This window comes from Oryctolagus cuniculus, chromosome 1 (genome assembly GCF_964237555.1).
Source record: "Oryctolagus cuniculus chromosome 1, mOryCun1.1, whole genome shotgun sequence".
In the NCBI taxonomy this organism is placed as follows: domain Eukaryota; kingdom Metazoa; phylum Chordata; class Mammalia; order Lagomorpha; family Leporidae; genus Oryctolagus; species Oryctolagus cuniculus.
This window is the reverse complement of record NC_091432.1, coordinates 184,374,879-184,496,051: the sequence shown is the minus strand read 5'-3', so window position 1 is coordinate 184,496,051 and position 121,173 is coordinate 184,374,879. Positions and strand designations below refer to the sequence as shown.

Below are 121,173 nucleotides of genomic sequence, written 5' to 3'. Positions count from 1 at the left end.
CATATTGTCAGGAATCTTCAAGATAACTATTAAAAAAACCCACATTCCCCCTGACTGTTAATGAACAACTTAATACATTATCCCTCTTAGTAGTTTTTTTGTCTGTTCTACTTAATATGACTGGTTTAATTCTGTAATTAATACACAGTTATTCTTAAGTGTTAAAAATTAACTGAAATGTGATCCCTGTTAAACATAAGAGTGGGAATAAGAGAGGGAAGAGATGTATAATTTGGGACATGCTCAAGCTGACTTGCCCAAAATGGTAGAGTTAAAAACATACCAGGGGATTCCAATTCAATCCCATCAAGGTGGCATGTACCAATGCCATCTCACTATTCCAAGTGATCAATTTCAGTTCACAATTGATCATAATGAAAGGACTAAGAGTCAAAGGGAGCACATAAACAAGTCCAGTACCTGCTAACACTAACCGATGGAATAAATAAAGGGGAGAGTGATCCAACATGGGAAGTGAGATACTCAGCAGACTCATAGAATGGCAGATGTCCTAAACAGCACTCTGGCCTCAGAATCAGCCCTAAAGGCATTCCGATCTGGCTGAAAAGCCTATGAGAGTATTTCAGGCATGGAAAGCCAAGACACTCTGGCAAAAGATCTCTGCGAGTGAGATCCCAGTGGAAAGAACAGGTCTTCAAAGAAGGAGGTACCTTTCTCTGAAGGGAGGAGAGAACCTCCACTTTGACTATGACCTTGTCTAAACAAGATAAGAATCGGAGAACTCAGAGGGCTTCCATAGCCTTGGAAACTCATGACTGGAGCATAGGGAGACTACTGATGCCATAGACAGGAGTGTCAATTGGTAAAGTCAACAACAGGAGTCACTGTGCACTTACTCCTCATGTAGGATCTCTGTCCTTAATGTGCTGTGCATGGAGATTTAATGCTATAACGAGTACCCAAACAATATATTTCACTTTGTGTTTCTATGGGGGTGCAAACTGTTGAAATCTTTACTTAATGTATACTAAACTGATCCTCTGTAAAAAAAAAAAAAAAAGAAAGAAAGAAAGAAAGAAATTATCAACTCCCAACTTGACTCTCACTGGGATTAAACATGACAATAGGTCTGATCTGATTTCATCATCATTTAAAAAAATCATCTATTATTTTTCACTTTATGTTTCTGTGTGGGAGCAAACTGTTGAAATCCTTACTTAATGTATACTAAGCTGATCTTCTGTATATTAAGATAATCGAAAATGAATCTTGATGTGAATGGAAGGGGAGAGGGAGTGGGAAAGGGGAGGGTAGTGGGTGGGAGGGACGGTATGTGGGGGAAGCCATTGTAATGCATAAATCGTACTTTGGAAATTTATATTCATTAAATAAAAGTTAAAAAAAAACCCACATTCCGGTTCTAGGAGTTTCTGAAGGCATGGTGAGGGAGAAAGGATTAGAAGGCCTTTTTAGTGAGATATTAGCAGAAAATTTCCCAGGTTTGGAGAAGGACACAGACATCCTAGTACAGGAAGCTCACAGAACCCCTAATAAACACGACCAAAAGAGATCCTCACCACGACACCTTGTAATTAAACTCTCCACAGTGAAACATAAAGAAAAGATCCTAAAATGTGCAAGAGAGAAACGTCAGATTACTCTCGGAGGATCTCCAATCACACTCTCAGCTGACTTCTCATCAGAAACCCTACAAGCTAGGAGGGAATGGCGAGATATAGCCCAGCTACTAAGAGAGAAAAACTGCCAACCCAGAATATTATATCCTGCAAAGCTATCATTTGTGAATGAAGGTGAAATAAAGACTTTCCATAGCAAACAGAAATTGAAAGAATTTGTCACCACTCGTCCAGCCATGCAAAAGATACTTAAAGATGTGTTACACACAGAAACACAGAAACACGGTCATCAATATGAAAGAAGGTAAAGGAAGGAAACCTCACAGCAAAAGATCACAGGGAATTCAAAGCATATATTAGAACTTATCTTTGGCAAATGGCAGGGCAAACTTACCACTTATCATTAGTCACATTGAACGTGAATGGCCTGAACTGTCCAGTTAAAAGACACCGATTGGCTGATTGGGTTAAGGAACAAAACCCATCTATTTGCTGCTTACAAGAAACACATCTTTCCAACAAAGATCCATACAGACTGAAAGTGAAAGGCTGGAAAAAGATATACCATGCCAACAGAAATGAAAAAAGAGCGGGCGTAGCCATCTTAATATCGGACAACATAAACTTTACCACAAAAACTGTTAAGAGAGACAAAGAGGGACGCTATATAATGATTAAGGGATCAATTCAACAGGAAGATATAACAATTATCAATGTATATGCACCTAACTACAGGGCACCAGTTTATTTAAAAGATTTGTTAAGGGACTTAAAGGGAGACTTAGACCCCAATACAATAGTACTGGGGGACTTCAATACTCCACTCTCAGAAATAGACAGATCAACAGGACAGAAGATCAACAAGGATACAGTAGATTTAAACGACACTATAGCCCAAATGGATCTAACAGATATCTACAGAACTTTCAATCCTACAGCTAAAGATTTTACATTCTTCTCAGCAGTACATGGAACCTTCTCTAGGATTGACCACATACTAGGCCATAAAGCACATCTCAGCAAATTCAAAAGAATTAGAATCATACCATGCAGCTTCTCAGACCATAAAGGAATGAGGTTGGAAATTAGCAACTCAGGAATCCCTAGAGCATACACAAACACATGGAGATTGAACAATATGCTCCTGAATGAACAATGGGTCATAGAAGAAATTAAAAGAGAAGTCAAAAATTTTCTGGAAGAAAATGAGGATAACAGCACAACATACCAAAACTTCTGGGAAGCAGCAAAAGCAGTGTTAAGAGGAAAGTTTATATCAATAGGTGCCTACATCAAGAAATTGGAAAGGCACCAAATAGATGAGCTTTCGATTCACCTCAAGGATCTAGAAAACCTACAGCAAACCAGACCCAAATCTAGTAGGAGAAGAGAAATAATTAAAATCAGAAAAGAAATGAACAGGATTGAATCAAGAAAAACATTACAAAAAATCAGCCAAACGAGGAGCTGGTTTTTTGAAAAACTGCATAAAATTGAGACGCCATTGGCCCAACTAACTAAAAAAAGAAGAGAAAAGACCCAAATCAATAAAATCAGAGATGAAAAAGGAAACGTAACAACAGACACCACAGAAATAAAAAGAATCATCAGAAATTACTACAAGGACTTGTATGCCAGCAAACAGGGAAACCTATCAGAAATGGATAGATTCCTGGACACATGCAACCTACCTAAATTGAACCAGGAAGACATCGAAAACCTAAACAGACCCATAACCGAGACAGAAATTGAAACAGTAATAAAGGCCCTCCCAACAAAGAAAAGCCCAGGACCAGATGGATTCACTGCTGAATTCTACCAGACATTTAAAGAAGAACTGACTCCAATTCTTCTCAAACTATTCAGAACAATTGGAAAAGAGGGAGTCCTCCCAAATTCTTTCTATGAAGCCAGCATCACCTTAATTCCTAAGCCGGAAAAAGATGCAGCACTGAAAGAGAATTACAGACCAATCTCCCTGATGAACATAGATGCAAAAATCCTCAATAAAATTCTCGCCAATAGAATGCAACAACACATCAGAAAGATCATCCACCCAGACCAAGTGGGATTTATCCCTGGTATGCAGGGATGGTTTAATGTGCGCAAGACAATCAATGTGATACACCACAGTAACAGACTGCAGGAGAAAAACCATATGATTATCTCAATAGACGCAGAGAAAGCATTTGATGAAATACAACACCCGTTCATGATGAAAACTCTAAGAAAACTGGGTTTGGAAGGAACATTCCTCAATACAATCAAAGCAATCTATGAAAAACCCACAGCCAACATCCAATTGAATGGGGAAAAGTTGGAAGCATGTCCACTGAGATCTGGTACCAGACAGGGATGCCCACTCTGACCACTGCTATTCAATATAGTTCTGGAAGTTCTAGCCAGAGCTATTAGGCAAGAAAAAGAAATTAAAGGGATACAAATTGGGAAGGAAGAACTCAAACTATCCCTCTTTGCAGATGACATGATTCTGTATTTAGGGGACCCAAAGAACTCTACTAAGAGACTATTGGAACTCATAGAAGAGTTTGGCAAAGTAGCAGGGTATAAAATCAATGCACAAAAATCAACAGCCTTTGTATACACAGACAATGCCATGGCTGAGGAAGAACTTCTAAGATCAATCCCATTCACAATAGCTACAAAAACAATCAAATACCTTGGAATAAACTTAACCAAGGACGTTAAAGATCTCTACGATGAAAATTACAAAACCTTAAAGAAAGAAATAGAAGAGGATACCAAGAAATGGAAAAATCTTCCATGCTCATGGATTGGAAGAATCAATATCATCAAAATGTCCATTCTCCCAAAAGCAATTTATAGATTCAATGCAATACCAATCAAGATACTGAAGACCTTCTTCTCAGATCTGGAAAAAATGATGCTGAAATTTATATGGAGACACAGGAGACCTCGAATAGCTAAAGCAATCTTGTACAACAAAAACAAAGCTGGAGGCATCACAATACCAGATTTCAGGACATACTACAGGGCAGCTGTAATCAAAACAGCATGGTACTGGTACAGAAACAGATGGATAGACCAATGGAACAGAATTGAAACACCAGAAATCAATCCAAACATCTACAGCCAACTCACATTTGATTAAGGATCCAAAACCAATCCCTGGAGTATGGACAGTCTATTCAATAAATGGTGCTGGGAAAATTGGATTTCCACATGCAGAATCATAAAGCAAGACCCCTACCTTTCACCTTACACAAAAATCCACTCAACATGGATTAAAGACCTAAATCTATGACCTGACACCATCAAATTATTAGAGAGCATTAGAAAAACCCTGCAAGATATAGGTACTGGCAATGACTTCTTGGAAAACACTCCAGAAGCACAGGCAGTCAAAGCCAAAATTAACATTTGGGATTGCATCAAATTGAGAAGTTTCTGTACTGCAAAAGAAACAGTCAGGAAAGTGAGGAGACAACCGACAGAATGGGAAAATATATTTGCAAACTATGCAACTGATAAAGGGTTGATAACCAGAATCTACAAAGAAATCAAGAAACTCCACAGCATCAAAACAAACTACCCACTTAAGAGATGGGCCAAGGACCTCAATAGACATTTTTCAAAAGAGGAAATCCAAATGGCCAACAGACACATGAAAAAATGTTCAAGATCACTAGCAACCAGGGAAATGAAAATCAAAACCACAATGAGGTTCCACCTCACCCCAGTTAGAATGGCTCACATTCAGAAATCTACCAACAACAGATGCTGGAGAGGATGTGGGGAAAAAGGGACACTAACCCACTGTTGGTGGGAATGCAAACTGGTTAAGCCACTGTGGAAGTCAGTCTGGAGATTCCTCAGAAACCTGAATATAACCCTACCATTCAACCCAGCCATCCCACTCCTTGGAATTTACCCAAAGGAAATTAAATTGACAAACAAACAAGCAGTCTGCACATTAATGTTTATTGCAGCTCAATTCACAATAACTGAGACCTGGAACCAACCCAAATGCCCATCAACAGTAGACTGGATAAAGAAATTATGGGACATGTACTCTATAGAATACTATACAGCAGTCAAAAAGAACGAAACCCAGTCATTTGCAACAAGATGGAGGAATTTGGAAAACATCATGCTGAGTGAAATAAGCCAATCCCAAAGGAACAAATACCACTTGTTCTCCTTGATAGGTGACAACTAACTGAGCACCAAAAAGGAAACCTGTTAAAGTGAAATGAACACTATGAGAAACAGTGACTTGATCATCCCTCACCCTGACTGTTGATGAGCAGCTTAATATGTTATCCCTCTTAGTATTTTTTTTTGTTTGTTCTACTTAATACTTTTGGCTGAATACTGTAACCAATACACAATTCTTCTTAAGTGCTGAAACTTAACTGAAAAGTGATCACTGTTAAATATAAGAGTGGGAATAAGAGAGGGAAGAGATGTGCAATTCGGGACATGCTCAAGCTGACTTAACTCAAACAGTAGAGTTAGAAACATACCAGGGGATTCCAATTCAATCCCATCAAGGTGGCATGTACCAATGCCATCTCACTAGTCCCAGTGATCAATTTCTGTTCACAATTGATCATAATGATAGGACTAAGAACCAAAGGGATCACATAAACAAGACTAGTGTCTGCAAATACTAGCTGATAGAATCAAAAAGGGAGAGAATGATCCAACATGGGAAGTGAGATACACAGCAGACCCATAGAATGGCAAATGTCCTAACAGCACTCTGGCCTCATAATCAGCCCTTAAGGCATGCGGATCCGGCTGAAATGCCCATGAGAGTATTTCAGGCATGGAAAGCCAAGACACTCTGGGAGAAAAAAAAAATAACTAAATGAAAGATCTCCACGAGTGAGATCCCAGTGGAAAGAACGGGTCATCAAAGAAGGAGGTACATCTCTGAAGGGAGGAGAGAACTTCCACTTTGACCATGGCCTTGTCTAAATATGATCAGAGTCAGTGAACTCAGGGGGCTTCCATAGCCTTGGCAGCTCATGACAAGAGCCTAGGGTGATTACTGAGGCCATAAACAAGAGTGTCAATTTGTTAAGTCAACAACAGGAGTCACTGTGCACTTACTCCTCATGTAGGATCTTTGCTCTTAGTGTGCTGTACATTGAGATTTAATGCTATAAGTAGTACTCAAACAGTATTTTTCACTTTATGTTTCTGTGTGGGAGCAAACTGTTGAAATCTTTACTTAATGTATGCTAAACTGATCTTCCGTATATAAAGAGAATCAAAAATGAATCTTGATGTGAATGGAAGGGGAGAGGGAGTTGGAAAGGGGAGGGTTGCAGGTGGGAGGGACGTTATGGGAAGGAAGCCATTGTAATCCATATTCAGTACTTTGGAAATTTATATTCATTAAAGAAAAGTTAAAAAAAAAACATAGGAAAGACACACAAAAACCTATTTTTTATCTTGTTAATTGAAATTCTAAGGAAGCCTGTTAAGATTATCAGGAGCTCCACTTGCTGTCATTCAGGCTGAAGCCAGGGAGCATGCTGCACTGATGGCTCTAGGGCACCAGCCCAGCTCCCCAGACCCATCCAGGCCCTTGGAGTGCAAGGTAATACCTGAGCTTCTTAAAATTAATATATCTGCTTTATTATATTGTTGAAGAAAACAAAAATTCAATTTTACACTTTAATTGTTATATTTGCACCAATACTGATATACACATACTTGTATATGTATACATTTCTTTCATTCTTTTTTGTGTTTAAAAATTAAACTTCCATGTATAAAGGAGAACATGTGGTACTTGTCTTTCTGGATCTGGCTTATTTCACTCAACATGATGTCTTTGCTGCAAATGGTAGAATTTCATTGTTTTATAGTTGAATAATATTCCATTGTGTATATATGCAACATTTCTTTATCCATTCATCTAATAATGGACACCTTGGTTGGTTCCAAATTTTGGCTATTGTGAACAGTGCTGCTATGAATATGGTGTGGTGCACGTATCTCTTTGACACACTGTGTTCAAGTCTTTTGGGTATATACCTAGTAGTGGGATTGGTGGATCGTTTGGCAAGTCTATTTCTAGTTTGTAAAGAACTTGCCACACTGTTTTCCACAGTGGGGGCACTAATTCATATTCCCACCAACAATGTGAAAGTGTTCCTCTTTGTCCACATCCTTGTCAGCATCTGCCACTCTCTGTGTTTTGGATTTTAGCCATTCTTACAGGGGTGAGGTGATATCTCATTGTGGTTTTGAATTGCGTTTCCCTGATGGCTAGGGATGCAACGTACTCTTTAGGAAGAGTTAGCATGCCCTCAAACAGGAAGGTTTTCCTGGTTTCCCATGAAGTTTCACATCAAGTGTGCATATTCTCCTGCCTCCATGTGCCCCACAGGTCCTAAAGTCAGTGATTGCTCAGAAGGCTCTGGAAGGCTAGAGGCAAGAGACCCTTTCTCCCCTCATCCTGCTGTCCATTGCAGACATGTCTGTGAAACTGGGTTACTTCTCTTCTCAAAGAAACAAAAAGATAAAAAAAATTATTTCCATAGTTATCTCAGTTCCTTCCAGGAAAGCGCTTTTTTTTTTTTTCCTGTGTAGAACACGCCAGTGGAAGGAGACAGCCTTCTGCAACAACAGAATGGACCTTCTTGCCAAACTTGGCACTGTCTGTCTTTGCCAGTAGGTGGTGGCCTTCCCTTGAAAATCTTCTAGTAGTTCCCCGGGTATGATGGATCCTGCTTTTTCTTTCCTTTTAGTTACATCACTGTGACAGGGGCATTCCCTCATTCAACAATAGTTGTTTGTGTAACTCCTTATTGAAAAACGTTTCAACCGTGTGAAGACCTGGACAGTATCCCTCTGCATCACTTTAGGCAACTCCCAAAAATGTAGCCACAGAGAGATCAGACTGTCTTCCTTCCAGCCCCACACTCTGTCTCTGGGAATGCTTGCTATGGTGTGCTAGAAAGCCCTCCTATATATCTACTAGTTTTTGACCCCCCCAACACTATTTGGATCTAAAATGTATGGAATAATTTAGCATTTTCAATTTTCCTTCTGTAACATTTCATGTAAGTAAATTCTATAATATCTTTTGCTTCTTTCCCATTAAGTCTGACCATTTCAATTCAGCCAAAACTGTGTTTGCTTCATTCACCTGCATTTACGGATGGCAAATCCACATACTGTCACTTTCATCATCAACTTATAGATATCATACAAATGCAATGAATGAATAAGAAAATAAATAATCTGTTGGTTTAAAATACCAGGGTTTGAAATTTGTCTCTTGAAGAAAAAATTTCAGAAATTTTCATTCATATCAATGTATTAAATAAAGCAACTTACAATTTAATAAAATATAAATGTTTAATAAATTTTAACATAATTGAAAGTGAATATCTGCTCTGAAATATTCAAATAATATAAACATGACAACATGCAACAATAAATAGATAAATAAACAGACACAAATAAGTTCAGGGCTGTCATCTCTTAAAGACTGAATATTTTAAACACGGATTTCCTTAAAATACTGATAAAATATTTATAGAATTAACTCAAAAATTCAACAACTAAAAACGAAATAAGAGACTGTGGAAATATTGAAAGACACATTTGCAAGTGGGATGTGGCAGACAGTCAATGAGAATCAACTGCTGATGAATCCAGGTCTCCTTCCTTGCTTCTTAATCACTCTTGCAAGTCTCCTGTTGAAGAGAAGGCTCTCATGATTTCTGTTCTAACAATCTCCCAGGCACAGTCATTGTGTTTCTTCTCCTCCAGGTAGAGCGGATTCTCTGGAAGTACCTCTTCAGCAACAGTGTTGGGCTTTCTCGGTCACTCTGTCTGTGTGTCTGCCTCTCTGCCTCTTGAATAAAGATAGTTCATTCATTTGAAGGTACATTACAAGATTTTATAAAACATGTACTTTGGTTTAACATAACAGCCCTATAACTTTTCAACAGTAGTTTACACTTGGGGAACCAAACATTACAGAGGTCAGGTGAGTTGGTGTGTTACCTAGGATCATATATACAAACAGATAGAATGATTAATGCAAAATCCTATATTGGAGCCAAGGATGCATCCTATGTTTCATATTATGATTTCTGTTAATGTTTAAAAAATAATTAATTTGAGATGGAGCTGGAGCTGGAGCTGGAGCTGGAGCTGGAAATGGAGATGAAGAGAGAGAGAGAGAGAGAGAGAGAGAGAGATCATCTGTCCTGGGTCTTAACTCATCACTGCTATCTCACGGGATTTGTGTCAGCAGGAAACTGGAATCAGAAACCTGGGACTGTACTCCCTAACATCAAACCCAGGTACTCCAATGTGGGATGTGGGCATCCCAGCTGGCATCTTAACAGCTGGGCTAAATGCCTGCTTCTGTTCATTCTTTTAAAATTTAAATTCACAGACTCCAGAAGCTCTCTATCCCAGTTCTTTCTTATAATGGTGACTACAGTTGCACATCTTGTACAACACAAATTTATAGTTAAAATTTATTACTTTGCATTAATAATGTGTTCTTTGTTCTAGTTGTTAGCAGAAAGATTTTTATCCGGTTCTTGTTTATTTTTATTATGTGTCTTATTCTTTTTTTTAACTTTTATTTAATGAATATAAATTTCCAAAGTACGATTTATGCATTACAATGGCTTCCCCCACATACCGTCCCTCCCACCCACTACCCTCCCCTTTCCCACTCCCTCTCCCCTTCCATTCACATCAAGATTCATTTTTGATTATCTTAATATACAGAAGATCAGCTTAGTATACATTAAGTAAGGATTTCAACAGTTTGCTCTCACACAGAAACATAAAGTGAAAAATAATAGATGATGTTTTTTAAATGATGATGAAATCAGAGAAGACCTATTGTCATGTTTAATCCCAGTGAGAGTCAAGTTGGGAGTTGATAATTTCTTTTTCTTTTTTTTTTTTTTTTTTTTTTTTTTTTTTTTTTTTTTTACAGAGGATCAGTTTAGTATACATTAAGTAAAGATTTCAACAGTTTGCACCCCCATAGAAACACAAAGTGAAATATATTGTTTGAGTTCTTTAATATACATTATAATTAGCCAATAAGGAATATACAGATAAGTGTGTATGAGTGTCATGAAACAAAAACAAAAGTCCATTGTAGTGCAATATGAAGATGATTAATAAATAATATAGCAAATCATATTGCAAATGAGAAATGGAAATGGAATTTGCAGCCTTTGAAATGCAAATTTTACACTGTCAACAGTAAGGAAAAAAAGTTTAGCAACAAGGAAACTGTACTATCATATTAACAAAGAAAACTACTTTGATGATAATCAGCAGTAATTCGATTTATGGTAAAGAATAGCGATGAAAAGAAAAAAACAAAATTTAATAAAAGATTCTAGGATGATTTCCTAACAGAAAGTTATTTAGATCATCTCATAGATTCTATGATTTTTATGGGATACAGAGGTGAATGTAAAAACAGATTCATACAAGAGTCAAAGATATGTCAAATAAAAAGAGAAATAAGATTACTGAGAGGCATGGCTATTCTGCGCTAGACATTTTGTATTAATGAAAAGAAACCACCTAGCCCCAGCCCTTTCTATATAGGTGAGGTTGAAAACAAGTATCCATCAGGAGTATATGCCTAGAGTTTTCAGAAAATATACATGTCAAAGACTAGAAATTTAAAAATCACCAGGTAAATGATCAACATAAACTAGAGAAATTTTTCAAAATTTGGCTGAGAAGTTAATTGACATTAGTGACCAAATGAATTACCATTGTGCTTACTACAAAGTAATATTTATCCAAACACTGAACATTTTTAACAAATCAATTGCTTACATCAAATATTTAAATGTTTCTAAATCTTGTGCCAAAACATCCATTGTCTAGAAATAATTCCCAGAAAATATTCAGTGAAATCAGGAACAACATGAACCCACAGTCTCCTCTAGGTCCTGTATTATTAAATTCTACCACTCAACTAACAAGCTTCCCCAAATAATTTTATGAGCTCATGGTTCTAGTTCTCTTGCTTGTGTTTCCTCTTCAGTCTATCCTCATAAGTTTTCCTGTACCGTAACTCCATTAAACCAGATCTGTTAAAGCCACTACAGACAAGGCCGGCGCCGCGGCTCACTAGGCTAATCCTCCGCCTAGCGGCGCCGGCACACCGGGTTCTAGTCCCGGTCGGGGCGCCGGATTCTGTCCCAGTTGCCCCTCTTCCAGGCCAGCCCTCTGCTGTGGCCAGGGAGTGCAGTGGAGGATGGCCCAGGTGCTTGGGCCCTGCACCCCATGGGAGACCAGGAAAAGCACCTGGCTCCTGGCTCCTGCCACCAGATCAGCGCGGTGCGCCGGCCGCAGCGCGCTGGCCGCGGCGGCCATTGGAGGGTGAACCAACGGCAAAAGGAAGACCTTTCTCTCTGTCTCTCTCTCTCACTGTCCACTCTGCCTGTCAAAAAAAAAAAAAAAAAAAAAAGCCACTACAGACAGATGTTTTTAGGTTTATGGGGACAATTCACTCTGACTTCCCCTGAACGCGATTCTGTCTTTTGAACACTGTTCTTACCTATTTGCCCTTCTTTCTTCACTGGCCACTCATTTCAGTAACCTTTGCACATTTTGCTTCCCTGTTCTCCCTTTATATATTGAGGGTCTTCTCCATTTGTAACTCACAAAATCCATCCCAATGTCCTCGTTATTAGACGTGCAATAAGGAATCTCAAATTATTCCCTTCACCCATGGCATTTGTTGTTCATTCTAGGACCATGTACCCAACAGCCCACATAACTTCTGTACTTAATTCTCCCAGGTACCTTTAAAAAAGAGATCTACCCCCTTTTGTCCTTTGTAGTATCAGCTGTACCAAAGCTTCCAGTATGAAAACATCTCTGTGCTTTACTCCTTTTTATACTGTTTCAATTAAGGGAAATTAGTACAGTGTTTGTTTCTTTTCTTATATATATGATGATGTTTCAAGGCAGCAGGGACTGTGTATTTTTTCAAAGCAATTCCAAAATCTGATACTGTTATTTTTCTCTTTACACATGTCATGTGAGTGGAATAATAAAGTAAATAGTATTACTGTCCATTCTTCAACTTGGTTCAGAAAGCCAGTGTCTGAATATAGGGTAGAAAAAAAAAAACTTTTATTTAATGCACATCTTAATAAAAGGTCTATAGGTAAAAATAAGGCATTTAAACAGCAAAAAATAGTAAAGAAGTAGACTTTATTATGATAAATGTACATAACTTTAAAAAATTTAATAGATAATAAATACAATATTTCTTGAAATGGAAATGTGAGCCTGATTTCCAATCTTAATACAATGTAAAAGTGAACATCTGCTATGTGAAAAGTATGTCTTATAAAAATAGGATACAATAATAAATAAATAAGTAAATAAATAAATAAATACATTCAGTAAATAAATAATATCAGAGCTGTCATCCCCTAGGAATCAATACCCCGGAGCGGAATGCGTTTCACATATACTTCCTTAATATATGAAGAAAGTAATTTGCTGAATTAATTCAACAAGTTCCCTGATGTGACTAAAGCAGAACGAAGAGCCTTTAGAAATGACCAAATACACATGTACAAGTGTGATGGGGCAATCAGTCAACGAGAACCACCTCAGGATGACGCCAGGTCTCCATCCTTGCTTCTTAAGCTTTCCTGCAAGTCTGCTGTTGACGAGAAGGCTCTCCTGATCTCCATTCTGACGAGTTCCCAGGCACAGCCACTGTGTTTCTTCTCGTCCAGGTAGAGACGGATTCTCTGGAAGTACCTCTTCAGCATCAGCGTTGGGCTGTCAGCCGTCAGGACAGAGTCTTCCTCTCCCATGGCCTGTACCAAGCAGGTCTCCAGGCCTTGCAGCTGCTGATGAAGGGCAGTGTGCAGTTCCTCCAGGAGGGTGTTGTTCCAGGCAGCAGAGGAGCGCGCTGTGTGGAGCAGGTTGAAGATCTGCTGCAGCATCTCGTGCAGGACAGACACGGTCTGGTTCTTCTGGAACTGGCTGCTGTTCACCACCTCCCGCGGGAACTGGAAGTCTCTTCTGTCCTTGAGACACAAGACAGGGGAGACCCTCCTCATCTGGTCCAGAAGCACCAAGGTCGTCCTGCTCAGCGGGACAGAGTTGTGAGGCAGGTCACAGCCCAGAGATCCAACAGGGCCATAGCTGCACAGCACCAGGGCCGTCAGCAGAGGGAGTAGCTGGGCCATGGGGAAATGAGGCTGCTGCTGTCCTGGCTGGGCTGGGGTCTGGGTGAACCTTGGACTCTAGGTTCTCTGAAGGCATTCTGGCTGTGCATGGCATTTATATCATACAGAAATGATTTTCATTTTCTGAACATAGAGAAATGTACTTTTACTTCCTGTTTTTGGCTTTCACTTGTATATTTTCCATGTGGCCTAATAAAATGAGATCAGGCCAAAATATTAATTTTTTCAATAAAGTTTCATTTTCCAGTAAATTTCAGATTTGCAAATAAAAATAGTGTTTGATCATTTAAAAAAGAAGCATCTTCTCCTAAAATCAGACGTGTATATATGTGTATAGATAGTTTCCCCTGCCTACATTTATTCATATATAAATATTGCTTCTCTTTATAGAACAAATTTTTAAACCTGATCCTAGGCTACATTTACTCCCTCTTTACTTAAGTAGAAATTCCTACAGGTTTCTCGACTGAAATAATTATTTCTCAGGGGCTTTTGTTTGCAATTTTACAGAAGAGACTGGTATTTATTAGTAAATGAGATTACCTGGTGTTTATTTACTTTCCAGAATACATTCATGTAGATCCATGGGATTAAGCTTCACTGGGGCCACAAGGTCATGACTAATGTGGACAATGACCCTTTTATCAACCATGTTCTTACTGCAGATCTATGGCGTTCCTCACACAGTCATAACACCCATAGAAAATCTCTCTCGTGAAAATGAAATGTTAAGAAGGAATCAAAATGAAACGAAACAACTAGTACAACAGGAAACTGTGATAGTGACGAGAAATCATAATGAAGTGAAGAATTCAATAGATCAAATGAAAAACACAATAGAGAGCCTTACAAACAGAATGGGTGAAGCAGAAGAGAGAATATCGGACTTAGAAGACAGAGAACAGGAAAGGATACAGTCAGACCAAAGAAAAGAAGAGGAAATTAGAAATCTAAAACATATTGTCAGGAATCTTCAAGATAACTATTAAAAAAACCCACATTCCCCCTGACTGTTAATGAACAACTTAATACATTATCCCTCTTAGTAGTTTTTTTGTCTGTTCTACTTAATATGACTGGTTTAATTCTGTAATTAATACACAGTTATTCTTAAGTGTTAAAAATTAACTGAAATGTGATCCCTGTTAAACATAAGAGTGGGAATAAGAGAGGGAAGAGATGTATAATTTGGGACATGCTCAAGCTGACTTGCCCAAAATGGTAGAGTTAAAAACATACCAGGGGATTCCAATTCAATCCCATCAAGGTGGCATGTACCAATGCCATCTCACTATTCCAAGTGATCAATTTCAGTTCACAATTGATCATAATGAAAGGACTAAGAGTCAAAGGGAGCACATAAACAAGTCCAGTACCTGCTAACACTAACCGATGGAATAAATAAAGGGGAGAGTGATCCAACATGGGAAGTGAGATACTCAGCAGACTCATAGAATGGCAGATGTCCTAAACAGCACTCTGGCCTCAGAATCAGCCCTAAAGGCATTCCGATCTGGCTGAAAAGCCCATGAGAGTATTTCAGGCATGGAAAGCCAAGACACTCTGGCAAAAGATCTCTGCGAGTGAGATCCCAGTGGAAAGAACAGGTCTTCAAAGAAGGAGGTACCTTTCTCTGAAGGGAGGAGAGAACCTCCACTTTGACTATGACCTTGTCTAAACAAGATAAGAATCGGAGAACTCAGAGGGCTTCCATAGCCTTGGAAACTCATGACTGGAGCATAGGGAGACTACTGATGCCATAGACAGGAGTGTCAATTGGTAAAGTCAACAACAGGAGTCACTGTGCACTTACTCCTCATGTAGGATCTCTGTCCTTAATGTGCTGTGTATTGAGATTTAATACTATAACGAGTACCCAAACAATATATTTCACTTTGTGTTTCTATGGGGGTGCAAACTGTTGAAATCTTTACTTAATGTATACTAAACTGATCCTCTGTAAAAAAAAAAAAAAAAAAAAAAAAGAAAGAAAGAAATTATCAACTCCCAACTTGACTCTCACTGGGATTAAACATGACAATAGGTCTGATCTGATTTCATCATCATTTAAAAAAAATCATCTATTATTTTTCACTTTATGTTTCTGTGTGAGAGCAAACTGTTGAAATCCTTACTTAATGTATACTAAGCTGATCTTCTGTATATTAAGATAATCGAAAATGAATCTTGATGTGAATGGAAGGGGAGAGGGAGTGGGAAAGGGGAGGGTAGTGGGTGGGAGGGACGGTATGTGGGGGAAGCCATTGTAATCCATAAATCGTACTTTGGAAATTTATATTCATTAAATAAAAGTTAAAAAAAAACCCACATTCCGGTTCTAGGAGTTTCTGAAGGCATGGAGAGGGAGAAAGGATTAGAAGGCCTTTTTAGTGAGATATTAGCAGAAAATTTCCCAGGTTTGGAGAAGGACAGAGAAATCCTAGTACAGGAAGCTCACAGAACCCCTAATAAACACGACCAAAAGAGATCCTCAACACGACACCTTGTAATTAAACTCTCCACAGTGAAACATAAAGAAAAGATCCTAAAATGTGCAAGAGAGAAACGTCAGATTACTCTCGGAGGATCTCCAATCAGACTCACAGCTGACTTCTCATCAGAAACCCTACAAGCTAGGAGGGAATGGCGAGATATAGCCCAGCTACTAAGAGAGAAAAACTGCCAACCCAGAATATTATATCCTGCAAAGCTATCATTTGTGAATGAAGGTGAAATAAAGACTTTCCATAGCAAACAGAAATTGAAAGAATTTGTCACCACTCGTCCAGCCATGCAAAAGATACTTAAAGATGTGTTACACACAGAAACACAGAAACACGGTCATCAATATGAAAGAAGGTAAAGGAAGGAAACCTCACAGCAAAAGATCACAGGGAATTCAAAGCATATATTAGAACTTATCTTTGGCAAATGGCAGGGCAAACTTACCACTTATCATTAGTCACATTGAACGTGAATGGCCTGAACTGTCCAGTTAAAAGACACCGATTGGCTGATTGGGTTAAGGAACAAAACCCATCTATTTGCTGCTTACAAGAAACACATCTTTCCAACAAAGATCCATACAGACTGAAAGTGAAAGGTTGGAAAAAGATATACCATGCCAACAGAAATGAAAAAAGAGCGGGCGTAGCCATCTTAATATCGGACAACATAAACTTTACCACAAAAACTGTTAAGAGAGACAAAGAGGGACACTATATAATGATTAAGGGATCAATTCAACAGGAAGATATAACAATTATCAATGTATATGCACCTAACTACAGGGCACCGGTTTATCTAAAAGATTTGTTAATGGACTTAAAGGGAGACTTAGACCCCAATACAATAGTACTGGGGGACTTCAATACTCCACTCTCAGAAATAGACAGATCAACAGGACAGAAGATCAACAAGGATACAGTAGATTTAAACGACACTATAGCCCAAATGGATCTAACAGATATCTACAGAACTTTCAATCCTACAGCTAAAGATTTTACATTCTTCTCAGCAGTACATGGAACCTTCTCTAGGATTGACCACATACTAGGTCATAAAGCAAGTCTCAGCAAATTCAAAAGAATCAGAATCATACCATGCAGCTTCTCAGACCAGAAAGGAATGAAGTTGGAAATTAGCAACTCAGGAATCCCTAGAGCATACACAAACACATGGAGATTGAACAACATGCTCCTGAATGAACAAAGGGTCATAGAAGAAATTAAAAGAGAAATCAAAAATTTTCTGGAAGAAAATGAGGATAACAGCACAACATACCAAAACTTCTGGGAAGCAGCAAAAGCAGTGTTAAGAGGAAAGTTTATATCAATAGGTGCCTACATCAAGAAATTGGAAAGGCACCAAATAGATGAGCTTTCGATTCACCTCAAGGATCTAGAAAACCTACAGCAAACCAGACCCAAATCTAGTAGGAGAAGAGAAATAATTAAAATCAGAAAAGAAATGAACAGGATTGAATCAAGAAAAACATTACAAAAAATCAGCCAAACGAGGAGCTGGTTTTTTGAAAAACTGCATAAAATTGAGACGCCATTGGCCCAACTAACTAAAAAAAGAAGAGAAAAGACCCAAATCAATAAAATCAGAGATGAAAAAGGAAACGTAACAACAGACACCACAGAAATAAAAAGAATCATCAGAAATTACTACAAGGACTTGTATGCCAGCAAACAGGGAAACCTATCAGAAATGGATAGATTCCTGGACACATGCAACCTACCTAAATTGAACCAGGAAGACATCGAAAACCTAAACAGACCCATAACCGAGACAGAAATTGAAACAGTAATAAAGGCCCTCCCAACAAAGAAAAGCCCAGGACCAGATGGATTCACTGCTGAATTCTACCAGACATTTAAAGAAGAACTGACTCCAATTCTTCTCAAACTATTCAGAACAATTGAAAAAGAGGGAGTCCTCCCAAATTCTTTCTATGAAGCCAGCATCACCTTAATTCCTAAGCTGGAAAAAGATGCAGCATTGAAAGAGAATTACAGACCAATCTCCCCGATGAACATAGATGCAAAAATCCTCAATAAAATTCTCGCCAATAGAATGCAACAACACATCAGAAAGATCATCCACCCAGACCATGTGGGATTTATCCCTGGTATGCAGGGATGGTTTAATGTGCGCAAGACAATCAATGTGATACACCACAGTAACAGACTGCAGGAGAAAAACCATATGATTATCTCAATAGACGCAGAGAAAGCATTTGATGAAATACAACACCCGTTCATGATGAAAACTCTAAGAAAACTGGGTTTGGAAGGAACATTCCTCAATACAATCAAAGCAATCTATGAAAAACCCACAGCCAACATCCAATTGAATGGGGAAAAGTTGGAAGCATGTCCACTGAGATCTGGTACCAGACAGGGATGCCCACTCTGACCACTGCTATTCAATATAGTTCTGGAAGTTCTAGCCAGAGCTATTAGGCAAGAAAAAGAAATTAAAGGGATACAAATTGGGAAGGAAGAACTCAAACTATCCCTCTTTGCAGATGACATGATTCTGTATTTAGGGGACCCAAAGAACTCTACTAAGAGACTATTGGAACTCATAGAAGAGTTTGGCAAAGTAGCAGGGTATAAAATCAATGCACAAAAATCAACAGCCTTTGTATACACAGACAATGCCATGGCTGAGGAAGAACTTCTAAGATCAATCCCATTCACAATAGCTACAAAAACAATCAAATACCTTGGAATAAACTTAACCAAGGACGTTAAAGATCTCTACGATGAAAATTACAAAACCTTAAAGAAAGAAATAGAAGAGGATACCAAGAAATGGAAAAATCTTCCATGCTCATGGATTGGAAGAATCAATATCATCAAAATGTCCATTCTCCCAAAAGCAATTTATAGATTCAATGCAATACCAATCAAGATACTGAAGACCTTCTTCTCAGATCTGGAAAAAATGATGCTGAAATTTATATGGAGACACAGGAGACCTCGAATAGCTAAAGCAATCTTGTACAACAAAAAAAAGCCGGAGGCATCACAATACCAGATTTCAGGACATACTACAGGGCAGCTGTAATCAAAACAGCATGGTACTGGTACAGAAACAGATGGATAGACCAATGGAACAGAATTGAAACACCAGAAATCAATCCAAACATCTACAGCCAACTCATATTTGATCAAGGATCCAAAACCAATCCCTGGAGTAAGGACAGTCTATTCAATAAATGGTGCTGGGAAAATTGGATTTCCACGTGCAGAATCATAAAGCAAGACCCCTACCTTTCACCTTACACAAAAATTCACTCAACATGAATTAAAGACTTAATTCTAAGACCTGACACCATCAAATTATTAGAGAGCATTGGAAAAACCCTGCAAGATATAGGTACCGGCAATGACTTCTTGGAAAACACCCCAGAAACACAGGCAGTCAAAGCCAAAATTAACATTTGGGATTGCATCAAATTGGGAAGTTTCTGTACTGCAAAAGAAACGGTCAGGAAAGTGAGGAGACAACCGACAGAACGGGAAAATATATTTGCAAACTATGCAACTGATAAAGGGTTGATAACCAGAATCTACAAAGAAATCAAGAAACTCCTCAACATCAAAACAAACAACCCACTTAAGAGATGGGCCAAGGACCTCAATAGACATTTTTCAAAAGAGGAAATCCAAATGGCCAACAGACACATGAAAAAATGTTCAAGATCACTAGCAACCAGGGAAATGAAAATCAAAACCACAATGAGGTTCCACCTCACCCCAGTTAGAATGGCTCACATTCAGAAATCTACCAACAACAGATGCTGGAGAGGATGTGGGGAAAAAGGGACACTAACCCACTGTTGGTGGGAATGCAAACTGGTTAAGCCACTGTGGAAGTCAGTCTGGAGATTCCTCAGAAACCTGAATATAACCCTACCATTCAACCCAGCCATCCCACTCTTTGGAGTTTACCCAAAGGAAATTAAATTGACAAACAAACAAGCAGTCTGCACATTAACGTTTATTGCAGCTCAATTCACAATAGCTAAGACCTGGAACCAACCCAAATGCCCATCAACAGTAGACTGGATAAAGAAATTATGGGACATGTACTCTATAGAATACTATACAGCAGTCAAAAAGAACGAAACCCAGTCATTTGCAACAAGATGGAGGAATTTGGAAAACACCATGCTGAGTGAATTAAGCTAGTCCCAAAGGGACAAATATCATATGTTCTCCCTGATTGGCGACAACTAACTGAGCACCAAAGGGGAAACTTGTTGAAGTGAAATGGACAGTATGAGAAACAGTGACTTGATCAGCTCTTGTCCTGATGGTTGATGTACAAAGTAATACTTTATCCATTTTAGTATTTTTTTTGTTCTAGTACCATTGGTTGAACTCTATAATTAACACACAATTATTCTTAGGTGTATAAATTTTAACTGAAAAGTGATCCCTGTTAGGAATTTGGAAAACATTATGTTGAGTGTAATAAGCCAATCCCAAAGGGACAAATACCACTTGTTCTCCTTGATAGGTGACAACTAACTGAGCACCAAAAAGGAAACCTGTTAAAGTGAAATGAATATTATGAGAAACAGTGACTTGATCAGCCCTCACCCTGACTGTTGATGAGCAGCTTAATATGTTATCCCTCTTAGTATTTTTTTTGTTTGTTCTACTTAATACTTTTGGTTGAATACTGTAATCAATACACAATTCTTCTTAAGTGCTGAAACTTAACTGAAAAGTGATCACTGTTAAACATAAGAGTGGGAATAAGAGAGGGAAGAGATGTGCAATTCGGGACATGCTCAAGCTGACTTACCTCAAACGGTAGAGTTAGAAACATACCAGGGGATTCCAATTCAATCCCATCAAGGTGGCATGTACCAATGCCATCTCACTAGTCCCAGTGATCAATTTCTGTTCACAGTTGATCATAATGATAGGACTAAGAACCAAAGAAATCACATAAACAAGACTAGTGTCCGCAAATACTAGCTGATAGAATAAAAAAGGGAGAGAATGATCCAACATCGGAAGTGAGATACACAGCAGACCCATAGAATGGCAAATGTCCTAACAACACTCTGGCCTCATAATCAGCCCTTAAGGCATGTGGATCCGGCTGAAATGCCCATGAGAGTATTTCAGGCATGGAAAGCCAAGGAACTCTGGGGGAAAAAAAAAAAAAAAACTAAATGAAAGATCTCTGCGAGTGAGATCCCAGTGGAAAGAACAGGTCTTCAAAGAAGGAGGTACCTTTCTCTGAAGGGAGGAGAGAACTTCCACATTGACCATGGCCTTGTCTAAATATGATCAGAGTCAGTGAACTCAGGGGGCTTCCATAGCCTTGGCAGCTCATGACAAGAGCCTAGGGTGATTACTGAGGCCATAAACAAGAGTGGCAATTTGTTAAGTCAATAACAGGAGTCATTGTGCACTTACTCCTCATGTAGGATCTTTGTCCTTAGTGTGCTGTACATTGAGATTTAATGCTATAAGTAGTACTCAAACAGTATTTTTCACTTTATGTTTCTGTGTGGGAGCAAACTGTTGAAATCTTTACTTAATGTATGCTAAACTGATCTTCTGTATATAAAGAGAATCGAAAATGAATCTCGATGTGAATGGAAGGGGAGAGGGAGTTGGAAAGGGGAGGGTTGCAGGTGGGAGGGACGTTATGGGAAGGAAGCCATTGTAATCCATATTCAGTACTTTGGAAATTTATATTCATTAAATAAAAGTTAAAAAAAACTACAAAAAAAAAACATAGGAAAGACAAACAAAAACCTATTGCTTATCTTGTTAATTGAAATTCTAAGGAAGCTTGTTATGATTATCAAGAGCTCCACTTGCTGTCATTCAGGCTGAAGCCAGGGAGCATGCTGCACTGATGGCTCTAGGGCACCAGCCCAGCTCCCCAGACCCATCCAGGCCCTTGGAGTGCAAGGTAATACCTGAGCTTCTTAAAATTAATATATCTGCTTTATTATATTGTTGAAGAAAACAAAAATTCAATTTTACACTTTAATTGTTATATTTGCACCAATACTGATATACACATACTTGTATATGTATACATTTCTTTCATTCTTTTTTGTGTTTAAAAATTAAACTTCCATGTATAAAGGAGAACATGTGGTACTTGTCTTTCTGGATCTGGCTTATTTCACTCAACATGATGTCTTTGCTGCAAATGGTAGAATTTCATTGTTTTATAGTTGAATAATATTCCATTGTGTATATATGCAACATTTCTTTATCCATTCATCTAATAATGGACACCTTGGTTGGTTCCAAATTTTGGCTATTGTGAACAGTGCTGCTATGAATATGGTGTGGTGCACGTATCTCTTTGACACACTGTGTTCAAGTCTTTTGGGTATATACCTAGTAGTGGGATTGGTGGATCGTTTGGCAAGTCTATTTCTAGTTTGTAAAGAACTTGCCACACTGTTTTCCACAGTGGGGGCACTAATTCATATTCCCACCAACAATGTGAAAGTGTTCCTCTTTGTCCACATCCTTGTCAGCATCTGCCACTCTCTGTGTTTTGGATTTTAGCCATTCTTACAGGGGTGAGGTGATATCTCATTGTGGTTTTGAATTGCGTTTCCCTGATGGCTAGGGATGCAACGTACTCTTTAGGAAGAGTTAGCATGCCCTCAAACAGGAAGGTTTTCCTGGTTTCCCATGAAGTTTCACATCAAGTGTGCATATTCTCCTGCCTCCATGTGCCCCACAGGTCCTAAAGTCAGTGATTGCTCAGAAGGCTCTGGAAGGCTAGAGGCAAGAGACCCTTTCTCCCCTCATCCTGCTGTCCATTGCAGACATGTCTGTGAAACTGGGTTACTTCTCTTCTCAAAGAAACAAAAAGATAAAAAAAATTATTTCCATAGTTATCTCAGTTCCTTCCAGGACAGCGCTTTTTTTTTTTTTTTTTTTTTTTTTTTTTTTCCTGTGTGGAACACACCAGTGGAAGGAGAAAGCCTTCTGCAACAACAGAATGGACCTTCTTGCCAAACTTGGCACTGTCTGTCTTTGCCAGTAGGTGGTGGCCTTCCCTTGAAAATCTTCTAGTAGTTCCCCGAGTATGATGGGTCCTGCTTTGTCTTTCCTTTTAGTTACATCACTGTGACAGGGGCATTCCCTCATTCAACAATAGTTGTTTGTGTAACTCCTTATTGAAAAACGTTTCAACCGTGTGAAGACCTGGACAGTATCCCTCTGCATCACTTTAGGCAACTCCCAAAAATGTAGCCACAGAGAGATCAGACTGTCCTCCTTCCAGCCCCACACTCTGTCTCTGGGAAAGCTTGCTATGGTGTGCTAGAAAGCCCTCCTATATATCTACTAGCTTTTGACCCCCCCAACACTATTTGGATCTAAAATGTATGGAATAATTTAGCATTTTCAATTTTCCTTCTGTAACATTTCATGTAAGTAAATTCCATAATATCTTTTGCTTCTTTCCCATTAAGTCTGACCATTTCAGTTCAGCCAAAACTGTGTTTGCTTCATTCACCTGCATTTACGGATGGCAAATCCACATACTGTCACTTTCATCATCAACTTATAGATATCATACAAATGCAATGAATGAATAAGAAAATAAATAATCTGTTGGTTTAAAATACCAGGGTTTGAAATTTGTCTCTTGAAGAAAAAATTTCAGAAATTTTCATTCATATCAATGTATTAAATAAAGCAACTTACAATTTAATAAAATATAAATGTTTAATAAATTTTAACATAATTGAAAGTGAATATCTGCTCTAAAATATTTAAATAATAAAAACATGACAGCATGCAACAATAAATAGATAAATAAACAGACACAAATAAGTTCAGGGCTGTCATCTCTTAAAGACTGAATATTTTAAACACGGATTTCCTTAAAATACTGATAAAATATTTATAGAATTAACTGAAAAAATTCAACAACTAAAAACGAAATAAGAGACTGTGGAAATATTGAAAGACACATTTGTAAGTGGGATGTGGCAGACAGTCAATGAGAATCAACTGCTGATGAATCCAGGTCTCCTTCCTTGCTTCTTAATCACTCTTGCAAGTCTCCTGTTGAAGAGAAGGCTCTCATGATTTCTGTTCTAACAATCTCCCAGGCACAGTCATTGTGTTTCTTCTCCTCCAGGTAGAGCGGATTCTCTGGAAGTACCTCTTCAGCAACAGTGTTGGGCTTTCTCGGTCACTCTGTCTGTGTGTCTGCCTCTCTGCCTCTTGAATAAAGATAGTTCATTCATTTGAAGGTACATTACAAGATTTTATAAAACATGTACTTTGGTTTAACATAACAGCCCTATAACTTTTCAACAGTAGTTTACACTTGGGGAACCAAACATTACAGAGGTCAGGTGAGTTGGTGTGTTACCTAGGATCATATATACAAACAGATAGAATGATTAATGCAAAATCCTATATTGGAGCCAAGGATGCATCCTATGTTTCATATTATGATTTCTGTTAATGTTTAAAAAATAATTAATTTGAGATGGAGCTGGAGCTGGAGCTGGAGCTGGAAATGGAGATGAAGAGAGAGAGAGAGAGAGAGAGAGAGAGATCATCTGTCCTGGGTCTTAACTCATCACTGCTATCTCACGGGATTTGTGTCAGCAGGAAACTGGAATCAGAAACCTGAGACTGTACTCCCTAACATCAAACCCAGGTACTCCAATGTGGGATGCGGGCATCCCAGCTGGCATCTTAACAGCTGGGCTAAATGCCTGCTTCTGTTCATTCTTTTAAAATTTAAATTCACAGACTCCAGAAGCTCTCTATCCCAGTTCTTTCTTATAATGGTGACTACAGTTGCACATCTTGTACAACACAAATTTATAGTTAAAATTTATTACTTTTCACTAATAATGTGTTCTTTGTCCTAGTTGTTAGCAGAAGATTTTTATCCGTTTTTGTTTATTTTTATTATGTGTCTTATTCTTTAATATACATTACAATTAGCCACTAAGGAATATACAGATAAGTGTGTATGAGTGTCATGAAACAAAAACAAAAGTCCATTGTAGTGCAATATGAAGATGATTAATAAATAATATAACAAATCATATTGCAAATGAGAAATGGAAATGGAATTTGTAGCCTTAGAAATGCAAAGATTACACTGTCAACAGTAAGGAAAAAAAGTTTAGCAACAAGAAAACTGTACTATCATATTAACAAAGAAAAGTACTTTGATGATAATCAGCAGTAATTTGATTTATGGTAAAGAATAGTGATGAAAAGAAAAAAAAAACAAAATTTAATAACAGATTATAGGAAGATTTCCTAACAGACAGGTATTTAGATCATCTCATAGATTCTATGATTTTTATGGGATACAGAGGTCAATGTAAAAACAGATTCACACAAGAGTCAAAGATACGTCAAATAAAAAGAGAAATAAGATTACTGAGAGGCATGGCTATTCTGCGCTAGACATTTTGTATTAATAAAAAGAAACCACCTAGCCCCAGCCCTTTATATATAGATGAGGTTGAAAACAAGTATCCATCAGGAGTATATGCCTACAGTTTTCAGAAAACGTACATGTCAAAGGCTAGACATTTAGAAATCACAAGGTAAATGATCAACATAAACTAGAGAAATTTTTCAAAATTTGGCTGAGAAGTTAATTGACATAAGTGACCAAATGAATTACCATTGTGCTTACTACAAAGTAATATTTATCCAAACACTGAAAATTTTTAACAAATCAATTGCTTACATCAAATATTTAAACTGTTTCTAAATCTTGTGCCAAAACATCCACTGTCTAGAAATAATTCCAAGAAAATATTCAGTGAAATCAGGAACAACATGAACCCACAGTCTCCTCTAGGTCTGCCACTCAACTAACAAGCTTCCCCATATAATTTTATGTGCGCATGGATCTAGTTCCCTTGCTTGTGTTTCCTCTTCAGTCTATCCTCATAAGTTTTCCTGTACAGTAACTCCATTAAACCAGATCTGTTAAAGCCACTACGGACAGATGTTTTTAGGTTTATGGGGACAAATCACTCTGACTTCCCCTGAACGCGATTCTGTCTTTTGAACACTGTTCTTACCTATTTGCCCTTCTTTCTTCACTGGCCACTCATTTCAGTAACCTTTGCACATTTTGCTTCCCTGTTCTCCCTTTATATATTGAGGGTCTTCTCCATTTGTAACTCACAAAATCCATCCCAATGTCCTCGTTATTAGACGTGCAACAAGGAATCTCAAATTATTTCCTTCACCCATGGCATTTGTTGTTCATTCTAGGACCATGTACCCAACAGCCCACATAACTTCTGTACTTAATTCTCCCAGGTACCTTTAAAAATAGATCTACCCCCTTTTGTCCTTTGTAGTATCAGCTGTACCTAAGCTTCCAGTATGAAAACATCTCTGTGCTTTACTCCTTTTTATACTGTTTCAATTAAGGGAAATTAGTACAGTGTTTGTTTCTTTTCTTATATATATGATGATGTTTCATGGCAGAAGGGACTGTGTATTTTTTCAAAGCAATTCCAAAATCTGATACTGTTATTTTCTCTCTACACATGTCATGTGAGTGGAATAATAAAGTAAATAGTATTACTGTCCATTCTTCAACTTGGTTCAGAAAGCCAGTGTCTGAATATAGGGTAGAAAAAAAAACTTTTATTTAATGCACATCTTAATAAAAGGTCTATAGGTAAAAATAAGGCATTTAAACAGCAAAAAATAGTAAAGAAGTAGACTTTATTATGATGAATGTACATAACTTTAAAAAATTTAATAGATAATAAGCGCAATATTTCTTGAAATGGAAATGTGAGCCTGATTTCCAATCTTAATACAATGTAAAAGTGAACATCTGCTATGTGAAAAGTATGTCTTATAAAAATAGGATACAATAATAAATAAATAAGTAAATAAATAAATAAATAAATAAATACATTCAGTAAATAAATAATATCAGAGCTTTCATCCCCTAGGAATCAACACCCCAGAGCTGAGTGCGTTTCGCATATACTTCCTTAATATATGAACAAAGTGGTTGCTGAATTAATTCAACAAGTTCCCTGATGTGACTAAAGCAGAAAGAAGAGCCTTTAGAAATGACCGAATACACATGTACAAGTGTGATGGGGCGATCAGTCAACGAGAACCATCTCAGGATGACGCCAGGTCTCCATCCTTGCTTCTTAAGCTTTCCTGCAAGTCTGCTGTTGACGAGAAGGCTCTCCTGATCTCCATTCTGACGAGTTCCCAGGCACAGCCACTGTGTTTCTTCTCGTCCAGGTAGAGACGGATTCTCTGGAAGTACCTCTTCAGCATCAGCGTTGGGCTGTCAGCCGTCAGGACAGAGTCTTCCTCTCCCATGGCCTGTACCAAGCAGGTCTCCAGGCCTTGCAGCTGCTGATGAAGTGCAGTGTGCAGTTCCTCCAGGAGGGTGTTGTTCCAGGCAGCAGAGGAGTGCGCTGTGTGGAGGAGGTTGAAGATCTGCTGCAGCATCTCGTGCAGGACAGACACGGTCTGGTTCTTCTGGAACTGGCTGCCGTTCACCACCTCCCGCGGGAACTGGAAGTCTCTTCTGTCCTTGAGACACAAGACAGGGGAGACCCTCCTCATCTGGTCCAGAAGCACCAAGGTCGTCCTGCTCAGAGGGGCAGAGTTGTGAGGCAGGTCACAGCCCAGAGATCCAACAGGGCCATAGCTGCACAGCACCAGGGCCGTCAGCAGAGGGAGTAGCTGGGCCATGGGGAAATGAGGCTGCTGCTGTCCTGGCTGGGCTGGGGTCTGGGTGAACCTTGGACCCTAGGTTCTCTGAAGACATTCTGTCTGTGCAGGGCTTTTATATCATAAAGAAAAGATTTTCATTTTCTGGACATTTCTCTATCTGTGCTTTTACTTCCCTTTTTTGTTTTCATTTTTGTATTTTCCATATGGCCTAATAAAGTGACATCAGGCTACATCATTATATTCTCAATAGAAGTTTAAATTTTCCAATAAACTTCAGGTGTGGCAATCCAAAGAGAGATGTACAGAGAAAATTTGAAACATCAGTTAGAATTACGTTTGTCTGTAAACAGTGAACGAGCTTCTCCACTGTTTCTCTTCCTTCCAGAACACACTCATGTAGGTCCATGTGGTTATGCTTTACTGGAGCTTCAAGTTTAGGAACAGTGTAGACATTGCCCTTCTTTGTAGTGTTTGCTTACTGCAGATTGGCAGTGTTCCTAAGGCTGTGACAATGCCTTTAGGAAGAATCTGGTTGTTTTGAGGAACATATGATGTAGTTATTCTAAACCCAAGATAATACCATTTCCCAAGAATCAACTCATAGAAGAGGCAGTTATCAAGTTATCACATCAGATAATACTCTCTCCTCTAGAGTGTCAGGGTTGACTTACAGATGCATTCACTGATAACAGCTTGCCACATCTTGATGACTTTAGAATGCCTCTACTAAGGAGGGAATTTTTTCTCTATTGACAGAATAATAAATACACCAAGATGCTTGCTCTGCCCCTAGAGATTTGTGTGAAGGACCCTGGCACCCAGAAGTGACCTCGTCCTCTCCTGACCCCATGTTCTCAGGTATCAAAAATGTCAACAGCCTTCAGATGCTAATAGCTAACATTTGTTCTGCCTATGTAGTTGGAAGACTTTCCCAACTATACTGATTTTGTAAATAATTATTCAGTAGTGCATAATTTTTATTTTGTTAAATATGGTGTTTGCTGTCCAAAGCTTTTACTTAAACCACTGAGGCCAGTGTTGCGGCTCAATAGGCTAATCCTCCGCCTTGCGGCGCTGGCACACTGGGTTCTAGTCCCGGTCAGGGCACTGGATTCTGTCCCGGTTGCCTCTCTTCCAGGCCAGCTCTTTGCTGTGGCCCGGGAGTGCAGTGGAGGAGGCCCAAGTGCTTGGGCCCTGCACCTGCATGGGAGACCAGGAGAAGCACCTGGCTTCTGTCTTCGGATCAGTGCAGTGCGCTGGCCACAGCGCGCCGGCCGCAGCGGCCATTGGAGGGTGAACCAACGGTAAAGGAAGATCTTTCTCTCTGTCTCTCTCTCACTGTCCACTCTGCTGTCAAAACAAAACAAAACAAAACAAACAAACAACAACAAAACAAAAACAAAAACAAAAAAAAACCCACTGAACACTTGTTACCCTCAAAGTGTCCTCCACCTGCGGCGCCGGCATCCCATATGGGTGCCAGATTCTAGTCCCGGCTGCTCCTCTTCCAGTCCAGCTCTCTGCTGTGGCCCGGGAGGACAGTGGAAGATGGCCCAAGTGCTTGGGCCCCTGCACCCACATGAGAGACCAGGAAGAGGCTCCTGGCTCCTGGCTTCAGATCGGTGCAGTTCCGGCCGTTGTGGCCATTTGGGAAGTGAACCAACAGAAGGAAGACCTTTCTCTCTGTCTCTCTCTCTCTCACTGTCTATAACTCTACCTGGGGGGGGGGGGGAGTCCATGTTACAGAAACCAGAGGCCTTTGGTTATTCCTCCAGGCAGTGTGAGTCTATTGGTGACTTCTTTACACATAGTGGTTTACTGGGAAGAGCTGGTGGTGCTGCTGTTGTATCATCTTCTACTTTTTCTTGAGATTAATGCAGAACAAAGAAAAGTCAAAGAAAGACCAAGGGAGCTGCACCATTATGATGTATTATTTCAATACCTTATATTTTCATTTCTTTCTTATTTCAACTTTCCTAGAAAGCAAAACTTGCCAGTTGTTTTTGAGCAAAAGGAAAAAAATGCAACTCTGATAGTCATGAAAATGAAATAAGGGAAATGATCTATGATGACACAAGAGCAAAGAATAAATTAGTAGAATTCAGAACTACCACACTGGGAGCAGGGGACCGTGGGGGGGGGGGTGGTGGGGATGGAGCCATTGCTGATGAGCACAAAGGCAGGAAAGTAGCTGCTTATGCCGGAAGTTCCAAGATGAGTCCATCCCAGATCAGGGGACAGCCATCAGCTATGCAAGGCCAGCCTGACTCTACTTACATTCAATCCACCTGATATCAGCTTTGAAAAGAAAAGGTAGGAGTCATACCAACCACCTTGCAAGAGACTGAAAACCAGCCTCAGTCACTAGATAACTAATCTCTGGCAGGCCAGTGGATATTAGCCCTGTCTGAGCACTCTACCTGGTTAACAGTCCTCCCAGGCAATGAAAAGACTGTCTTGTGAAATCTAGAATTAATGTAGAACTGCATGATCCCAAGAGTCTATTTTAATCTGGAAAATAATAATAATGATAATATTGAAAATTATAGCACCAATATTTCTTGTATGTTAAAATTTTGTATCAGACATCCTTTTAATCTTTGGAAATATTAACCCTTTCAATAGTGCTATCAAGATTACATTGTTTATATAATAGGTTGGAGATAAATATATGTGTAGAGGGGTAGAATACAGATCTGAGGTCAAAATCTTGGAGAGAGTTGAGGTAATGACTTGTTTGGAAGAACTAATTATACAAATTGAAGAATAGATATGGCCATGGAATTTGTAAACCAAAGAGGGTCCATGGCACTAAATCCATAGAACAGAGAGGGTGAGTGACCAAGGATTCTGAGTTCTACTTCCAAGACTAAAGGTTCATTATGCCAGGGACTAGCGCTATTACATAGAAGGTTAAGCCCCCATTTGCAGTACTGGCAACTCATACAAGTGCCTGTTCAAGCCCTGGCTGCTCCACTTCCGATCCAGCTCCCTATTGATGCACCTGGGAAAGCAGCAGAAGATGGCCCAAGTATTTGAACCCCTGCACCCATGGGAGAGACCTAGGTGAAGCTCCTGGCTCCTGGCTTCTGCATGGCCCAGCCAGTGGTCATTGTGGCCATTCAGGGAGTAAGGATGGATGGAAGGTCTCTCTCTTTCTCTCTCTGTAACTCTGCCTTTCAAATAAATAAATCTTTATTAAAAAAAAAAAAAAAAAAGGTTTGCTGCCCCCATTGAGTGGAACTGCCTTTTTGTTATGTGTTTGTCAATCTTGGTCAGTAGATGGCGGTCCTCCTCTGTAAATCTAATAGTCTGCACAGTACAAGGAACTCTCTTCTCTTTCCTTTTTGCTGCAACTTCTGTTACATCACAGAAATATTTATCAGGAGGAAAAAAGGCATCTCGTATAGGAATTTCTGAGAAATGAGAAATTTCACTCAAATTTTGCTTTCAGTTGGTGTACAATGGGCATCTGGAATCCACAAGGAAACTGGGAGCAGATGTATGACTGGGCACCTAACAATCCAGAAACAGAAGAAAATAAACATAAAATGTACCAGAAGAAAACAATAGGGTTACAAGTGAAAATCAGGGAAATAGAAAATAGAAAAACTGTAAAGCAAATTAAAGGATCCAAAAGCTTGGTTTGAAAAATACATCCCCAAAAGCAAATATCATGATTTCTCTATTAGTTGCAGCTAATATAGAGAGAACAAAAAAAGTAATGTATATTGAGCTAAACTGACATCTTGTGATTTATTGTCTATAACTCTTGTTTATAGCCCTGTGGAATAGTGATCTATTTACATTTTACTTGTAGAGCTCTTTGTATAGAGCCTGTGATTATAAAATAAATTGAAAGTATGTTATTGCAAAAAAATTATTTTAGAAAAGGAAAGAGTAGGAAAGGAGGAAATTATAATTGTATTCTTGGAATTATATCTATGAAATTTATGAAATCTGTTTTCTATATATTAATAAGTTAAAAATGTAAAAAAAATTTTTTAAAATCTTAGTAACTTACAAAACTCTACAGGAAAAATAAGAGAAGAAATTATTTACCATATTTCTATTATTCATCCTTCCATTTATCCTGTCTTGTTTCTACCCCATAAATTCTTCCCAACTAGAAATCACTGAAGTAACCAGCTGTGTTTATGTTTCCAGATCTGCTGGATAGCTTAATCCTAACCTCACCTAAATGTACCACTCTGTTTTTGAACAATTTGTTTTCTTCTTCAGTGTTTTCTAACAATCATTTCCCCCGATTGCCTACTCCACCTGCATGCCATTGACAGATTCTGCTTGTCTCCCTTGAACTTACAAGTTGAAAATCTCATAAGATTTAGGTCATCTTCTCATTGCACACCCTACTCATAAGTAAATATCCATTACCATGCTCTAATTTCCAAGTATGTAACACACATTGCAAAGTACTATCTCTGGGTCATACACTGTTGAGGATTCCAGATCCACCACATATACATCTACCAATGGTATGTCTATCTGTAAATGCTTCATAGGAACTTTGTAGGGTACATCTGCTGTGTTCCTCTATTGACATCTCTCTTTCAAGCTTCTGGTGAGAGAATCCCTTGTTCTTCATGCTGCAATGGACATGAAACATAATAGAAATTCATTAAGCATGATTATCATTTGGTCCAAGGGGATATATTTAGCATGAAAACAATCACATAATCTTTTCCAAAACATGCAGTTTTTTTTAAAGTTTTTATTTATTTATTTGAAAGCCAGAGTTACACAGAGAGAGGAGAGGCAGAGAGAAAGAGAGAGAGGGAGAGAGAGAGAGAGAGAGTCTTCCATCCGATGGTTCACTCTCCAATTGGCAGCAATGGCCGGAGCTGTGCCGATTCGAAGCCAGGAGCCTCCTCCAGGTCTCCCATGTGGGTTCAGGGGCCCAAGGAATTGGGCCATCCTCCACTGCTTTCCCAGGCCATAGCAGAGAGCTGGATCAGAAGTGGAGAAGCTGGGACCCGAACTGGCACCCACATGGGGTGCCAGCACTTCAGGCCAGGGCATTAACCCGATGTGCCACAGCGCCAGCCCCGGCATGCGGTTTTTAAATATATCATATCTAGGATGTCTTAAAGTAAATAAATGAATATATGAATATACTAGAGTTCTTAAGCATATTAATTATAGTACCTTCAGGCCGGCACTGTGGCTCACTAGGCTAATCCTCCACCTGCGGCGCCGGCACCCCGGATTCTAGTCCCAGTTGGGGCGCCAGTTCTGTCCCAGTTGCTCCTCTTCCAGTCCAGCTCTCTGCTGTGGCCCGGGAAGGCAGTGGAGGATGGCCCAAGTGCTTGGGCCCTGCACCCACATAGGAGACCAGGAGGAAGCATCTGGCTCCTGGCTTCAGATTGGTGCAGCACGCCGGCCGTTGAGGCCATTTGTGGGGTGAACCAATGGAAAGAAGACCTTTCTTTCTGTCTCTGTCTCTCTCTCTCACTGTCTAACTCTGCCTGTAAAAAAAAAAAAAAAAAAAAGATAGTACCTTCAAATTCTTCATTTGATAATATCAAAATTTCTGCCAAATCTAAATCCAGTTATAATGCTTACTTTGTCTTTTCAAATTATGTTTCACTTTTTAGTAGGCTGTAAATTTTCATTGAAAGTTGAACATGGTGGACTGAGTAAAAGGAACTGAGGTAAATCAGGTTTTTATGTATGATTTTGTATTTGTTTTCCTGTGAGTTAGGCTGAGTTTTGTTGTCATTTCCCTGCAGACTTCTTCCTAATAAATTCTGAAACTTGCAGTTCTTTTCAGTTGTAATCCCATGTAACGTAATTCCTGTCTTATAGGGTTGCTGTGTGGGTTAACTGAGGAAATCTATAATCAGAGCTTGGGACATAGGATGTGTTAAATAAAATATCTATGCCTATTTAAAAATACTAACAAACCAAATTCAACAGTATATTTAAGTGAATATATTACATGATCAAGTGGCATTTATTCCTGGAATGCAAGGATGGTTCAACACATGAAAAAAATCATTAGTGTAATACATCATAATAACAAAATGAAGGAAAAAAACACATAACTATCTCAACTGGTACAGCAAATGAATTTGATGAAATTCAATATCCCTTAATTATAAATACACTCAATGAACATGGAATGGAAGGAGACCACCTCTTTTAAACCACATATGTAAAACCTACAACTGCTGTTATACTCAGTCATGAAAAACTGAAAACTTTTCCTTTAAGATCAGGAACAATGCAAGAATAGCACTTTGTCTCCTCGTATTCAACATAGTACTCAAGATCCTACCCAGAGCAATTGGCAATAAAAATAAACAAAAGACATTAAAATTACAATGGAATAAGTAAAATTATCCATGCTTACCGGTTATACAATCTTGTATGTTGAAACTCTTAATGAGTCTAAACATACACACAGAGTCTGGTAGAACTAATAAATTAACTATATAAATGTGCAGGAGACAAAATGGACTCATGAAAATTAGTGGCATACCTGCTACAGTTTTGAGTTCCAAGTTCCTTGGTGCTGCAGCCCAGCCCAGATGTTGTAGACATTTAGGAAGTGAACAAGCAGATGGGAGTTCTGTCCATGTCATCAAGTCTTCTCTCTTTCTTTTGCTCTGTCAGTCTCTCTCTCTCTCTTTCTCTCTCTCTCTCTCTTCCCAAAATAAATACATAAATAAATACATAAAATAAACTCCAAAGTCTTATATTAATGGTTAATGACTTAATGTTAATGTACTAAAGGCAGAAACTTGACCTAATTATGTAGCTGGAAGGTGTGACTAATGGGAGATCTTTAGGTCACTGGGGACTTTCCCTTGGAAGGTAGTTCACATAAGAGGGTTTTTGTAATCTTACATGAGCATATTGCTTATCTCTGCTGTTTCATCTGCCAGATGCTCATTCCTCTGCACACACTCTGGCATTGTTAACCTCCCCCAGACACCAGCCTAATGAAGCCACTTGATCTTGGACAGGGACTTAACAAAGTGCAAACTAAAATATATATCTTCTTTTCTTCTGAGTTGCACCTATCAGTTATTCTACTTAAAATAATGAAATCCATCTATACACTAACAATAAACAATCTTAGAAGAATTAACGCCATTTACAAGAGCATCAAAATGAACTTAGGAACAACACTTAGGAACAAATTTAACCAAGGAGTAAAAATATTTCTATATGGAAAAGCATCAGATGTTTCTGAATGAAACGAAAGATGATAGAAACAAGTGAAGAGACGTTGTATATTCATGGATTGGAAGACAATATGTAGATGTTCACACCATCCAAAGCAATCTACAGATACTGTGCAAGACCTTGGGTTTTCTGAGCAAATGTGAATCCCACTCCTGCTGCAGTCTGCTCCTTGTGGAATCAGAAGGTGGATGCTCCCACACGGAGTCACAGAGGAGCTCTTGGGTTCTCCACCCGCTCACTTGGTTGGTGTAGTCGTGTGTACAGTGCTCCCTCTCTTCCTATGTTTCTGTACCTTGAGGGACGATATTGACCGCTGCAGGGCGGCGCTTGGCAGATAGGAGGGCCGAAGGTTCTTTGCGGTCAAACTGTCGCTGCTTCCACTGGTGCTGCACGGAGATCCGGCGCAGGTCCTGCACGGACACCGGGCGCCATTCCTGCCTCTCAGACTCCCTACCTCACAAGACCCAAAGCTCCTGGCTGGGGATAGTGTCCAGGCCAGCGGGCGGCGCCACATTCCTCCCACTACCATAGCCCTGGCCTCTGGTTGTCTAACACTTGTATATGGTTAACAAGTTAGAAACTCCAGAATATAAATCAAGATGCTGAAATAGAGATTTTTCAAGGCAAGGAGACAAAGATCACCAACAGCTCCACCTCTGAGACACAACAATTACAGCAAATCCCAACTCTTAATCATGCAACCATTAAAGTATGATATCAGAGTTTAAACAGCTGCATAAATTTTGGAGAGACAAATCCTACACAGCCTATATCATGCAGTATAATCTGCTCTTTGGGGAATCCACTAATGTTCATGATTTCATGAAGGTAATAGTCTCTACCCTACAACAGTTCTAAACTTAAGAAACAATGAAAAGTTCTAACATGACCTTCTAAGCTCAGCCAGGGAATTAAATGATTTTTGAAGTTCCAGGGGCAAAATGAGTGTAGTAGTGACTAAAGTTTAGAAATAAGACTAATAACTTTTCCCTCTGCTGCAGCCATCATGTATACCAGGATGGGTGCATACAAGTACATCCAAGAGCTATAATGAAATAAGCAGTTGGATGTGATGGTTTTCCTGAGGGTCTCCTGTTGGCAGTGCCGCCAGCTCTCCATGATGCACAGGGCGTCCAACAAGGCGCACAGAGTGGGTGGGATACAAGGCCAAGCAAGGTTATGTCACAATGTCACATACAGGATTTGTGTAAGCTGTGGTGGATGTAAGCGCCCAGTTCCTAAGGCTGCAACCTATGGCAAGCCTGTCCATCATGGTGTTAACCAGCTACAGTTTGCACAAAGCCTTCAGTCTGTGGTTGAGGAATGAGCTGGGTGCCACTGTGGAGCGCTGAGTCCTAAATTCATCCTGGGTTGGTGAAGATTCTGCTTACAAATTCTTTGAGGTTATCCTCATTGATCCATTCCATAAAGCTACCAGAGGAAATCCTGACACTAAGTGGATCACCAAACCAGTCCACAAGCACAGGGAAATGTGTGGGCTGACATCCCTAGGCTTGGAAAGGCACAAGTTCCACCACACTGTTGAGGTTTTTGTTGTGCATCCTGGAGAAGGCGCGATAGCTCCCAGCTGCACTGTTACCACTAACTCAAGTAATGTTTGTAAAACTCATATCTTTTTTTTTTAATTTTTATTTATTTTTATTTTTTAAACTTTTATTTAATGAATATAAATTTCCAAAGTACAGAATATGGATTACAATGGCTTCCCCCCATAACATCCCACCTACCCGCAACCCTCCCCTTTCCCACTCCCTCTCCCCTTCCATTCACATCAAGATTCATTTTCGATTCTCTTTATATACAGAAGATCAGTTTAGCATACATTAAGTAAAGATTTCAACAGTTTGCTCCCACACAGAAACATAAAGTGAAAAATACTGTTTGAGTACTAGTTATAGCATTAAATCTCAATGTACAGCACACTAAGGACAAAGATCCTACATGAGGAGTAAGTGCACAGTGACTCCTGTTGTTGACTTAACAAATTGACACTCTCGTTTATGGCATCAGTAATCACCCTAGGCTCTTGTCATGAGCTGCCAAGGCTATGGAAGCCCCCTGAGTTCACTGACTCTGATCATATTTAGACAAGGCCATGGTCAAAGTGGAAGTTCTCTCCTCCCTTCAGAGAAAGGTACCTCCTTCTTTGATGACCCGTTCTTTCCACTGGGATCTCACATGCGGAGATCTTTCATTCAGGTTTTTTTTTTTTCCCCAGAGTGTCTTGGCTTTCCACGCCTGAAATACTCTCATGGACTTTTCAGCCAGATCCGCATGCCTTAAGGGCTGATTCTGAGGCCAGAGTGCTGTTTAGGACATCTGCCATTCTATGGGTCTGCTGTGTATCTCACTTCCCATGTTGGATCATTCTCTCCCTTTTTTATTCTATCAGCTAGTATTTGTAGACACTATTCTTGTTTATGTGATCCCTTTGGTTCTTAGTCCTATCATTATGATCAATTGTGAACAGAAATTGATCACTGGGACTAGTGAGATGGCATTGGTACATGCCACCTTGATGGGATATGGGATTGAATTGGAATCCCCTGGTATGTTTCTAACTCTACCGTTTGAGGTAAGTCAGCTTGAGCATGTCCCGAATTGCACATCTCTTCCCTCTGTTATTCCCACTCTTATATTTAACAGTGATCACTTTTCAGTTAAGTTTCAGCACTTAAGAAGAATTGTGTATTGATTACAGTATTCAACCGAAAGTATTAAGTAGAACAAACAAAAAAAAATACTAAGAGGGATAACATATCAAGTTGCTCATCAACAGTCAGGGAGAGGGCTGATCAAGTCACCATTTCTCATAGTGTTCATTTCACTTTAACAGGTTTCCTTTTTGGTGCTCAGTTAGTTGTCACCTATCAAGGTGAACACCTATCAACACCTATTAAGGTCCCCTTAAGGGACAAATACCACTTGTAAAACTCATATCTAATAAATCATTTAGGACAGTCAACTGCTTAAAGGCGTTATTTGTCTGTTAAAAGTAGTCTCCCAATAATTTCATGAATTCTTTTTTGAATTATGAAAGTTAAAAGTGCAATAATGTTTGAAGACTAAGTTGTGTATCTTGTTCCTAATAAAATAAACTCTTTCTCTTATTAGGGAGTTAATATGTCAGTGTTTAAAACATGTTGTGTGATATAAATGTAAAATCAATTCTTTAAAAGATGGAAAAAAGAAATAAGATCAGTATGGCAAATAATTTCAAAATAGTAATCTTATTAAAATTCATTTGATTCCTGGTAAATATGTATATGTTGTTAATAAGGAAGGAATTAAATTGCAATAAGAGGTCCTAGGAAAATTAGCACCCCAAAACAAGGTAAATTTTCATATAATACATTTTTAGAATGCTGATGGAATATAGAATTAAATTTACAAATTGATATACAAGAAAATAAACTTATTAATAAAAAGAGCCAATTGACTAGAGAAAGGTGTGGTTATATGTCCTAGACAATGCCTAGAGAAATATACAGAGAACAGTTCAGCTTTTTGTGCACAGGTGAAATAAAAAACAAATGTCCTTCAAAGGAATGTAACTATAATTTCAGAAAATATGCAATGATTAGAAATGAAGAAATTTTAGGGGCCAGTGCTGTAGCTCAATTTGATAATCCTCCGCCTGCAGTGCCGGCATCCCATGTGGGCACCGGATTCTAGTCCTGGTTGCTCCTCTTCCAGTCCAGCTCTCTGATGTGGCCCAGGAAGGCAACGGAGGATGGCCCAAGTGCTTGGGCCCCTGCACCTGCATGGGAGACCAGGAGGAAGCATCTGGCTCCTGGCTTCAGATCAGCATAGTTCTGGCCGTAGAGGCCATTTGAGGGGTGAACCAACGAAAAGAAGACCTTTCTCTTTGTCTCTTTCTCTCACTGTCTAACTCTATCTGTCAAATAATTTTAAAAAAGAAAAGAAATGAAGAAATTTTAAATAAGTGATGTAAATGACAAACATAAAGCTAGAGTTAACAGATAAAGTCAAATAAAGAACTGAAATTAGCAAGCAAATAGGGTACTAATGAAATTTACTACAAAGCAATATTAATTAGAACAATGATGAATCACTGTTTTGATAAATAATTACTATTTCCAAATAAATAAATTAAATTTTAAACAGCACTTAAGTGAATGACAACTTAAATCAAATATTAAAAATATCCAATACTTGTGGTAAATATGATTAATAACAATGCTTTGGACACTTAAAATTTGCTATGGAAGTTTATCTTGACTCTTCATCTCCCACCCAAAAATTCAATAACTATGTCAGGTTATGAATATGCTAATTACCTTGGTAGTGGGAATCGTGACACAAGATATACTTGTACAACTTAAATAACATACACTTGTTTATTTGTTAAACCAGACATCAGTTTTTTTAAAAAAAAATTTCAAAAGTTTATTCCATTTAGTCCATTCTTTGAAAATTATTCTCAGAAACCATGGAAAAATGCATGAAAATGTTAACATTCTCATCCAGGTGTCAATTTATTTCTCAACTCCACTTTAAAAAATATCTTCCTCAGATGATTTTCTGTGCATAGTATACCCAGTTCTGTTTCCTGTGTTTCTCTTTTATACTATTCCCATCTCGTTTCTGTGCCAGTAATTCCACCCAACCAGAGCCTCCCAAGGTCACTGCCAGTGTCTGTGTTCAGGTCCACTGGTACAGTTCAGTCCTCCTCTTCCCTGAAAACACCGCTGCCTTCCCTCCATCAGACTCCCCCCATGCTTTTCCATATCTCTTTCCCTGGCTATTCCACCTCAGTGCCCTTTGCATGTTCCCCTTCTCTTCCCTCCCTTTGAATGTTGAGGGTCTACAGGTCAAAGTGTAGGACCTTGTCCCATTGTCTTTTCTGTTTACAAGGGAACACATCCATTCTATGCCTTCTTCAGCAAGCATATGATAAAAAATCCAAATCGATACTCTCACCCATGGCATCTTCTGTTCATTCTAGACCCGTATTTTAACCACCCATAAGATGTCTGCTCTTGTAAGTCTCTCAGGCACTTTACAAAGGACTTTTAGTATGTTTTTCCTTCTAAGAATCATTCATCCCCAATGCTTCTGGTGTCAGGAGATGCTTTCTGTTTGCCTCTCCTTGTAGTATTTAATAGAGTTGAAATAACATATACATTAGTAGGCATTTTCTGTCTCCTTTCTTGTAAGACTAGGAGTTTCTTTAAAACAAAGAAAAAATTTATTTTATTTATTTGAAAGGCAGAATTACAGAAACAGAGAGGAAGATAGGGAGATTTTCTATCCACTAGTTCACTCCCCAAATGGCTACAACTGCCAGGGCTGGGCCAAACAAGAGCCAGGAGCTAGGAGTTTCTTCCTAGTCTCCCCAATGGGTGCAGAGGCCCAAGCACTTGGGCTACCTTCTGCTGCTTTCCCATGTGCATTAGCAGGGGACTGGATTGGAAGGGCAGCAGCCAGGACTTGAACCTGCACCAATATGGGATGCCAGAATTGCAGGTGGCAGCTTAGCCCACTATGACACAACACCATGCCCAAGACTAGGAGTTTCAACACAGCAGGAACTGTTTGCTATAGTCACCTGCCTATATTTTTTGAAGGAAATTCCATTATTTGCCACTTAACCCAATTTATGTATATATTGATGTATTTTATCATCCTTTCTTCACTTTGGTTCCTGCTATGGTTTAGATATTAGTTTAAGTGTCTGCCAAGGGCCCATGGGTTAAAAATTTTACCCACAGAGTCTAGAGTTAATGGTACAACAAGGGTAGAAGGTTAATCCAAGTATGATGATTCAAGGGTGGGCTTTGGGAAGACTGTTGGGTCAGGTGCCATGTTCCAAATATGGTGATTTTAAAGGGACAGACAAACCCTCACTCTCCTTCTTGCCACAGGGTGCTATGGGTCATCTCAGTGCTGTAGCAGCAAAAAAATCACCAAAGGTCAAAGCAATGTGAATGCAAAATTTATGAACCAAAATAAATAATTTCTCTTTACAAAATTGGCTTCTCCAGGATACTTCAGTGTAGTAAATAAAAGCTGACCAGTACAATTTATAAGTTTATTGATTTCATTTTCAGAATAAATAAACAAGATGTTTTGTTCATAAGAATTTAATAAAAACAAAATACAAAGTTAATATTGATTGGAAACATTTTGTAAGTTTTAACACAATGTAAAGATGACATGTTATTATATGTAAAATAAATATTACAACTAGTATACATGTAAAAAAGAATGAAAATAAATAAATAAATAAATAAATCAGGGAAGCTTTCTCTGAAGAACTGATAGAACTAGAGAACATTTCTTCACATAAACTTACTTAATATATTTAAAAAGTACTGGATAAATTTAGTTCAGTAACTTTGGACTAAAGCAGAAACAAGCCTTTTGAAATGACCAAGGACACGTGTGAAAATGGGATGTGGGAATTAGTCAATGAGAACCATCTCAGGATGACGCCAGGTCTCCATCCTTGCTTCTTAAGCTTTCCTGCAAGTCTGCTGTTGACGAGAAGGCTCTCCTGATCTCCATTCTGACGAGTTCCCAGGCACAGCCACTGTGTTTCTTCTCGTCCAGGTAGAGACGGATTCTCTGGAAGTACCTCTTCAGCATCAGCGTTGGGCTGTCAGCCGTCAGGACAGAGTCTTCCTCTCCCATGGCCTGTACCAAGCAGGTCTCCAGGCCTTGCAGCTGCTGATGAAGTGCAGCATTCAGTTCCTCCAGGAGGGTGTTGTTCCAGGCAGCAGAGGAGTGCGCTGTGTGGAGCAGGTTGAAGATCTGCTGCAGCATCTCGTGCAGGACAGACACGGTCTGGTTCTTCTGGAACTGGCTGCCGTTCACCACCTCCCGCGGGAACTGGAAGTCTCTTCTGTCCTTGAGACACAAGACAGGGGAGACCCTCCTCATCTGGTCCAGAAGCACCAAGGTGGTCCTGCTCAGAGGGGCAGAGTTGTGAGGCAGGTCACAGCCCAGAGATCCAACAGGGCCATAGCTGCACAGCACCAGGGCCGTCAGCAGAGGGAGTAGCTGGGCCATGGGGAAATGAGGCTGCTGCTGTCCTGGCTGGGCTGGGGTCTGGGTGAACCTTGGACCCTAGGTTCTCTGAAGGCATTCTGGCTGTGCATGGCTTTTATATCATACAGGAAAGATTTTCATTTTCTGAACATTTCTCTATCTGTACTTTCACTTTCCCTTTTTGTTTTCATTTGTGTATTTTCTTATGGCCTAAGAAGATGACATCACACTAAACCACGAATTTTTCAAGTAGAAGATTAATTTTCCCAGTAAATTAAAAATATGCTCATCTACATAAATTTCACTCAATTAAATGTAAAACATCTTTGTTGCAAAATCAGAAATGTGTATATGTATGTGAGTAATTGTACATACAGGCATTTTTTTTCCCATAAAAATATTGCTGTTATTTGTTCTGGATCTACGTTTTAAACTTATCCTAGAATCCATTTTACCTTCCTCCTTACTTTACACAGAAGTATGGCTCCTTTGACCCTAGAAAATATGTTTAACAAATTCGCAGATCATCTGTGACAATTCAACTCTAGAATGGAGATTCTTTTTTTTTAGTAGCTGTTTTTATCACTGATGCACCTGCTGTTTATTAGCTAGTGGGTTCCTCTAATGTTTCTCTTCATTTAAAAGCATATTCACATAGGTCTGTGTGATTATGCTTTAACAGGGCTGCAAGGTCAGTACTGATGTAGACGCTGTCCAGTCTTTCCACTGTCTCCTTATTACAGATCTCCAACGTTCCTTAGGCTTTTGGCAACACTCTCAGAAGGAATCCTGGTTCTTCCCATGTGCACAAGGGAATGGAAATTGTAATTCCAAGATACCACTTGCCCAGCACTCAGAAGGAACTCATCACATCTGGCAAAACCCTCACTCTCCTCTGGAATGATAGACTTCACCCCGAGCTCCTCCAAGGTTCATTCCCAGAGGACAGGCTCACCATAACCTGGTGACCTTCGAACTCCTCTACTGAAGAGGATCTTATTTCTTCATTGTAAAAATGATAAACTTCCCAAACTTCCAATCTTGTAAACCTCCGAGTGCTTGTGTGAAAAACTCAGGATATCAAAGTTCACCTCCTCCTCCTCACCTGGCCAACTTTCCCTGGTTATCAAAAATGTCAACAGCCCTCAGATGCCAAGAGTGAAAGTTTGTTTTGTCTAAGTAGGTGGGAGGAATTGTGGTACTGTAATAATTTTTCCTTCAGGGATCAAGTGGTTTCTTTCTTTCTTTTTTTTTTTTTTTGACAGGCAGAGTGGACAGTGAGAGAGAGAGACAGAGAGAAAGGTCTTCCTTTGCCATTGGTTCACCCTCCAATGGCTGCCGCGGCCGGCGCGCTGCAGCCGGCGCACCGCGCTGATCCAATGGCAGGAGCCAGGTACTTATCCTGGTCTCCCATGGGGTGCAGGGCCCAAGGACTTGGGCCATCCTCCACTGCACTCCCGGGCCACAGCAGAGAGCTGGCCTGGAAGAGGGGCAACTGGGACAGAATCCGGCACCCCGACCGGGACTAGAACCCGGTGTGCTGGCGCCGCAAGGCAGAGGATTAGCCTAGTGAGCCGCGGCGCCGGCCCAAGTGGTTTCTATTTTGACAACCACAACTTTTAATGCTCTACTCTGTTCCTTAAAGTACGAATACTTGATGACCCAGGAGTTTCGGAGCTGGAGAGTCAGTCACAGATGACATTGTCTTTCATTAGAAGTTTACATGAAAGGAACAAGCGACCTTCTTTCCTTTCCTTTTTTTTCATTTTATATTTAAAAAACAATGACAATTTTTATAACTTCTTTTTTATATAGTAGTTATTGGCCAAGATTTGTCTTACTGTTTTGTGTTACTTTCCATCCTGGGGTTAATACAACCCGAGGGAAGAAAGGGACAAGCTGAGGCCTACAATGTGGCATAGCAGATAAAGTCACCACCCGTGATGCCAGCAAGCCATATGGGCACCAGTTCAAGTCCTGACTGTTCCACTTCTGGCCCAGCTCCCTGCTAATACCCTGGGAAAGCAGTGGAAGATGGCCTAAGTTTTTGTGACCCTACCATCCATGTGGGAGACACAGATGAAGCTGACATAGGCCTAGCCTAGCCTGGGCTGTTAAGGCCATTTGAGGAGTGAACCAGCAGATGGGAGATCTGTCTCTGTCTCTCCTTCTCTCTCTCTGCCTTTTGGATAAATAAATAAATCTTAAAAAATGAAAAAAGAAAAAACAAAACAACAGGTAAAGGGGCTGTATCATTTTTCCCATAATTTTCAACACATAAGATTTTCTTACTTTCTCATTTTGAATTTCTTACAAAATAAAACTTGACAGTTATTTATGGGCAAAATAAATATGTCTTAATGTGATCAAAATTAAAGAAGAGAATTGACTTTTTTCTGACAACTTGCAGAGTGTAAATTAGTAAATTTTAATGCTGCAAATTTGGGGACCAGCACTGATGCAGAGGGAAAGAACGGAGGCCAATGTTGAAGGGCACAAAGCCAGGAAAGTGGGAAGTCCTGCCAGAGGCTCCAGAATGCCACCTTTGGGCTCGCTGGACAGCTCTTTGCTGGCCAACCTTGTCCCTTCTGGTCAAGAGGGGTTTTCATATTGTTTGGTTTTAGAGGAAGCTGCATTGTACCCAGAACTGAAGAGATCCCTTGAGTCGAACTGTCCCCATGAGTAATTTTCTCTGTGTTGTGATTTCTTGCTGAGTCCTAAGGAACAAACAAGTCTGAGGCTGGCACTGGAAAAATTCTTCCCTTCACGTGCTCTGCAGGTTGCTGTGATATCCAAGTGGCCCACGCAGGGGACGCTGGTGTTACCCACATCTCTGTAGAAGCACTCTGCTCTCAGAATCCACTTCATCTGCTTTCCCTCTGAATCAGAATTACCTGAACAGTCGACTCATTGCTGCTCGCTAGTATTGCTCCATCTCCTGAGCACCTGCTGCTCCTTGTTCCTGGCAACACTTTAAGCAACTGTTTTTTTCCCAAGTTCTCATGATGAGTGGGCTCTCTCATGTCTTTATGTTTCTGCATGTGGGCTTTGCATTTTTTGAACAAATGAGAGTCATGTGGCTAGGACAGTCTCTTCCTAGTGCAATAAGAATGTAGGAACCTCTGTAACTGGCACAAATGAGTTCCTAGATTATTTTTTTTTAATTTATTTATTTACTTGAAAGTCAGAATTACACAGAGAGGAGAGGCAAAGAGATAGAGAGAGGTCTTCCATCTGCTGGTTCACTCCTCAGTTGGCTGCAATGGCTGGAGCTGCGCCGATCCAAAGCCAGGAGCCAGGAGTCTCCTCCAGGTCTCCCACATGGGTGCAAGGGCCCAAGGACTTGGGCCATCTTCTACTGCTTTCCCAGGCCATAGCAGCAAGCTAGATCGGAAGTAGAGCAGCCGGGACTCGAACCGGCGCCCAAATGGGATGCCAGCACTGCAGGCGGCAGCCTTACCCAGTACACTTACCCAGTACAACACTGGCCCTGAGTTTCTGGATTCTTTAGCAGTTCATTGAGTGTAGTGGGCAAGGATGCCCTCTGCTTACTGTGTTTGTGGGCATATTAGTGGGTCTTGACCACTACGGCTTAGGACTCAGGAGGTAGGAAGGGTCGAGATACGGCCATGTGCACACTCTTGTTCCTGAGGCTCAAAAAATGTTGCAGTTGGGGTCGGCACTGTGGCCCAGCAGGATAAGCTGCTTCTTACAGCACTGGCATCCTATATGGGCACCTGTTAAAGTCCCAACTGCTCCACTTCCCATCCAGCTCCCTGATAATGCATATGGGAAAGCAACAGAAGATGGCCCTAGTCCTTGGGCCCTTGCACCCATGTGGAAGATCTGGAGGAGGCTCCTGGCTCCTGGTCTCAGCCTGGCCTAGCCCTGGATGTTGTGGCCATTTGGTGAGTGAACCAGCAGATGGAGAAATCTCTTTGTTGCTGTTTCTGTCTCCCACTTTCTCTGTCACTCTTTCAAAAAAAATTAAAAGAAAAAAGAGGGAGAGAGAGAGAAAGAGAGGGAGGGAGGGGGGAGGGAAAGAGAAAGAGAAAAAAGAAAAGAAAAGAAAAGAAAGAAAAAGAGAGAGAGAAGAAAAGAGAGAAAGAAAGGCACTAAGAAATCATAAAAGCAGAATCAGGTGAATCAAGAAATGTCCAGATTTCTCTGCTGTAAAACTGGTTCCTGGGGGGTTGGTGCTGTGGTGCAGTAGGTTAATCCTCCACTTGCGGTGCTGGCATCCCCTATGGTCACTGGGTCTAGTCCTGGCTGCTCCTCTTCCAACCCAGCTCTCTGCTATGGCCTGGGAAAGAGTAGAAGATGGCCCAAGTGCTTGGGACCTTGCAACCATGTGGAAGACCCGGAAGAAGCTCCTGGCTCCTGGTTTCAGATCGGCGCAGCTTCTGCTGTTGTGGTCATTTGGGGCGTGAACCAGCGGAAGGAGGACTATTCTTTGTCTCCTCTCCCTCTCACTGTCTATAACTCTACCTCTCAAATAAATAAATAAAATCTTAAAAAAAAAAAAAACTGGGTCCTGAAGAAGTGGTAGAGGAGGAAACGAGTGGGAGAAAGATGCCTTGATTTGCAAATTAGAACCTACTACCCCATCAACAGGGGCATAACAATCTAAAGGTTGGGTCTCTAACCCACAGCAGAGATTTGAGACTAGCCAGCTTAACATTCTTGCCTGCAACCTGAGTAGCTTGCACCTGAGTGATCTCACACACTTCCTGAATTACAACATGCCAGCGTTTATCTCACCATCTCTCAATTTTATCCAGCTACGTACTCCTCAGGTGTTGGCAATCATTGTCTTCTCTAACGCCCTTTACTTATGTCTGTGCTCAACTTCTGAGTCAATGTGGAAGTGGTGTCACTCAAAATGATAGAATTTGGTCCTGACTTTAAAGGCAAGGGACAGGATCTGTTAGTAGAAGGCATTTGTAAAACTGACAACTTACTCTTAAAAGACCATCAAATAGGAGGTTTTTTTCTTGGTTTCTTATACAATTCCACACCCAGGGGTGCAGGTTCTCCTGCCTCCTTGTGTCCAGCAGACCCTCCCAAGGGGGAGTGATGCATCAGGACGCTGTGGAAGGCTGAGCAGATCATAGCCCAGGGACTCCTTCTGACAGTTTCTCTCCCCCAGACAGTTGCCCATTGCCCACAGAGGACATGCTGTACCTGAAACTGGAACTATTTCAACTCTCTAAGATACGAAAAAGGGAATAAAATATGTCATTACAAGAAAAAGCCTCACTTTTGGCTCTGAAGAAAAGCCAGTGCAGGGAGACAGCCCTCTACAACAAAAAGGAACCGTCTCTAGACCTGGCGCTGTCTTTGTCCATCTTGACCAGTAGGTGGCGACGTTGTTCTGAAAAATCTCAGCCCCTAGAGTGTATTACACTTCTTTTTGCTACAGCTACAGTTACGTCACTGTGACAGGGGCATTCCCTCATCCAGTCATGAGGATAACTCCTTATTTAGACGTTCTGACGAACAGAACTTTCACTTTTAACTGCTGGTTTTGTACTCTTAAGGAGAAAGAGAAGAGAAAACAAGGAAGAGAAACAGCTGTGTGACTACACAGTGCAAGTATGTGAGGTGAGATTTAAAGGCCCACTCTCGGAATTTCTACCCTGGAGAAGACAATAACTGTTGTGCAATGGAAATGAAAAATGTGGTTCAGGAAAGGAGAGGCGACATGTGTCAGGGGTCAGAACCAGCCAGTAAATGCTACATGCATATCACTTCAGTCAACACACGAACGAAACTTGTCTCCCTGTGCTGGGAGAGTGCTCTCTGGTGTTCTCCAGAACATTTTGATTCTTTAATTCCTACTTCTAAACTCTTAGATTTATGCAGGCAGTTAACTGAGAGGCAGTGGGAAAGTCCACCCTTATGACAGATTTCTGTAGGAAAAGATAAGAAAAGCACTGCCATATTTTGAGCCCTGTGGAAAAAATACTCTTAAAATTTTAAAATTTTGACTTATAATGTTTAATATAACAAGTGTAGTCATATTTCCACACTATTTCACATTTGAGAAAGCTGAGACTCAAGAACTTAAATGAACTTCCTAAGATCACACAGTGTTGCTTCCAGAATCAAGATTGAATGTAGAACCTTGTTTTGCATATTATGAGCAATTTTAAAAGTTTGCTGTTTTAGAATTTTAAGATATACGTTGATCCCCAAATTAGACACAGAGCTTGCCCCTTGTCTTCTTTTTTGAAAAATTATGTTTATTTGAAAGAGAGAAAGAGAGAGAGATCCCACCTACAGATGCACTCCCCAAATGCTTGCAAAGGTTGCAGGTGGGACAAAACCATGAGTTGGAACTCAATCCAGGGCTCCCATGTATGTGCCAGGAACCCAATTACTTGAAGGATCACCACTGCCTCCTAGCAACCCCATTAGTAGGAAGCCAGAATCCTGAGCTATAGCCAGGAGCCAAAGCCAGGCACTTTGATGTGGTACACAGGTATGTCAACTGCTGCTCCAACTCTAAGCTTGAGAACAACAAATCTGAATGTTGAGTGTAAATTCTGAGGACAAGATTCAAGAGGCTCTTCCACAGATGCGGGCCCACCCCGCTGCTTTGGCAGTGCCCCCGTGCCTGTGGCGAGACCCCAGTGAACAAATGGTGCTAACTACAGAAATGCTTCCCACAGTGGACCAACACTAATGCATTTGAATAAGGAAAAAAAGTCACCAGCTTTCAGAAAACAATCACACAGTTCATCCACATCCCGTAGTTTTTATATGATGGCTCTCTTTTGCTACCTAGGCAAAGCTTTTACTATTGAGTGGAACAGGTGTGCACATCATATTGTAAAGTGACAGGAAATTCCTCTACTGGTTAATATTTGAAGTGATATTAGGATCAGTGATATTAGGAATGAATCCATGAATCTCAGATTATACTGTTGAGAGATTAATCCATGAATGCCAGGAGCTTTCTCTGATTACCCCTGAATTCCACGCCTATACTGGTAGCTCTTCCTTCCCCTGGAGTGGAGGACGTGAGACTAAGGACGCCGTGTTCTGCACTGTGGGCTGCAGGCTAGGAACACATCTTCCTGTTCCCAACTGCCATGTCCCATGGAATTCATGCCCTGCCTGAAGCCAGGATTTGTTTCCCTTGAAACAAATAAAGGGCAAGGAAACAGGCTTATGACAGCATTACAATTTCTTTCTTTCTTTCTTTCTTTCTTTCTTTCTTTCTTTCTTTCTTTCTTTGCATGAAGAGAAATCTTCGGAGAGAGGTAGGATTTCTGCATAGGTCAGAGTCTTGCACCACAGTCTTGGTCGATGTTGTCACACTTGGTTTCTATGGGATTGGTTTCTATGGGATGATGTCAGTAGCCCACGCAAAGACTCAACACTGATTTCTATTTCCTTTAGCTGCAGCCACTGTTATTTCATATGCAGTGGAAAGTCTCTCTTGCAGATGTTTCTTCGAAACCCAGAAATTTTATTAAACTTCTGCTTTCCACTTGTGGTGTTCTGCTCTCTAGGAAAACATTAAGCCTAAACCACAACAGAACCAAGAGCAGCAAGGTGAAAGCAGCCAGTGACAAGAGTCCCATGGGGAATTTTACCTTGGAGAGGAAGGAAAGTGTGATGATGTACGGATGGATCCTGAAGTGCTGAATGCAAGGGAGGCAATGTGCTAGGTTCCAGAATCAGGGAACACACAGCTCTTGCCAAGAATTTTCTTGCTGCTTCTGATTTGCTTTCTCTTTCAACTTGAGGTTAAAACCAAAACATACAACTGAAAACATAAAAGGCTTATGCCATTATTTTCCATAATTTTCTGATACAATCCTTTTTCTTTCCTCATCCAACATTCTTCAAAAGCTTTCATTGCATTTGGATAACTTCAAGTGAAGAGAAATGACTGCGAATCTGAATATGATGAAAGCAAAAGAAGGAAAGTGACTCCTCAGGTGAAAGAGGGGTTTTCTATTTACCCTGCCACCCACTCTTGTGTGATTGCTCCTACTGACTCTGCCAATTCAATGCCCACCAAGGTCTCTGATTTCCCAATGTTGTGGATGATTTTAATCTACAAAGTGGCTCACCAACATGCAATCTAATTAACATCGTTTTGATTAATGTGTCATTCACAATGATACATTTTCATTGTCAATACTTTAATATGCCATGATTTTAAGTAAATAAAATGTGAAACATATTAATATGATTTTCCAGTACATCAAGCCCATGAAGTCTATTCATATACAAACATGTTTCAAAAAAAGGAAATCTGTGCAGAGGGGAAGTATTCCATATTTCCCAGGACTAACCCTATTTTTCTTCCCCACTTCAGATAGTAAACCTGTCAAAATTATTTTTATGTGTGTTATAACTAACTTTTCTTACTTTTGACTTAGTCCATTGTGACTTTTGCTGATTAATTCTACCATATCAGGTCACATTAAGTCACCACTTCCATTTATTTTCCCAATGTGATAGGCAATTTCCATCCAAATTTTCCATGAGTCCACTGGTTTCTCCTCTAAGCAACTTAATTTCCTTTATAAACTTTTATCATCATGCTGCATTTCCTGTGTCAGGCTTTTCCAACTCTGCTTTGTGGCTCTACTCTGCCCTCCTTGTAGAAGTTGAATGATCTCAGAACAAGTTTAAGTTTTTTTCTCTTTCTACACTTTTTTCCTGTGTGATAACTTTCATTGCTGGGTTTGGTTGCCACAAATGCAACTGAATTCCTTGTAAATTACAAACTCATATATCCAAATGTCAATGGGTCTTTATACTTAGCTGCCTACCAGTCAACTTATAGATAATAGTTATGCTTTTATTTTTATTTCTTGACATACCTTACCCTGCTGAATTTTACTGGTTCATCCTTCTTTATATTACAGCATTTAACATATTAATTATGATTACTTTTTTATTTATTTCCTTAGAAATTCAAAGATACAAGCAAGCAGAAACTACTTGTTCTGTTCAGTACTGTACCTTGAGAAAAACATACAATTCTGCCTAGAAAAAGTCGTTTTACTATAACTTGAATATAATATTGATAGGTAAATAAATTATACCATTCATTCTTTAATCCAGTTATACAATAAGTCTTTTGGAGTTTTAAAAATAGATTTATTTATTTACTTATTTGAATGACAGAGTGACACAGAGAGAGGGAGAGAAAGAGAAGAGACGAGACAAGACGAGAAGAGAGAATCTTCTATCCCTTGTCCATTCCCCAAATGCCTGCAACAGCTGGAGCTGGGGCAGGCCAAAGGCAGAAGCCCTGAACCCCATTTGGGTCTCCAACGTGGGTAGCAGAGACTCAAGTACTTGGACCATCATCTGCTGGCTTTCCAGGCACACTAGCAGGAAGCTGCATTGGAAACAGAAGAGCTAGAACTCGATGTGGGCATCCCAAGTAATGGCTTAATTTGCTGAACTGCAACACTTTTCTTGGAGTTTCTTTGTTAAAGGACAAATAAATACAACAAGCTTTTTATAGAAATAATTTAATGAAAAAGCAAAATGGTAAATTGAGTAATTATAAAGATAATTTTTTATTATACACAGTGTAAGTCTCGTGATGATATATGGACAAAGATAAATTAAATCTCATAAATAAATAAATAAATAAATAAATAAATTTTAAATAGATAAATGGATAGATGCATCTTCATGGTCATCTGTAAGGGACCAGTGGTTGCAATGTTGAACAAGATGTTGCTTAGTAGTCCTGAAAACACCTGACAAACAGAATTCATGTTATCATTATTGCAGATGTAAGAATTAGTGAAATGGCAAATACTATGTATTAACCATCGAGAATCATTTCCATGTTGGCCCTGGTCTCATTCCTTGCGCCATAATCTTTCTTGCCAGATTCTTGATAAAGAGACGGCTCTCCTGGCTTCTGCTCTGACAACCTCCCAGGCACAAGGGCTGTATTTCTTCTCTGCCAGATAGACAGCAATTCCTTGGAAGTATTTCCTCACAGCCCATGCAGAGTCCTCATGCTTCAGGGGCATCTCCTCCGCCCCCGCTCCCTGCATCATGCAGACCTCCAGGTCACTCTGCTGCTCGAAGAGTCCAGTGCAGAGTCTGTCCAGGAGGGCCTTGTCCCAGGCAGCAGACGCCTCCTTGGTGCTGAACAGGTTGAGGAGCTGCTGGGTCATCTCATGGAGCACAGAGATGGCCTGTGTCCTCTGGGCCTGGTGTCCACCCAACTCCTCCAGGGGGCACTCAAAGTCATGTCTGTCCTGCAAGCAGGAGAGAGGGGAGACTCTCCTCATTTGTCCCAGGAGCATGGAGGACCTCCTGTCATTGAGGCTGTGGGTCTGAGGCAGATCACAGCCCAGAGAGCAGAGGGACTTGGAGCTGAGCACCAGCAGGGCCAGCAGTGAAGAGAAGGGCAAGGCCATGGGGGATCTTGCAGATGCTGCTGGCCTGGCTGAGGTGGCTGATCAGAGCCTCGGCCTCTAGGTTCTCTGAAGACCTTGCTCTGCTCAAGTGCCTTAAATAGAGGATGTGCTACTTTCCTTTTTCTGAATGCCTTTCCTCACTTTCTACTTCTGTTTTTGCTTTCTCTTATACACTCTCTGCATAGTGCGAGAGCAATATTTCTCAATCATTTTTTTCATCATTACCCTCCCTCTTCCTGGCTCCAGAGTCTTGTTAAGTACTTTTTCCTAATTCAACCTCAAAGAAAACTTAATAACACAAATCTACTGGATATATATTTATGCACTATCTCTATTTGTACTTTGTACACAAAAGTACAACAATTTGTTTCCATTCAGTGTAGGATTTAAAATGAGTAAACAGGTGCCAGCCCTGTGGTGTAGCAGGTAAAGCCTCTGCCTGCAGGGCCAGCATCCCATTTGGGCTCTGGTCAAGTCCCAACTACTCTACTTCCAATCCAGCTCCCTGCTAATGTACTTGAGAAAGCAGCGGAAGAAAGTCCAACTATTTGGGCCCCTGCACCCACATGGGAGACCTGGAAGAAACTCCTGGCTCCTGGCTTTGGATCAGCCCAGATTCAGCCATGTGGCCATTTGGAGAGTGAACCAGTGGATGGAAGATCTTTGTCTCTCTCTGCCTCTGCCTCTTTAACTTTGTTTTTCAAATAAATAAATAAATTTTTAAATAAAATGAAATAAGTAAATAGGGGCTGGCCTCGACATATAGTGGATTAAGTGAATGCCTGTGACTCCAACATCCCATAAAAGCCCTGGTTTGAGTCCTGGCAACTTTGCTTCTGATCCAGTCCCTGCTAGTGAACCTGAAAAAAGCAACAGAGGAGACCCAAATGGAGTTCCAGTCTCCTGCAGCTGTTTGGGAAGTGAACCAGCAAATGGACGATCTCTCTCTTTCCCTCCCTCCATCTCTGTAACTGTGCCTTTCAAATAAATCTTTTTAAACAATGGATAATACATACTTAAGATAAAAAAAATTTTAAAGCTATTAAAGGGGCCGGCGCTGTGGCGCAGTGGTTAAAGCTGCTGCCTGCAGTGCTATTGATATATGAGTTGATATATAAGTAAACTTGTTTTTACTTTTGATATCATTTACAAACTTATGCACTATGGTTTATTTACTTATAAATTACTCATTTACTTATGAGTTAGAGACTTTAGTATAATCTATGTTCTAATACAAATTATGATAAATCAAATTACATGTGCTAATTTGTAATTTAAAAATTATCTACCAGTGTAATGAAGTACTTAAAAATCTTTCAAAACTACTAAAAAGTTTCAGAAAATCCAATTATTTTTGTAACATTTATTTTTTATTTTTATTTTTAATATTTTTTAAAGATTTATTTATTTGAAAGTCAGAGTTACAGAGAGAAGTAGAGGCAAAGAGAGAGAGGTTTTCCATCCGCTGGTTCACTCTCCAAATGGCCATAACGGTTGGATTTGCGCTTATCCAAAGCCAGGAGCCAGGAGCTTCTTCCGGGTCTCCCACACAGGCCATCTTCTACTGCTTTCCCAGGCCAAAGCAGAGAGCTGGATCAGAAATGGAGCAGCCTGGACTCAAACTGGCACCCATATGGGATGCTGGCATTGCAGGCAGTGGCTTTACCTGCTACGCCACAATGCCATCCCCTATTTTAATTTTTTTAAAGGTCCTGCTCAAAACCTTTCAAGACCTTGTCTTATGTTCCTTTTCAACTGGCTATTAATTTGTGTCCTTTGAAATATCCCTTTTTTAAAAAAATTATCTATTAATTTGAAAGGCAGAGTTACAGAGAGGCAGAGGCAGAATGAGAGAGAGAGAGAAAAAAAGAGAGAGAAAGAGAGAGAGAGAGATTGTCCATCCACTGGTTCACTCCTCAGAATGCTGAAATGACTGGAGCTGTTCCCATCCAAAGCCAGGATCCAGGAGCTTCTTCCAGGTCCCCCACGTGGGTCCAGGGGCCCAAGGACTTGAGCCATCTTCTACTGCCTTCTCAGGCCATAGCAGAGAGCTGGATCAGAAGTGGAACAGCTGGGACTCAAATTGGCTTCCATATAGGATACTGGCACTGCAGGCCATGGCTTTTACCCATTACACCACAGCACCGGCCTGTAACATTTATTTTTAATGTAGGTTACTATTAGTTTTTCTTTGTGTGAGTAAATAATTTTTAATTTCACTAGCTGTTAAATACCCTGCCATCATCCCATATAGGCACCAGTTCAAATCCTGGTTGCTCAACTTCCAATCCAGCTCCCTGTCAATGCACCTGGGAAAGCAGCAGAAGGTAGCCCAGTACTTGAGCCTCTGCCACCCAAGTAGAAGACCTGGAGGAAGTTCCTGGCTCCTGGCTTTGGTCTGGCCTAGCCCCAGGTATTGAAACAATTTGGGGAATGAAACAGCAGATGAAAGACTCTCTCTCTCTCTCTCTCTCTCTCTCTCTGTGTGTGTGTGTGTGTGTGTCCTTCTCTAACTCTGCCTTTCAAATGAAATAAATAAATCTTTTTTTCTAAAAATGTAGTTAGTTGGACAGCCATACCTTTCTTCTTTATTGCCTCTCTTTTCCTTGCAGATTGCTAATGATGAGAAAATGCATTTCAACTTCCCTGCTGACAATGACCCAGACATAGGGGCTGTATTCTTTTTCCTTCAGATAGAGGATGACTTTTTGGAAATATTACTGAACAGCAATTCCCAAATAAGAACAAGAGGGATTTCCTACTTTTACCTGCTCGTGTTGCTCCCGACTGTGATCAAGGCTACAGAGGGCTGATCAAGGGGGATCTCACCCCGAACAGCCTGGTGTTGAAGTGGTTGAAGATCTGCAGGTGACTCGTGTCTTCTGGATTTGGGTGGCATTTGCTCTGATCCAGGGAAATGTGAAGTGGTTCCTGCCATTCAGGCATGACTTGGAGGCTATCCTTTACAGCTGTCTCAGCAGCATGAAGGTTTCCCTGTTTTCCACTCCCCAGCCAACTGAGCAGACAAGGTTGCTAGTGTCTGTCTGTCCCTCCTGTCATCAGCCACTAGAGCAGGCCCACTGTGAATTCTGTGATCCACCAGACAAGGCGCGCGAGCTCCCCTGTACACAGAGCGCAAAGCATCCCTAACTGCATGCCCAGGGCTGCAAGAGGGAGCCCAATTTGTCTCTTCTGAAGCTTCCTATTTGGGATTCCAGTGCTTTCAGTTTCAGTCTGGCAGACAACCGTCACTACTTCTTTTGTCAATTTTGTGCAGCCCAATGCAGAGGAGATATTTGTCTTAGGTAGTGAGCCCAGAAACTGATTTTTTTTTTTTATCATTCCTGTGTTTCAGGCTTTATTTCTGATAGAAACTTTAGTGAGTCTTGTTTTCACGGAGGAACCAGTTTTTATTCAGGAATTTAAGGGCTCTCATGAGAGCATTCTAGGCGTGGAAAGCCAAGACACTGAGGCAAAGAATGGCCTACATGAAAGATCTTTGTGAGTGAGATCCCAGTGGAAAGAAGAGACCATCAAAGGAGGAGGTACCATTTTCGGAAGGGAGGAGAGAACTTCCATTTTGATTATGGCCTTGTCTAAATAATGTCAGAGTTTATGGATTCAAAAGGCTTTCCTAGCCTTGGCATTTCATGACAAGAACCTCGGGTGGTCACTGACATCATAAATAAGAGTGTCAATTGTTAAATCAACAACAAGGGTCACTGTGCACTTGCTCCACATGTAGGACCTCTGTCCTTAATGAGTTGTACTATGAGAATTAATGGCAAAACTAGTCTTCAAACAGTACTTTATACTCCATGTGTCTGTGTGGGTGCAAACTGCTGAAATCTTAGTATAGAGTTGATCTTCTGTATATAAAAATAATTAAAAATAAATCTTAATGAAGAACAAGATGGGAGAGGGAGTAGGAGGTGGGACAGGAGTTAGGATGGGAGGGTGGGTATGGGAAGAAGAACAGCTATATTTCAAAAGCTGTACCTTTGAAATTTATATTTATTAAATAAAAGCTTTCTAAAATGTACTTCCATGCATTTATTAATATGATCAAGTAAGTTTTCTCCTTTGACTGCTATTGTGAATGACAGCATTAGTTGATTTCAATGGCCTGAAATTTACTTCAAGTAAATTCTCCTTTAAAATTATTTCATTGGACTTACTAAACATTGTTGAGAACCTTAATATTCATGAATGATATCAGTGTGTATTTTTCCTTTTGTGTGATTTATATGGCTTTGGTATTAGGGCAAAATTGATATTACAAAATGAGCTTGTAGGTGTTCATTCTGCTTCCATTTTCTTTAAATAATTTATATCACTTCTTTCCTAACTGCTCATTAGAAATTATCATTAAAGCTATCTGGACCTACTACTTTCCATTTTGAAAGGTATTAATTATGGATTCCATTTGTTTAATAGATATGAGTCTATTCAAATTATCTGTTTTATCTCGTCAAAAGTTTAATAGATGGCGTCTTTCAATGAATCAATCTGTATACTTAAGTGGTTAAAATTTTGCACCATAAAATCACTCATAATGTTTGATTTTTATCTTTCTACAGTGCATGAGATTAATAATTATGGTCCCATTTACATTTCTGACATCAGTAATTTGTGTCTGTTTTTCTTGATTAACATAGATAGCCAAATATAAACTTTGCTGGTTTTTTTTTTCAGAGGGTTAAAAAGGAATTTAAGGGCTCAAGATGGTACAGGTTGTAATTTTTGCAGATACCAGCTGTGTCTGGGGCACAGCACTTTCCACCCAGGAAAAGATAGGGGTGTGGCCACTCATTGGAGCCCCCAGAAAGAGCGACATGTGTACCCCTGTACTATTTGTCAGCGCTATTTTTTTTCAACCTTATAAGGTTAAAGTAGTTGAAAAATAATTTAGGTATATAAACTCACAGCATTATCTTAAGTTTAGATATTTTATTTATCCCCCAAAAAGACTTGTATATCATTTTATTTTCCCCGCTTCAAAGAAAGCAAATTAACTGTATGAATATTTTATTTTTTAAGATTTGTTTATTTATTTAAGAGGAAGACTTATACAGAGAGACAAAGAGAGACCTTCCAACCACGGGTTCACTCCTCAAATGGCCACAATGGCCAGAGCTGGGCAGATCCAAAGCCAAGAGCCAGGAGCTTCTTCTGGGTCTCCCACTCAGGTGCAGGGTCCCAAGGGCTTGGGCCATCTTCTACTGCTTTCCCAGGCCATAGCAGAGAGCTTGGATAAGAAGAGAGCAGCTGGGACACAAACTGGCGACCATATTAGATGCTGGCACTGCAGGAGGGGGCTTAACCTACCACAGTGTCAGCCCGAAATGCAACAATATTTTCAATAACACAACTGGTTTTACTGAGAATTGTCATGTCTGGCCATTTCATGTGACTCAATGACAATCCGAGGTACTTTTTATTTAACTTCAAGTTGCTGACATTTCTTTCACAGGAGTCCATCTTGATTCATATGGTTAAAAAAGAAAATGAGCAGGATTGTGTAGGCAGCCCAGGACCTTTAGCAGTCAGAACTTTTCATTTCCTTGGGCTACAATGTTACAGACTAAATGGCAGAGATGCTGAGCTTGAAGACTGTGGCCTGGTGGGAGGAGGTATCCCCAAGGAGCCAGCCTCTGTCCGAATATGAGCACACAGATGCAGTGCTGGAACATTACCAGACATAAGCCTTGTACTCAAGGAAATAGAAAATAGGTTTAGAAGATATTTGTGAGGTTGCATTGGCCAAGGGGATAGGCGAAGGTAAGACTAATGACTAAACAGAGGTATTAAAAAGATGCGCTGCTCGCTGAATTTTGGGAATGGCTTAGAAACAAGACATCTAAACCTTGTTCTAGACTAAACCTCTAAAAGAAAACATCACAAAATCAAACCAGAAAGTGTCCCTGATGAAAAAAACAAAACCACTTTTGATTATCCCACTCCTGTAAGAACCAGAAGGAACTCCTGTTCACTAATGCCAGTTTTTTTGCCAAAAATCTGAACTTCCTGCCATGGAAAACCCCCAGCTTAGTCAGCAATACAGTCACCACATAGAACCCCTATCCTTTTTTTTTTTTTTTTTTATGGTTGGCGCCGTGGCTCAATTTGATAATCCTCCACCTGCGGCATCGGCACCCCAGGTTCTAGTCCTGGTTGGGGCGCTGGATTCTGTCCTGGTTGCTCCTCTTCCAGTCCAGCTCTCTGCTGTGGCCTGGGAGGGCAGTGAAGGATGGCCCAGTTGCTTGGGCCCTGCACCCGCATGGGAGACCAAGAAGAAGCACCTGGCTTCTGGCTTCAGATCGGCGCAGCGCGCTGGCTGTAGCAGCCATCTGGGGGGTGAGGGGTGAACCAACGGAAGGAAGACCTTTCTCTCTGTCTCTCTCTCTCACTGTCTAACTCTGCCTGTCAAAAAAAAAAAAAGGATTTATTTATTGACTTGAAATGCAAAGTTACAGAAAGGCAGAGAGAGAGAGAGAGAGATGGGGGGGGGGGGTTCTTCCATCCACTGGTCCATTCCCCAGATGGCTGAGCTGATCCAAAGCCAGGATCCAGGAGCCAAGAGCTTCTCCAGGGTCTCCCATGAGGGTGCAGGGGCCCAAGGACTTGGACCATCTTCCACTGCTTTCCCAGGCCATAACAGAGAGCTGGATTGGAAGTAGGGCTGCCGGGACTCAAACCAGTTTCCATATGGGATGCTGGCACTGCAGGAGGCAGTTTTACCCACCACGCCACAGCGCGGGCCCCAGAACCCATATCTATCACATACACTTGAAGATCAAAATCTCACATGGTGCTTCAGACTGACATGTCTTAGTGCCCATGTCCTAGTAGCAAAGCAGTCTGGAAATCTACATTGCATTGCCTACATTGGTGGATTAGTTTTCCATGGATGTATAATGACTTGAAAACTCGGTAGCTTACAATAACAAATGTCTATTACCAACAGTTTTTGTGAAGCAGATTTATTGGGTTTGAGATCTGTAATGAGGTTGCAGTCAGGATGTCAGTCCAGGCTGCATTCACTTGGAAGCTTGACTTGAGCTGCAGGATCTACTGCTCACCAGGGTCACTCACATGGCTGTTGGCAGAAAGCCTTGGTGCCTAGTCACAGAAACATGAGCTTTTATGGAGTCTGATGATGTCTGTCACACATGGCAGCTTGCCCCTACCTGTCAGCAATAAAGGAGGCAAACAATGAGGAAACCAGAAATTCTTTTATGTCCCAGATTTCGATGTTATTTGTCATTACTGCAGCTATATGTTACATATTTGTTGTTAAATTTTTTTAGATGGGAATCACTCTATCCAGCACGTAGTCAAAAGAAGGGAATGGAGAAAAACGAGAAAAAGTTGTGAGTATTTTAAACAACCATAGCTGCAGAAGCAGGATTCACAATGTGTGCATGTTCCTTAGTGTAGAAAGGTTGTTCTATAGATGACAAGTAGCCACATCTATGATAGGTGATACCCAAGGATGACGGCCGTGTCCCCGTCTACCGCAGCTGGACGGTGGAAGTCCCTGCTCCCCAGTTCATCTGCAACCAGCTCCCCAGGCATCCCGGCTGGCTCCCGACCGACCGCGATCTGGAGGCCTCACGCGGGCGTGGCTGGCGCCCTCTCGCGCAGCCCCTGGGTATTCTAATCAAGCTCTGCAGCAGGAAAGCGTCTCCTCCGGAGCCTGGGGTAGGGGTCAGGACAATCCCACCCTTTCCCCACGTCCCCAAGCCCACCCTAACCCTCCAGCTCCTCTCTGGTCCCCGAGCTTTTCCGTCTCTTACTGGGACCACTCGCGCCCGACGTCTGGGGTGGGCGGCGAGCGGCGGGTGGGTTTCGGCGTTCTGTTCCCCCGGGGTCGCGCGCAGAGGGCGCTAGGATCTTGCAGCCCATCCTTTCCGCAGCAGACTGCCGGCGCTAGCGGCCCGCAACTCCAGTTCCTAACGACGCTTATTCGCCAGTCTCTTCCCAGCTTGCGCCCACAGGATTCCCTCGCTACCTTTAGGGGCCGGCTTCCCGGGAGGGGCCAGGGAAAAGGAAGTTAGGGAGCAGTGAGTGCAAAAAGGCCGTCGGCAACAGGGAGGATCAGGAGGAGCAGGGAAGGGGAGGGCTGAGAGGGAACTGATGACATCACTTGTACTCTTTAAGTGAGGCTCCACTCAGCCCGGGCTGCTGCGGTCAGGAATTTTTTCTGTTCGGTTTTTTTTTCCTCTTTGCAACTGAAGCAATGCAGAAGCTGTTTCTTAGTAGTTTGCCACCCTCCTTTTCGCTAGCTTACATTTACTTGGTCAAGATGTAGTACTTTTTTTTTTTTAATGTTAAACTTTTTTTAAAAAAAAGATTTATGTATTTATTTTGAAAATCACAGAGGAAGGGAGAGAGAGAGAGAGAGAATCTCCTCCATCTGCTGGTTCGCTCCCCAAATGACTACACTAGCCTGGGCTGAGCCAGCAGCCAGAAGTTTCATCCAGGTCTCCCACGGGCATGCTGTGGCCCAATAATTTGGTCCATTCTTGCTTTTCCCAGGCCATTAGCAGGGAGCTGGATCAGAAGTGGAGTAGCCAGGACTTGAACCGGCACCCAAATGAGATGCCAGCACTGCAGAAGGTGAATTTGCCTGTTGTGCCACAGCGCCAGCCCATATGGGATGCTGGTGTCACAAAATTCTGGATCCCAGATGCAGTACATTTTTAAAGAACTAGTGGATTGCATTTACTTATAACATTGCTTTAAGTACAAAAATGACATTTCATTTCATTGTGTTCCATTTTGCTGCCAGTGTTTTCACAGAATGGCTTGGAAGCTTCATATCTTTTCCCATGCTGGAGAACAGTTTATATAACAGAGGAAGTCTGTTACTGAGACCTGTCGCCTTTTTGTGTGTGTGTTGGGAGCAAACACAGTGGAGATTTTAGTACATTTTAATCACATCGAGAAGTTTGCTTACATATTCAAAGATTATTTAATTTAATTTAAAAATGTATGGGCACGAAGTTGAACATCTTTCTCCTTTAAAATTGAAACAAAAACTTCTCTGTGTCTTTAAATATGGTTTATTTTTATTCTAAAAGTATTTCTCCTTTCTCTCTGGATCTTTTACTTAAGTTTTTTATACTAGACTGATCTTTTAAAGAAATCATCTTTTATTTTAAAATCAAGGCTATTACTTTTTGTTTTCAAGTTCATTAGCTATTAGCTTCTGATTCTCTATTAATGCTTTATTTCTACTTTATTTTTGTTATTCTTTTCTAGCTTCTTGAGTTCAATGCTTAATTCACTTGTAATCATTTTTATTAAAAACACAGTCAGAAATACTGTTTCATAAAAGTTTGACCATATTCTTACATGCTTTTGAATGTATTTTTATTATTAATTTCTAACTTATAAATTTCCATTTTTGTTTCTTCTTTAACTGAAAAATTCAAAACCAACCCTCATACCTCCTTACTTTTTTCCTCCTTCTGTTTTTCTCTCCAATCCTGGACAAGTGTCAGGAGCTCAATCCAGGGCAACTGGTCAGTTTATTCAAAAAGTGATCCTGGACCACAGCCTCCCAATCCTCTACTATCTGTAAGGAGGGGAAAGAAGCCACTACACCATGCTATTCCAATTGAAATCACTCAAATTATTATATTTCTTTCTGTTCATTTTTTTAAAGATTTATTTATTTATTTATTTATTTGAAAGTCAGAATTACAAAGAGGCAGAGGCAGAGAGAGAGAGTTGTCCATCCACTGGTTCACTCCCGATGGCTGCGATGGCTGGAGCTGCGCCGATCTGAAGCCAGGAATCAAGAACTTCTTCTGGGTCTCCCATGTGGGTGTAGGGGTCCAAGGATGTGGGCCATCTTCTACTGCTTTCCCAGGCCATAGCAGAGAGCTGGATTGGAAGTGGAGCAGCCAGGACTCGAACTGGTGCCCATATGGGATGCTGGCACTGCAGGCGGCAGCTTTACCCACTATGCCATGGCACCGGCCCCTGTTCCTTTTATTTAAGTTAACTGTGTGCACAGTGTGTTACAGTAAATAATGCTATGTTATGAATGATCCAATCTTAGTTGCTTAAAAACATTTTTCTTGTACTCAAAGATTGTGAGTTGGGGATTGGACAAAGCATGGCAAGAATTACTTGTCTCCTCACAATACCAGATTTCAGCTGAGGAGCCTGGAAGGATTCAGGTGATTTTGCACTTTGCAGAATAGAATACGGTGGGAGACTTGGGATTTTTCTTCCTCAGATGTTTGGTGGCTCCTGCAGTCTGTCAGCTGGGACCTCAGCTGGGGCTGTCCTCTCCAGGAGGTCTGGGCTTTATTCACTGCATGACATCCCCAGCACGACTGCACTTTGAAGAGCAAGGTAGAAGTTATATTTTAGAACCTATGTATCGTTTCTGCCACATTCCAATTGTCACAAACACATTGAGATTCAAGAGAAGACCGATATTATGATATATGTTTTCATAGATGACTTAAAAAAAAGATTTATTTACTTATTTGGAAGGCAATGAAAGAAGGAGAGGGAGAGGGAGAGGGAGAGGGAGAGGGAGAAGGAGAGGGGGAGAGAGAGAATCTTCCATCCACTGGGTCACTCCCCAAATAGCCCCAATGACCAGGACTGGACAGGGCCAAAGCCAGGAGCTTCTTCCGGGTTTCCCACTTGAGTGCAGGGGCCTAAAGGCTTGGGCCATCTTCCACTGCCTTCCCGGGCACATTAGCAGGGAGCTGGATCTGAAGTGGAGCAGCCAGGAATCGAACTGAAACCCAGAGGGATGCCAGCACTGCAGGTGGTAGCTTTACTGCACTGGACCCCATAGGGCACTTCTAACATTCTAGAAAAACACATGTAATTAGAGATTGCCATCTTAGGAAAACAGAGATTGCTACAGCCTACTGCTTTACATGTAAAATACATTTAACACCTCCCAGTGTCATCTCATTATGGCATTTGGCAAAGATTCAAGTCCAGGGTTTGATCATCTACACAAGATCAAGGTGCGGATAGAGTTCTTGAGCTGTGGTTCTTCTCGCCCTGTTCTGTGAGTGCCACTCTTCTTGATGCGAAGACCCATAATCTAAGTACAGAAGTCATTTGTCCATTTATTCTGAACATGGAATGTTTAAGACAGGCATGAGGTAAGAATAACAAACACTTTCATTCAAATGGAAGGAAGCAGGAGGCACACAGTGGTCCTGGCCTACTGTAATTTTGGTATCCATTAGGGCTGGTGTTTTCAGTTTTTCAGCGATGGGTTTGTCCTATTGGAGTGACCTTTCACAGGTGATTTTCCTCCTCTTTGGCCCCCTGGTTCTACCTATGAAGTCACCCTTCCTTTCCACAGAAGTGGCTCATGTTTTTAATTGAACAGGCTTCTCAGCCTTCTTCCTTTCTGGAAGTTAGGGAGTCCAAACTTCATTTTTATGTTGCATTCTTTCTACTGCTTTCAGCTTAAATTTATATCATTACTGAAAATACTTGATGAGTTTTCTACGTCAATCTATAATGCATACTAATAAGTAGTAGGCCTATCTTTGAGCTACCTGTGAGGCTGCTGTGTTGCAAGAGCTTGGTTTCTTAGGGCCCTGTCATTTAGGGGAGAATATATTTGAGGCTTTCACTTAAGACTCTTAGAAGCTGTTCTGTTTAAAAGAATCTATGAAGTCCCACTTTAGCTTTTTCCTGAAGTTTTAAAAGATTTTACAGTCCCACATTCAATATGATCATTAGGACTTTTTATTTAGTTATTTTTCATTTCATTTTCAGTAACAAATTTCTGACCCATTATATTGTTTTGAAACAATGATTACAAAACGTGTCATACTAAGTAACAACTGACATTCTGCAAGTCAAGGACACAGAGAACAGAAGAAAGGATTGTCTCCGCTTCACAATGTCCAGGGTATGGACTGGCACAAGTGACTTGATGGTAGACACTATCACTTATATGTCTGGTGCCATCTGTGAGCCAGGACCTGTTGGTGCCCAATAAAGGAGCATCTGCTCATCACCTCTCCTATAGTTGTTTTTTCTGACAGCATGGTAATTCATTACAGTTACACTTTTTCAGGTATATTCAGGGCTAAAAAGTGAGTGGAGGGGTGGGAGTTGGACACTTGGGATGCCCACACTCGATATCAGAGGGCCAGTTTGAGTCCCAGCACCTCTGCTTCCTATCCAGCTTTGTCGATACATTCTGAAAAGCAGTGGATGGTGGCTTAAGTGTTGGGGCCCCTGCCACCCTCGTGGGAAACTAGGATGGAGTTCTATATTGCTGACTTTGGCGTAGTCAAACCCTGGTTGTTACAGGGATTTGGGAGTGAACCAGTGAACATTTGGGAGTGAACATGGAAGGTCTCTCTGTCCCTGCCTTTCAAGTAGATGAAAATAAACACACATTTAAAAAGTGAGTGGTGTAATGAGCAAGCTTTATCCCTTTTATGACCTACTGGAGCAGTTTTCAATGGTGGCAGGAGAGGGGGAGGGTGGGGATTTTGTTCACCACGATAATTTTGGCAGTGCCTGAATATGCCCAGTGATGGGTGCTGCTATTGGCTTCTAATGGTTAGAGGCCAAAGATGCTGCTAAATATACTACAGTGCACAGGACAGCACCCCATGGCAAGGACCTACTCAGCCTCCAATGTCAGTGCTGCTGAGACTGACGAACCTTAACCTAACTTTGGAAGTCATACAGCATTGTTTCCAACAAATCACTTTTACATACTTCCCTATATTTAATGGGAATTGAAGGATTAAATTTTTTGATAGACAAATGGCAACATTCTCGAAGCACATTTGGGAGGAACAATGTTGTGGTCATCTTTGCCCACAAAATACAATCTGTCACAGAACTTCCTCTAATTTCTTTTGCTGTGATGATTTTTATCATACTCATGTTTCAGGTTGTTTTCTGATTTTTAGAAGTCAAGTCTATAATATTTGCTTTGGACCTTCCAGAAAGTCTTCAAAGCTTGTTTCATATGCTGCTTTTCTCATTTCCAGATGTGGATACAAGATGTGTTCCTAGCACTGAATTTTTAACACTCAAAATATCTACACTGTAACTATGAGACTGTTATGGACAAACAGAAGCCTCCACCCTCTTTTTGTCCTTCCATATTAGTTGAAGGAAGTAGAGCTTTCTTTTCTAAAATTTTCAGGTGTTTTAAAAATAGCTAAACTCATCTCTAGTGTCTAAAATAAAAGGGTCCCCTGCCAGCTTCCTCACCTCAAAAAGGAAAGTTTAGCACCAGATTTCTCCTCTGACCACTGGCAGCACAGTTGGGGCTGGAAGGCCATGTCTCTTCTCTCTGGGAATTCTTATACCCCTGTCTTTCCTGGAGTTGTAATGAAACCCATTAGATACAGACCACTAGGAACAGTTCTCCTGGTGATTTTGACCTGGTAAGCAAATCAAATCCGCTTTCTTAACCTTTTCAGTAAGTGGGAAGACTCACCATGAAGAACCATGATGAGGCCCAGGAGATTTCTATAGCATTTGGCTTGCACCAAATGATTCTAAAGTGGAAGTAGGGTAAAAGGGTATGAGCGCAGGATTAAAGTGAGGTAATTAGTGTGAACTAGTGCTTATTTTGGAGGTTCTAGGAACACAGTGAAGCTGAGGTAGTCCTTAGCATAGGAGCAACATGAGATGGTGTCATGTGACTGCCTACAGTGCTTTAGTTGTTTTAGGAACAATACAGTATGATTACAAACAGGACTAAAAAGGAGAATGGTGTCCTTATTTTCTTGGAAAACATGCTACAATAAATATGGAATATAGTGTATGAAGCCACGTGATACGAAGTTTCACATCTGGCTGGAACTCAGTTGCTGCTCCATTCTGTCAAAGTAATATGTGGCTCAGATCCTTCAGGCTAGAAGAGGATGATCAGGGCTATGATATCAAACCAAAGTCTTTTCATCTGTGCCAGAGTACAATGTTTCTCAGCACTGTCCTTGATGTTATTAACACAAGTAGTTCTTACATGTTAAATGTCCAATTTGTGGAGAATAGAATTGTTGGAAAATTAAACTGGAGCACTACTGAGATTTTTTTTTCTTCCTGTGATCCTGAACACCAATAGTGGGACAGTGAAAGATTGAGGAGCACTACAGGGAAGTTACTATTTCTGTGCAGGGATGGAGTAAAGGAGTACACAGGTTGTCTTATTTTTCTTGTGCCTGATACCCATCATCTCAAACATGTCCCTAACAATCTCCTGGTCATTTCTTATCATTGGCCTAATACTGCCATGTCCACTCATCTCCCTAAAAACATCTTGGACATCTCTCTGGTTAAAAACTTGTTTGTGCTCCAAAACTGGTTAATAGCTGTAGTGAGATGGCTTCAATTCTGTTATTTTCCTGAAGCCCTCTACTGCTCCCATCTTCCACAAGATCAAGACTTCAGCAGCCTTAGGTTACTCTCAGAGCTGTAATCCTAACTGTTGCCTGGGCCAGATGGTGCTTCCCTGTATCTGTATATACTCAAATCTTCACAGAGGTAGGGTATCAACTGCAAATTTGACCAGCAAAGAAAGCAAACTATCCAAAATCCCTTCCTACACACTGGGTTTAGGGGCTGCTTTGAGAGGGATCTCCTTGATCTTTGTCTGCACATAGAGGTATTTCCAGATGATGACTACCAGCCTGTTGCACAGGGCCAGACTAGATACCAGGTAAGTAGTGAGGGTAAAGAGGAAATGAAGATATCACAATCTAGCAAGTAAAAAACATGGGCAGATCAATGGAATCCATAACTTACTTGTCTTTCGGGGTAAATTATGGTAAGGCCAGGACATGAATGAGATCATTAATGAAGAGCCAGCCTAATAGGCTAGAAAACCCTCTTTCCTCAATCTTCGAGCCCATGTGATAAAGTCTTCAAGTGTGCATATACCTTTGATGTATGAAAGGTTTATGAAATCTCTGTGATTGTCTCATATAAAGAATGATTAATAAAAAAAACTAAACACTGTCCAACAGAAATGTTACACTGAATTAAACTATGATTTCATACTGGGTAAATTTAGGTTCATGATTTAACATGAATAAGAAGTTTTTAATAGATCCGTAGTCTTGGCAGGAAGAAGTTTTGACTTCTAAATGGTTAAGTGTATTCCCCAAGCAACAACTGGTTCAATCAGAAGTTTGATCTGACCCCCATATACATAAACATGGACCTTACTGATTGGTTCTTGGGTGAAGTGAAGCAAATAATAAAAAAAATCTCTATTGTATCCATAAGAGGTGGTTAAGTCTTTCTTAGAATGGCCTTTTATACTGTATGAACACAGAATTAGAGAAGGGGCTGTACACAATCAAACACATAAAACTGGACTCACATGGCTCCTGTCATCAGCTTTATACTCATTGTGCCCTAAGACTGAATTAAATCTAATCTCATTCTTCCATTTCTGTATAGAAAAGAGGAGAATCCAGAGGTACCCTTCAGGAGGCACTAAGAATCACATTTTCAGTTACATCCATCCTGAGGATGCCTCGCTATGAGACAGTGTCTTGGAAAATGAGGAGATAGTTGATGCCACTCACTGTTCACATATGTGTGCTTATGTATGTGTGTCTTTGCCTGACTTATGTAAAAGTTGCATGGCTACAGCTGTAATAATTTGACCCTCATATTTATATGAACATATGTGTGTGATACAGAATGACTGCTAGCAGCTGACCCAAAGGTTTCTAAGTACCATCTCTGAGTTCAAAGAAAGACTAATTTTTGATTATGTGGTATGTTTTTCTTAATGCACATGAATTTGACAAATAGGGAAAACATCCTACATATTATCATTATTATTTTAAGATTTATTTTATTTCAAAGGCAGAGTTTCAGAAAGAGAGATCAATAGAGATCGTCTATCCACTGGCTCATTCCCCAAATGGCCATGAGAAGGGCTGGACCAGGCTGAAACCAGGCGCCAGGAGCTTCATACAGGTCTCCTACATTGGTGCAGGGTCCCAAGGGATTGGGCCATCTTCCCAAGCACATGAGCAGGGAGCTAGATCTGAAGCGGAACAGCTAGGACTCGAACCTGCTATGCTACAATACCAGTCCCATTATTTTCTTATATAGATTTATTTAAAAACTGAGATAGAGTTGTAATAATAGCTATCTGTCTTTGTAAAATGCATGTTACTTCTTTTTATCATCTAGGTACTTTAGCCTAGGGTCTGGCATATTTGAAAATTATTTGACAAATGTCTGTACATATGATATGTATAACATACCCAGAGAACTTATCTTTGGCATGTGGAATCATGGGTAATTTAAATTTTGTTTACTTTTATTTGCCTGCACTTTCTACAGTAGACATAACACTTTCATATCAGAACATGAACAAATGTTACCCTCTAAATACTTATCAGAAAAACCAAAACAACTGTTAACACAATGCTTTATGTGCTTGAAGGTTTTACCCTTTTCTGTGAATATTTTTCAGTCTAAATTTTCATTAAAAAAATTATCTGCTTAAGAAAATTTCTTTCTAGTCAGTCATTTCAGTTACCTAAAATTTCCAGCTTTGTAAGAAAGGAATTTCAGCTTTAATTAGGAGTATTAGTATAATATTTAATTAGGAGTATTAGTTATTTCTATAATTACAGAGACAGCTGGCAACCACAGAAAACTGGGAAGTAAAAGGATGGGAGATGAGGTGTGGGAGGCCTGTGGGTGGTATATATGGAAGAACTGGATGACTTGGTTTAGCATTACTTAATTACAAAGCAACAAGCAACAAGGTTAAATGTAATAGAAGACAGAAACCTTTTTCCACAAAAGAAAAGCTTGTACAGTCGAAAAGACAAGCAGGGCAAATACCAGTTTGGTATGTCATTATTAGCACTGAAAAAGTAATGCATCCAACACTAAATTTAAAAATAAATTATATCAAAATTCTCTCAAGGTCAAACTGCAAAAAGATGGACAGATTCCATCTCAACAATCAACTGAACAGCCCTGTGGTTATAAAACTATGGCGGGTTGAGAAAAAAAAAATCAATGCAAATACCAGTTAAATTACATTTATTATATAAAGAGATTCTATAATTTGATATGAAAAACAATGCAACTGCAATAGTTATCATAAGAGCAAAGAACATGAACATTTGACCCAAAAGGAAATACAGCTACCAGAAATACACAATTCAATCTCATTAATAATCAAAGAAATGACTGAGATGCCATTTCTTGCTTATTCAATACAGTTAACAGCAATTTCTACTTTTTTCTATTTTCTAAATGTATGCAAATATGCTATTTTTAGTAATAAAAAATGGAATTGTTAAAAAAAATAGTATGAAAACTTCTGCCAATGCAGAAATCATATAAACCATTAAAACGAATCAACACTTGTATGGGCAGTAAGTATAAAGTTCAGATCCCTGGAAGCCAATTCCTTTTACCTTGGTTCCTGAGTTTTACTATGGGATTGTCAATAAAGTTGTTCCTGATTTACACTCTGACAATCTACTAGGTATAGGGATATAGATATACCTATTTGAATATATATAAAAAATTTTTTCTTCAAATAACTATTCCCATAAACGATCTCCTCAGAATCACTTGTTAAAGAAGATTCCTACAATTCCATGTAAATCTTCCCCATGTAATTCTCAACCAATAGGGATATCACTGGTATTCAAGAGGCTGGAGGTCTACTTTAGTACCGCCTGCAACACAACTGTGTTTTAGGCTTTCTGTAGTTGGCTCTTAAGGGAATCTGAAGTTGGTCCTGTCCTCAAGACATGGCCAAAAGGACATTTTTCTGCTTTAATACAAAAGAGAGTATATCTACTACTTGCTCAGATCTTAACCTTGAGGCAGATAACACAGCTCAGAATGCACATGGGCTTGAGCAGCACCAGAGCAATCACCTGAAATCTCAAAATAATCATGGTAGGATGACTATACTGGGAGACTAAACTTAAAACCCTAGAGCTTTGTTCAGACTACATTTTTTTTAATATCCTAAGCCTTACTGAAAAGGTAGAAAATAGCAGAGCCTAAATTTATTGGGAAAAAGCAAATTCTATGAATTCTGAACTTTGCTAAATAACATGTATAAGAGCAACTCTAAAGAAAATATACAAGCAGAAAAATGTAAGTTTCATCTGAAGTAACAATTTATAGTCAAATGACAAATACAGTTGTCAATTTAGAATGTTGTAGCCCTTATCTAAATTCAGTATGACTATACAGATATTTATTCTCTGATACTGAATTCCCACTTAAATAGCTGATTAATGGAAACAATTCAAATTTAAGAACAATGTCACTATGGTTAAAACAGTCCAATTAATTTTAAAATTATATATGTGTGTACCTATTTGTCTTATTATGCATATATTTTCTTTCACCCTTCCACTGTCTCCAGGGAGAGAAACCAAATGCTGACTTAGGGCTAAACTGGTTTCTCTGGTTAATATTTTTGTTATTTCTCCTATCTGCCTAAGACCTAAGAAACTTCACATACTCCATATGCAACCACAAAACCAAATGAGTTGACATGTGTGAAAAACTCTGAAAAGAGGGAGGTAGCTAATAATTGGTGACTTTTCATTTATTATTTTAGGTTACAGCAGACCTCCCCTTGATGTTTTTCAAAGATGAAAATTTTGAAGGATAATGCACACAATTACATTTACTACAGTCACCTACAATTTGACTTAATAACACCACAAAGAGACATCTAATTTAAACATTGTTCTGCATATCTCCTTTCATTTGTTAAAACAGCTATGTTGAATACACTTTCAGAATGCATTTGTTAGCCACCTGATAAACAAAGCCAAACAAGACAAATAATGTTACCTTTTTATCTCACAACTACCAACCATTGTGAAGAAGATACAACTGAAGGGGAAATAGGAGATCATCCATGAAGAACTGCCAAGATATAACACCTTAGATCTAAGAATGATCTGAAGGTGCTGAGAGTGGCGACTCTCTAGAAGGTGATCCAGGGTTTTCTTCAGGGGGAAAAACCGTGAGGGTACAAGCTCGGATGCCACCGAGTGACTCTGGAAGGTCAAAAACTTTATGCCACTCATCTTTTTCTGGATCATATTTCTGGACAATTTCTACCATACAACGATTATTCCAAGAATATCCACCAACAACGTAGATTTTATTTTCAAAGACAGCAACTCCAACATCACTTTGACCTCTTAACATGGCAGCAATTGGTGTCCACTGGTCAAGCGTTGGTGAATAGTATTCACAGCTTAGAACATCATCATAATCACTTGTTCCTCTGAAGTGATTGCCACCGATGACATAGAGCTTATCTCCAACTGTACACATGCAATGCAATCCTCTGACTGTAGTCATTGGGGCCTTCTGTGTCCATTTGTCTGTATCCGGGTCAAAACACATGAGCTCATTTTGGAAAGTGTCATGGGTAATTCCTCCTGAAATATACATTAAGCCTCCATACACTGTTCCAGCATGGCCATAATGGGGTTCACTCATTTTTGCAACATAGCTCCACTCATTCATTCGTGGGTTGTAACATTCTACTGTGGCCAGTTCACCAGCTGCACTGCGCCCTCCAACTGCATACAAATGTCCTTTGAGAGCACTCAAGTGGAAGAAAGTGCGCTTTTCATTTAATGATGCAACTTGCATCCATTTATTATATCGAGGATCAAATCTAAAAACTGTATCGACAGCAGTTTTTCCTTTTGTATCATAATTACTTTGACCACCAACCACATAAAGGAAGTTTCCAATGACAGCAATGCCATGCTGGTAACGAGGAGCATCCATGGGGGCTAAAGATCTCCACTCTTGTGCTCTTTCATCATACATCCTTAATTCTTTACTGACAACCAGCTGTTGCCTCAACACTCCCCCTAAGGTAACCAAGTGCGTAGAGTCAGACCGAATGGCAGTTCTGTCAGACTGCATCACTGGCTGCATATATGGCATCATTTGGTAGTTGCTAGCTTCCAAAAGCAAGTTCACACAGGTATTGTCTGTTCTCATGAAATCCACGGTCTGCACATAATTGATGAGGTCCTGTGGTGTCATCAGTGGAAATCGAATATTCTTCATTAATTTTGCAGCATAATCCATCCGAGGATCTTCCAACCTTAGCCATCGACAGGCAGCCTTGAATAGTTCAAGTTCAGTACAGTGCTTTAGACTATTACTGGAAAGCACAAAGGCAAGCCGTTCAAAAGGGAGTTTTAGAAACTCTCCAGTACTCAGTAAAGCAGGGAAGTTCTTCAAGATGAAATTATTAACATATTTATCCACTTCTATTAGATTGTAGGTGTTAGCAATTCGTCCAACCTCAACGCAGTTATCCAAAGAGACTCCTGATATAAGAAATACTTTACAGAAATCCAAAACGGGTAAGATTTGTAAGAAGCTAGCAGCTTCAAGAGTGTCCTGAAGATTGTCCATGTTAAGAGAAAGTTTTGCAGTATAAATAAAATCAATGATTTTCTTCAGACCAACCTTGTTCACCCCATGAAGCTTAATGCACATTAAATCTTGCTCTTTCATTCCACCTGTGAACATAGCCTTGAAATAATCACTAGCAGAAGCCATCATCGCTCTGTGAACAGGGAAGATTTCATCTCCATCGCCCGGTACCAGGGTCACATCACAAAGCAAACCTTCTATTCTAAGCTGATCAAAGCCTTGCAGTACCACCGAACTGTGAGTATTGCTGGTAAAAAACCGTGTGGTTCCCGTCTTGCAAGGTTGCAGATGGGCAGAGACGCCCATTTCGCCGTTACCGAGAGACACTTTCATGTGAAAGCCTCCCTCTTGTACAGATGTATGCCGAAGAAAGCAATTATAACCCGAATGTTTTTCAGGAAACAGAGATGTCCACAGAGCTCACTTCCCCTAGCAAGGACGAGCAGTCACCGTGGCGCCCCTCAGGACACACCAGTCAGTCGTCCACTGGAAACTCTCCAGCGGCAGGGCCACAAACGGCGGTGGACCTCAAATCTAATTATTAGGCTGGCGATTCATCACCTTAAGGCAGTTAAATGACCCGGTTCACCTCGTCTGGCCTGCGCTGCCGCTCCTTCAGCAGTTCCGCTCGCAGCCGAGGGGGAGGTGCCGCCACGTACTGAGGCTCCGCCGCTCACTCTGCGGCGCGACCGGGCTCCTCCGCGGGCGGCCGCCTGCGCCTTCCGCTGTCACTCGACCGTCGCCGCGGCCACCGGCCAGTTTTGCAGCAAGGGCCTGGAACACCGCCTGGCCTTGGGCCTGGGCCGGGAACACAGAATTAGCCACTGACGCCGAGCCGATCCTTCCGGAAAGGCCTAGTCCCAGGATCCCCCGGGCTAGGAGCGTCCGTGGGAACTACTGCGCCTGCGCAGCCGTCTGCCCTGATTGGTGGGCGGGCTTGCCGACGTGTCCGGGAGGGGGAGGAAGAGCGGGATGGGCGGGGCGTGCGGGGGTTGGAGAAGCCGAGCGGTCGCAGGTGGGTGGTAGCGGGGCGCGGGGGAGTCTCCGTGTGCGTGAGGCTGGGTAGGCCGGAAGGAGTACCCGTAAGTTACACGCGCATTTGGTGTAGATGAGTCTGGATTCTTCTTTAAGGTGTAGGCTCGCTGGCCGCTTCTAACAATGAAATAAGAACGATTTTTGTATAAATTGAGAGGCCGCCTGGCAAAGTAACCGTAGGGGGAGGATGCTTAAATGATCTTTCTCTATAAAACACTTCATAAATTTTACCCGGTATAATTTAACAGACACTTCAATGATTTGGGTTCATATTTGAAATTTTTATCGTTGGAAACATAGTATTTGTCGCTAGTAAAATGTGACCATACGAATAGTAAAAACCTAGTATATTCATCATTTCTGGCTTAACAATGCAATGCCATCATAATTTTTTTTCAAGCTTTTGATTACCACTCACATTTTAAATGCACAATTTTCCACTAGTTACATAACATAGTTTCTTTGACCATTATTTTTACCTGGATATATACATTCTTAGCCTCTCTTGTCCTATAGAAACTAAAATCAACTTAATAGAAACTCACCCTGTTTTGGGTTATGTTTGGTAGAATATTGATTTAAGTCCATATTTCAGAAATACTGTCACGACAGTGTATTTCTCTGCTATTGATTTTTATCTTACTTTATTAACTTTCATTAATTACTATTTTAACTTTTGGCTTATGAATAAATGAATACTTTGATGCAATTTCTCCCAATATTTTCAAAGTCTGAGATTATTACTCCTCTAAATCCTTCCAGACTTTCTTTATGCCTATGTAAACTAAGGGAGTTACATTTAAAAAATTTTTATTTAAGGTATACAAGTTCCATGTATTTCATGTATACAGATTTAGGAACACAGTGATACTTCCTACCCACCCTCCCTCTGGCCCACGCTACAGCCCTTCCTCCTCAGCCTTCTCCTATTCTCACTCTGTTTTGTTTTTTTTTTTAATTTTATTTATTTGAAAGGCAGAGTTACAGAGAGGCAGGAGAGAGAGAGAGAGAGAGAGAGAGAGAAACAGATCTTCCATCTATTGGTTCATTCCCTAAATGTTTACAACAGCTGGAGCTGGGCTGTTCCAAAGTTAGGAGCCTGGAACCTGGAACTTCTTTCAGGTCTCCCACATGGATGCAGAGGCCTAAGCACTTGAACCATCTTCTGCTTTCCCAGACCACAGCAGAGAGCTGGCTTGGAAGTGGAGCAGCTGGAACTCGAACCAGTGCCCATATGGGATGCCGGCACTGCTGGCAGTGGATTTACCTGCCATGCCACAGTGCTAGCCCCTTCTGTTTACTTTATATTCATAAGGTTAACCCTACACTAAGAAAAGAGTTCAATAAATAGTATGAAAATAAAAAAAGCCACATTGTTCCTCAACAGTAGAGACAATGGCTGTAAACAATCATTGAATCTCCAACTGTCTATTTCACCCCAATACATTATATTTTAGGTACTCTATTAGTTACTACAGATAAGGGAAAACATATGGTATCTGTCATTTGGGGACTGACTTATTTCAAAAAATATAATGGTTTCCAGTTGCATCCATTTTGTTGCAAAAGAAAGGATTTCATTTTTAACAGCTGAATAGTACTCCATAGTGAGTATGTGTGTGTGTGTGTGTGTGTGTGTGTATACACCATAATTTCTTTATCCAGTCATCAGCTGATGGACATCTGGGTTGATTCCATATCTTAGCTATTGTAAATTGAGCTGCTATAAACATAAAGATACAGGGGCTAGCGCTATGGTTCACTTGGTTAATCCTCCGCCTGCGGTGCTGGAATCCCATATGGGCACCGGGTTCTAGTCCTGGTTGCTCCTCTTCCAGTCCAGCTCTCTGCTGTGGCCCGGGAAGGCAATGGAGAGGATAGCCCAAGTGTTTGGGCACCTGCACCCCTGTGGGAGACCAGGAAGAAGTACCTGGCTCCTGGCTTCAGATCTGCGTAGCTCCGGCTGTAGTGGCCATTTGGGGGGTGAACCAATGGAAGGAAGACCTTTCTCTCTGTCTCTCTTCCTCACTAACTCTGTCAAATAAATAAAAAATAATAAAAAATAGGGGTACAAATAACTCATATGCTGATTTCTTTTTGTGTGGGTAAATTCCCAGGAGTGGGATGGCTTGCTGGACCATATGGTAGGGCTGTATTCAGATTTGTAAAATATCTTGATACTGTTCTCCATAGTGGCTACACCTGTTTAAATTCCCACCAACAGTGGGTTAGGGCAGCTTTTCCCTACGTCCTCACTAGCACTTATTGTTTGTTGACTTCTGTATGAGAGCTGTTTTAACGGGGATGAGGTAAAACCTCATTGTGGTTTTTATTTACATTTCCTTGATAGTGATCCTGAGCATTTTTTCATGTGTCTGTTGGCCATTGAATTTCCTCTCTTGAAAAATGCCTGTTCAAGTCCTTTGTCCATTTCTTAACTGGATTGTTTGTTTTGCTGTTGAATTTTTGAGCTCTTTAGAGATTCTGGATATTAACCCTTTATCAGTTGCATAGGTACATTTTTTTAAAAAAATTTATATATTTATTTATTTCAAAATAAGAATTACAGAGAGAGAGAGAGAGAAAAGGAGAGGCAGAGAGAGAGGTCTTCCATCCGCTGGTTCACTCCCCAATTGGCCACAATGGCCCAAACTGCACTGATCTGAAGCCAGGAGCCAGGAACCTCTTCCAGGTCTCCCACATGGGTGCAGGGGCCCAAGGATTTGAGCCGTCCTCTACTGATTTCCCAGGCCATAGCAGAGAGCTGGATCAGAAGTGGAGCAGCTGGGACTCGAACTGGCGCCCATATGGGATACTGGCACCACAGGCGGTGGCTTTACCCACTTAGCCACAGTGCGGGTGCCTGCATAGTTACATTTTTATTACACTTTACCTATTTGAATATACAAGAATGCATATCTTATACATGATTCTGCATTTTCCTTTTTTTAACTTCATGCTCTCCCTGAGTTAGTATATACAGAGTTTCTTTAAGCTTTTATTATCTTTTAAAATTTATCATTTACTTGAAAGGCAGAATGACAGAGAGAGAGAGAGAGACGGAGAGATCTTCCATCCCCTGATTCATCCCCAAATGGCTTCAGTGACCAGGGCAGGGCCAGGCAGGAGCCAGGGGCATGAAATTTCATTCGAGTCTCCTCTTTCCATATCAGAGGCCCACGTATTTGGGCGATCTCTGTCGCTTTCCCGGGTGAATCGGCAGGCATTAGAAGGAACTGAATCAGAAGAGGAGCTAGGTTGGAAGTGGAGTAGCTGGGACTCCAACCACTGCTCTGTATGGGATGCCCGAGTTCCTGGCTGAGGCTTAATAGGCTGCACCACAAGGCCAGCCCTTTATAGTTTTAAGCAGTTGTTTTATTACCCACTGAATAGGTGGGTCATAAATTATATAACCAGTGTTTCTACTGATGGATGTTTAGTCTGTTTCAATTTTTTTCTATTGTTTCTGATAGATAACAGTAAGGTCTGCAAGGCTTAGACCACTGTGGTCCTCCAGTGTGGTGGAATGAGAAATACACAAGTCTGTGAGCTGCTCGCCTCTAGCCCGCTTTCACCCGACTCCCGGGCTCTGTGTGGTGACTCCGCGCCTCTTGCCCCCACCACACTCCTCCTCTCAGAAAGAATCCACAGCAGTACTCCAGAAGATGATCCAGGAGGTCAGAAGAAGTCGGTGTTTGGAAGGAAACTGACCTGGAGAAGTGCTTCCCGGGATTTATCTGCATTGGGAAGTCCTAGAAACTTGCTTCATGCAGGAGTTGGGGATGAAAGGATTCCCCTGAGCAGGGACAGCTCCATACTGCCTGCAAAGAGATACTTCCAAGGAATCAATCTCTATCTGGAAAAGAAAACAAGTACAGCTACTGTACCTGGAAGGTTGTCACGGAAAGAAATGTTCTCTGTTTCATGTCCAGCTTGCCAGCTAGATAATAGCTCTGGACCTCTGTGATTAATGAAATTATTATTACGTTAGTTTGTTTACTGAATGAAGAGAGAGAAAGCTCCTTTCTGTTGGTTTGCTCTCCAAATGCCCACATAGTCAAGGCTGGGCCAGGAACTCAATTCAGGCTTCTTTCATATGAGTGACAGAAACTCAATTACTTGAGCCATCATGCTGCTTCTCAGGGTATGCAGTGGCAAGAAGCTGGAATCAAGATCTGCAGCTGGGAACTGAAACCAAGTTCTCTGATGTGGGATACATGTGTCTTAACTGCTGGGTTCAACTCCTGCTCCTTGGTGGAATTATTCTTTTGGACAGATACACTTTATTATATTTCCACACATCTAGTCATCTTTTTAAAAAATGTTTATTTATTAATTTATTTGAGAGGCATAATTATAGACAGAAAGAGGGAGAGACATAGAGAGAGACGTCTTCCATCTGCTGGCTCACTCTCCAAATGGCTGCAACAGCCGGAACTAAGCCAATCTTAAGCCAGGAGCCAGGAGCTTCTTCCAGGCCTCCAATGTGCCTATAGCCCAAGCACTTGGGCTATCATCCACTGCTTTCTCAGGCCACTAGCAAGGAGCTGGATCAGAAGTGGAGCAGTCAGGACTCAAACTGGCCCCCATGTGGGATACTGGTTCTATAGGCTTAGCCTACCATGTCACAAGGCTGGCCACAAGTCTAGTCATTTTAAAAGACTATATCTTTCATGGCCAGTGCCGTGGCTCAACAGGCTAATCCTCCGCCTTGCGGTGCCAGCACACCGTGTTCTAGTCCCAGTTGGGGTGCCGGATTCTGTCCCAGTTGCCCCTCTTCCAGGCCAGCTCTCTGCTGTGGCCTGGGAGTGCAGTGGAGGATGGCCCAAGTACTTGGGCCCTGCACCCCATGGGAGACCAGGATAAGTACCTGGCTCCTGCCATCGGATCAGCGCGGTGCGCTGGCTGCAGCGCACGGGCCGTGGCGGCCATTGGAGGGTGAACCAACGGCAAAGGAAGACCTTTCTCTCTGTCTCTCACTCTCACTGTCCACTCTGCCTGTCAAAAAAAAAAAAAAAAAAAAGACTGTATCTTTCTACTTTCATCATGAAGTGAATCAAGTCAAATTTATCACAACACTTTTTGGTAGTGTTAAGGAACTATAAGTTAAAGAATCCAGTTCTTATGGGCATTTACCCCTTATAGATGGCATTACTAATTTACTTACCTATAGCATAAACTATAATTATTATATTTTAGTAATTTTGGTTGGATGATAAGCTCACCTTTACATTGTACTAATTGTGTAAAAACTGTTCACCTTTATATTCTTAAATTATTCTTTTCATTAAGGATTTACAATTCATTTTTTTTAAAGATTTTATTGATTTATTTGAGAAGTAGAGTTACATATAGTGAGAGGGAGAGAGAGCGATAGGTCTTCCATTTGCTGATTCACTCCCTAGATGGCCGCAACCACCAGAGCTGAGCCCATCCTAAGCCAGGAGCCAGGAGCTTCCTGCAGGTCTCTTACACAGGTGCAGGGGCCCAAGCACTTGGACCATCCTCCACTGCTTTCCCAGGCCATAGCAGAGAGCTGGATCAGAAGAGAAGCAGCTGGAACTAGAACTGGCGTCCATAAGGGATACCGGCACTGCAGGCGGAGGGTTAACCTATTATGCTACAGTACCAGCCCCAATACAGTTCATTTTCTAGAGCTAGATTTTGTACGAATCCTTTAGTAAAGTATTTATTTATTTGAAAGTCAGAGTTACAGAGCAGAAGGAGAGACAGAGAGATCTTCCACCTGCTGTTTCAATCCTCAGATGGCTGCAGTGGCAGACTGAGCTAGCTGAAGCTAGGAGTCAAGAGTTTTATCTGGGTCTCCCCATGTGAGTGGCAGAGGCCCAAACACTTGGGCCATCTTCCACTGCTTTTCCCAGGCCATTAGAGGGAGCTGGAACTGGTGTCCATATGGGATGCCAGCATCACAGACGGCAGCTTTACCTGGTACTCCACGGTGCTGGCTCTGTAAGAATTTATGCCCTTCTATTCCGTGATGTTTTGCTTGGTGATCTTTTCTGATTGCCTTTAGAACCTTTATAATGGTCAGGGGTTTCATAAAAACCATGAAATTTCATGGCTTTAAAAAATTAATAATAATAGTTAAATATTAATAATAAATATAAAATTCAGAGATACTTCATTCATCAGGTGGAAGAGTGAAACTGGATCAGAAAATTTCTCTTCCGTAAAACCTCAGGTAAAAGACAAAGATTGGATTAAAACCACAGAAAATACAGTTATAGCAACATCAAAAAGAGAGGCCCAAGGAGCAGGAAGAATACTTTTGCAAGTAAGAAAATAGATTTAAAAGAACAGAAATCCAACTTAGGGAACTATCCATAACTCACCATATGGGATTCTGCATGCAACTCTGTTGTGATTGGAAATAACTCAGCTTCTCTTAACCTCAGCTTTTCAAATGAAAAATGGAGTTTACAAAATTGTAGAGCTGACAAAAGTGCACTTTAAGCTACATAGGGTAGTTCTTTATGCAGTTACCATCTAACTTTGTCATTTGCTCAATGTAGATCTATGTCAGAACATTACATGTCTTTTTCTATAGAATGATTTGAAACTACCATCTCTTTCTCTGTAGCTGACTGACAGAAAAAATGAGCTAAATTCTGGCAAAACCTTTAACACGAAAAAAGAGGTATGCATCATATCCAAGATATGTATAATTTGTGTTAAGTTAGCATGGTGGCTTGAATCAGTACCTGAAGTTGGAAGGAATTTCATAGGACAGAATGGGAAAGATACTGTAGTCTGCTGCTGATTCGGGAGAGTCAGGAACCTGGCACAATTTTCCCGGCATCTCGCCCTGCTTTCCTGGATCTAGTCCTTTCGCATCGCAGTAGCTTCCTTCTCCAAGGCAGAAATCACTGGGCAGCCTCTTCACTTTCTTCTCCTGCACTGCCCTTTTAGCACAGCTGCTTCCTGTTCTGTACTTAAAGTAATGAAGGCTTTCCCAGAAAGACACAAATGAAAGTAAAAGTTCAACGATACTTCTAGGCTTTGCAGGGTGTATGTGAGAGAAGTCTCCTTTTATTATTTGAAAATTTTTAATAACATCAGGGCAATCCATGTAGTTTAAAGGAAACTGAAATCAGGATCACGGGACAGGGTGGGCTGATAAAACTCTTACAGGAACAGAGCCCCTGGATAGACAAGTGTGACAGTCAGAGACCACCTGTGTGGAGGGTAAGAACCTGATCTGTGCAGACGCGCTGCTCTCTGGGAATTTGCCTCTAGAGTTGAAGAGACTCCTTCACAGCAGGAATTGACAGTAATGTTGAAATAAGCCTCTTCTCACAGTCTTTGTAACAAAGTCTTTAGCATCAGAGAGGACAAGACCCTTCTGGACCATGGGTAGCTGTGGAGAGGAAAAAGACAAAGAGGAAGGCGTTGTGGCTTGGAGGGTAAAGCTGCCACCAGCAATGCTGGCATCCCATATGGATGCCCTTTTGAGACCCGATTGCTCCACTTCCGATCCAGCTCTCTGCTAATGTGCCTAAGAAAGGAGTGGAAGATGGCCCAAGTGCTTGGGCCCCTGCACTCATGTGGGAGATCCAGAAGTTCCTGACTCTTGGCTTCAGCCCTGTCCAACCCTGGTGGTTATGGCCATTAGGGGAATGAACCAGCAAATGGAAAATCAATCTCTCTCTCTCTGTCTCTCTCTCTCTCTGTCTCTCTCTCTCTCTCTCCCTCTCCTGTGTGTGTGTGTGTGTTCCTTGCTCAGTGTAACTCTTTCAAATAAATAAATATTATTTTTAGAAAAGGACCAGAACGTGTTCCCTTCCTCTAGTTTCCTGTGCAGACCCAAAGCTCCTGATTAATGACCCCCTTGACATCCTAATACTAAGAATGGGTAGAACCTGAAAGTCTGAAGGCGAAACTGCAAAGGTCCATATTTTGAGTGCAATCTTATGAGCCGGTGCATTACATGTTTCTGTGAATAGTAAATTCCCAGTTTCACAAACTCATTTTTTTATAACAGGCCTCTTGACTTCATGATTAAGAAAAGTATTAATTGTAACTTTGCATAAGGATTGGAACATCCCTTTCGCTATTGACACAGTAGTAAAAGAGAACAGCCTGTTCCACATCTGCCTGAAAATTCTTCGTTACTTTTTGTGAAAAGCACAGCTAATTACTGCTTTTTCACTGAACCTTATTCCTTGGCCAAGTGGTTCACTCACAATGCTAAATTCCTAGAGGCTGCTTCACAGTTGATTTAAAGCTATTTTTAAAGTGATTAGCCTAGATTAGAATTACTGATGTGTTCCTGTTCTGTCTTGTTCCTTCAAGAGTCCCTTGAACGAGAAGTCTTCACCTGATTCATCTCAGAATATATATCAAAGAAAGGTTTTGGACAGTTCTGACTTGAGGATTACCATGATAGCATCTAATTAAAACACACCAGAAGAGGCTCGCGCGGCCGGGGCGCTGCTGCTGCGGCTCTTGCCGGAGATGAGTTGAGCACCCCTCAGCGGAACGCCCGCCTCCCGCCCCCCGCCGCCCTGCTGCGTGCGCTCCCCCCCCCCCCCCCCCCCCCCGCCAAGGCCGGCCTCATCTTGCTGGAGGCGGTGAAATGCAAGATCCAGGCGCCGCAGCAGCAGGTGGACTAGGCGGAGGACCGCGCACCCAGCCTGCCGCGGGAGCTGGACGGCGAGCGTGAGCGGAGCGAGAAAGCGGGGGGCGCTGTGGCAGCTCTAAATCCGCGCATCCAGCTTGTGGAGGAGCTGGACAGAGCTCGGGAGCGACGGGCCACAGCCGGGCAGAAGCTGGAAGAGGCCGAGAATGCTGTGGATGAGAGCGAGAGGGGAGTGAAGGCCCCATGATCGAACACCGGACCGTGAAAGATGAGGAGAAGGTGCAAGTCAAAGAAGCCAAGCACATCGCTGAGGAGGCGGACCGCAAGTTCCAGGAGGTGGCCGGGAACTTGGTCATTCTGGACAGCAAGCTGGAAAGGGCAGAAGAGCGTGACGAGGTGTCTGGGCTAAAATGTGGTGACCTGGAAGAAGAGCTCAAGAATGTCACTAATAATCCGAAGTCGCTTGAGGCCGCCTCTGAGAAGTATTCTGAAAGGAAGATAAATACAAAGAAGAAATTAAACTTCTGTCCGACAAGCTGAAAGAGGCCGAGACACCTGCCGGATTTGCAGAGAGAATGGCAGCCAAACTGGAAAAGACCATTGATTACCTGGAAGAAAAACTCGCCCAGGCGACAGAAGAGAACATGGGTTTTCATCAGATACTGGATGAGACGCTAAACAACTTAACTGTATATAACCCAAACCGAAGAGCCTCGTGCCAGCAGAAACTGTAGTGTTCCACGTGTTTGTCTTCTCTTGTAAGACGTTCCTACTGTTACCATATCTTTGCTTTGCTGGAAATGTCAAGCCAGTTAGGAATACATGACTAAATATTTTGTGTATCAGAGAAGCTTTGAGCACCAGTTCAATGTAATTCCTTCCTTTTTTCCCCAAATGGCACCAGCTTTTTCATCTCTATTTTTAGCCTGAAGTTGCATGTTTTCCTAACAGGATCTTTCCTACTGAGTATCCTCTCTTAAGACTGAGAGCATTTGATTCCTGGGCGAATAGACAACCCCCCGATTTTTTGAGAACACAGACTCCTCATAATCTATCTAGTCTTGGGTTGATTTAAAATGCTGGTGAACATAACCTTCTGGGCCCCTGTTGTGGAGACCACAGGAAGCTGGTGACTATGACATTAAAATGGGTGGGGATTTTCCATCCAGAGCAGGAAAAAAAGGGGAGGAGGGGCAAGCTATTGTGGGAAGTCGTAAATCATAGATCAGTCTAATCACTCTGGCCCTTTTCCACACGCCACTGTGCAGAACAAGCATTCTCTGAGCCACCAGCATGACAATGCTTGGGGAGCGGTCACCATCATTTCCCAAGGATTTTCTGGATAGTTCCTTGAGGTTATGCTTTTCTCTGAGTTTCCTTCATTCCCGAGTTGTTCTCTGAGGAGCAGGTGCCTTGTGCCAACAATGACCCATGCTTGTCTGGCATGCATATGAAGTTCAGTCCTGGTCAGGTCAGCCATATCAGAAGGCTGCTCGTCACCAATAAACTGAGCGAGCTTTTTTTCCCTTTTTTTTATTAACACATATTGGGCCGAAGAGGCCTGTCTGGGAGCCAGGAACGTTACTGGCTTCATGTCATCTCCATACTTGAGGAAATTGCAAAGGGAGGATTTCTGTATCTAGGACTTTGGAATTCTGTCATCAGGACCAAATTAATAAAAAGACCAAGAAACTCCTGATGAAACTGGATATGGAGTATTTGGTAGACAGCAGCTGCACATTTTCACTTTCTTACATTTCTGCTTTCTCAGTTAACATCCCAGACCTGAAGCATTTCATACTCTCAGACAGTGTGGGGGCCAATTCAAGTTTATGATTCTGACTGAAAAGCAGCCTGCTTCTAGCTTATCTGAACCCTCTGCTCCTCACTCCTCTGTATTAAGCATCACAGTACCCAAGAAATACACTAGCCAATTGTGCGTGGAATAAAACCCACAATTTTCTTTAGATTCTTGCAACTGTATCATATGTAATCGTGTCACTTTTTCTACATTTTGATCAAATAAATTTTTACAGAAACTAAAAATAAATAAATAAATAAATAAAATACACCAGAGACACTCTAGTCATCTTACATCAAACCTGTCTTTTGGCAGAGTTCCCAAAACAAAGAAAAGAAAATATTACTATGGACAAGTGAATTACTGTGAGTACAGCACAAATCCCTGTGAACAGGAGATAAACATCTATAACATGCATTTTGCTGGCTCAACAGTATACTGAAGGGTGCACATTGTGACACAGCAGGTTAAGTCACCTGTTGGGATGCCTACATCCCTTATCAGAGTGCCTGAGACCAAGTCCCACCTCTTCTTTCTGATCTAGCTTCCTGTTAAGAGTCTTTTGAAAGAGAGATCGTTACCTGTTTAAGCTCAGAATATATCTCTTTGATGTATATATTATTTTATATATATTCTTTGATATATTTATCAAAAAGTGGTTTGTGACAGCTTTTACTTGGTATTTACCATGATAGCTTCTAATTAAAACATACCAGAGACCCCCTGGCCATCCTTACATCAAACCTGTCTTTTGGTAGAGTTTCCAAATAAAAGAAGATACTACTAGGGGAGACTGAAAGACATTGGATTTTGGATCAAGAACCTGTGTTGCTTCCACCCACATGGGAGACTGGATGGAGTTCCTGGTTCCTCACTTAGGCCCAGTCAAGGCTATCGTGGGTATCTGTAGAATGAACCTGTGGATATAAGAAATCTCTCTCTCTCTCTCTCTCTCTCTCTCTCTCTCTCTCTCCCTTCCAATACATTTTTAAAATGAATAAATACACATTTAAAAGCAGATAAACCGAGACCCACAAAATTTAAGGAATGAGTTTCAAATCTCACTGCCTATAGTCAGTCAAATGGACTGTCTTTGTCAACATGTATAGATAGTATCTGAACGTTTTTCAGAGGGAGTTCAAGTGATTAGTCTGAAAGTTAATATATTATACTCTTCTTACATCAGAGATTCTAGTTCAACAAAAGTACAGGAACTAAGGTGAAGCCAGACAAGGATGGCCATATCAGTAAAGGACTATGTGGCACCCTGACCACACAGGGACCCTCCTCTAAAGGATGCCAGGCAGAGAATGTCAGAAAATCACACGGAGAGTTTCTTGACTCACTGGTTTCTCATTCTCTGCTATCTCATCACAAAACCTACTCATACTTTGGTAGCATCTAAAAGTTCTCTCTCATCAGACAGGGTGAGGTGAGTGATCTGTGAATCAGAATTGAGAAGTGATGTCTCTAGGGGCACCCATCCAGTCAGCGATGAGAAGCAGAGATAGAATTCACAGATATTTCTATTTATATGTTCAGTATGTTCAGTGTGCTTCTCTCCATGTTCAATTTAATCTAAATTCAGGGTTAATTTTTTTTTTTTGCATGCCAAACTAATGAAAACACCCAATATTTCTTCCTAGCTTTCTTTATGAAATTCGAGGGCCCCGGAGCATCATGGAGTTGAACTGAAAGAGAAAATCCAAAATGAAATCACTGGAGTAATGAAGAAAGGAACATCTTCAAGTCAGAGCTAAGGATGAGTGTAACCCCTGAAGCTTGCCAGGCTTGTCTGTCACTGCTCTGCTTCTGAATGTGCCTTGAACCTTCTGTCTTCTGAGAGATAGACACAAGTTCCCTTTTGAGGTCCCCGTCCAGAGTAGTGAGAACAAGACCCAGACCCTGAAGGGAAAATAAAGGAAACCACAGGAGCAGATGTTTTTTCAAGTGGGGAAGCTGGGGAAGATTCTGCTCTTTGTCGTTTTTGAAACCTTTGAATCCATCGAATTGTTATTCTGGTCACCTTATCTCTGACATCTACCTGCTCCTAGACCCTGCTACCTCCTCACTTTGAATTTTATCAATACTGCCAATGGATGCTTTTCTGACTCCCAATCTCTTTTACCACTGGACCTCATAATGTTGATGGATCATTTCATTCCACCATTTGCCTTTTACTTTCTACCCATAGCATGTAAAAATGCTAGGATCCTACACCCCACTTTGTCAACACAACTTCCTAACTTCTCTCACATTTCCAAAGTCCCTCTTTCCACCTCCAGTTATCCATGTTTCAAGGATGGATTCCATGGCCAAGTCACAAAGTTCTTTGGAGAAAATTCTCATGAAGGACAGGGAGAGGAAGTGCCAGCATCCCATATAGGTGGCGGTTCAATCCTGGCTGCTCCACTTCCGACCCAGCTCTCTGCTATGGCCTGGGAAAGCAGTAGAAGATGGCCCAAGTCCTTGGGCCCCTGCACCCACACGGGAGACCCGGAAGAAGCTCCTGGTTCCTGGCTTTGGATCGGCTCACTCTGGCCGTTGTGGCTATTTGGAGAGTGTACTAGCAGATGGAAGAACTCTCACTCTCTCTTCTTCTCTTTCTTTTTTCTCTCTATTTCTCCCCCCACCACCACCACTCTGTAAAATTGCCTTTCAAATAAATAAATAAATCTTAAAAAGAAAAAGAGGAAAAACAGAGCTTGTCCTATTCTGGGCAGAGATCGTCAAGCTAGTACAGAATCTGTAAGCTTCAAGAAAGCTCACCTTTGCTTAGGTTCTAAGTTCCTCATGTGATTGCAATATAGAATATATAGTGGTTTTGTAACAGTTTTTATTGGGAAATTTGAGATTTCAAAAATACCAATGTCCTGCCAGCTTAAGCACACATTGTAGAACTGAACTTTGAAGTACTGTGCAAGATTTTTCCTTCATGCCATCATTTGTGTGTGTGTGTGTGTGTGTTTAAGATTTATTTTACTTATTTGAAAGAGTCACAGAGAGAGGTAGAGACAGAGAGAGAGATCTTCTGGGTATCCCATGTTGGTGCAGGGGCCCAAGGACTTGGGCCATCTTCCACTGCTTTCCCAGGCCACAGCAGAGAGATGGATCGGGGAGGAGCAGCCAGGACTAGAACCAGTGCCCATATAGGATGCCGGCACTTCAGGCCAGGGTTTTAACCCGCTGCACCACAGCGCTGGCCCCTGTGGTGGTTTTTGTTTGTTTGTTTGTTTGTTTTGGTGAGAATCCTTGGGATGACACCTTTGGTTACAAGTTGTTTAAAAAAATAAATTTCAGAGATTGTATACTTTAATAATCTAATTACCAAATTTTCCCTTTTCTAATATAATTTTAGTGTTGTTATTAAAGGCAAACTTCATTTTATCATAAGTGTGGGTATGCTGAAAATTCTTCTATTTTTACTATCATTCCTTACATTCTTTCTGTTTATATTTCATCATATTTTTGAGCACCAATTTCATGAACATCATAAATTCTTGAGAATGCATGTTTAACCAAGTTGAAATGAATTTAATAGTATGAGACAATCCCTTTCTGTTATGGGAAAGTGAAACTGGATCAGAGAATGTGTTTCCCAACCTCCAAGGAAAAGAATAAAATTAGGTGAAAATCTAATTGTGTCAGAAAAAAATTCAAGTAGCATCAAACAATAAAAGGAAGACAAGGAAACAAGATACTTTAATAATTTGGGTTCAAAGCATGTTTTAAAATTTAACAGAATTCCAAAATATGAATTTTAATCAATTATTTGTACCATGCAATATAGAACTCCACATTGAACCAAGATTTGTCCAGGACATATGGGTGGTCTTGGCTACTTCACTAAAATCTCTGAGCCTCATTTTTTCTCAAGATAAAATAAGGTGAGAATAATTCTAGAACGGTTGCAGTAAACAAGCTAAAACATTTCAAAGCATTTAGCAGAGTATCTTTTCAGAGCAATGGCTTACATATGCGGGAGAGGACCTAAGTGTGAAGCTGCTCTATTTGTTTCTTATTGACTGTATCAGAACAGTGAACTCGGCTGGCGCCGCAGCTCAATAGACTAATCCTCCGCCTTGTGGCGCTGGCACACGGTGTTCTAGTCCCGGTAGGGGCACCAGATTCTGTCCCGGCTGCCCCTCTTCCAGGCCAGCTCTCTGCTGTGGCCAGGGAGTGCAGTGGAGGATGGCCCAAGTGCTTGAGCCTTGCAACCGCATGGAAGACCAGGAGAGGCAGCAGAGCGCCGGCCACAAAGGAAGACCTTTCTCTCTGTCTCTCTCTCTCTCACTGTCCACTCTGTCTGTCAAAAAACAAAACTAAACAAAAAACAGTGAACTCTTCTACCTGTCTCTCGGTAATGACCACAAAAACGTGAGAGTCTAAAAGATAGAATTATGCGAAGTTTCCTGGAGAAGGCTGAAAAACGGTCACCCTTCACACCAGAGACAGCCAATTTTTATGTCCACTTATAAATGGTGGCTTGTATCTCTCTGGCAGAGAGATGGTTACTCTAATAAACTGAGGGTGAAGGATATACAATAGAGAGGCTGATTCCCTATGTGGAACTGTTCCTTCCTCCCTTCTTTTCTGGCTAGTTTTCTTTTCAAGAGTTTCCTCCTTCCCCAATGTAGAAATCCCCAGTGGGCAGTGCTCTTCTCTCCTCATTAACCTGCACTGCCCAGTCATACAGCTGCTTCTTGTTCCTCTGTGGCTTCCGGGTATCAGTTTTCTCTGAAGCAAACACAACCACCAACTGAAAGTAAAAGTTGAATTAAATTTCTACATTTTTTTAGAAACTCCCCTGTGAAAGATCTTTTTATTTTCTTCTTGTGAGTATTTGTGGAAATGAGGGAATGCCCTTGTTACAATGATGCAACACTAGCGGAGGAAAGAAGGAAACAGAAAAGAGATTTTACAGGGGCAGTAGTGGGTAGTGGGGGAAGAGCCATTAAAATTTAAGGGTACAGAGGAAGAACGCCGCCTACTGGGCACAACAAAGACACAGACCAACTCTGGAGGACAGACGTTTCTGTTCTATGCAGATTCTGTCTCCTTGCAGATTTTTCTCCAGGATGAAAAGAGGCTGTTTCTTGGACAGAACTGACTTGAATGTGGGAAGAAGCCGTTTATCTTGGAAAAATCACTCCAAGCTTCAAGCGCCGCATGCTGCCTTTGGCCAATGGCAGCCACGTGGAGGGAGAAAAGGGTCAAAATGTACTCCTGGTCGCCAGCCTGCTCAGTAGACCTGAAAAAAAAAATCACTCCTTTACACAGTGTACCTACACTAGCACAGGAGCCTGTCAATCAGGGTGAAGAACTTCAGGGGGGAATCAGGAATAATCTGGTGGCACACTAACTCTGGGGAGTAAGTTGCCAATTTTACAAATTAATTCCTTCTATCAGATCACATTGCCTGACGCTAGAATCGGGGGAAAATTTTTACTACTACTCTGACCAATCAGCTTGCATCCTCTCCACCTTGACTCAGTAGTTAACTGACAGCCTGTGCAGTACCTATTTGGGTCGGACAGGACATATTACCCTACCTTCCATGATGTAACTGAAGGAGTTAACCAGAAAGTGTGTGTGGGAATTGCTCAGTAGCAGGGGCTGGCTTCAATTTAGGCAGGGTCTCACCGATCTTTGCCTCAGGTTATATATCCAATTTTCTTTCCAAATTGAAGGCAGAGGGGTGGGGGCCTGGGGAGTTGGGAGACCAAATTTTATATTGAGTTATTTTCGTCCCTTTCCTTTTTCTTCCCCTTCTAATGTGAGGGACCATTTTAGGCACATGGAAAGGAGCTTTTCTGGACTTACCTGGCTCCCTCTCTGTGACGTCCTAAAACCTTCCTTTCTTTGCCGCTTTGAAAATGCCACTTTACTATTTCATTGTTTCCATTATAACACTAAACGTAACAACTCTATGACTTCCTATTGTCTCCTGGCCCTGAAAAATCTGTATTTTCGCTTCCTGGTTTATATCCCAGAGTTACTAACTTGTTAAGGATAAGACAGTGTAGAACGCTGCGCTGGGCTTGTGGGTAGCGGGAGGAGCGCGGCGCCGACCGCGGGCCCAGCACAAGTGCTGCAGCGGAGCCAAACTTGGTTCCTCCGGGCGCCTCTGGTCTTACGAAGGGGAAGCGGGAGGTCGGAAGGGCGCCCGGAGCCCATGGAGAACCTGCAGGGAGTCACCATGCAGTACCAGCTGGAATTTGTGTGAAAGCGGCCACCCCTCGGCTCTCCTGCTTACCAAGCTCCGCCGTGCAGCCTTCAAGATTATTCCGCTGGACACAGAAGCACAGGAAGAGAGGGAGCCCTGCCCACAGGAGTGAGCTGGTGGAGAACCCAGGGGCTTCTCTGTGCCCCAGTTTAGTTTAGCAGCTTCCACCTTCCGATTCTAAAACGAAGAGACTGCACCAGGAGCGGGACTCAACATTTGCTCAGAAAACCTAAGCGCACAGCATGAAAAAGCCGACCGCGGCTTGCGAACGTGAGATGCGTGTGCCGGAAGAACTGCAGGTCTTCGTGAGATAGTGCTATACCCATGCGAAGCCTCGAGTGCCCCGCTTCTTCAGATCCTTCCCATTAGAAGGGGTGAAGTTGAAACGGATAGTGACAACTCAGAATTCTGTGGAAACCTGGCCAATAGCAGTGCCCCTGGCATGAGTGACATGGCAGCCTGCAGAATACGGGAAAGGAAATGGATTATTCCGATGTCTGCCACAAACTTCTGTGTCCTCCCGAAGACACAAGCCAATCCTCACAGCACAGGGAAAATTAGTGATGGGGCCAATGCCACCCAAGGATCTCTTAAATTACAAGCATGATGTAGCTTCCTTTAAAAATGAGACAAAAAGAAGCAATATTTGGACAGAAGGGGCACAGGCATGTGCAAGTAGAGGCAGAGCCTTCCTAGCAGGACAGATATTAGTACAATACATATTGGAAGATCACAATTTCTAATGGCAACAAAGACTTTGTGAAAATTTATTTAGTGAGTTAATTGAAAAGAGTATACTGGCCGGCACTGCTGTGCAGTGGGTTAAAGCCCTGGCCTGCAGTGACTGCATCCCATATGGATGCTGGTGGCTGCTCCACTTCCAATCCAGTTCCCTGCTAATGCACCTGGGAAAGCAACGGAGGATGGCCCAAGTGCTTGGGCCCCTGCACCTGTATAAGTGACCCAGAAGAAGCTCCTGGCTTCTGGCTTTGGATTGGCTTTGCTCCACCCCTGACAACCATTTAGGGAGTGATTCAGTAGATGAAAGACCTCTCTGTCCCTCTCTCTCTCTCCCTCTCTTTGTAACTCTGTCTTTCAAATAAATAAAATAAATCTTATAAAAGAAAGAAAGAAAAGAGCACATTGGTGGATCCATTTTCTGTTTTCACTGAAGGTGCACATGGCACTGAGAAGATGCACTTAGTCAAGAGTTTGGAACACTTGCTAAGGATTAAGTCCAAAGAAGGAGGAACACAAGACATGGATAGATAACAAATTAAAACCATTTGCCATTAATGTGAGTGTCTATAAGTCTGTTGAATCAGAGCTTGACAATTTATCATGAAGCTGGTGGATAATGTAGACTGCACAATACAAAAAAAAAAGGAAATGGATAAACAAACAAAAAAAATGTCTTTAAATTTTGCTATAAAAGGGACCCTTTTATAAAAGGACCCTCCCTATAAAAGGGAGCCTGTGGAGGAAGTCAGCACATGGCTTTCATGGATTCCATGTGAAGCAAGCTATCCTTATCTTGCATTGCACTGATGGTAAACATTCAGCCCCATAGACAGCAGACCAGGCCCCTGGGGAGTAGCGTGAAGCAGGAACATGAGGACCTTTGGCACACACAGATGGTGAGCCTGAGTTCCAAAGTCAGAAGGAAAACGCTTCACATGTTTGCCTGGGTCATGCATGTTGGGTGCACAAATAGGGCATTGCCTAAGAAGTGAAGAATTTTTTATTTCTAATTTGGTAAATGTTTTCAAATCTAAAGGATATCCTAATGAAAATAATGGCATAGGAACAAATGTGGGTGAATCATCTATTTAATAATAGTAAAAACAACTCACTCCTTTCTATAATGCACAAAATTAATGAGATCTGGGCTAGGTAATAGGTCAATCCTCAAGTTTTTACTTTCTTTTTATTTATTTATTTGAAAGGCAGAGTTACAGAGAGGCAGAGGCAGAGAGAGAGAGAGAGAGAGAGAGAGAGAGAGAGAGAGAGAAAGAGAAAGATCTTCCATCCACTGGTTCACTCCCCAAATGGCTGCAATGGCTGGAAATGGGCCGATCTAAAGCCAGGAGCTGGGAGCTTTTTCCAGGTTGCCCACACAGGTTCAGGGGATTAAGCACTTGGTCCGTCTTCCTCTCCTTTCCCAGGAGAGGAAGGCTATAAGCAGAAAGCTGGGTCAGAAGAGGTGCAGCAGGGTCTTGAACCAGCGACCATATGGGCTGCCAGTGCTGCAGGTGGAGGCTTAGCCTACTATGCCACAGCACTAGCTCTTGCCATTTTTTTTTTTTTTTGATGAGGAATCTTTCCTTTGTCTTTTCAAATCAGATTATTCCCATGTAGCCTTCTCCTCTTTCCAGGATTCTTTCTTGGAAGCATTCTTTCTGATTAAATTTTGTAAACCTAAACTGTTTTTCCAGTATGAATAATACCTTTATCATGTAGTGAGTTAATGTTGATTTTTTTGGGGCCAGCTCTGTGGTGCAGTAGGTTAATCCTCCACCTGCAGTGCTGGCATCCCATATGGGCACCAGTTCTAGTCCCGTCTGCTCCTCTTCCAATCCAGCTCTCTGCTATGCCCTGGGAAAGCATTAGAACATGGCCCAAGTCCTTGGGCCCCTGCACCCGCGTGGGAGACCAGGAAGATGCCCCTGGTTCCTGGCTTCGGATTGGCGCAGCTCTGGCCATTGCAGCCATCTGGGGAGTGAACCAGAGGATGGAAGACCTCTCTCTTTGTCTCTATCTCTCTGTAACTCTGTCTTTCAAATAAATAAAATAAATCCTTAAAAAATGTTGATTTTAATGATACATTTATTTCAGTCTGAGGTTATGAATTTTTATTAGGGTTAGGTTAGAAAAATAAAGTACAAAACAGTGTGGCTGAGTTTGTGCTTAAAGTTAACATCTCCTTTATAAGCAGCCTTTTAAATACAGTCACCACTTCCATACAGAAAGTACATAAGATTCTTCAATCTTGGTCATATATCAGGTCTCTTCAACACTTACATCTCAACTGTTGGTTGGAAAGATAAAGATGTGAAGAGATTTCTCACTGGACAGTGCAAAGCCAAGCCTGAGCTTGAGGTTAGAAATGGAGTTGTCATCTTTGGAAATAAGAACATTAAGGCCTGTATGCGGTCTCCTGTGGGATCAGGTGGGACCTGAAGAAGAGAGGTCAGAGTTCATACAATGAGATTTTCATCAATGGAAATTTTTAGATGCCTTTTATTTATTCTTGAACTCACAGGAGAACTCAAGAGGCCAAAATAACAAGGCTTACAAGAATCACCAATTAATTGCCAATTATGGTATTTAAATATGTTTTGATGAAGAAATTATAAGATTATTTTCAACTGCACTTAGGACAATTTAAAAGGTATTTTATCTACATTTTCATTAGTACTTGAAGTTAATTCCTTTATATGATGTTCTTTTATGTCTAAAAAATAATAGGAACATGTTGGCATGTGAGATGGAACTCAGAATTCTTGTCAGTTCACTCTACACTCTATTGATGTAAGGTCATAGTTTCTCTTTGGCTGGAAATCTGATGTCATTTCTTTTCTTTAATGGGACCTTCTAGACAAGCCATGATGTCATCTAGCCTTAAGATTTTTGGGTACATTTGGAATAGTTCTTACTTCCTGATTTATATTGCCTTCCAAACAGGTTTTTTTTTTTTTTTTTTTTTTTTTTGGACAGGCAGAGTGGACAGTGAGAGAGAGAGACAGAGAGAAAGGTCTTCCTTTGCCGTTGGTTCACCCTCCAATGGCTGCCGCGGCCGGCGCGCTGCGGAGGCGCACTGCGCTGATCCAATGGCAGGAGCCAGGTACTTATCCTGGTCTCCCATGGGGTGCAGGGCCCAAGTACTTGGGCCATCCACCGCTACACTCCCAGGCCACAGCAGAGAGCTGGCCTGGAAGAGGGGCAACCGGGACAGAATCCGGAGCCCTGACTGGGACTAGAACCCGGTGTGCCGGTGCCGCAAGGCGGAGGATTAGCTTAGTGAGCCGCGGCGCTGGCCACCAGTTTTATAAGTAAGTGCAAGTAAAGTTTTTGAGAGGAGTGAGTTAATATCTGTGGGACCTTAAAAGAGTGCCAGGTCCACAGTTGGCATTTAGTAAAATTCAGTGTTACTATTTTAATACCATGATTATTACAATTACCCAGAATAAAAGCAAAATCTTTGGGATCATATACTTTTTTCTGTTTTAATTCTAGATTTCCCAAGCCACTCTTTGCATTGCCTGGGAGGATTATTAACCTGATAGAGTTCTCAGACAAGGCTAACATCCACTATCCTTAGTGATCTAGTGACTGGGACTGGTTTTCAGTCTCTTGTGAGGTGGTTGATGTGGCTTCTCTCTTCGGTCCTCAGAACTGACCGCATGTGGGTTGAATGGAAGCAGAGTCAGATGGGTGCTTTGCACAGCTGAGGGCTCTCCCCTGACCTGGGAGGGCTCGTCTTGGAGCCTCTGACAGAAGCACCCACGTTCCCAACTTTGTGCCCCTCGGCAATGGCTTCCATTTGCTGCTTCTGCCACAGCCCCTGGTCCCCAGTGTGCAGCTCTGAATTTGCTAATTTACACTTTGCCTGTATGTCACCCTAGATCACCTCCTTTATTTCACATTCAGGGTGCTCAGAGTTATTTTTGTTTTCTTTTTGCTCACGAACAACTGAGCTTTGCTTTCTAGGAAACTAAAATGAGAAACAAATACTCCAGAGTAATGAAAATTATAGAGAAAAATGGATTAGCATCTTTGCCTTTCTTTTACTTCCATTTGCTTTTATTATCCTTAGGACAAAGTGGAAGGCACATAATATAATAATAGCAAGATAAACCTTGCTCTTAACCCATCATGTAAAAAGACATTGTAAAAATTAAAGAATCATCAATTATTAAAGGAAAGCACTCCATTTCTCTCTGGCTTGACTGCTGAGCCCTGGATTCTGAGCCTGAACCTGACAGAGAAGAACAAAGGAGACTGATGGAGTCATGCTGACTGAAGTGACACCAGAAGGTCCCTTGTTTCTCTAATAATCGGATGAACTTCTAATGAGACACAGCATTGTGTTCAACTCACAAATTCTGAGGGTATCAAGTAGTTGAAATAATTGAAAAGTAGAAGCTATTTGGTATAGTAAAAATTATTTGACTACTAAAGTTTAAATTATTATAACTGGAAAACTCCTCCACATACTTAGGGGAAAGAAAACTGTCTCTATTAGAATCCGAAGAGTACTGATGCTTTTTGATAGCAGGAGATGTCAGTGAGTAGAGGCAGAGGTCACTGCTGAGGTGAGGGTTCCATCACACACTCTAAAGGCAAGGATGGGGACTCTGGAGGATTCAGTGTTTTGCCATCAAGGAAACAAGTCCCTCCTCAGTAAGGAGTTCTACAGTCAATGGGAAGTGGTGAGGCTGCTCTCAGGGGTTGAGTCTGGAGGAGTTTGGGTGGAGGACACTTTGTCACTCTAGAGGAGAGGCTGTTGCCAAGTGTGATCCCCTTGAGTGAGGTGGTGCTGGGAAATAAATTATCTTGGATTTTTTTTAAGATTTATTTTATTTATTTTGAGCCAGGCCAAAACCAGAAGCCAGGAGTTTCTTCTAGTTCTCCCACATGGATACATCTTCTTCTGCTTTCCCAGGTGCATTAGCAGAGAGTTGGATCCAAAGTGGAGCAGTCAGGACTCGAACAAGGCTCAAACAGGATGCCAGCATTACAGGTGGTGACTTAACCTGTTAAGCCACAATGCCAGCCCCATTATCTTGGAATTGGAATCTGTACAGCTTTATGCATCTAAAAACATCCTGGATTCCTGCTTTGAATGTTGTCACAACCTGTGGTGCACTATTGTTCTGCAGTAAGAAGATGGTAGAAGGAAGTATGCTGCCTACATTAGTCCTGACCTTGTGGCCCCAATGGACCTGCACTAATGCGCTCTAGAAGAAAGAAGAAAAACAGAGAAGCTCATTTACTTATAGTCATCAGCCTTGTCTATGGAAAAAAACACCAGCAAAAAAAATCTCTGTTCTTCTTCCAGAGTTGATTTGCCAAACATGGTCTTGGAATTGCCAACCAAATACGCAAACCTGTATGAATGAGGAAACCAGGCTGCCTGTGTGTAATATGAAGGTTGAAAATGGAGCTGAGGATCATAACTGAAAATTTGTTTCAAGAACAGAGAAAATCAACATTTATCCATAGTTTTTCAAAGATTTATTTTACTTATTTGAAAGTCAGAGTTACAGAGAGAGAAGGAAAGAAGGAGAAAGAGAGAGAATCTTTTACCAGCTGGTTCACTCCCCAAATGACCACAATGTTTGGAGCTAGGCCAAGCCTAAGTCAGGAGTCAAGATCTTCATATGGGTATCCCATAGGAGTGGCAGGAGCCCAAGTATTTGGGCCATAGTCCAATGCTTTCCGAAGCACATTAGCAGGGAGTTGGATTGGAAGTGGAGCAGCAGGAAATTGAACTGGTACTCATATGGGCTGCTGACATCTTAGACAGAAGCTTAACTCAATGTGCCCCAATATTTATATATTTTTGAAAGTAATATATGTGTGTGTGTGTGTGTGTATGATTGCATGCACATATACATTTACTCCTGATTTTAGGACAAACATGTTTTTATTTAATCTATATGTATTTCTTTGGATTGGAAAACATCTAAAGTTTGTTGGGGAATTTAAAAAACACATAAAGTTTATCCTAATGTCATTTTCTTAGGCAACATGGAGAACACACAAATGAAAACAAAAAAGGGAAGTGAAAATACAGATAGAGAAATGTTCAGAAAATGAAAATCTTTTCTGTGGTATAAAAAAACCCTGCACAGACAGAATGTCTTCAGAGAACCTAGGGTCCAAGGTTCACCCAGACCCCAGCTCAGCCAGGACAGCAGCAGCCTCATTTCCCCATGGCTCAGCTGCTCCCGCTGCTGACAGCCCTGGTGCTGTGCAGCTATGGCCCTGTTGGATCTCTGGGCTGTGACCTGCCTCACAACTCTGTCCCACTGAGCAGGAAGACCTTGGTGCTTCTGGACCAGATGAGGAGGGTCTCCCCTGTCTTGTGTCTCAAGGACAGAAGAGACTTCCAGTTCCCGCGGGAGGTGGTGAACGGCAGCCAGTTCCAGAAGAACCAGGCCGTGTCTGTCCTGCACGAGATGCTGCAGCAGATCTTCAACCTCCTCCACACAGCGCGCTCCTCTGCTGCCTGGAACAACACCCTCCTGGAGGAACTGCACACTGCCCTTCATCAGCAGCTGCAAGGCCTGGAGACCTGCTTGGTACAGGCCATGGGAGAGGAAGACTCTGTCCTGACGGCTGACAGCCCAACACTGATGCTGAAGAGGTACTTCCAGAGAATCCGTCTCTACCTGGACGAGAAGAAACACAGTGGCTGTGCCTGGGAACTCGTCAGAATGGAGATCAGGAGAGCCTTCTCCTCAACAGCAGACTTGCAGGAAAGCTTAAGAAGCAAGGATGGAGACCTGGCGTCATCCTGAGATGGTTCTCGTTGACTGATCGCCCCATCACACTTGTACATGTGTATTTGGTCATTTCTAAAGGCTCTTCTTTCTGCTTTAGTCACATCAGGGAACTTGTTGAATTAATTCAGCAAATATTTTTTCCAGTATATTTGTGGTAATACTCTTAGCTCCAGTGGCATCAGACCCTAAGAGATGAGAGCACTGAGGTTATTAATTGCATATTTATTTATTATTTATTTTTGTTGCATTTTGTCATACTTTTAATATTTAAATATTATATAACATTCATTTTGCTATTAATTAAAATTTATTAATCATATTTATCTTTCATTTTGTTAAATTATAAATTATTTCATTTAATAAATTTTTATCAAAGGAAAGTCTGGAATTTTTTTCTAGAAACAAAATCTAATCTCTAGTTTTCTAAACCAAATTATAAAATGGATGATAATATTGTTTACTTATTCATCTATTCTATTCACATTGTATGTAGAAACTTATGACCCAAGAGGCAGACTGTAGATTTCCCATCAAGAAATGCTCATGAATAAAATGAACACAGTCCTTACTATGTTGAAAAATTCATTCTTTCTGGAAATAAACATAACAGAGATGTTTTAATTTTTAACTAATTGGACTTGTCTAAGACACAAGAAGTAAAGAAAAATAAGCATTTATACCGTGGAAATTTTGGGTCTAAATAATATTGGGAAGAAAAATATATTAGATGTCCTAGCTAACATGCTGGGAGACTTGTAAATGCAGAAGCCTTGCTAAAAGCTGGATATGGCTCTAGAACTAACAACAAATGCCATGAGTGGAGGTATAAATTTGGATTTTTTATTGCATATCTGGTAATGAGTGCATGGGCATGAAGAATGTGTTTCTTATATTCATCTGTAGGCTGTCAAACCATTTGATTCTTGGGTTAGGAAGGGCAAGGTCTCCTCTTATTATTCTATCACATTCACTTATGGAAAATGTGGGTAGTTCTTAAGCAAGGGAAATAAATATTAAGGATTATTTTGGGGACACTTGCAGCTGCCACAGACAGGATTACCTTACTGACTGTATCCCATGGCTTGCCCAAAATACAGGAGTCAGGGACAGTGAGAGGTCAGAGTATGGGACTTTGTGCATATTGATCAAACTACACTCTGTCACTTCATAACAGAGGGTGTCACTATTGATGTGACAATGGCTTTTGAGGTGAGGCGGATGTGAACAACATAAAAATGATATTGGTTTTGAATCTGAGTCCCCACATCCATTGTAACTAGAAATAAGTAATTTTACCAGAAATGTTGGTGACACTGGGAAGAGTCACTATTGCATTTCCAGTAAGAAAACATGGAAAAAGAAGGACAAGTCCATCACAATCCTGCACACTTGCTCTAGATGCAACACTTCTGGAAGATGAAAAATACTTTGTGATTTCAACACACTAATGGTGGAAGATCTTCAATGCATTTGTAAGCTGAACTTCACACTTGCTGGGCCAGTAGCATCCATGAGATTTCCAGTGACCTCCTCCATCTCTTTATTGATGGTAGTAGTGATATTCTGCATCATCCCCACCTGCTTCCATGGTTGTGAATTGCCTCAGAGCCAAGGTTTGAATAATAGGGGAGCTTCATGCTTATGAGACCAATGAAGAAACTATTTCTTCCTTTCGGTTGGACTGACATGAATGAAGTCAGGTTTCCTGAGGAAAGCTGGATGGAGCCAGTTCCAAAAGGTTGAGGACACTACTGCCCTCCTTGAGGTGCTGTAGCAAATCTTTGACCTCTTCAGTGTGAAAGGCTCCTCTTGCTCTTTAAATGGGACCCAGTGGAAAAGCTCCTCACTAGACTTGTCAGTGAGGAAGACCTTGAGACTGGTTCAGATCAGGAGGAAAAGGTAGGTATAAAATCTCAGAGATAGGTTAGTACTTCTTTCTGACTGCACAGGATCCCATTTCTATCTGAAAGGAAGGAATAGTGTGGATGTGCCTACTTGCTTCTCAGTGTGGGATTCTAGAGCCAATTGTTTTCATCTTTAAACTTGTTTTAAAAAATAATGAAAAACCAAAATGAATTTTGTATTTGGTGGTGGCTTTTTATTATTTTTGATGAATTATTTTTGTGAAATTTTCATTTTATTTGAAAGGGAAGGAAGAAAGAGTGTAAAGAAACACAAAGGTAGAGATCTTCCATCTTTACTCTCCAAATGCCTGATGTAGCCAGGGTTGGACCAGGACAAAGGCAGGAGCCAGGAACTTAATCCAGATTTTTCATATGGATGGCAGGGACCCAAATACTTGAGCCATTACCTGCTGCCTCCTAGTGTGGAGGCAGGAAGATGGAATTGAATACAAAGCTGTACTTTGATAGAGGATGCAGGTATCCCAAGTGGTATCCTAAACATCATACCAAATGTCTAACCCTGATGTTGACCTTTCAGATATGACATCAAAAGTATGTTAAAGAAAAATAATAAGTTGGGAAGTTGAGCTAGATAACTTCAGAGTAAGATGCTTCAGCTACCAACTCCCTATAGAGATACCAAGTAGAAGTAGAAGCCAAGTAGTTGCTCTAACAACAACAGTTGGGCTGATAGCAAGGAACTATAGGGCAGTATTGGGACTCAGTGTCAGACTGCTATAATCCAACATTGAGTAGATCCTAATGGTCCTTATCTTGAGGCCACTGCATACAGATGAAGCTATTGGATCTGCTCTGGTGCCAGGTATAGTTTGGTGAGCCAGTTGTTTGCCTTTATATCCCAGATTGCCTCAGTGGTGGTGGATAAGACTTGGGATGTGAATTCACCTCAGCAACAAACAAACCATACAGTGTGGACCTCAGTCCTACCTCAAGGCTGTGCTGGTATTAGTGGGCTGTGGGCACCAGGGATACCCAGCATTATGTCATTGGTGGCCACAAGAATTGGCATCTAGACCTACCCTAGCTCTAGGAAGAGGCTTGTAGAAGAAAACTACTTCCTTTTATGCACTTCCAAGATCATTCTGAACAGCATACCAGCAGTGCAAAAGTAGCATGGGACATGTTTTATTTTAGTCTTTGAATTTTTACTTTGGAGAGTGAGAACAAGAGTGAGTATGAGAGAGAAAGAAATAGAGAAAGAGAACTTCTATCTTCTGCTTCACTCCCCAAATGCTTAAAAGAGATGGGGCTGGACCAGGCTGAAGGTGGACCAGAATTCAATCCAGGTTTCCCACATGGATGGAAGGGACCCAACTACTTGAGTCATCACCTGCCTCCCAGGGTGCACCTTAGTGGTAAGCTGAATCAGAAGCAGAAGCAGAAATCAAGCCTAGGGACTCTAGTAAGGAATGTGGGCATCCTACATGGCATCTTAACTGTTATGTAAAATGTCCAACCCAGTGAACCTACAGCAAACCTTGACTTGAGGAAGCATCTAATGGTGCAATAGTAGAAGTGTCCACAGGCTCAGAGAAGAAAAGCTGCTTGGAATTTCTGGAAGGACAACAATGAATGAAAGCAGATTCCCAAAACTAATCCTTCAATTTGGAAGTAATATCAAATACAACAAGTGTCAAGAACTTCCAGAAATGATGGCCTCATTGAATGAACAAAATAAGATGCCAGAAATCAAGCATCTAGAAATTAAAATTTTCAAATGGTCGGATAAGATTTCAAAATACCATTTTAAGATGATTCAATGAACTTCAAGAGATAACCAAGAAATTATTTAATGTTGTAACAGAGAGACTTGACAGAGAGATAGAAGTAACTAACATAAGCAGAAATCCTTCAAATTAAAAATGCATTAATCAATATTTAAAACACAATAGGATCAATAGAAGAATATATCATACAAAAGGAATCAATGAACTTGAAGACAAGATGTTTGAAAACACACAACTAGAGGAGAAAAAAGAAAACAGAAAAAAAACGAAGAGAGCCTATGGGAACTTTGAGAGAGTATGAAAAAGAGATACTTGAGAATGTCAAAGGGTAGAAAATATATTTAAAAAGATAATGATAGAAAAATTCCCAAATCTATACAAAAATAAAATTATTCAGGTACATCAAAGTCAAAGAACATTAGTCAGGTTCAACCCAATCAAGTATACCCTGAGACATAGTATAATAAAGCTCTCTAAGATTAAAGATGGACAGGAGATTCTCAATACAAAAGAGCAAATAATACGTAAAGGGATCCTAATTTGCCTGACTGCAGACTTCTTGGCAGAATCTCTATGGGCCAAGAGGGAGTGGGACAAGACATCCATAGTGTTGAAGGAGAAAGCTTGCCAGCCAAGAATATTGTACCTAGGAAAGCTATCTTTCAGATGGGAGGGAGAGAGAAAGAAATAGCCAGACAAATAGAAGAAGATGACTTTATTGCCACCAGACCTGTCTTAAAAATAATGCTAAATGATATCCTTCCAACTGAATAAATAAAAAGAAAAAAATTTAATGTAGAGGGAACATCATTGTGGCATAACAGATAAAGCTGTTACCTATAATGTAGGCATCCTATAAGGGTGCCAGTTCAAGTCCTGGCTGCTCCACTTCTGATCCAGCTCCCTGCTAATGTGCCTGGGAAGCAGCAGAGGAAAGCTGATGTCCTTGGGCCCTTGCACCCATATGGGAGTCCTGGATGAAACTCCTAAATCTGGCTTTGACCTGGCCCAGCCCCACCTTTGTGGCCAATTGGAGAGTAAACCAACAATGGAAGATCTCTCTTTGTATCTCTACCTCAGCCCCCATAACTCTGCCCTTCAAATTGGCAACTCTACCTTTCAAATTAACAAAATAAATAATTTTTAAAAAAAATCAGGTAGAAGACTCACTGGTTAGAGAAACTGTACAGGGGCCAGTGCTGTGGCACAGTGGGTTAACATGCTGGCCTGAAGCACTGGCATCTCATATGGGCACCAGTTTGAGATCCAGCTGCTCTGCTTCTGATCCAGCTCTCTGCTATGGCCAGGGAAAGCAGTAGAAGATGGTCCAAGTCCTTGGGCCCCAGTTCCCATGTGGGAGACATCGAAGAAGCTCTTGGCTCCTGGCTTCGGATCAGTGCATCTCTGGCAGTTGTGGCCAGCTGGGGAGCGAACCAATGGATGGAAGACCTCTCTCTTTTTCTGCCTCTCCTCTCTCGGTGTAACTCTAACTTTCAAATAAATAAATAAATCTTTAAAAAAAGAGAGAGAAATTGTACAAAAATTCAGAATGATCTAATATTGTAAACATGGTGCATAGATCTATCTTAGCAATAAAGACTTGAAAAATTACAATTACTACATCAAAATGTTAACAAGCAACGTAGAAAGAGGTAAAACTGAACAACAAAAATTCAAAATATGGGAAAGAATGGAGTGCAAATGTAGAAAGCTTTATTGGTATTTCTTAGCTCTGTTTCTTGATTGTCTCATTTCCTATATTTATAAGCAATGTTACATTGTTATCATTCAAAACATCTGGCATGACCAAAAGAAGTTTTTCACAAGCCTCAGAGTAAACACAAACAATATCTAACACTTACCAAAATAAGTAACTTAATGAATAAAGATTATAAAAGAGGAATGAAGATTATAAAAGTTAAAATACAAAGCAAGTATCAAAATGGTGGTAATAAGACCTTACTTATCAATTATCACCTTAAATGTAAATTGATTAAATTCTTCAATTCAAAGACATAGAGTGGCATATGGATACAAAAACAAGACCCAACTATACCCTGCTTACAAGAAATTCACTTCATTATCACTGAAAATGAAAGGATGGACTAAGATACTCCAGGCTGGTGTTATAACACAGTTATTTGGGCCACTGCCTGTAAAACCAGCATCCCATATGGGTGCTTTTTAGAATCCCATCTGCTCCCACTCCTGTCCAGCTCCCGTTAATGTGCCTGGGAGAGCAGTGACAGATGACCCAACTGCTTGGGTCCCTGCTACCCATGTGGGAGATCTGATGCTGGATGGAGTTCCAGGCTCCTCATTTTAGCCTGGCCTAGCCTGGACCATTGTGTACATTTAGGGAATGACCTTCAGATGGAATATTCTTCTCTCAACTCTACCTTTCAAACAAAATACATAAGTCTTTAAAAAAAGATATTACATGCAAATGGAACCTAAAAAAAGGCAAGAATAGCCATACATCTATCAGATAAAATAGATTTAAAATCAAAATCCATTAAAACGATACAAGGAAGTACATTATATAATGATAAAAGGTTTGATCCTGCAAGAGGAAACAGCAATTGTAAATACATATACACTTAATATCAGAGCACTCAAATATATAAAGCAAATATTAATAGACTTAAATAGATAGATAGACTCTAATACAATCATAGTAAGTGATTTTTAAGACCCCAGTTTTATAAGCAGACAGATGATTCAGATGGATGGTCAACAAAGAAACAGCAGAATTAAATTGTACCCTAGATCAATTGGATCTAATGGGCTACAGGATATTCATTCTTCTCATCAAATTCTTTTCAATAACACATGGAACATTTTTCAGGGTAGACCATAGGTCACAAAACAAGTCAATATAGTGGTTAGAAATAGAAATAATAGTAACTAGTAATAGAATAATAGAAATAATAGTAATAATAACTATTAATAATAATTAGTAGTTTTTTTCTTACCACAATACAATGAAACCAGAAATCACTAACGTGAAAAACTTTGGATACCACATAAATACATGTAAATTACTCTGGAATAATCAATAGATCAAGGGAGAAAATTTAAAAATTTATTGAAACCAATGAAATTGGAAACACAACCTATCTAAACCTATGTGATATAGTAAATGCAGTACCAAGAGGAAATGTTGAAGCAATTAATGCCTGTATCAAAAAAAAAGCAGAAAGATCTCAAAAATACAATGCATGGCTACACCTCAAGGAATTTTTAAAAAGGAACAAATCAAATCCAAAATTACTAGGAGAAAAAAATAATAAAACTCAGTGAAATAATAAAAATGTGGAGACTAAAAAAGTATAAAAAATCAATGAAACAAAGAACTGGTTCTTTGAAAGGATAAAAAAATGATAAACTAGTAAATAAGAGAGAACATTTAAACAAATAATCAGAGTCAAAAATGAACTTATTATGACTGACATATGTAGATTATTATCAATTACTGTGAACAATTACATGGCAACAAACTTGATAACTTAGAAGAAATGGGAAAATTCTGGATACAAACACTTTACTAATATTGAAGCACAAATAATACAAATAATGAGTAGTGAGATTAAATCAGAAATTAAAAAAAAAAAACCTCCCATCAAAGAAAAGCCCACTTTACTGCTGAGCATAAAACATAATCTTAGGTTTGCATTAAATAGGTAAAAATTAACATCTTAGGGATATTTGAATAAATAGAAATATATAGGATTTCCAAGAGCTGTAGATGAATATATTACTGGGCTATAGAAAGTGTTTTCCAAAGACATTTGAGTTTATAAAGATACACTCTCAAGAAGACAAAACTAGGATATAAGAGGTAAATGTAAAGTGGGGCCCAATTTAATTACAATGTAATATGCTGGCACAAACAAATGGTACTTTTCAGTGGAGAAAAAAATGAAAGTGAAGAGATCCTGCCATTATTTAGGTAAGACTGTACTGGAAAAATATTGATCAGTCCAAAAATCAGCTCTGGTTCCTAAAGCAGAAATATTCCCAGAGAACTGATAAAAGCAAAAGATTCAGTGTCAGATTTATTGGGTGCCAATAATGGCTCTATAATTCATTAAATTCCTGTACTTTCTTTTACATTCTTTCTTTCTTTTTAGTAAATGGGGACAACAGTAGAACCTATCACTATTTCTTTGGGTCACTGATGTCTCCAGTGATTAAATGGGGCTGGGCAGATATTCAATAAATATGAAAAATGAGAATATTGATTACAGGGAAAGAATTCATTTTGCAAATACTATAAACATTTGACTGATGATGCACATTTTATATACAATTCAGCTATTTCATTCCCTATTTTAATATTAACTTTATTAATTAACTCTTTTAAGATGCAGGAAATATCTTTTAAATACTTACTGAAATACGCCAGTTCCAAAAAGAGATATCAAATGAATTGGAACTTCTGAAGATTCTTCAGGAAATTAAAACAAAATCAAATTAATGATATTTTCTCAGCTATGCATTTTCATTGGGTACAATATTGCTCCCAAGGATATGAAAAGCAGTTCTTGAGGGACTGAACAAACCTTAGATATTGTAATAGCTGGTGGTGCTCCTCAGCTCAACAATATCTTGGAAAACGTTATTCTATGTTATTTATTTTCATTTGTTGGGTTTTCATGTGTATCACATGAGAAACATTGACACTGACTTTATAGAAAAAGGAAAAATATAAGCAAGATTAGTCCATTGACCGCTACATATATGGAGAGGCCATCTCCCACATATGACCTAGAGATTCAGCAAATCCTGGAAAGTCTTTCAGTCACAGCCATTTATTTGCTTTGATTTATAAGACTATTTGACTTCATTATTAACTTTTTTTTACAAAACATTGAAATTGGCCATATCTTTTTTTTTAAGATTTATTTTATTTATTTGAAAGAGTTACATAGAGAGAGAGAGGAGAGGCAGAGAGAGAGAGAGGTCTTCCATCCGATGGTTCATTCCCCCGCTGGCTGCAACTGCCAGAGCTGTGCCAATCTGAAGCCAGGAGCCAGGAGCTTCTTCCAGGTCTCCCACGTGGGAGCAGGGGCCCAAGGACTTGGGCCATCTTCCACTGCTTTCCTATGCCATAGCAGAGAGCTGAATCAGAAGTGGAGCAGCTGGGTCTTGAACTGGCGCCCATATGGGATGCCAGCACTTCAGGCCAGGACGTTAACCTGCTGTGCCACAGTGCCAGCCCCAAAATTGGCCATATCTTAATATTCATCCAGGCAGTGTCAGCATTTTTTGTGTTTGGTACTTGATGTAATTATTAATGTATTGAATAGGTAATATGCTTATGTTTTATCCTCAGTGCTTCTGTGTTGTGGGCTTTGAGAAATAAATACAGGTATTTTATTACTTAATCAGCACAAAAAAAAAAGCAAAATTGAAAGGTAACTACACTAAAAATAAGTGTTTAAGAAAATAGTTTAATTTTTCAATAGTTTGTAGCAGTTTTGAATGATTATTAAGAATTTTTTTATCTTGGAAATGGTATGTATTTTTACCAATTGTCAATTTGCATATTAATTTGATACATTTTGATTTATGTGAGTAAATATGTTAGGTCACTTTGAAAATTTAGTAATGAAGTCAAACCTTTTAAATTTAGCTTTTAACTTAATATTTTTATTTAACCATTCTTAACATCATAATTAATAAAAAGATTATACTATATACTTTTTATATACAAAGTAGTGATATCTGTGCTATTAAAATTTAATTGGGTTGTCAATCTGGAAAAATATCTAAAGAGGTTCAGGGATAGGAGAGAGATGCCAATAATGAAACAAAAATGGGTGAGAAATCTGTTGTAGACCCATGAAGAGAGTGCACAATGAAAGCAAAAACAGAAGTAGAAACTGAACAGAGAGTGAGAAGTAGAAAGTGAAGAGAAGAGAAGGCATTCAGAAAAAGGAAAGTAGCGCGTCCCCTATTTAAGGCACTTGAGCAGAGCAAGGTCTTCAGAGAACCTAGAGGCCGAGGCTCTGATCAGCCACCTCAGCCAGGCCAGCAGCATCTGCAAGATCCCCCATGGCCTTGCCCTTCTCTTCGCTGCTGGCCCTGCTGGTGCTCAGCTCCAAGTCCCTCTGCTCTCTGGGCTGTGATCTGCCTCAGACCCACAGCCTCAGTGACGGGAGGTCCTCCATGCTCCTGGGACAAATGAGGAGAGTCTCCCCTCTCTCCTGCTTGCAGGACAGACATGACTTTCAGTGCCCCCTGGAGGAGTTGGGTGGACACCAGGCCCAGAGGGCACAGGCCATCTCTGTGCTCCACGAGATGACCCAGCAGCTCCTCAACCTGTTCAGCACCAAGGAGGCGTCTGCTGCCTGGGACAAGGCCCTCCTGGACAGACTCTGCACTGGACTCTTCGAGCAGCAGAGTGACCTGGAGGTCTGCATGATGCAGGGAGCGGGGGAGGAGGAGACGCCCCTGAAGCATGAGGACTCCGCATGGGCTGTGAGGAAATACTTCCAAGGAATTGCTGTCTATCTGGCAGAGAAGCAATACAGCCCTTGTGCCTGGGAGGTTGTCAGAGCGGAAGCCAGGAGAGCCGTCTCTTTATCAAGAATCTGGCAAGAAAGAATTTGGAGCAAGGAATGAGACTGGGTCCAAAATGGAAATGATTTCTGTTGACTGTACACATATCACACACATCTAAGTTTTGCCAGTTCAGTCTCATTTTTACCACAATGATGGCATGAATTCAATCAACTTGTCAGGTTTTTCCTGACTACTAAATAATATTGTGTTCAGCTCTTCAGGTATTATTTACTTAGAGATGACCATGAAAACGGACATATTTATGTATTTAAATATTTATTTATTTAACTATTTATTTATTTAAATATTTATGAGATCTGTATTTTTTTATTCATATAAGATCATATGCTCTTTTACATTGTAGTTATTATAATAAATGTGTTATTTATAGTTCATCAATTTGTTATTAAGTTTCAATCATTAAACTTTTATTAGGGAAAACTTGAATTTGTTCTTTCTTTAAAAAGAAATTCTAAGCCTTATTGTGCAACCTGATTAAAGAATAGATGGTAGGGGTTCATTTACTCATAATGATTAGGTAAGTTATAAGTAAAAATTGACTCTCTAAACCAGACTGTAGTATTCCCTTCAGGGTATGGAACTGAATACTATAAATTATAGCTCTTGCTTTCTTGGGTTTTTGGTTTTTGCATGAAAAAAAGCTAAAACAAGTATCATGGTTAAACATTATGATGAGAAGAAAGATAAAACAAAAACAACCGTTCTACCAAAGGTGAACCAAGGCATGTCAGGAAATAAGAATGGAAGCAGACCTCTCCTCTCTGAGTTGACTGCTGGACATCTAATGGTGAATGTCTGCTCCCATTGGAATATATGAACCTGCAATTTACAAGGAATGCAGATGCTGAAGTTCACCTGCTGTTTGTTTTATTTCTAATGTAACTTCTTCTCATTCTATTTTGAGGGTATAAAAATTCTATGAAATATGATAGCTATTTTCTTATATTTTTGTAAAGATATCTATCAAAATATTGAACTTTTCTACCCTCTCTCAATAACTATCTGCCAAAACATAAAGGTACAAAAAGCCAGAATTTTGGGAAGTGTCTTGGAGAAAATGAAGAGCACTCACCCTGCACAGGGAACCATGTCTGATTTGCACAGGCAAAAGGGAGATAGCAGGAACTTCAGTCTCCTACATGCAAGTGAAAATGTCATGTTTATCTGTTAGCGCCTCTCACACTCACACTCATACTTTCCCCTGTTTCTTTCTAATTTTTCTTTACCAATTTCCTTTATCCTCATTTCATACCAGTTTTCTTTCTCTTCTTGTAGAAATTGACACTGCAGTCTTCCCATTCAGTGGACTGCTGATTCATGCAGTTGTTGTTTGGTTTTATTTTATTTTGTTAGTTTTGTTTGCCATCTATTTCCCCTTGAGAGTCATGAATTAAAAGGTAAAGTTGAATGAACGTTCTGTTGCTCAGACTGTCCTATGAAATGGCCGTTTTTTCTCATTTTTGGAAATGAGAGGGTGTCCTGTTACAGTGATGTAGCAGTAGCTGCAGCACAAAGGAAAGAGAAACAGATCTATCATACTCTGGGAGCTATTAGAAGATTTACAGGGGAAGACTGCCAATTGCTGGCAAGGGTGGACAAAAACGTGCCAAACCTGTGGCTTGCAAACTTGCTTTATTCAGAGCTAAATGGAGTCTCTGTCCTGGAAAGAACTGAAGTCAGCACTGGCAAAGTCTATCTGCTTAACTTTTTGTTTCATCGTGAGGAACAAAAGCTCGAGCCTCATCTGGGATTATCTGGGCAACTGACAGCTACGTGGTTGGGGAGAAACGTCAGAATGGGTCCCTTACCTCCAGCCTGTGCAGTCTCCGGAGTATCCTGACTCATCACTGCCCTGAGGGTCTGTAGGGCACACTGAGATGGGAGAGCCTGCACATCTGAGTGTGGAACTGTAAGGGGAAATGCACCTATTTAAAGGGCCATTCACTCTTTATGTGTGTACACACACACACACACACACACACACGTATGTAGTTGTTAGTTTCACAAACACCTTCTACTATCAAATCCTGGCTTTTGACTTCAGAATCAGGAGAAAATCCTATCACTTTGAATAGGGAATGAGTATGCACTGGTTCCACCTTGACTCAATAGCTGAGCAGACACATAAGTAATTGTTTTTAGAGAAGACGACCATTGCCAACTGACACCTATGGAATGTCCATCCAGTGGAATTGAGAGGTGTTGTGGCACGTTGTAACTGAAGAAGCTAATCGAGCAGTGTGTGAGAATTACTCAGGTGTGAATTGTTCAGTTGGCAGGGAAGAGATTCACTTTAGCAGATCTCTCAAATCTCTGGCTGAGGTTGGAGGCCTCGCCTTTAGATGGCTGCTGTTCTGTGATGTGGCACTGAGCTCTAATTTCCATGTCAAAGCATTTTGTTCTTCAGCTTTCTCTCCTCCTCCACCACCTGTGGGGAAAACAATTTAGGAGCAGTGCAACACGAACTTTTAAAAAATCTGGCTATCCAACATCTTTCAGATATGATCTGTTCCATTCTTTGGTTTCTGCTTGCTTTGAATATTTAAAAATTATATTTATATTATATTACTTATTGTTATATTATATGTAAAAGGTCTATGGATCTGTCTCCTACCCTCACTTGGCCCTGAAACTCTCTATAGTCATGTCTAGTTTCATATCTCAGAATTATTACCTGGTTATAGTCTACAGTATTGGGGAACTAGGAGGTAGGGCTGTAGGGAACAGGACAGGGGTTGAGGTGAGAGGGTGACTATAATTTTCCCACCACCATCTACATGCCTAGGTGCAGCCAAACTTTACCCCCTACTTCTGGCCTCCCAAGGCACATCCAGTGTACCTGAGGAAGGGTATGAGGGAGGCAGGGAGCAATGTCCTGATGTCCAGAAGGATGTGGTCAGTGATTGGGATGCAGATGGAGACTGTCACATTTTAGGAGCCCCAGGAGGAAGAGTGTAATGTTGGTCACATCCTTTGTACCTGCTGATTCCTAAATTGCAATGGTCAAGACCCAGTAATGTCCTGTCCAGCCTAGAAACACAGTAAATAGAGAGAGCCCTGTCCACTATGTCTGATGAGCTACTAAAAATCCAGAAGTATATTGGGATGCTGGCATCTCATTATGGGAGTGCCTGGGTTTGATGCCTGCACCAGTTCCTGATCCCAGCTTCCTGCTTTTACAGACCCTGGAAGACAGCAGGTGATACTGAAGTAGTTGAGTTCCTGCCACCCATATGGAGACCTGGACTGAGTTTCTGGATCCTGGCTTCAACGTGTCTCAGCTTCCAACCAATATAGACTGGAGAGTGGACTACTGGATGGGAGCTCTATATTTAGCAATCTGTTGTGTGAGTCAGTCTCTCTCTCTTTCTCTGAAGTTGATTTTGAAGACATCTGGTATCTCTTTTGTGCCTCCATTTAGACACCTCCATGTTCTAAATCCACTGGAGACTGCACCTTGTGACTTGTGACCAACCTTGTGACTCCCATTTATCAGAAAGCCGGGGTGCGTGATGTGAAGCATCAAGATGACAGAGCCAAAAGCAGCTTGAGAACCTGGAAGCAGAAAGATGTGTACAGCATGGATTGGGATAGCCCCAGATCCTCAGGGGACAGAAAGAGCAATACCAAAGCACAGCCTGAGTCAACTGATTGATCACATATCAGTCCTAACAGAGGGAGAGGATATTGAAGTGAAGCTGAGAGTACGGAGTTCTCCCATGGAGATGTGGCCAACTGCAGTGGCCCCAGCATGGCTGACATTGACCTCATAACAGTCTGTAGAGTACTAGAAGAGAAGTGGGTTGTTCGAATGCCTGCTACAAACTTGAATTTCCTCTCTAGGACCCAATCAATGCAAGAAAAAGTATTGGCAGGGCCAATGCAATTCAAAGAATCTCTTAAATTTCAGTCATTATGTAGCCTCTAAAAACAGAGAAAAAATACAAAACAACATTTGAACAGAAGGGACACAGGCATGTATATGAATTTATTTAGCAGTTCATGGGGCAGAGCCTACCCAGCAGGACAGGTGTTAGTAACACCCGTTTTGGAAACAAAAACAAGAGAAGAAACTGTTCACTGGTTTCTCTGAGTAGACAAGATGAAGTTCTGTAGCTTGGGGGTGACTTGTCATCTGGCAATGGGACAGCAGCTGAACTGGAGAGGCTCCTCCTGTGGGGTCAGTGAGGATTTGAAGGAGAAATCAGAGCTCAAAAAGCTGGACTCCAGATAGAGTGGAAGAATTTGGGTGCTTTTTGTTTATTCTTAAATTCACAATAAAACCGGGGAGTCAAAAAATAGACTTCCAAGGATTTGCAGCTTATGGGTTCACCAAGTTGTTCTATTATAGTTCATTGGAGAAATCATTAAACAAAAAAAAGCTTCTTTGAAATAACAGAAAAGTCTATTTTTTAAAAAACAACTTAAAGTATTTTGTCTACTTTGCTTAGAACATAAAATTGGTCACACCAACTCACAACAAAACAATGGATCACAATCCTCTGAAACTGAGACTACCTTGTCACTTACCCTCCCTGCTCTACAGATGTCATGCCATGGTCTCTCATTGGTTCACAGATTCCATGTTCATATCCATGAGAGAACTTCAAAAAGTTTATGGAGAAATGGAATTTAAAAATATACTTATTCTGGGCCGGCGCCGCGGCTCACTAGGCTAATCCTCCGCCTAGCGGCGCCGGCACACCGGGTTCTAGTCCCGGTCGGGGCGCCGGATTCTGTCCCGGTTGCCCCTCTTCCAGGCCAGCCCTCTGCTGTGGCCCGGGAGTGCAGTGGAGGATGACCCAGGTGCTTGGGCCCTGCATCCCATGGGAGACCAGGAAAAGCACCTGGCTCCTGGCTCCTGCCATCGGATCAGCACGGTGCGCCGGCCGCATCGCGCTGGCCGCGGCGGCCATTGGAGGGTGAACCAACGGCAAAGGAAGACCTTTCTCTCTGTCTCTCTCTCTCTCACTGTCCACTCTGCCTGTCAAAAAATATATATATATATATATATATATATACTTATTCTGATGAAAAAATGTTTGTAATTTGTGCAGGTTTTTTGATGCACATTTTTCATGCACTTTTTAAAAATATTTACTTATTTATTTGAGATTCAGAGTTACAGACAGAGAGGGAGGGACAGAGAGAGATCTTCCATCCACTGGTTCATGCCCCAAATGGCTGCAGCAGCTGGAGCTGAGTTGATCCAAAGCCAGGAACTTTCTCTGGATCTCCCACACAGGTACAGGGGTCCAAGCACTTGGGTCATTTTCCATTGTTTTTCCAAGCCATTAGCATAGGGGAAGCAGATTGGAAGCAGAGCAGCCGGGACTTGAATCAGCATCCATATGGGGTTTTGGTGCTACAGGTGGAGGCTTGACCCACTATGCCAGAGCACTGGCCCCTTTCATGCGCTTTTTGAAGACCTTTAATATACACATATTTTAAAACTTTTTGTACCCCCAAAAATCTTTTATTCTATTTTCCTTGAAAATTTTGATATTCCTATATATTCTTTTCTTCTTTAAATGAGTCTTTCCAGACAAGACATTATCTGAAATATCTTTAAGGTTTTGATCTTAGATTCTTGGCCTATTCTTTCAGATTTATATTTCTCTACAACAAGTTATACAAACAGCGTAACCCAAGTAGCAGTGATGCAAGGATTGAGTCAATGTTTTCAAGGATTTTATAAAAATGGAGGATTCATAATTAGCATACAATGAATTTTTCTATATTGGTATCATCAGTATTATTTTTATTGAGATTAAGAGCAGAATCTCCTAGGATCATCCAATTCCTTCTTTTTTAATTCTAGGTTTCTCAAGACAGTCTTTTCATTGTCTGGGAGGATTATTAACCAGGCAGAGTGCTCAAAAAGGTTAATATCCACTGTTCTCCTGGAGGGGGTTAGTGATCTAGTGAAGGGGACTTGTTTTCAGTCTCTTGAGAGAGAGCTGGTGTGACTCCTCCTTTCTCTCCGCAGAGCTCACCACAGATGGGTTGAACAGGAGAAACAGGTGACAGCTGAGGGCAGTTCACTGACCTAGGAGGGGCTCATCTTGGAGTTTCTGCAGAAGCAGCCACTTTCCCGCCTTTGTACCTTCAGCAATGGCCTCAGTTCTTTCTTTCTGTCATGTCCCTGGCCCCCTTGTGGCAGTTCTGAATTTTGCTAATTTTCACTTTGTCCTTGCGTCATCATAGATCACTTCCCTTATTTCATTTTCATGACTATCAGAGTTGCATTTGCTTTCTTTTTGCTCACAAACAACTAAAGTCTGTTTTCTAGGGAAGCTAAAATGAGAAACAAAGAATCTGAAGCAAAGAAAATTAAAGAGGAAAATGGAGTAACCCCTTTTTCTTTCTTTTCATTCCCTTTGCTTGTATTAACATCAGGATGAAACATATGACAGTACAGAAATAAGAAGAGAAACTTTGCTCAGGGAACCACTAGGCAGAGAAGTTACAAAATTTAAAATGAAAAGAACAAAATAAAACAAAACACAGGGACATGCATTTAGCATACTAGTTAAAATGTCAATTAAGATGCTTGGATCCCATATCAGGCCCTTGGGTTCAAGTCCCAGGTCCGCTTCGGAATCCAGCTTCCTGCTAACACACACCTTAGAAGAGGCAGTGGTGGTGGTTCAAGTAGTTGGGTACATGCTCCCCAACATGGGAAACCTGGATTATGTTCCCTGCTCCGACTTTCCCCAGTCTCAACTATTGTGCACATTTGAGGAGTAAATCGGCAGATGGGAGATCAAAAACTCTCCTCTCTCAAATAAATAAAAGTAACTAAACTAAATTGTTTTAAAAAGTCACAAATAAGCAAAGAAAGCATGCAGTTTCTCCCTAACTAATTGGGTGCCCCAGTTCTCTGCATGCTGAAAGAACAAAGCAGCCCAACTGAGTCACACCCACTGGAGGGGCAGCAGAAGGTCCCTAGTTTCTCCAATATGAGCTTCTAATGAGAGAAAGCCCCCTCCTTGAAACCGGTATACTCAGCTCAGAAATTCTGAGCATAGCAAAAGTTCAGTAGTTTAGCAAAAGAGTCAAAAAAATAAAAGCTGTATGACAGAATAAAAATTCCTTGGCTATGGAAGTTGAAATTATGGTAATTGGATAATCCCTTCACACGTCATTGCTATCAGAAGCTGTGCCTGCCGATGCTTTTTGATAGTGGGAGATGTCAGTGAGGAAAGATAGAGGATGCTGCCGAGGTGCAGGGTCTTCACACACTCTATAGAGGCAAGGGCGGGGATTCTGCAGGAGTTCTCAAGTCATCAGGATGTGGTGGGGATGCTCTCAAGGACTCAGAGCAGTTGGAGTTGAGGACACTGTCACTCCAGCAGAGAGGCTGTTACCAAGTGTGACAATCACCTCCTCAGGGAGGCAGTGCTGGAGCAATGACATTATCACGGAACTGGAGTCTCCACACCACATGCACCTTGAAGAACCAGGATTTCTGCCAGGGGTCTTGGCCCAGCCTGCCAAGAACCACAGATCTGCTGTCAGAAAATAACAGCAAGAGAAAGATAATGTCTACAGTGACCCTAACCTGTGGTCACTGTAAAATATAAACACATGGACCAGAGTTAGTGTTCTTAGAGGAAGATACACAATAGAAATGCTCATTCCTTGAAAATCATCAGCATCTTCAATAGAAAACAAAACCAGGTGCACAAAACTGCATTCTTTCTTTTTGCAAGGGCTGGAGTGGTGGTGGGAAGGCTAGGCCTCCACCTGCAATGCCAGCATCCCATGTGGGTGCCAGTTCAACTCTCAGCTGCTCCACTTCCGATCCAGCTCTCTGCTGTGGCCTGGAAAGCAGTAGAAGATGGCCCAAGTCCTTGGGCCCCTGAACCCATGTGGAGACCCGGAAGAAGCTCCTGGCTCTGGCTTTGGCCAGGCCCAGACCAGGTCATTGTGGCTATTTGGGGGGCAAACCAGCAGATGGAAGATTCTTCTCTCTCTGTCTCTCTCTCTGCCTTTCAAATATCAATAAATAAATCTTTTATACAAAGAGTTTATTTGCCACAGATGGAAGAAGAAATAGATTAACAAACATAGAAACCTGTAAGTCCAAGGGAATCTAACTTCCTATTGTTAGTACTGAGGGTGAACATGGGACCTGGGCTCAGCACTAATGATTTCTTCCTGGAACAGAGAATAATATTTAATGAAAAATGTGTCTACATGTGTAATTATCTGCACATGTATATGCAATACTGACTTCAGGACAAAAAATTTCTCATTTAATTGAGACATGGCTTTTTTTATTGACACATTTGAAATTTTTGAGGAAAATTAATCATCTACTTCAAAAATGAATGGTTTAGCCTGATGGCATCATGTTAGGCAATTGGAGAATACACAAATAAAAACCAAAAAGGGAAGTAAAAGTGTACAGGAATGCAGAAAATGAAAACTCTGCATGCACCCCATATAAAGCCCTGCACAGACAGAATGCCTTCAGAGAACCTAGAGTCCAAGGTTCACCCAGACCCCAGCCCAGCCAGGACAGCAGCAGCCTCATTTCCCCATGGCCCAGCTACTCCCTCTGCTGACGGCCCTGGTGCTGTGCAGCTATGGCCCTGTTGGATCTCTGGGCTGTGACCTGCCTCACAACTCTGTCCCGCTGAGCAGGAAGACCTTGGTGCTTCTGGACCAGATGAGGAGGGTCTCCCCTGTCTTGTGTCTCAAGGACAGAAGAGACTTCCAGTTCCCGCGGGAGGTGGTGAACGGCAGCCAGTTCCAGAAGAACCAGACCGTGTCTGTCCTGCACGAGATGCTGCAGCAGCTCTTCAACCTCCTCCACACAGCGCGCTCCTCTGCTGCCTGGAACAACACCCTCCTGGAGGAACTGCACACTGCCCTTCATCAGCAGCTGCAAGGCCTGGAGACCTGCTTGGTACAGGCCATGGGAGAGGAAGACTCTGTCCTGACGGCTGACAGCCCAACACTGATGCTGAAGAGGTACTTCCAGAGAATCCGTCTCTACCTGGACGAGAAGAAACACAGTGGCTGTGCCTGGGAACTCGTCAGAATGGAGATCAGGAGAGCCTTCTCCTCAACAGCAGACTTGCAGGAAAGCTTAAGAAGCAAGGATGGAGACCTGGCGTCATCCTGAGATGGTTCTCGTTGATTAGTCTGCCACATCCCACTTGCACTTGGTCATTTCTAAAGACTCTTCTTTATGCTGTAGTTGAAGAACTCTAATAATTAATTCCTCAAATACTTTATTCATTTATTAAGGGTGCATGGGTTACAAAAAAGTTCAATTCCAGGGGTATCAAAATCTCTAAGAGATGACAGTGTTGAAGTTATTCATTTTTTGTCTTTTATTTATTTATATTTATTTATTGTTGCATCTTATAAAGTTTTCAATATTTACAGATTTTATAACAGATATTCATTTTGCTTTCTAGATAAATTTATTATTCATATTTATTTTTTCAATTTATTGTTTTGTTTAATAAATTCTTATCAAAGAAAACTTCTGGATTTTTTTTCTAGAAACAATCTAAATCTGGTTTTCTAAACCAAATTTAAGAATGTGTGGTAATATTTATTTACTTATTTATTCATTTCATTCACATAATATATACAAGTCTATGGTCAAAGTGGCAGATTATAGAATTGCCATCAAGAAACACAGGTGGCCGCGCCGCAGCTCAATAGGCTAATCCTCCACCTGTGGCGCCGGCACACGGGGTTCTAGGCCTGGTCAGGGCGCCGGATTCTGATCTGGTTGCCCCTCTTCCAGTCCAGCTCTCTGCTGTGGCCTGGGAGTGCAGTGGAGGATGGCCCAAGTGTTTGGGCCCTGCACCCACATGGGAGACCAGGAAAAGCACCTGGCTCCTGGCTTCGGATCGGCTTAGTGCGCTGGCCGCAGAGCACTGGCCGCGGCGGCCTTGTGGGGTGAACCAACGGCAAAGGAAGACCTTTCTCTCTCTCTCTCTCACTGTCCACTCTGCCTGTCAAAAAAGAAATAAAGAAAGAAAGAAAGAAAGAAAGAAAGAAAGAAAGAAAGAACGAACAGGTGAATAAAGTGAACATGGTTCTTATTGTATTGAAAAAAATTATCACTTGGAAAGAAACAAAAGATGTTCTAGTATTTACTTAACTTCATTTACATGAAGTATTACAGAGAAAAGTAAAGGAAAAAGATGATTATACACTAAAAATTTTAGGCCAGAATGATGTTGGAAAAAACAAATAATAACCGACTCCATTCCAAGGTGCCTGGAAGGCATAAAAATGCAGAAAGTCTTACTGAAAGTTGTATATAGAAGTATGGTTCTTGAATTATCAACCACTTCCCTGAGTGAAGGTGTAAATGAGGTGGTAATAAGGACAACCTCTTACAACCAAAAGGAAGTAATCATGTGTCTCAGGAATTGTATCCACTTTTTCCTCCTGACCTGAGCCAGTCTCCAAATCGCACCAAGCCCAGAGAGGAGCTTCTCCAGAGGGTCTCCTTGGAAGCAACAGGTGAGCCGTTCATGCTGATCAGGTTGAGGATTTTCCACAGCACCTCAACGAGGGCAACAGTGGCCCCATCCTCCTGGAACTGGATCCATGCAGCTTTCCCTGGGAAACCTGACTTTATTCTTGTCCCTCAAAGAGGGAGAAAGAAATAGTTTCTGCATTTGTTCAGAAGCATGAAGCTTGCTTGTTTTTTGTTGTTGTTTGTTTTAATATTTATTTATTTGAAAGTGTGAGTTACACAGAGAGAGGAGAGGCAGAGAGAGAGAGAGAGAGAGAGAGAGAGAGGTCTTCCATCTGATGGTTCACTCCTCAATTGGCTGCAACAGCCGGAACTGCGACGATCCGATGCCAGGAGCCAGGAGCTTCTTACGGGTCTCCCACGCAGGTGCAGAGGCCCAAGGAATTGGGCCATCTTCTACTGCTTTCCCAGGCCATAGCAGAGAGCTGGATCAGAAGTGGAGCAGCCAGGTCTTGAACCAGCGCCCATACGGTGGGATGCCAGCGCTTCAGGCCAGGGCGTTAACCCACTGCACCACAGCGCCGGCCCCATGAAGCTTGCTTGTTATTCAGACCTTTACTGTAAGGCAATCCACAGTCATGAAAACAGGAAGGGATGCCAAAGAACATCACCAGTGCTATGGGTAAAGACATGGGGAAGGCCACTAAAATATTTGGATGCTTTTAGTCTATCTAGGAGCAGAATGTGTGCTTCCTGGCCCTCGGGTTCTCTGAAGTATGTGTGTGTGTGTTTGTGTGCATGCTTTAAGATTTCTTTCTTGAAAAGCAGAGTTACAGAGAAAGAGGGGGAGAGAGAGAAAGAATCTTTGATCTACTGGTTCACTCCCCAAATGGTCCCAATGGTCAGGGCTAGGCCAGATTGAATCAAAGGGCCAGGAAGTTCTTCTAGGTCTCCCACATGAGTGCAGAGGTCCAAATACTTGGTCCATCTTTTGCTGCTGTTCCAGGCACATTAGCTGAGAGTGGGATCAGAAATGGAGTAACGGGATTCAAACATGGGATGCCAGCATCAACAGGCAGCAGCTTTACCTGCTATACCACAATGCCATGGCCCCTCACTTGTGTTTTCATATCAGAAACACAATAGATATCATATTCTAGAAGTTCTGGACCTAAGACAAGGGGCCAGGATTTTAATAGAGTTGACTGTCTCTTTCCATTGTTTTCTTACTAGGTGTCAATAATGACTCTTCCGGTTGTAGCCGATATTTCTAGTGGAAATACTAGTTGTTTACAGGTGCAGTGGGTGGGGGGATTCATATTCTGTTGACATTATTTCATCCTATTCACATCCATTTCAGCTCACAACCTGTCACATCTGTAGTAATAGACTTTATTCTGAATTGACAGACTAACTTGGCCAATATGCCCAGAATCACATGTCCTGACCTCTCACTGGCCTTGACACTCACACTTTGAGCAGAGTATAGGATACTTCAGTTAAAAAAAAAATCGTTTGCTGAGCACTTATAAGTGTCCCCAAATCAATCCTTCCCCCTCTTTCTTCCTCTTGCCCAGGCACTATCCCAAATTATATGGGATGGATGTGAATGACAGACTCATAAGAAGTGAATTTCATTCCTTTTACCCCAGATATGGTTGTAAGAGGTACCAGAGAAGGAACCAGTCTATCTGAAAGGGAACAAATGGAATGGATATGCCTAGGACATTGTCAGAGTGAACTTTTTTTTTTTTTTGACAGGCAGAGTGGATAGTGAGAGAGAGAGAGACAGAGAGACAGAGTGAACTTTAAGAGCCAATTTATTCATAAATAAACTTGCTTTTAAAAATAGAAAAAAAATAGAGATGGCCTTGTGTTTAGGTGGTGATATTTTAGATATTACACTATAGGTATGCTCCATTAATTTTTATATCTTTGTCTCTCCCTCTCTTTGTAACTCTTTCAAATAAATATATGAATCTTAAAAAAGAGATAGCGAATCATCAGAAGTGAAAAGAGACTTAAAAATCATAACAGAAAGCTAGAATGCAATGCTTATAAACCCACCAGTAACTCAAAATAGAGAGTTTTGCTTTGAACTTCCATTCTGCTTAGACACATGCTCATGCT

The 121,173-nt window shown here is 41.0% G+C and overlaps 8 protein-coding genes, 1 long non-coding RNA gene and 2 pseudogenes across 9 annotated transcripts; 5 read left to right on the top strand and 6 right to left on the bottom strand.

The window, feature by feature from the left end:
• Nucleotides 1–13,231: 13,231 nt before the first annotated feature.
• Nucleotides 13,232–13,819, bottom strand: LOC100357452 (interferon omega-1-like). The gene has a single exon (XM_002708070.4). The coding sequence runs from the start codon at nt 13,817–13,819 to the stop codon at nt 13,232–13,234; it is 588 nt and encodes a 195-aa protein (XP_002708116.2).
• A 13,630-nt stretch (nt 13,820–27,449) lies between these two features.
• Nucleotides 27,450–28,068, bottom strand: LOC100353888 (interferon omega-1-like). Its single transcript, XM_002708058.4, has one exon. The coding sequence runs from the start codon at nt 28,066–28,068 to the stop codon at nt 27,481–27,483; it is 588 nt and encodes a 195-aa protein (XP_002708104.2). The 3' UTR covers nt 27,450–27,480.
• Nucleotides 28,069–36,280: 8,212 nt separating this feature from the next.
• On the top strand, nt 36,281–36,868 carry LOC100354149 (large ribosomal subunit protein eL15-like; annotated as a pseudogene).
• Nucleotides 36,869–41,574: 4,706 nt separating this feature from the next.
• Nucleotides 41,575–42,318, bottom strand: LOC100354397 (interferon omega-1). Its single transcript, XM_002708059.4, has one exon. The coding sequence runs from the start codon at nt 42,316–42,318 to the stop codon at nt 41,731–41,733; it is 588 nt and encodes a 195-aa protein (XP_002708105.2). The 3' UTR covers nt 41,575–41,730.
• A 9,824-nt stretch (nt 42,319–52,142) lies between these two features.
• LOC100354654 (interferon alpha-21-like) lies at nt 52,143–52,712 on the bottom strand. Its single transcript, XM_002708060.3, has one exon. The coding sequence runs from the start codon at nt 52,710–52,712 to the stop codon at nt 52,143–52,145; it is 570 nt and encodes a 189-aa protein (XP_002708106.1).
• Nucleotides 52,713–59,679: 6,967 nt separating this feature from the next.
• Nucleotides 59,680–61,014, bottom strand: LOC108176426 (uncharacterized). The gene is made up of 2 exons (XR_001793049.3): nt 60,512–61,014; nt 59,680–59,902 (listed from the first exon to the last, which is right to left on the bottom strand). It is a non-coding gene; the product is annotated as an uncharacterized lncRNA (long non-coding RNA).
• Nucleotides 61,015–69,747: 8,733 nt separating this feature from the next.
• On the bottom strand, nt 69,748–73,505 carry KLHL9 (kelch like family member 9). Its single transcript, XM_008254033.4, has one exon. The coding sequence runs from the start codon at nt 73,503–73,505 to the stop codon at nt 71,652–71,654; it is 1,854 nt and encodes a 617-aa protein (XP_008252255.2). The 3' UTR covers nt 69,748–71,651.
• Nucleotides 73,506–82,510: 9,005 nt separating this feature from the next.
• LOC138844440 (tropomyosin alpha-4 chain pseudogene) lies at nt 82,511–85,935 on the top strand (annotated as a pseudogene).
• An 11,836-nt stretch (nt 85,936–97,771) lies between these two features.
• LOC100354910 (interferon omega-1-like) lies at nt 97,772–98,359 on the top strand. The gene has a single exon (XM_002708061.2). It carries the CDS (start codon nt 97,772–97,774, stop codon nt 98,357–98,359), a length of 588 nt encoding a protein of 195 aa, XP_002708107.2.
• A 9,697-nt stretch (nt 98,360–108,056) lies between these two features.
• LOC100355669 (interferon alpha-10-like) lies at nt 108,057–108,626 on the top strand. The gene has a single exon (XM_002708064.2). It carries the CDS (start codon nt 108,057–108,059, stop codon nt 108,624–108,626), a length of 570 nt encoding a protein of 189 aa, XP_002708110.2.
• An 8,509-nt stretch (nt 108,627–117,135) lies between these two features.
• LOC100355421 (interferon omega-1) lies at nt 117,136–117,723 on the top strand. Its single transcript, XM_002708063.2, has one exon. It carries the CDS (start codon nt 117,136–117,138, stop codon nt 117,721–117,723), a length of 588 nt encoding a protein of 195 aa, XP_002708109.2.
• The last annotated feature ends 3,450 nt before the right edge of the window (nt 117,724–121,173 follow it).

What these genes read in the sequence shown, in the direction of transcription:
- LOC100357452 (XM_002708070.4), bottom strand. Translation starts at nt 13,819, where the DNA reads ATGGCCCAGCTACTCCCTCTGCTGACGGCCCTGGTGCTGTGCAGCTAT.
- LOC100353888 (XM_002708058.4), bottom strand. Translation starts at nt 28,068, where the DNA reads ATGGCCCAGCTACTCCCTCTGCTGACGGCCCTGGTGCTGTGCAGCTAT.
- LOC100354397 (XM_002708059.4), bottom strand. Translation starts at nt 42,318, where the DNA reads ATGGCCCAGCTACTCCCTCTGCTGACGGCCCTGGTGCTGTGCAGCTAT.
- LOC100354654 (XM_002708060.3), bottom strand. Translation starts at nt 52,712, where the DNA reads ATGGCCTTGCCCTTCTCTTCACTGCTGGCCCTGCTGGTGCTCAGCTCC.
- KLHL9 (XM_008254033.4), bottom strand. Translation starts at nt 73,505, where the DNA reads ATGAAAGTGTCTCTCGGTAACGGCGAAATGGGCGTCTCTGCCCATCTG.
- LOC100354910 (XM_002708061.2), top strand. Translation starts at nt 97,772, where the DNA reads ATGGCTCAGCTGCTCCCGCTGCTGACAGCCCTGGTGCTGTGCAGCTAT.
- LOC100355669 (XM_002708064.2), top strand. Translation starts at nt 108,057, where the DNA reads ATGGCCTTGCCCTTCTCTTCGCTGCTGGCCCTGCTGGTGCTCAGCTCC.
- LOC100355421 (XM_002708063.2), top strand. Translation starts at nt 117,136, where the DNA reads ATGGCCCAGCTACTCCCTCTGCTGACGGCCCTGGTGCTGTGCAGCTAT.